This window comes from Pongo pygmaeus, chromosome X, assembly GCF_028885625.2.
Source record: "Pongo pygmaeus isolate AG05252 chromosome X, NHGRI_mPonPyg2-v2.0_pri, whole genome shotgun sequence".
NCBI classification, from domain to species: Eukaryota; Metazoa; Chordata; class Mammalia; order Primates; family Hominidae; genus Pongo; species Pongo pygmaeus.
In genome coordinates, this window is record NC_072396.2 from 158708706 (window position 1) to 158844669 (window position 135964).

Below are 135964 nucleotides of genomic sequence, written 5' to 3' on the forward strand. Positions count from 1 at the left end.
CATTTCTTTTGACGGTTGTGTAAGTCGCCCATGCTTGATCATAAACCCCTTTTGTTTATTTTTGACACGTAGCTGGAATGGCTCTAATTACTACAGATAGAAGGAGACACATCTGGCAAAGACCATCCAAAAGGAAGCTAATGGAGAGAAGCTCATATCGCACAAAGTAGGCTCCAGGGCAAAATCATTATTAGGATTAAAAGTGGTTGCAGCATACTGATGAGTATTCATTCCAAAGCATTCACTGGCGGGGGAGGGGCGGGGGAAAAATAATAAATACATAAATAAGTTAATTATTTTAAAAGAAGTATTAGTGGCCAGGCATGGTGGCTCATGCCTGTAATCCCAGCATTTTGGGAGGCCAAGGCGGGCAGATCACCTGAGGTCAGGAGTTCGAGACCAGCCTGAACAACATGGTGAAACCCCATCTTTACTGCAGTACAAAATTAGCCAGGCGTGGTGGCTCATGCCTGTAGTCCCAGCTACTTGGGAGGCTGAGGCAGAACTGCTTGAACTCAGGAGGCGAAGGTTGCAGTGAGCCAAGATCACGCCATTGCACTCCAGCCTGGGCGACAGGAAAAAAAAAAAAAGAAGCATTAGCCATTCTGATCTTGTGTGCACCTGCATAATGATAGAGCCTCAAATGACTACAAAACAAAAAAGTGTCAAGAAAAGGAAAAATTAATAAATGAGCACATTCTCCATGCAGGAAATTATACCACTTCTCACTGGAACTGCTGGTTTAAGCAGACTCAATGAGTAAGAATATAGAAAAATTAGGCCAGGCATAGTGTCTCATGCTTGTAATCCCAACACTTTGGGAGGCGAAGGCAGGCAGATTACTTGAGGTCGGGAGTTTGAGATCAGCTTGGCCAACATGCTGAAACTAAAATAAAAAATACAGAAATGAGCCAGATGTGGTGGCTCGTGCCTGTAATCCCAGCTACTCGGGTGGCTAAGGCAGGAGAATCACTTGAACTTGAGGTTTCAGTGAGCTGAGATTGCACCCCTGCACTCCAGCCTGGGCAACAGAGTGAGACTCTGTCAAAAAATAAAAATAAAAAAAGAATATGGAAAAGTTGAACAAGCTTGATTTAGTGGACACCCAAAAACTACAGACCACACATTGTTTTCAAGTTCACCTTGGACATTTACTAACACTCACCATGTCCTAGGCTGCAAAGCAAGACTCAACAAATAGCAAAAGAACTTGCATCACACCAGCCATGTTCTTGATGCAACAGAATAAAGGCATAAATTGGCAACCAAACTAAAATTAAGGGCTCTCCTATGTTTGGAAATTTAAAGATACACTACTGGCCAGGCACGGTGGTTCACACCTATAATCCCAGAACTTCGGGAGGCCAAGGCAGGAGGATCCCTTGAGCCCAGGAGTTCAAGACCAGCCTGAGCAACATAGTGAGACCCCCCCCCAACTCTATAAAACTACATTAAATTATTTTTTAAATTAAAAAAATGAAAAATAATGCACTGGTCCGAGAAGAATTAGAATGAAAATCTAAAAGCATTTAGAACCGAACAATGAAAACTATGTACAAAAGCTTAAGCCATGTAGCCCAAGCAGTACTACGAGGAAATTAAAAAAGAAAAAAAAAGTGTGGCCAGGCGCGGTGGCTCACGCCTGTAATCCCAGCACCTCGGGAGGCCAAGGCGAGCGGATCACCTGAGGTCAGGAGTTAGAGACCATCCTGGCCAACATGACGAAACCCCATCTCTACTAAAAATACAAAAATTAGCTGGGCGTGGTGGCGGGCGCCTGTAATCCCAGCTACCTGGGAGGCTGAGGCAGGAGAATTGCTTGAAACTGGAAGGCGGAGGTCGCATTGAGCCAAGATTGTACCACTGCACTCCAGCCTGGGCGAGAAGAGCGAAACTCCATCTCAAAAAAAAAAAAAAAAAAAGTGTAAAAAATAGAAATAATATTATGAAGTACAGAGGGATCTCCCTGCAGGCACCACCAAGAGCTGAAACATCGGGGCACCTGGGAGCGAAAGACATGAGTGGGAACAACTTTAGCCCTTGCTTCTCCTCCAAACACCGCTAAAAGGAATGCAAAGGGATTGCAGATGTAAAAGGGAAGAGTTCACAGCAGAGAGTGAGAGGAGCGCCTGCCAGGAACATCACAGAAGCTGGAAAACAAGTGGGGGAGTGACAACTGATTCAAGGGATCAGCGTGAACTTGGAAAAAAGTGGTGGGAGGCACCAAGGGCACGTGCCCACAGAGAAAAGGCCACGTGAGGCCACCACCCAGAAGAGAGGCTTTGGAAGAAACCAACCCTGCTGGCACCGTGATCCCGGGCTTCCAGCCTGCAGGATTGTCAGACCATTACGGTGTTGGACCAACACTGTAAAGAAAGAAGTAGTGATAGCACACATGGTTGTCTCGCTCCAGTTCTAAAAGGGGGAAGGATGCCGGGCGCGGTGGTCTCCAGAAGGCCCTTCCATGTTTCTCTGTGGCACCCGCAGCGCCTGGATGTCAGCACTGGGAGAAACTGCCTCCGGATTCATCTGTAAAATCCGAGCATCAGTGAGCTCAACTCTCCCGCTTTCTCAGCTCTCTGTTTCCATTAGGTTTGGTTGATCTGGGCCAAGGCCAGCATCAGAGGCAAACCCAAAGCTGTTCTCTGTGGACTGACCTCTTCTCCCTTGTCTTACGTGTCTGCCATGTCCACTAGCCTGTGAGCTTCAGGAGACAAAGGAGCATGTTTCTTCTTCCTGATACCCCCGAAACTTGCACAGTACATGCTATAAAATGCAGATTCAATGAGGGCTCTTTGCATTACAATTTTGAAAAAGAATCATGAACTATGATTTAGCGTCTCTTCCCATCAAACCCCAGGCCCATAGAGCAATTGCCTTTACCTGTGACGCACACCTCCTACCTGTCCTCCCCCCAACCCGGCATCCCTGTCCTGCAGACCAAACACAAAACTCGTTGCCATCCCTCTTCAACCTGGATTCCTTTCTGACTTCCCTTCAGGTGCCCCAGGCAGAACCATGGGGATCATCTGACCCTCTGTCTCCCTCATCCTTCCCTATCCCACCAGCCCGTGTCCCACTGACTCAGTCCCCAAAGTCCCTCTCGCTCCCCACCGGATCCTCAGTGTCTGGTAGTACAGTGCCTGACGTGGGAGGTACACAGCGACCACTAGGTGAATACAAGAATGATGTGATTGAGGGTGTTTGCGGTCTCATATGCTGCCCATGCGCGGTGATGCAGTAAATCATCATCTGTTTGGAACAGTCTAAGTCTCCAGCCAGAAAGGCGGGAGAAGGCACCATGTGACCCTGCATCTCCCTTGCCAGTGCTCTGATTTCACGTTCTAGAAGAGTAGTCTTTATGCCGGGGCACATGCTCCCCTGAGGATTATGAGGCCTGTCCAGGAGGGGCTCAGCATGGATGGTCCCAAGGAGCCAATGTCCCACCTCAGCTTGCACAGGGCCTCTAACCTAACCTGCCTTTCCCAGGAACCTGACCCCAGTTGACAAGAGCAGGGTGTTGCACCGTGATACGCCGTGGGGTCAGAGGCTACCAGGCACCAGGAAAAGAAGCCATTTGAAATACTGCCTCCTTTCACCAACCTGACATCTCCACCTCTGCATTTCAGGAAAAGAAATATGTCCATAAGAATTTTCCCTTCACATTTAATAATTACAAAAATTGTGTTATTTTGCTCAATTACATGCTAGGAAAACTTGTAGCAATTATGCCATCCCGAATAAATGTTTTAACACTTAGGGGAAAAAAAGTAGTGGGAGGCAGCCAGTGGCAGAGGTGGGTTTGCACAAGAATCGGAGGCACCAGATATCTCAGAAACAAGGTGTGTGTATGTGTTGGGGAACGCAGAACAACGTGATTGATTGGAAGTCTCTATAAGAAGCTGCTGTCCTTGCACTGGCTATGCAGATTAAAAAAGAAAACAAAGAAGATGCTAGATGCCCATATCTCTGCCCCACTTTGTACAGAAGACCAGAGATAGAACAGAAGGTCTGTGGAGATGCAAATTAAAGCCACAGTAAAATACCTTTTTTTTTTTTTGAGATGGAGTCTCACCCTATCATCCAGGCTAGAATGCAATGGCACAATCTCAGCTCACTGCAACCTCTGCCTCCCAGGTTCAAGCGATTCTCCTGCCTCAGCTTCCCAAGTAGCTGGGATTACAGGTGCACGCCACCACACCTGGCTAATTTTTGTTTTTTTAGTAGACACAGAGTTTTATCATGTTGGTCAGGCTGGTCTCAAACTCCTGACCTCAGGTGACCCACCCACATTGGCCTCCCAAAGTGCTGGGATTACAGGCATAAGCCCCCGCGCCCGGCCCACAGTGAAGTATCTTTTTGCATCCACTGATTGGCAGAGATGTAAAGTCTGACAATACCAAGTGTTGGCAGTACTACAGAGCAGCAGGAACTCACACTTCCCCGGGGCAGGCAAACTGGGACAACCACTTTGGAAAACAGTGAGCATTATTCAGTATAGTTGAAGATGTGCACATTTAGAACCTAACAATTTCACTCCTGGACACCAGATTGCATGCACAAAATCGTTCACAGCATCATTGTTTACAATGCTTAAAATAATGTTTAAATGTTTTTTAATAGTCAAAAGCCAGAAGCAACCCAAGTGTCCATTAGCAGAAGAACAGATAAAAGATCTATGTTAGAGTCATACAATGAAAGAGTATACAGCAATAGAAATGTCCCAGAGTCAGTCCATAGAAGTCTAAAAAAATAAAAAATAAAAAACTGAATAAACTACAGTTATGTGCATCAACTTGGATGTCTGTCACAAATGTCATGTGGAGTGAAAACAGCAGGTTATAGAAAGATATATCCAGTATGATTCCATTTATAGGGAAGTTAAAAAAAAATAATGCTGCAGGACTTGAACAACACTCTAGACCAGGGGTCCCCAACCCCAGGCCACTGACCAGTACCGGTCTGTCACCTGTTAGGAACTGGACTGCAGAGCAGGAGGTGACTGGTGGGCAAGCGAGCATTCCCGCCTGAGCTCCATCTCCTGGCAGATCAGCAGCGGCATTAGATTCTCATAGGAGCACGAACCTTATCATGAACTGCGAATGTGAGGGATCGAGGTTGTGCCTGATGATCTGAGGTGGAACAGTTTCATCCTGAAACCATACCCCCCAGCCCTCCATCCATGGAAAAATTATCTTCCACGAAACTGGTCCTTGGTGCCAAAAAGATTGGGGACCACTGCTCTAGAGCAAATGGACCTAGCAGACATACACAGAACATTCCATCCAGCAGCAGCAGAATCCGCTTTCTTCTCAGCTGCACATGGGGTAGTCTCCAGGATAGACCATATGTTAGGCCACAAAACAAGTCTTAACAAATTCAAGAAGATCAAATCACGTTAAGCATCTTTCCCAACTGCAAACGAGAGATCACTAACAGAAAGCAAACTGGAAAACTCACCGATTTGTGGAAATACACAACACCCTCCTGAACAACCAATGGGTCAAACAAGAAATCAAAAGGGAAACAAAAAAAAAATCTCTTGAGACAAATGAACATGGAAACACAACACACAAAATGCAGTGTGCAGCAAAGCAATTCCGAGAGGGAAGTTTAGAGCCTTAAATACCTCCATTAAGAAATAAGAAAGAGGCTAGGCAATGGTGGCTCACGTCTATAATCCCAGCACTTTGGGAGGCCAAGGTTGGTGGGTCACCTGAGGCCAGAAGTTCAAGACCAGCCTGAGCAAAATGGCGAAAACTCGTCTCTACTAAAAATACAAAAATTAGTGGGCGTGGTGGCACATGCCTGTAGTCCCAGCTACTTGGGAGGCTGAGGCACGAGAGTCACTGGAAAAAAAAAAGAAAAAAGAAGTAAGAAAGATCTCAAATAAACAACCTAACTTTACACACCAAGGAACTAGAAAAGGAAGAACAAAATAAGCCCAAAGTCAGCAGAAAGAAGGAAAAAACAAAGATCGAAGCAGAAATACATGAACTAGAGACTAGAAAAATAACAGAAAAGATCAATGAAACTAAGAGTTGGGATTTTTTTTAAAGATAAAATCAACAAACCTCTAGCTAGACCAACTAAGAAGAGATAAGACTCAAATAAATCAATCAGAAATGAGACATTACAATTGATACCACAGAAATGCAAAGGATCATAAGAAACTACTATGAATAGGCTGGGCGCAGTGGTTCACGCCTATAATCCCAGCACTTTGGGAGGCCAAGGCGGGTGGATCATGAGGTCAGGAGATCAAGACCAGTCTGGCTAACATGGTGAAACCCCGTCCCCGCTAAAAATATAAAAAATTAGCTGGGCGTGGTGGCAGGCGCCTGTAGTCCCAGCTACTCGGGAGGCTGAGGCAGGAGAATGGCATGAACCCGGGAGGCAGAGCTTGCAGTGAGCCGAGATCATGCCACTGCACTCCAGCCTGGGCAACAGAGTGAGACTCCGTCTCAAAAAAAAAAAAAAAGAAAAAAGAAACTACTATGAATAATGATACTCTAACAAATTGGGTATCCTAGAAGAAATGGATACATTCCTAGACACATCCAACCTACCAAGACTGACTTAAGAAGAAATAGAAAATCTGAACAGACCAATAATGAGTAAAGAGACTGGACAAGTAATAGAGTCTCTCGTCAAAGAAAAGCTCAGGACCTGATGGCTTCATTGGTAAATTCTACCAAACATTTAAAGAACTAATACCTATCCTTCTCAAACTCTTCCAAAAAACTGAAGAGGGGGGAATGCTTCCAAACTCATTTTATAAGGTCAGAAAATTCCCTGATATCAAAGCCGGACAAGAACACTAAAAGAAAAAAAGCTACAGGCCAATATCCCTGATGAACACAGGTGCAAAAATCTTCAACAAAATACTAGCAAACCAAATTCAATAGCACATTAAAAGGATCATTCACCATGAGCAAGCAGAATTTATCCCTGGGATACAAGGGTGGTTCAATAAATTGCCTCTGTTTGCAGATCACATAATCCTGTATGCAGAAAACCCTAAAGACTCCACCGAAAAATTATTAGAATTCAGTCAAGGTACAGGATACAAAATCAGCATACAAAAACTAATAGCTTTTTTTATTTTTTATTTTTTTTTGAGACAGAATCTTGCTCTATCACCCCACCTGGAGTACAGTGGCTCGATCACAGTTCACTGCAGCCTTGACCTCCTGGGCTCCTCCCACCTCAGCTTCCTGAGTAGCTGGGACTACAAATGTGCACCATCATGCCTGACTAATTACTAATTACTATTATTATTATTACTATTATTGAGATAGGGTCTTGTTTAGTTGCCTGGGCTGGTCTTGAATTTCTGGGCTCAAGTGATCCTCCTGCCTTGGCCTCCCAAAGTGCTGGAATTACAGGTGTGAGCCATCATGCCTCACCTAGTAGCATTTCTATATGCTAACAATGCACTTTCTTTTTTTTTTTTTTTTTTTTTTTTGAGACAGAGTCTCTGTCGCCCAGGCTGGAGTGCAGTGGCGCTATCTCAGCTCTGCCTCCTGGGTTCACGCCATTCTCCTGTCTCAGCCTCTCCAAGTAGCTGGGACTACAGGCGCCCGCCACCACGCCCGGCTAATTTTTTGTATTTTTAGTAGAGACAGGGTTTCACCATGGTCTCGATCTCCTGACTTTGTGATCCGCCCACCTCGGCCTCCCAAAGTGCTGGGATTACAAGCGTGAGCCACCGCGTCCGGCCAATGCACTTTCTAAAAAAGAAATCATCAAAGAAGATTTATTTTGTTATCCAAAAAGGAAATCAAGACAACAATCTCATTTATAATAGCTATAAAAAATAAAATACTTAGGAATAAGTTTAACCAAGGAAGTGAAAGACCTATACACTGAAAACTATAAACCACTGATGAAAGAAACTGAAGAAAACACAAATAAATGGAAAGATACCCTGTGTTCATGGATTGGGATAATTAATATTGTTAAAATGTCTATACTACCCAAAGTGATCTACACATTGAATGTAATCCCTATCAATATTCCCATGAGATTTTTCACAGAAATAGAAAAAGCAATTCTAAAATGTATGTGAAACCACAAAAGATCCCAAATAGCCAAAGCAATCTTGAACAAAAAGAACAAAACTGGAAGACTCATGCTATCTGAGCTCAAAATATGTTACAAAGCTATAGTAACCAAAATAGCATGGTTCTGGCAATAAAAACAGACACATATACCAATGTAACAGAATAGTGAACCCAGAAATAAATCTATGCATTTACAGTTGATTGATCTTCGACAAAGGTGCCAATAATACATGATAGACAAAAGACAGTCTTGTCAATAAATGATGTTGGGAAAATTGGATATTCACTTGCAGAAGAATGAAATTAGACCCTTATCTCACACAATGCACAAAGATCAACTCAAAGTGGACTGAAGATTCAAATGTGAGACCTGAAATTAGAAAACTACTAGAAGAAACTTAGGTGAAAAGCTTCTTGGCACTGGTCTGGGCAATAAGTTTTTCAATATGACACCAAAAGCACAGGCAACAAAACAAAAACAGACAAATGAGTTTGCATCAAACTAAAAAGCTTCTGCACAGCAGAGGAAGCAATCAACAGAGTGAAGGAGACAACCTATGGAATGGAAGAACATAGTTGTAAACCATCCATCTGATACAAGGTTAATACACAGAACACACAAGGAACTCAAACAACTCAATAGCAAGCAAACGTATTTTCTAACCCAGTTAAAATAACCCAGTTACACCTACTATGTACTCCTAAAAATTAAAAATTGAAAATTGAAAAAATAAACACCAAAAATAAATAACCCAATTTAAATGGGTAAAGGACCTGAACAGGCATTTCTCAAAAGAAGACATACAAATGGCCAACAGGTCTATTTAAAAAATGCTCAACATCAGCTGGGTGCAGTGCTCACAGCCTGTAATCCTAGCACTTTGGGAAGCCGAGGTGGGTGGATCACCTGAGGTCAAGAGTTCAGGACCTGCCTGGCCAACATGGTGACATCCTGTCTCTACTAAAAATACAAAAATTAGCCAGGTGTGGTGGCATATGCCTGTAATCCCAGCTACTCCAGAGGCTGAGGCAGGAGAATCGCTTGAATCTGGGTAGGGGGGCAGAGGTTGCAGTAAGCCGAGATCGCGCCACTTCACTCCAGCCTGGGTGAAAGAACAAAACTCCATCTTAAAAAAAGAAAAATGCTCAACATCACCAATCATCAGGGAAATGCAACTCAAAACCACAATGAGACACCACCTCACTCAAATTAGAATGATCGTTTTCAAAAAGACAAAAGAAAACAAACTTTGGCGAGGGTGTGGAGAAAAGGGAACATTTTGGAACAGTATGGAAAATGGTATGCATGGTGGTTCCTCAAAATATTTAAAGTCAGAATGACCATACAATCCAGCAATCCCGTTTCTGGGTATGTATCTAAAGGAAATGAAATCGGTATGTCGAAGCAATATCCACACTCGCATGTCCATTGCAGCACTACTCACAATCGCCAAGATATGGAATAAAACGAAATGCCCACCAACAGACGAATGGATAAAGAAAATGTGGTACAGATACACAATGGATCACTATTCAGCCTTTAAAAAGAAGGCAATCCTGCCATTTGCAACATGGAGGAACCTGGAGGACATTACATTAAGTGAAGTAAGCCAGGCACAGCAAGGCAAATACTGCATGACGTTGCTCATGCGGAAAGTAAAAATGTCAGCCTCATGGAAACAGAGCAGAACAGTGGCCACCAGGACTGGGGTAGGGAAATGAGAAAGTGCTGGTCAAAGGGTACCAAGTTTCAGTTATGCAGGATGGAGACGTTCCAGAGATCTGATGTACAGCATGGTGATTCTAGTTAACACATTAAAAAAAAAAAAAAAAACCAAAAAAATTGTTGCAAAAGTAAATAATTTATTGTTTAAGGCTGATCCATATTTGGGACAAGTATAAAGAAAACCAAGGAAAGGCTAGGACTAACTGCGAAGGGAAAAAGAAGGGTCCATGATGGCTGTCAGTGGGGACAGATGTGCAATAGTTGATCATCATTCTTTAGATGATTCATCTAAGCAGCATATGCTCTTTCGTGTGTATTAGATTGAACAAGATGAAACTGCAATTTTTGTAGGTTAAAAATAAATGAACATTAAGCAACGTCATCTGGTTTTGACCCAAGAAATTTATTAATAATAAATCAATGATAAAATAAAACCGAAACACTTTATGCTAATAAACTTGAAAACTTAGACAAAATGGGCATGTTCCAGCCGGGCGCGGTGGCTCACGCTTGTAATCCCAGCACTTTGGGAGGCCGAAGCAGGTGGATCACCTGAGGTCAGGAGTTCAAGACCAGCCTGGCCAACACAGTGAAACTCCGTCTCTGATAAAAATACAAAAATTAGCTGGGCGTGGTAGCAGGCGCCTGTAATCCCAGCTATTCGAGAGGCTGAGGCAGGAGAATTGCTTGAACCCAGGAGGCAGAGGTTGCAGTGAGCCAAGATCATGCCACTGCACTCCAACCCAGGCGACAGAGCTAGATTCTATCTCAAAAAAAAAAAAAAGCATGTTCCTAGAAAAATATTGTTTATCAAAAATTGACTCAAAATAGAATGATTCATCCTAAATTCAGATAGAATCTCAAGGGACTCCAAATAACCAAAACAATTCTGAAAAAGGAGAACAAAGTTTGAGGACTCACACTTCCTGATTTCCAAAATATATTACAAAATAAAACATATTACAGTGTGGTCCTGGCATAAAGACAGAGACAGAATATAATCCAGAGCCCAGAAAGAAACTCTCAAGTATATGGTCAGATGATTTTTGACAAGGGTATCAAGGCTACAAATTGGGAAAAGGGCAGTCTTTTCAACAAATGGTATAGGGGAAACTTGATATCCACATGCAAAAGAATAAAGTTGGGGGCTGGGCCTTTGAATGAAAGCGTAGGAGGCGCCGGGCATGGTGACTCCCACCTGGAATCCCAGCACTTTGGGAAGCCAAGGTTGGAGGATTGATTGAGTCTGGGAATGGGAGACCAGCCTGGGCAAAGTAACAAGATCCCATCTCTACCAAAAACATTAAAAATTGGAGGCTGAGGCACAAAAATTGCCTGAACCCGGGAGGCAGAGGTTGCAGTGAGCTGAGATCACGCCACTGTACTCCAGCCTGGGTGACAAAGTGAGATCCATCTCAAAAAAAAATTAAATTAAAAATTAGCTGGGCATGGTGGTGAATGCCTGTAGTCCTAGCTACCCGGGAGGCTGAGGCAGGAGAATTGCTTGAGACCAGGAGTTTGAGGTTACAATGATTATGCCACTGCACCCCAGCCTGGGCAACAGAGCAAGACCCTGTTTCAAAAAAAAAAAAAGATGGCAAATTTTGTATTATGTATTTTTTCCCACAATAAAAAAATTACTCAAGAAGAAACAGAAAACCTAAATGGTCCCATAATTATAACAGAAGTTGGATCCATTGTTTAAAATCTGTAGGGGGACAGGCAGGAAGCTACAAAAACAAGGAAGGCCAGGCCAGATGCGGTGGCTCATGCCTGTAATCCCAGCACTTTGTGAGGCCGAGGCGGGCAGATCACCCGAGGTCAGGAGTTCAAGACCAGCCTGGCCAACATGGCGAAACACCGTCTCTACTAAAAATACAAAAATTAGCTGGACATGGTGGTGCATGCCTGCAGTCCCAGCTACTCGGGAGGCTGAGGCAGGAGAATCCCTTGCATCCGGGAGGCAGAGGTTGCAGTAAGCCAAGACTGCACCACTGCACTCCAGCCTGGGCAACAGAGTGAGACTCTGTCTCAAAACAACAACAAAACAAAACAAAAGAAAAAAAAAAACAAACAAGAGAAAAGAAACAAAACAAAAAACAAGGAAGGCCTAGACGGTTTTACAGATGATCTCCAGCAAACATGGAAGTAACTGATCATCTCCATCTTAGACTAACTGTTCCAGTGAACAGCTGAAAAAGGAAATACTGCCTCAACTCACTTTACGATGTCTTGATACCAAAACCAGACGAGGATAATAATACGAGGCTTAAAAAAAAAAAAAACCACCCAATCCAGAATTGTATATGAAAAAAATACATCATGCAAAGTTGAGTTTAGTCCAGAAAATACAAGAGTGGTTTAACATTTAAAAATGAATTAATGTAATTTGCCACATTAACAGATTAGAGGAGGAAAACCCTGTGATCATATTAATGCATTCAGAAAAAGTATTTTATAAAAATTCAACATATAGCACACTAGGAATGGGAGGGAGCTTTCTAAATCTGATAAACATATCTACCAAATGCTCCCTGCAAACATCATACTTAATAATGGAACATTGAGAATGCCTCCTATGCTTTCTTTTTTTTTTTTTTTTTTTTTTTGAGACAGAGTTTCGCTTTTGTTGCCCAGGCTGGAGTGCAATGGCTCGATCTCGGCTCACCACAACCTCGGCCTCCTGGGTTCAAGCGAGTCTCCTGCCTCAGCCTCCCGAGTAGCTGGGATTACAAGCATGGGCCACCATGCCCGGCTAATTTTTTTGTATTTTTAGTAGAGACGGAGTTTCTCCATGTTGGTCAGGCTGGTCTCGAACTCCTGAGCTCAGGTGATCCACCGGCCTTGGCCTCCCAAAGTGCTGGGATTACAGGCGTGAGCCACCACGCCCGGCGCCTCCTATGCTTTCATTCAAAGGAAGTAAAAGCAAGAGAAAGCAAGTCCAGGGAAGTAAAGCAAGAAAAAGAAATCAGCCAGGCACAGTGGCTCACGCCTGTAATCCTAGCACTTTGGGAGGCCAAGGCAGGTGGATCAGGAGTTCCAGATCAGCCTGGCCAACATGGTGAAACCCTGTGTCTGGTAAAGATACAAAAATTAGTCAGGCGTGGTGGTGGGTGCCTGTAGTCCCAGCTTCTTGGGAGGCTGAGGCAGGAGAATTGCTTGAACCAGGGAGGTGGAGGTTGCAGTGAGCCAAGATTGTGCCACTGTACTCCAGCCTGGGTGACAGAGCCAGACTCCGCCTCAAAAAAAGAAATCAAAGCTAAAAAGACTGGAATAGAAGAAACAAAACGGTCATTACTTGCAGATGATAGGATTGTGTATGCAGAAAATCAAAAAGAATCCACAAAGAGAATCCAAACATAATTATTAGACTTAATATGAGAGTTTACAAGGTTACTTGATACAAAATCTGTACATAGAAATCCATTGCTTTTCTATATACCAGCAACACACAGTCTGAATGGGAATTCAGAAGAAGCTAGCCAGGCACGGTGGCTCACAGGCTCACGGGCCAGCACTTTGGGAGGCCAAGGCGGGAGGGCCACTTGAGTCTAGGAGTTTGAGACCAGCCTGGGCAACGTAGCGAGACCCTGTCTCTACAAAAACAATTACAAAATTAGCCAGGCACTGTGGCGCCTGCTTGTAGTCCCAGGTGTTTGGGAGGCTAAGGTGGGAGGATCGCTTGAGCCCAGGAGGCTTCAGTGAGCCATGATTGCGCCAATGCACCCCAGCCTGCATGACAGAGCGAGACCCCGTCTCAAAAAAAAAAAAAAAATCAGATTGATAAATGCTATGATATTAAAATTAAGACTTTCTGTTTATCACATGATACATCAGCAAACTGAGAAGACAAGTAACAGATAGGCCGAAGACATACACCCCAAGGATTGGTATGGAAAATACAGAACCTGCAAAATGTAAGGCCAAGACATGCACGGGCATTTGACAGAAGAAATGAAAAGTGCTGCAATATGGCCGGTGGTCAAGGGACGCCGATTCAAAACCCAGCAGGGCACCATTCCACACCCACCGTATGCGCAGAAACTCTCAAGTCCGCTCTCTGGTGTACGTGAAGACGTGGTGCAGCAGTGGCAGTGGGGGTGTCCGCTGGGACACCAGCATGGAGAGCTATGTCTTCAGCCCAGCAAACGTGAAGCCCACGTCCCACTGACCCAACGAGTCCCCTTCCAGCATTGAGAAGCCTGGCACACGGCAAGGAGACGACACCAGATCAGTTGACGCTGCCTTCCCATCCCTTGGTGAGGGGACCCGGCAATTGCAGGATACATCCAGCACGACTCCCCTGACATAAGATGTTCTGGTTCCCCAAACCAGCCTAGATCCTTTCTGGTTACACCAGCTTCAGACCAGGGGCTGCCACAGCCACGCCTCTTATCTGCTCAGAAAGCGTAGAAGGTGCATTTGCAGGCCATATACACACATACTTATGAAAATGGTGCTGCCTGTGGATGGATTTATTTTCTTTTTTCTTTCTTTCTTTCTTTTTTTTTTTTAAAAGGCAGAGTCTTGCACTGTCACCCAGGCTGGAGTGCAACGGCACCATCACGGCTCACTGCAGGCACCAACTCCCAGGCTCAGGCGATCCTCCCACCTCAGCCTCCCAAGTAGCTGGGACTACAGGCTCGCACCACCATGCCTGGCTAATTTTTAAATTTTTTTGTAGAGATGAGGGTCTCACTATGTTGCCCATGCTGGTCTAGAACTCCTGGGCCCAAGTGGGCTCCCAAAGTGCTGGGATTACAGGCGGGAGCCACGACGCCCAACCTGATTTATTTTCTTCCGTGGAAAGGAAGGAGAAACCCATTCCCCATGCCAGATTGCAGGCGTCTGTTTCGTCCGGGGCCAGCAAGGACATGTGTGTGTGTGTTGGGGTAGGCATGGGGGGAAGGACAGGGAGACAGAGAGAGGCCAGCTGGCTCCCCCAAGCCTCCCCTCCTGGAGCTTCTAGATCCCTCCCTGGCCCCTTCAAGGCCGCCTGGCCTTCCTGTTGGGGAGAGACCCCTCGCCGGCTGCTCACTCGCTTTTTGGTGGTCCTTCCCACGGGCCTGCCTGGTTTGCCTCCACATCCTCAGCGGCTGCAGGTGAGAGGCTGTGGATCTGGGGCCCAGTGGTCCAGAGCGTGGCCCGTGCCAGAATGCCTGGGTTCAAATCCCATCTCCGTGGAATGCACTCTGAAGAAACGACGTCAGGTCGTGGCCCTGGGCAAGTCACCCACCTCTGTGCCCCATTTCTCTCCATGCAGGTTGGAAAGAATGACACAGCTGCTCAGGGAAGCACCCATGCCCCGAGTCTGCTGGGTCTTTGAGCTCCAGGGCGAACACCTGGCCCTATACCCCTGCCGCCCCCAGGGCTCCAGTCACCTGAGCCAAGCTTCTCACCCCCAGGCCTCCCCAGACCCATCGCCATTTCCTCCTCCCTCACGGGCCCCTCAGTCTTACCGTCCTCCCACTTCCGCCGGCCCCTCTGTGGATGGCCCTGTCACAGGGGGAACAGTGCCCCAGCAGAAAAGCCCCAGGGTCCCCTGGATTCTCCTGCCTTCACCTCCTGCCCTGGGTCCAACGCACAGTCTTCAGAATGCTGCCTCCCCAGAGCACCTCTGGAACACACCCGCCTCTCTCCATGCCCGTGACCAGGCCTCCCCACATTCTCTTCCCCAGGGCCACCAGCTTGCAGTAGCCCACGGCAAGGCAAGTTCAAGTTCTCAAGCCTGGCCACAGAGACCCCACCTGATTTGCTGACCTCCGCCACACCCTGGAAGATGGCCCTCGACCAACCTTGTGTTCCAGTCGGTGGGAAACACTGGTTTTTCCTTAACGCCATGTGGGCATGTCACATGCAGGCCTGGCCTGGGGTAGGCCTCAGCTCCATCTCCTGCCCAACGCCTGCCAAGGTTCATGGTTCAAGGCCATGTAGCCTGACGGTTAAGTGAAGGGGCCCTGTGGTTGACTCAGCCTTGCCACATACTAGCTGTGTGACTTTATTCAAGTTTCCTAACCTCCCGTGCCTCAGTTTCCCAACCTGTGTTTGTTTCTGAATGGTGCCAGCGCCAAGCCCAAGCCTGGCATCCAGTAGGTGCTTCGTGCCGGGTTATGGAATGCCCACCCGATAGGAGGGCGCTGCCGTCTCTCACCTGCCAGGTGCCCACGGTCAGTACTCCATCATGCCCGCTGCGGCCAGCAGAGGGCAGCAGCGCCCTGCCCTGCACCACTGGGCAAAGGGGCGGGCGGAGAGAGGCTGGGCTGCCTGGCCAGGCTTGTTGGGATGAGTCGGACTGGGCACGATTGCATTGTGGGGAGGGAGGCTGGGGCTCTGTGAGACGTGCTCCTGGCACCGCCAGCTGCTACTTGGCCCTCGCCGGTGGCCCGCCAGGTAGGCAAGAGCTGGGGCAGGCTTGGGCTTGGGCTTGGGGTGCAGGGGCTACCAGGCCTCAGGGCAAGGCATCAGGGTGTGCTTGGGCCAGGGAGAAGCTAGGGTCTCAGGGCCAACTGGCTGGGGTCAGGCAAGAGCCCTCGGGTGTCGGCCCAGCCTGACGACGGCACTAGGTGTCTGGGAGCACGGTGTCCCCCAAGCGGTAGCCCTGGGGTTAGGAGGTGGGGAACCATGTTTCTTCCCCGAAATGGGGAAGCCAGCGCCAGCCTTGGGCAGGGTACAGGGTAGAGAGGCTGCCCGCCTGGCTCCCCACCCCCACAGCCACCCAACTGGCCCAGCCAGGTGGCAGCAGCCCACTGCCACCTTGCCCTGGAGCCTACTGCTGCCGTGCTGTGGGGGAGGCAGAGACCCCATCCCCAGTGCACCTGCTCCTGTGCCACTGGCCAGGGTGGCCTGTGAGGGTGACAAGGGGGCTAGCTGCTAGGTGCCCCTCTCTTCCCCATCCCCTGCATGGACGGCATCTAGGCCGGCAGGATGGTGCTTCAGAGGGTGGGGTGGACAGCCCCGGCCTGTGGACCCTCTGCCTCAGCCCATCTCAAGCAGCCTCCTCCCGTGGTCCTGCTCACTGCCACCATGCTGTACCTGGCACCACTTCACCAGTCCCCAGGGGCAGGGCTGGGCTGGGGGTGTGGAGGAAGATCTTTTGGACAAAGGCAGGCATTGAGGGCCAGGATTGGCACTTCACCCAGGCCCCAAGGCTACCAGCCAGCATTTGCAGGGGCTCCGAGGCCCACCCCGTGCCCTTCACAGGGACCCGGGGAGTCAGGGAGGGGCATGCTTAGTGACACAGGGGTTGCAGGGCCAGAGGGGGAGGGCTAGCTGGAGGAAACCCCGGCCCTTTGTCCCCGGATCCCGGGGGTGGCTCCCTGAGGGTGGGAAGTGGCAAGAAGCCCCCTGTCCAGAACAGCCCAGTGGGGGTGACAGCACTAGCGAGTGGGGCCCTGGCCTGGCCTCTGGACAGAGGGAACATTGTTGTGGTGGAGGCAGGGCTGCCTTGGCCTGGCCACTATTGACAAAGCTGCCAGCTGTGAGGGAGCCCGGTCGCCAGGCCCTGGGCACCACCCCCACCGCCGCCCCTCCTTCCCCAGGCCAGCTCGAATGGGGCTGAGCCTCGACTGTCTCCCTCCCACTCAGGACAATGCCCCCCCACAGCCATCTCATGCCCATCGCCACTGCCCTGGGGCAGCTGAACTGAGCGTATGTGCCACTCCACCCAGGAGACCCCTCTGCTGCACCACTTCATGGTAAGTGCCCAGGCCCGGTGTCCCCAAAAATGTTCCTGGGAGGGGCAGGGTAGGGCAGGATGGCTGTGGCCAGGCCCAGGACATACAGGCTGCAGCCTCCCTCACGGCAGACACTGCCCCAGATAGCCCGGGGTCCGCAGGAAATGTCCGTGCTCTTCCTGCCTGTGTTCCTGAGATAAGGGGCTCCTGGGCCTTCCTCCAGGCGCTGCTCTGCCCCGCGTCCCAGCGGCCCCACTCCTGGTCAGCATGTGACCACACACCCAGGGCAGCATCTCTCTGTGGAGGGCAGGAGGGGCCACAGCAGGGGCTGCTCTCACCTCTCACCCTCAGGGGCTCAGCCCCGGGGTCCCACCAGGCACACCCAGGAACCATCTCCAGTCTGGCACACCTCCCTGCCCCTTCCCTGACCCCTCCCCCGGCCAGCTCCTGGTCTGCTCTTCTCCCGGGACACTCCCACACTGAGGCCCCCTGTGCCAGGCCCCGAGAGACCCAAACTGCTGGGGCCCATGGGGCAGGAGCAGGCCTCCCCGCACCCCTGCAGCCTGTGTTGTCTCTTGGCACCCCTGGCTTCTCCCAGCACCCCCGCTGCCTTGCCCCAGTGCTTCCTCGCCCTGGAGCTGGGCGCCAGCATGGAGCAGGCCAGCATGGAGCTGACCCCGGCTCCTCACTGACTTGCTCCTTGCTCAGCCCGCGGCTGCCTGGCTCTTTCCCCCAGCTGGGGAGGGTTCCTCCTTGCAGCCGGCCCTGGCTGCCCAGGGCAGGTTTTCTCTCCCCGTCTGGTCCCTTGGGGCACACGGTGGCCTCACTCCTCTCACCCTACTTAGATCTCTCTTGTCTGGGTGGCGGGCGCAGGGGCACGCTGTGACACAGCTTCCGCCAGCCTTCCAGCTCCCGCGGCCTCCCTCCCTCCCCTGCCCTGTCTCCATCCCTGCCCCCTCTGTAACTCACAGTCCCTCTGTTAGCTCTTGCGGCTTTCCAGGACCTGCCCCCCTTCAACAATCTACATGCATATAAAGTAGGAGATGAAAGAATTCTCTCCTTGTGTGCTTGTGCGTGCATGCATGCACCCCTCCCTGCCTCTTGCTCCAGCTCTTGGACACTGTCTTTGTCCCTCCTTATGTCTTCCTCTCTCTGTGCCCCCTCTGTCTCCTCGTCTCCGCTCACTCTCTCTCATTCTCCATCTCTCTGCCTCCCTCCCTCCCTCCCGGGCCCTGAGCACTCTGGCCTCTCTCCACCCCACCTTGCACCTTCCTCTGCTCCGCGCTCCCACTGCCCTGACCTGTGCCGTCTCACAGGCCCCCGTGATGGCTCACTGGCCTCCCTTCGGCCTCTGCCTCCTCCTGCTGCTGCTGTCCTCACCACCACTGCCCTTGACAGGGGCCCATCGCTTCTCCGCACCTAATACCACTCTCAACCACTTGGCACTGGCACCTGGCCGAGGCACACTCTATGTCGGCGCAGTGAACCACCTCTTCCAGCTCGGCCCCGAGCTGCAGCTCGAGGCCGTGGCTGTCACTGGCCCTGTCATCGACAGCCCTGACTGCGTGCCCTTCCGTGACCCAGCCGAGTGCCCACAGGCCCAGCTCACTGACAATGCCAACCAGCTGCTGCTGGTGAGCAGCCGTGCCCAGGAGCTGGTGGCCTGCGGGCAGGTGCGGCAGGGCGTGTGTGAGACACGGCGCCTTGGGGATGTGGCCGAGGTGCTGTACCAGGCTGAGGACCCTGGTGACGGGCAGTTTGTGGCTGCCAATACCCCGGGAGTGGCCACGGTGGGGCTGGTGGTGCCCTTGCCCGGCCGGGACCTCCTGCTTGTGGCCAGAGGCCTGGCGGGCAAGCTGTCAGCAGGGGTGCCACCCCTGGCCATCCGCCAGCTGGCCGGGTCTCAGCCCTTCTCCAGCGAGGGCCTGGGCCGCCTGGTGGTGGGCGACTTCTCCGACTACAACAACAGCTACGTGGGGGCCTTTGCCGACGCCCGCTCCGCCTACTTTGTGTTCCGCCGCCGTGGGGCCCGGGCCCAGGCTGAGTACCGCTCCTACGTGGCCCGAGTCTGCCTGGGGGACACCAACCTGTACTCCTACGTGGAGGTCCCCCTTGCCTGCCAGGGCCAGGGCCTCATCCAGGCCGCCTTCCTTGCCCCGGGCACCTTGCTAGGGGCGTTTGCCGCGGGCCCAAGGGGCACGCAGGCGGCGCTCTGCGCCTTCCCCATGGCGGAGCTGGGTGCCAGCATGGAGCAGGCCCGGAGACTTTGCTACACGGCGGGCGGCCGGGGCCCCAGCGGCGCAGAGGAAGCCACCGTGGAGTACGGCGTCACGTCGCGCTGCGTCACTCTGCCCCTTGTGAGTGGCACGCCCTTCCATCCCCCCTCTCTCTGTGGATGGCTGGCATCTTTCAGCACTGGGCAGGGGTGCCCGCCCATGGGAAGTGCCAGCCAACCTCTCAGCCAGGGGTCAGATGAGTCTCCAGGTCTCCTGCCTGCTCTCCACCCGTTTCTTTCTGCCTTTCTCCCTCTGGATGCTATGAGCTTGCCGGGTGCCCTGGCCCTTCGGCCCTGATTGCTGGGCCTTGGGGTCATCCCAGGGTGCTCTCCTCCCGCTGGCAGCCTGGGTATCCCCCCTGACTGCCTCTCTGCCCTCTTCCGGGGGTTGATTCTCCACTCCCTGCCATGTAGGACTCCCCCGAGTCATACCCCTGCGGCGACGAGCACACCCCCAGCCCCATTGCTGGCCGCCAGCCCTTGGAGGTCCAGCCTCTGCTGAAGCTCGGGCAGCCGGTCAGCGCCGTGGCAGCCCTCCAGGCAGACGGGCACATGATAGCCTTCCTGGGGGACACCCAGGGCCAGCTGCACAAGGTGAGGGCGCAGACTTGCTGTCCGGCTGGGTGTGCCCCTGGCCACAGAGGCTCAGGAAAGCCCCCAGCAACCTCCACCTCTTAGCCCGCATCCCACGGTTGGGTCAGGGGACTTTGCCACACAGTGACTGCTGGCTGGGCGCTGCCCCCTGCATCCCGGCCTTCACCAGCTGGTGAGGTGGGCAGGGTGTGGTGCCTCCTGGTGACCTTCCTGTGTCCCCATAGCTGCCCTCCCACCTGGCAGAACTGTCCCTGGTACACGGGGCCTCACCCAGGCTGCCGCTGCTGCCCCGGTGTCATGGTTCCCTGGAGAGTGTCCTAGGCCTGAGGGTGCTGAGTGGGGGAAGCGATGTGTCCTCCCTCGATGGCCCGGCAGGAAGGGGAACTGGCTCTAAAAAGGAGCCCCCACTGGGAGGAGGGCATGTCCCTAGAACAGGCAACCTTTGGCCATCTGGCCCAGCCTCGTCCTTGTCCCCCCACTCAGGTCTTTCTCCACGGCTCCCAGGGCCAGGTTTACCACTCCCAGCAAGTGGGGCCTCCAGGCTCAGCCATCAGCCCAGACCTGCTGCTGGACAGCAGTGGCAGTCACCTCTATGTCCTGACTGCTCACCAGGTGAGGGCCATCCTGGGGCTGAAGGGGCCAGCACACACGGCCCGAGTCTCGTGCCCATTGCCTCTCTGCTCTGCTGCCCCTCCAGGTGGACCGGATACCTGTGGCAGCCTGCCCCCAGTTCCCTGACTGTGCCAGCTGCCTCCAGGCCCAGGACCCACTGTGTGGCTGGTGTGTCCTCCAGGGCAGGTGAGCACGGGGCCTGTGCCTAGGCTTGGGCCAACAGGTGGTGTGTGCCAGGAGGCTGCCCCTGGAAGCAGCCCTAGGCATGCCAGGAGGCCAACCCTGCTTGTTGGAGAGACTCGGGGCCACCACGGAGGTCACCCATCCTGCCCCATCTCACGGAGCCATGAATCTGGTTGGCACCCGCCTTTTCCGACACCACCCAGCCTGTGGGCTCCTCATCCCAGCAGCCCCAGCCAGGGTCCAGAACCCCCACACAGCTATCCTCCAGCCGGTGCTCCACACGGCAGCCCCAGGAATCCTTTAAGGCAGCCCTGAGTCACTGTGCGTCCCTCAGCCCAGCCGCAGCTGCCTCTTAGGGCTGGAGCCCACGCCTTGGCCATGAGGCCCTGCCTGCTTGGCCCCTTTCTCTCTGGGCACAGTCCCCTTCACGCCTCCTGCTCATTGCACCCCACTGCACTCCAGCTGGGCCAGCCTCCCCAGCCCCCTGTTGCCGGTCATCCTTGGAGTCTAGGACCCCCACGGTGACCTGATGGTCCCCTGCCTGGCAGGTGTACCCAGAAGGGCCAGTGCAGGCGGGCGGGCCAGCCGAACCAGTGGCTGTGGAGCTATGAGGACAGCCACTGCCTGCACATCCAGAGCCTGCTGCCGGGCCACCATCCCCGCCAGGAGCAGGGCCAGGTAAGCCGCCCACCACCACTGGGCCCTCTGGGCAGCATGACCACTGCCTGGAGCACAAACCCCGCCTGCCTCCCGTCCTCCTTCCTCTCCCATAGCCTCTGCTGCCACCCCCAGCAGTGGCCGCCCCCTCTGCTCTGGCTCCATCTCCCGGTTTCTCCCTGCTGCATCCCAGGTCACTTTGTCCGTCCCCCGGCTGCCCATCCTGGATGCAGATGAATACTTCCATTGTGCGTTCGGGGACTATGACAGCTTGGCTCATGTAGAAGGGCCCCACGTGGCCTGTGTCACCCCTCCCCAAGACCAGGTGCCACTTAACCCTCCAGGCACAGGTGAGTGGCCCATGGGGTAGGGGGCTGGGGTGGAAGCTGGAGGGGTAATGAGCTACCTGACCTGTCCTGCCCCCACTGTCCCCTCCCAGACCACGTCACTGTGCCCCTGGCCCTGATGTTCGAGGACGTGGCTGTAGCTGCCACCAACTTCTCCTTTTATGACTGCAGTGCCGTCCAAGCCTTGGAGGCGGCTGCCCCGTGAGTCCCTGGGCCTGCCTCCTGGGGTAGGGGTGGCGACCCCAGAGGGCACTCAGTTGAGCAGCCGCCCTGCCCCTCTAGGTGTCGCGCTTGCGTGGGCAGCATCTGGCGGTGTCACTGGTGCCCCCAGAGTAGCCACTGCGTGTACGGAGAGCACTGCCCAGAGGGCGAGAGGACCATCTACAGCGCCCAGGAGGTGGGTGGGCCCGAACTTCGGGCAGAGACAGGGCTGTCCCTTCTCCACCCTTCCCAGACCCGCCCAGCAGTAGGCCCTTTGAGTTCTGAAGGGCTGAGGGCTCTTGTTTTCCCAGGAGGACGTCCGGGTGCGTGGCCCAGGGGCTTGCCCACAGGTCGAAGGCCTGGCAGGTCCCCACCTGGTGCCTGTGGGCTGGGAGAGCCATTTGGTCCTACGTGTGCGGAACCTTCAACATTTCCGAGTGAGCTGTCAGGAGGGAAGGGGGCAGTGCAGTGGAGTCTGCCAACAGCGTGTCCACGCTCCTGACAGCGTCCTTCCCCAGGGCCTGCCTGCCTCCTTCCACTGCTGGCTGGAGCTGCCTGGAGAACTTCGGGGACTGCCGGCCACCCTGGAGGAGACAGCAGGGGATTCAGGCCTCATCCACTGCCAGGCCCACCAGGTGAGTGGCCGCCCTCCAAACCCTCTTGCCCCCAAGCTTCTGTAGACCCTCAGGGGTCTGCCATCTTTGTGGAGAGCCTGCTTGGGGCCCATAGCCTCTGTCCGTGGGCTCCAGTCTTGGGGGGAGAGGCAGGGAACGATCACATTCATTCTGGGGGGTGGCCCAGAGGAGACAGGAGTCAGAGGTGCCCTGAGTGGGCACCCAGCCTGACCCCATACTCTGCCCACAGTTTTACCCCTCCATGTCCCAGCGGGAGCTCCCAGTGCCCATCTACGTCACCCAGGGTGAGGCCCAGAGGCTGGACAACGCCCATGCTCTTTATGGTGAGCCTGAGGGCAGCCAGGCAGGCGGGGCAGGGTGGGTGGCAGACAGGAGGCGCTCAGCACACTGCCTGACCTTCCCTAGTGATCCTGTACGACTGCGCCATGGGCCACCCCGACTGCAGCCACTGCCAAGCGGCCAACAGGAGCCTGGGCTGCCTGTGGTGTGCTGACGGCCAGCCTGCCTGTCGCTATGGGCCCTTGTGCCCACCGGGGGCTGTGGAGCTGCTGTGTCCTGCGCCCAGCATTGATGCAGTGAGTCTCCTGACGGGCCCCCACAGCCCAGTGGGCCACTTCTCCTGCCGCATACTGTCCTGTCCTCCGCGATCAGACCAGCCCTGCCCCAGGCCCCCAAACCCCAGCAGCTCGGCCTGGCTGGGCTGGTTGGCTGGCCGGGCACCCAGCACTGCAGAGTGGAGTGTGGGTGCGGGGGATCCCATCTGCCATCATTTGCCTGCTGCAGGTCGAGCCCCTGACCGGTCCCCCTGAGGGAGGCTTGGCCCTCACCATCCTGGGCTCCAACCTGGGCCGGGCCTTCGCCGACGTGCAGTACGCCGTGAGCGTGGCCAGCCGGCCCTGCAACCCTGAGCCCTCTCTCTACCGCACCTCGGCCCGGTGAGGCACTTGGAGGGGTGAGGATGGGTGGGGAGGCCCTCAGAGATGGCCACCCAGAGATAAGGAAGGCCTGTGGCCAAGAAACCTGGGGCACTCGGTCAGGGGAGGGGTGGAGAAGGTGCGCTCGGTAGCAGCTGGTGGGCTGTCCCCTGCGTCCCTGGGCCCTGAGCAGCTCCCAGGCCTCCGCTTTCCAGGATTGTGTGTGTGACATCTCCTGCCCCCAATGGCACCACTGGGCCCGTCCGGGTGGCCATTAAGAGCCAGCCACCAGGCATCTCAAGCCAGCACTTCACCTACCAGGTCAGTGGCCTCCCAGGTGCACCCTACACAGGGGAGGGTACGAGGGAGGGCCAGGAAGGACAGGCGCCTAATGAGGATGTCAAGCTGGCTCTGCCGGGAGCAGGAAGCACCGCTGCATGCCTAGGAGGGAAGCCATGGCACGTGAGTGGAGGTGGGCAGCCAGGCCAGTCTGGGGCACGAAGCTCTCGGGACCTGTTGCCCTGGGCACTTGGTGGCACCGTTTCCCGGGTGGGAAGCCTGGGACAGGAGCAGTGGGGGCAGGGGTGGGTTCTGCCCAAAGAGGCAACTGGATTTGAGAGTTTAGAGCTCCAGGTCTGGGGGCTGTAAGCTGTGGTGGGGAGGAGGCTGTCCCAAGGGGGACAGAGTGGCAGTGAGGATGAAAGAGCCCCACTCCTACTCCCCATGCGGCAGGGGTGGGTGGGAGGACGGTGGCCAGTGTGCAGTGGCCTCAGGAAGGAGGGCGTGGTCCACTTTGGCCCCAGGAGGTGAAGCCCAGAGATGACCTGCGCTTCAGAACCGGAGGGCCTTGGGCATGGCCCAGGGGGGTGAAAGGGCCAGGCTGGGCTGCCGTGCCTACCCAGCCCGCGCTGTTCCCCAGGACCCTGTCCTGCTGAGCCTGAGTCCTCACTGGGGCCCCCAGGCAGGGGGCACCCAGCTCACCATCCGAGGTCAGCACCTCCAGACAGGTGGCAACACCAGTGCCTTCGTGGGTGGCCAACCCTGTCCCATGTGAGTCCCGGCCTGGCTGCCGTCGGGTGGTGGGCACTCCCATAGGCCTCAGCGTCCTTTCTACACAGTGGGGGTGGTACATTCAGAGAAGTGGTTGCTGTGGCCACCCCCAGTGGTCCCTGCCCTTGTCAAGGCAGGCAAAGTAGGGCTTCTCCTACGGGGGTTGGGCCAGGGCTCGGGTAGAGGGGCGGTAGTTAGAGCCGAGATGAGAGACCCCACTACCCATCCTGCAGCCTGGAGCCAGTGTGTCCGGAAGCCATCGTGTGCCGCACCAGGCCCCAGGCTGTCCCAGGAGAAGCAGCAGTCCTTGTGGTCTTTGGCCATGCCCAGCGCACACTGCTCGCCAGCCCCTTCCGCTACACCGCCAACCCCCGGCTTGTAGCAGCGGAGCCCAGTGCCAGCTTCCGGGGGTGAGGATCAGCCCACAGGCCAGCCTGTGCACCAGGAAGGAGGGAAGGTGGGATGGGGGCTGGGCTGTGTTGCCCACCGCCTGCCCACACCCGACTGCCATCCTGGTACAGGGGTGGGCGACTGATCCGTGTCAGGGGCACCGGCCTAGACGTGGTGCAGCGGCCCCTGCTGTCTGTGTGGCTGGAGGCTGACACAGAGGTGCAGGCTTCCAGGGCCCAGCCCCAGGACTCACAGCCAAGGAGGAGCTGTGGAGCCCCTGCTGCGGACCCCCAGGCTTGTATCCAGCTTGGTGGGGGGCTGCTGCAGGTGAGCCCCTCACCAGCAGGCGACAGGGCTGTCCCCGACCATGCCCATGCCCAGTGGGGAGGGGGAGGGCAGGCCACCATGCCCCTAGCAGCGCATAGTGGAGCCCAGCTCACTCCATCTGCGGTCGGCCCTGAATGCCCCACAGTGCTCCACTGTCTGCTCCGTCAACTCGTCCAGCCTCCTCCTGTGCCGGAGCCCTGCTGTGCCAGACAGAGCCCGCCCGCAGCGGGTCTTCTTCATCCTGGACAACGTGCAAGTGGACTTCGCCAGCGCCAGTGGGGGCCAGGGCTTCCTGTACCAGCCCAACCCCCGCCTGGCACCCCTCAGCCGCGAGGGGCCTGCCCGCCCCTATCGCCTCAAGCCAGGCCATGTCCTGGATGTGGAGGTGAGGGCCACCTTCAACCCTGCCCCGCCAGGGCGCTCAGGCCGCCTCTGTGGGGGCCAGCGGCTTAGGCTCCCATGTGTGTCCCAGGGCGAGGGCCTCAACCTGGGCATCAGCAAGGAGGAGGTGCGCGTGCACATCGGCCGCGGCGAGTGCCTGGTGAAGACGCTCACGCGCAACCACCTGTACTGCGAGCCGCCTGCGCACGCTCCGCAGCCTGCCAATGGCTCCGGCCTGCCACAGTTCGTGGTGAGTCTGTGCCCTGGGTGGGCAGGTGGACCGGGTGCCGCCGGCATGCACTCAGGAGCCGTGCCCCCCCAGGTGCAGATGGGCAATGTGCAGCTGGCTCTGGGCCCTGTGCAGTACGAGGCTGAACCCCTGCTGTCTGCCTTTCCCGTGGAGGCCCAGGCAGGCGTGGGCATGGGTGCTGCAGTGCTGATCGCCGCCGTGCTCCTCCTCACCCTCATGTACAGGTGAGACCCGCCCACCCCCAGCACACTTCCCTCCTCGCCATTGGCAAGGGTGCCCTGGCAGGCGGCTAGCCTGGCCGTGGCCCTGGCTGATGCTGGCCCCGGGCTGCAGGCACAAGAGCAAGCAGGCCCTGCGGGACTACCAGAAGGTGCTACTGCAGCTGGAGAGCCTGGAGACCGGAGTGGGAGACCAGTGCCGCAAGGAGTTCACAGGTGGGTGCGGAGGCAGGGGGGACAGGGTGCCCACGAGGCCTGAACTCACACCTCGGCGCCTCCTGGCCCGCAGACCTCATGACGGAGATGACCGACCTCAGCAGCGACCTGGAGGCCAGCGGGATCCCCTTCCTGGACTACCGCACCTATGCCGAGCGCGCCTTCTTCCCTGGCCATGGCGGTTGCCCGCTGCAGCCCAAGCCTGAGGGGCCAGGGGAGGACGGCCGCTGTGCCACTGTGTGCCAGGGCCTCACACAGCTCTCCAACCTGCTCAACAGCAAGCTCTTCCTCCTCACGGTGAGGGCTGCATGGCGGGAGTCCCCGGTGGGCAAGGAGGTGGGGCTGGGGAACTACTGGCCTGAGACAAAGGTGGGGGAGGAGTGGGACTTCCCGGGATGAGCCTCCGACCCCTGCCCAGCTCATCCATACCCTGGAGGAGCAGCCCAGCTTTTCCCAGAGGGATCGCTGCCACGTGGCTTCGCTGCTGTCGCTAGCACTACATGGCAAGCTGGAGTACCTGACTGACATCATGAGGACCCTGCTGGGTGACCTAGCGGCCCATTACGTGCACAGGAACCCCAAGCTCATGCTACGCAGGTTGGCCTTGACCTGGACCCAGTGGCGGGGATGCGGGCTTGCCACAGACCTGCCCCCATCGCATCCTGGGCGGGCTCTGTCCAGGGGCGGGTGGGGCCAGGAAGCCCCAGCAGGTGGAGGGAAGGAAAGTGAGATGTCCTCAGCAGGGACACAGGCACAAAGGCCTGACCCTGTGGCCGGCTCCCCGCAGGACAGAGACCATGGTGGAGAAACTGCTCACCAACTGGCTGTCCATCTGCCTGTACGCCTTCCTGAGGGTGAGGGGCACTGTCCCGCCTGCCCCCAGCCCTGAGTGGCAGACTCCTCCCCTCTTGCCATGAGGGGGCTGCTGCCTGCGCCCTACCTGACCAAGGCCCGGCAAGGGCGGCTTTGGAAACGGAAGGACTTTGAACCCTCTCCGGGGCTGGAGGCGAGGCAGAGGCGAGAAGGGCTGTCATCGATCCCCCCTCGCTTGGCTGATGCTGGCTCATCTTGGCAATGCAGGAGGTGGCTGGTGAGCCACTGTACATGCTCTTCCGGGCCATCCAGTACCAGGTGGACAAAGGCCCCGTGGATGCCGTGACAGGCAAGGCCAAACGGACCCTGAATGATAGCCGCTTGCTGCGGGAGGACGTGGAGTTCCAGCCCCTGACGCTGATGGTGCTGGTGGGGCCCGGGGCTGGCGGGGCCGCAGGCAGCAGCGAGATGCAGCACGTGCCAGCCCGGGTGCTCGACACGGACACCATCACCCAGGTCAAGGAGAAGGTGTTGGACCAAGTCTACAAGGGCACCCCCTTCTCCCAGAGGCCCTCAGTGCATGCCCTAGACCTTGGTGAGAGAGCCAGCCCTGCCCACCCACCCCAAGGACCCTTCCCTACCCCTCCGGCACCGGGAGCCTCTCAGCTGTGTCTTACTATGAATGTGGGGCATGGAGAGCAGGCTGTAGACTATCTGCTTCCCTGACTCCCTCCAGAGTGGCGCTCGGGCCTGGCTGGTCACCTGACCCTATCGGATGAAGACTTGACCTCCGTGACCCAAAACCACTGGAAGAGACTCAACACCTTGCAGCACTACAAGGTGTGAGCAGTGGCGTGGCGAGGCGAGGCAGGGCAGGGCGGGGCTGGGGCGGGGCGGGGCGGGGCTGGGGCGGGGCGGGGAGGGGAGGGGCGGGGCAGGGCGGGGATGGGGCGGGGAAGGGTGAGGCAGGGCAGGGTGGGGTCGGTGTAGGCGCCTGGCTAGGGATCAGCACAGCCTCTGCTCCCCATCTCTGCCAGGTCCCCAATGGAGCAACAGTGGGGCTCGTCCCTCAGCTGCACAGTGGCAGCACCATCTCCCAGAGCCTGGCCCAGAGGTGCCCCTTGGGAGAGAGTGAGTCCCTCAGGGTCGGCCCTGACCTGGGGCCACTGGAGTCCAGGTTGGGAAGGCAGAACTCCTGGCCACGCATCTGCCTCAGCTTCATTCCCCACCCCACCGAGATCTTCTGCCCATCTCTCCTTCCTTTCTTCCAGTCCCCACCCTGCCCCACCTTGTCGGGGGAGTGGACTGGGCATCCCAGGCCAGGGGCAGGGGGTATAGCCCTGAAGCCAGGCTCCTGTGCCCTCAGACATCCCCACGCTGGAGGATGGCGAGGAAGGGGGGGTGTGCCTCTGGCACCTGGTGAAAGCCACCGAGGAGCCAGAAGGGACCAAGGTGCGGTGCAGCAGCCTACGGGAGCGGGAGCCAGCAAGGGCCAAGGCCATTCCGGAAATCTACCTCACCCGTCTGCTGTCCATGAAGGTTGGTGCGGCCTGGGCGGCTGGGCCTGAGAGGAGGCTCAGCCAGGGACCCCGACCAAGCCAGGGTGTGGGAGGAGCAGGGGCAGCCTCAGACGTGGACGGCCCCCACACCCTGCCGTCCACACGGCCCTTATCCCTTGCCTCGCAGGGCACGCTGCAGAAGTTTGTGGACGACACCTTCCAGGCCATTCTCAGTGTGAACCGGCCCATCCCCATCGCCGTCAAGTACCTGTTTGACCTTCTGGATGAGCTAGCAGAGAAGCACGGCATCGAGGACCCAGGGACCCTGCACATCTGGAAGACTAACAGGTGCCTTTCCTGCTGCCGCACCCCTGCTGTGCACATGGTCCACTGAGTCCCAGAGGGACCAGGACATTCCCAGGGTGGATGCCCCCACCTGGGGTTTCTGGAACTTACAGGAAGATCTAGGGCCCAGGTCACCTGGGCCACCAGGCCAGCTTCCAGCGGCCCCTGGCCCCGAGTGTGTTGCCAGTAGGCTGGAGTTCATGGGGCGGAGATCACAATGGCAGGCCAGGGCCTCACGCCCACGCCTGCCCTGCGCCCCCAGTCTGCTGCTGCGGTTCTGGGTGAATGCCTTGAAGAACCCACAGCTCATCTTTGATGTGCGGGTGTCGGACAATGTGGACGCCATCCTTGCTGTCATCGCCCAGACCTTCATTGACTCCTGTACCACCTCGGAGCACAAAGTGGGCCGGGTGAGAGCAGTGCCAGCAGCAGCAGCTGGCAGGGACTTGAGGAGGAAAGGCTTATGGGGGAAGCCTAGAGGGCTCTGCACGGACCTTTGGGTGGGCAGTGGCAGCATCATGGGGGCGCCTTCACCTCCTAGCTCATGCCTAGTGCCTCCCCTCCCTCCGGAGCAGGATTCCCCAGTGAACAAACTGCTCTACGCCCGGGAGATCCCACGCTACAAGCAGATGGTGGAGAGGTGGGTGTCAGAGGCATCGGGGCTGCGGGGATGGGGGCTGCCCCACGCCTAACTCAGTCTGCTCCTCCAGATACTATGCGGACATTCGCCAGAGCTCTCCGGCGAGCTACCAGGAGATGAACTCTGCCCTGGCTGAGCTCTCCGGGGTGAGGCATGGCCCGGGGGGTGCGCCTGTCTACATGTGGGTGGAAAGACTAGCAGAGCAGAGTGGGGAGACTTGGGGCTTGAGGACCAGGCTGGGACCTCACTGCCCCCCTCCACGTGGTGCCCCCAGAACTACACTTCTGCTCCCCACTGTCTGGAGGCTCTGCAAGAACTCTACAACCACATCCACAGGTACTACGATCAGGTGAGGCCCAGGGTGCTCCGGAGGGGAGGCGCAGTGGAGCGGGAGGCCCGTGGACCCTCCCGGGGGAGCAGGGGTGCCAGCCCATGCTGGCGGGACCCAGGCTGGGGAAGGGACTCGGCTTTCATTCCAATTCCCCAGGGAGACCCCAGGCAGCCCCCACTGGATCCCGAGGCTCCTGCGGAGATGGAAGCAGGGTGGGTGGCCCTGGGCCAGCAGGCAGAGGGGCAGGCTCAGACAGGCACCCTCCTCTGCCCGGGCAGATTATCAGTGCCCTGGAGGAGGACCCTGTGGGCCAGAAGCTGCAGCTGGCCTGCCGCCTGCAGCAGGTCGCCGCCCTGGTGGAGAACAAAGTGACTGACCTGTGAGCTCTGGGCTCAGACAGCAGCAAGCCGGATCCACCACCACCGCAGTGCCTTATGACCCCGGAACCGAGCCAGCCACTGAGGGGAGCCGGCAGAGCCTGGGGGCACAGGGTGCAAAGCCAGGCACTGTGCCCAGCAGTGGGCTCCCTGCCTGCCACCTCCCCTGCCAGCCCGCCCACCTTCCCCCCACCTGGGATTGTTTCTAATTTATAAGGATCCCCCTCCTTCCCCCTCTCCCCATTGTATTTATTTGCCTGCTGGAAAATCACATCCGGAAATAAAATAGAAATGTCTTTTTATTTTACTTTGAGACGGAGTCTCACTTTCTCTCCCAGGCTGGAGTGCAGTGGCGCAATCTCGGCTCACTGCAACCTCTGTTTCCCAGGTTCAAGCAATTCTCCTGCCTCAGTCTCCCGAGTAGCTGGAACTACAGGCGTGTGCCACCATACCTGACTAATTTTGGTATTTTTAGTAAAGACACAGTTTCCCCATGTCGGACAGGCTGGTCTCAAAACTCCTGACCTCAGGTGATTTGCCCGCCTCAGCCTCCCAAAGTGCTGGGATCACAGGCATGAGCCACCGCGCCCGGCCAGAAATGTCTTCTGACAAAGGGCCCAATCCCCAGCCCTGCTTTTCCCTGCAGGAGCTGACTCAGTGCTCTCCTGACTGACAGTCCCTCAGCCCTATGCCTATGACCTGCTACCCACGGACAAAGAGAGGCCATCAGGTACCCGGGCTTCACTTTCCCTCCCACTCCCTGGCGTCGCTGGCCCCTCCACCAATGCCTGGCCCACCCCTACCAGTTCACGGACCCTGGTACAGGGACACTGCACCAATATCTTGGGACAAACACCCTCTCTGCCGAGCCCCCTCCCTTTCATTGGGACTCCTCTGTCAGGCCCCAGCTGGCCTCCCAGCTCCACCCTCGCCTCTCCATTCCCTCGCCCTTGAAGTGGCCAGAGTGATCTTTTGCTGAGCAGAAGCTCAGTGACCACCTCCCAACCCCATATCACCCAAGCTCCACATTAAGCCTACAGACACCAGGCCTCTAGTCCTCGCCCCCAAACCATGCGGCAGCCGTCGCCAGCACGTGAAGGGCTGGAATGCGTCTTGGCCGCAGGCCTTGCCCCACTGTGCCCTGTGCTGCCCTGGATGCTTCTGGGGACCCAATTTCTCCTGGTCTCTCATAATGCAGCCCCTAGGTCACAGGCCCCTCAGTCACCACCACACTCATGGGGAAGTGGCTATGGGCTTGCTTGTCCCCAGCAGCGAGCAGCTTCCTGCTGCCTCCCCCATGTCTGGCTATGGAGCAGCCCACGGCAGGCACCTTGCAAGTGGTGGAGAGGAAGAGCAGGCACTGGGAGCCAGAGTGCCAGGCAGCGTCTCAGGAGCAGGTTCTGGGCTGGCAAGCTCCCAGGCCTCCCCTCAGCAGGCCTGTTGCCTCTGGTAGGGGAAATGAGGGGTCCCCAGTGACACCACATTCAGAGGGCACTGGGCTCCCACTTGTTCTAGGGGCTAATGAAACATAGAAGAAGCCGGAAGTGGCTGGGAGCAGCCGGGGATGGGGTTCCCATAGGAATGAGACGGGCACCTCCTGGAGGATGCCCACAGGGGCACAGGTGGTGGGGGCTTGGCCTAAGGACCAGGTTGCCAAGTGGAGCACATTCCCACAGTCCGCACCAGAGAACAGGAGCCCGACCTGGGGTAGGGGTTGCTTCACCCCCGCGTGGACCTCCCCCTCGGCTGGGGTGTGGAGGCTCAGCCTGGGGGCCCAGTTGCCCCTGGTCCCCAAGCAGTAGCCCCCTCTGCCTCCAGGGTGGGCCTGGAGCAGGACGGGGGACTCTGCCTCGGGACCAGGCTCTCTGGGGCCGTCGTTGCGCCGCCCCCTCCCCGCACCGCATACCTTGCCCACAGCCGAGCAGCTGGGAGGCTATTTATAAAGGCGGGTGAGATCAGCGGCCGGCCGAGGCTATAAATTCGCAGGCCGAGGCCGGGCCCCACAGGAGCAGCCACCCGGGGCACCGGAGCTGCGGGCTGCGTGGCCGGGATGAGCGCCAGCACGGGCGGGGGTGGGGACAGCGGCGGCAGCGGCAGCAGCAGCAGCAGGTAGGGCTCGGCTTGGGCACCCGGAGCCCCTGGCGTCTCTCATGCTCACTGCCCACCCACCCCACCCACAGCTCACAGGCCTCCTGCGGGCCCGAGTCCTCGGGCTCCGAACTAGCCCTGGCCACACCAGTGCCTCAGATGCTGCAGGGCCTTCTGGGCTCCGACGACGAGGAACAGGAAGACCCCAAGGACTACTGCAAGGGTGAGACTTGGCCTTGGGAGCATGCGGCCTGACGGCCACTGCAGGGACCCAGGGCAGCCCTGGGCCCACATGGGCCAGATGGTCAATGGGGCCAAGGTGTTCGGGGGCCCAGGAGAGTGAGAACCCCCTCCACCGCGATCTATCATCTCCCCTGGGCAGGCGGCTACTACCCTGTGAAGATCGGCGACCTGTTCAATGGGCGGTACCACGTGGTGCGCAAACTGGGCTGGGGCCACTTCTCCACCGTCTGGCTCTGCTGGGACATCCAGTGAGTGCCTCCTTCGCCTCCTGGGCCCAGCACTGGCTGGGATCCTGTCCCTGGGCTTGGTTGGGGCCACCCTGATCCCCGCCGTGGGTCCTGCCAGGGCCGCAGCCTACAAGGGTCTCGGTATTGCAGGCGCAAGCGCTTTGTGGCCCTGAAAGTGGTGAAGAGTGCAGGGCATTACACGGAGACAGCTGTGGATGAGATCAAGCTCCTGAAATGTGTGAGGCACCTCCCTACCCCACTCCCAGCTCCCCTGGAGCTGCCTGGGGCCTGGCAATGCGGGTGCAAGGCCTGCCGGGGCTCTGTGGGGCAGGGCGGGGCTCCCCGAGGGGCAGCCTCCAGCTGGCTGTGCCCAAGGGGGAGGATCTGGAGGAACAGGCGAGGGACAGGAGGGGTTGGCGGCCTTTCTTCCAGCAGGGCCCAGCTGGAGCAGGAAAAGGGTACGCTGAAGGGAGCTGTGGGCTTCAGGGCAGGGTGGAACCATCTGTGGCCCCTTGGCTTTTACTCCAGGTCCGGGACAGCGACCCCAGTGACCCCAAAAGAGAGACCATTGTCCAGCTCATTGATGACTTCAGGATCTCAGGAGTCAATGGAGTCCGTATCCTTTGCAGGAAGAGCAAAGCAGTGTGGCAGCCAAGGGCCGGCAAACGGGGGGCCCTCACTGCTAGAGCCTGTCTGCAGATCCGCACAATGGGCTTGCATCCCTCCCAGTAACGGGAGCCTCTGGCATGACCCCACCCCCGGGTAATTGTGTTTATGTGGAGGCAGTAACAAGCTAGCGTTGATTGTCCATGGACGTTGCTATTATCCCCAAACGGCAGGTGCTGTCTTTGTGGCACTGCCTTCCCTTTGGGGGAATGCCAAGAGGCCCTATGGCATAACTGGCATGGGAGTGGGCTGGCCCGAGAGGCCTCTGTGCCTGCCCCTCCAGCGCCACCTCTAGGATGACCACAAAATGACCACAAAATGCACCATCCCAACTGGCATACCTGTTGAGAGTGACAGGGACACTATCGATGATGACACCAGCATAATGGTGACCAGGACTGCCCAGGGGAGGCCCTGCCTCCCCACCTCCGCACGGCCCAAGCCTTGCTGCTCCCCTAGCTGAGGGTGGGTCGGGCCTGTGCCACAGCTGGCATCCACTGGCCGCCCTTCACTCCCAGCCCAGATGTGTGCATGGTGCTGGAGGTGCTGGGCCACCAGCTCCTCAAATGGATCATCAAGTCCAACTACCAGGGCCTGCCCGTGCCCTGCGTGAAGAGCATCGTGAGGCAGGTGAGTGCCACCCACTGGGCTGCCCAGCCTGGCCTGGGCGGGAGTTGGTGGAGGTCAGGTGCGACTCTCCACAGGTGCTGCACGGCCTGGACTACCTCCACACCAAGTGCAAGATCATCCACACGGACATTAAGCCCGAAAACATCTTGCTGTGTGTGGGGGACGCCTACATCAGGCGCCTGGCCGCCGAGGCCACGGAGTGGCAACAGGCAGGGGCGCTGCCCCCCTCCCGCTCTATAGGTACCAAGGGCCCACATGGGGCTGGGTCAGGGCCTCTGGGCCTGAATCCCTGCCTGAGTCTCTGTTCCTCCCTGTCCCCCTGCTCCCCACCTGCACTCCCAGTCAGCACTGCCCCCCAGGAGGTCTTGGTAAGTTGGGGGGCCCCTCTCTCCCATCCGAGCCAACTGGAGGCCATCTCTGGAGCCACAGTGGCTCCACCCCCCACCTTCACACACTCCCACGGTGGTAATCCCGAAAGGCTGGGTGGCTGGGCTGACGGTGATTCCCGGGGTGGGTCAAGTGCCCCAAACTGCTCTTGGTGAAAGGACGCTGTCTTCCCCGAATGGCCACTTCCGCCTGCCTTAGCTTGGGCTGAGAGGGGACAGAGAGCACCCTGAGGCGGGCCGGCCAGGTCCTCCCACTCCTAATGGAGCTGTGGGGAGTGAGGCCACAGGCGGGGAGGCAGGGAGTAGCGAGTAGCTGGTGCCAAGGGGCGCTGGCGCCACATTCTGGTGTCCATGGGAGCCCTGGGGTCCGGAGAGGCCTCTTCCCTGGCGGCTATGCAGGGAAACCTCCACTTCATGCTGACTGGGGCGGGTGACAGGAACCCTGGGGTGACCCTGGCTCTGACAGCAGACCGGTAAGCTGTCCAAAAACAAGAGGAAGAAGATGAGGCGCAAACGGAAACAGCAGAAGCGGCTGCTGGAGGAGCGGCTGCGGGACCTGCAGAGGCTGGAGGCCATGGAGGCCGCCGCCCAGGCTGAGGGTGAGGGGCCACAGGGGGTGATGGGCCGTGGAGCGCAGCAAAGGCTGCAGGGCATCTGCTCAGCAGCTGCCTCCATCCCATCCCGTCTCCCCAGACTCCGGCTTGAGACTAGACGGGGGCAGCGGCTCCACCTCCTCTTCAGGCTGCCACCCCGGGGGCGCCAGAGCAGGTCCCTCCCCAGCCTCTTCCTCCCCCGCCCCGGGGGGCGGCCGTAGCCTCAGCCCCGGCTCACAGACCTCAGGCTTCTCCGGCTCCCTGTTCTCTCCTGCCTCCTGCTCCATCCTCTCCGGCTCGTCCAATCAGCGAGAGACCGGGGGCCTCCTGTCGCCTAGCAGTAAGTTGGGTGGCAAGTGGTGGGCAGGCAGGGCTGGCAGGAGTCGGACCACTTCAGTCTCCCTGCTCTGCCTTCCCCAGCACCATTCGGTGCCTCGAACCTCCTGGTGAACCCCCTGGAGCCCCAAAATGCAGATAAGATCAAGATCAAGATCGCAGACCTGGGCAACGCCTGCTGGGTGGTATGAGCAAGCCTGGGAGAGCGGAGTGGGGGGCCCTGGTCCAAGGGTGGAGGCACAGGGCCACTCTTGGGGAGCCCTGCCCCAGTCTGCAGTGCACATGAACTGTCGGCTGGGTGGGCATCGGTCCTGCCCAGTCAACAGCACTGGGGCCACGGCCAAGGGCAGGGGCCACTAGGAAGGGATCAGCCTCAGCCTCAGATCACTGGGCCTGTCCCTCTTGGAAGATCTGGGGACCCCGAGGCTCACAGCAAACCCCACCGAGCTCCTCGGGTAGGCGGATCGGGTGGGGTAGGAGTCCATGGGGGCGGGACAGCCTTGGCCCCGGCCCGTCCCCAGGGCTCCCCTTGCTTCCAGCACAAGCACTTCACGGAGGACATCCAGACTCGGCAGTACCGGGCTGTCGAAGTGCTGATTGGCGCCGAATATGGCCCCCCGGCAGACATCTGGAGCACAGCCTGTATGGTACGCCCGCCCGGGCTGCCCTGTGCCCAGGGCCACCAGCCCGCCAGCCAGCAGCCTCACCTCCTCCCCCTTCCAGGCCTTCGAGCTGGCCACTGGTGACTACCTGTTCGAGCCGCATTCTGGAGAAGACTACAGTCGTGATGAGGGTAAGGGATGAGGGCTCTGGGCTCAGCCTCCCAGCCTCCCGGCCTGCCTGCCCCCAACCTCCTCTTTCTGCCCACAGACCACATCGCTCACATAGTGGAGCTTCTGGGGGACATTCCCCCAGCCTTCGCCCTCTCAGGCCGCTATTCCCGGGAGTTCTTCAACCGGAGAGGTGAGGGCCCAGGCAGGCTCGGGCATGTGGCTGCAGGGAGGGTGGGACGGGGACCTTGGATTCTGCAACGGAGGGAACACTGGGTCCCAGAAGCCAGGGCCTAAGCAGAAGGCAGGCCTAGAGACAGGGACGGAGCCTGACGGCCGCTGGCCTGCCCACAGGAGAGCTGCGGCACATCCACAATCTCAAGCACTGGGGCCTGTACGAGGTACTCATGGAAAAGTACGAGTGGCCCCTAGAGCAGGCCACGCAATTCAGCGCCTTCCTGCTGCCCATGATGGAGTACATCCCCGAAAAGCGGGCCAGTGCCGCTGACTGCCTCCAGCACCCCTGGCTCAACCCCTAGGCCCGGCTACGGCTCCACCTCCAGCTCTCCGTGCCTTGAGCGAAAAGCGGGACAGCTCCCACCACCCTGCTGGGCGCCAGTTCTCCACAACCACAGGGCAGAGAGACGCTGGAGCCAGGACCGGCTCTCAGAGCGTGTTCTGCCTGAGACCCCCGTGAGGGCTCTCAGACAAAGTGTGTGTATTCCTTTCTTAATAAAGTGTGGCCTGAACATCGGTGTCTGGAGTGATGGAAGCCCACGTCAAGTCTAGGGAGAAGGTGCTTTATTCTGGGCTCTGCATACCAGGCTGGCTGGGGCGCTGGAGTGGGAAGGGGAATCCAAGGAGCAAACCAAGAAGGTCCTAGGGCCAGCCTAGGCCTCCACGGCCCGGCCGTTGATGACACGGATGTGGCGGATGATGTCCTGGATGGCTTCAGATGTTGTGCCCTGGCCCCCGATGTCCGGAGTGTGCATCTGTAGGACACAGGCAGGCTCGGCACACGCCAGGCCCTGCCACCCCCTGCTGTGCAGGCAGCCCGGGGCTACCCACTGTCTCCTGTGGCGTGCAGGACTGGGACTGCCACAGGAGAGAAGTGGCACCAGCTAAGGGCCAGAAGATGGTGCCAGATCCAGTACCATCCTCCCCTGGGGGCTGCGGTCAGTGCATGAGGCGGGCTACAGGAGGCTGCAGGGGGAGACTGGGCGGGGCAGCAGGGTAGGGTGCAAGGGGAACCTCACATTCTCATTGTCCATGGATGCCAGGACAGCCTTACGGATGGAGGTGGCATAGGAGTGCAGCCTAGAGGATGAGACAGCCAGCATTCAGTCCCTGGGGCCCGGAGGGCTGGCCAGGGGCTTGCAGGGCACCGGGAGCCACTCACTTGAGGTGGTCCAGCATCATGCAGCTGGCCAGCAGGGTGGCCGTGGGGTTGGCGATGTTCTTATTGGCGATACTCTTGCCGGTGTTCCTCGTAGCCTGGGGAGGCAAGACGAAGGAGAGTGGGTGGAGGGCAGAAGGATGCCGGGCAGTGACTCTGCTCCTGTGACATGTCTAGAAGAGGCCACTCCACAGGGACAAAAGCCCACCAGCGGGTGCCAGGAGCTGGGGGAGGGTGTGGGGACAGATAGCTTATGGGGACAGGCTTTCCTCGTGGGGTGGTGAAAATGTTCTGGAATGACCTGGTGGTGACGGCAGTACAACCTTGGATATCCAAAAAACTACTAAATCATGCACTTTGAACGGGCTAACCGGATGGGATAAGCGTGCCTCACTAAGTCTGTGAACAGGAGAAAGGCGGCAAGCCGCGGCACTGCCACCGACACTCACCGTTTCAAACACCGCATACACATGGCCATAGTTGGCCCCAGCCACAAGGCCTGGGCCCCCGACCAGTCCTGCGCAGACATTGTTGACAATGTTGCCATAGAGATTGGGCATCACCATGACATCGAACTGCTGGGGCCGGGACACCAGCTGCGGGACAAGGAGGGGGCTGGCTGAGGAGCAGATTCGGAAGCATGGGTGAGAGAAGCCCAGGGCACTCAGGGCACGGGGACAGCACTGGGCAGGCTAATACCTGCATGGTGGTGTTGTCCACAATCATGTTCTCGAAGGTGATCTGAGGGTAGTGGGCTGCCACCTCCCTGCAGCACTGGAGGAAAAGCCCGTCGCCCAGTTTCCTGGTGGGGGGTTAGGAATAGGACACCAGCTTGGCCATCGCAACAGTCAGCCGGAGGGATGGGGCGTGCAGAGGGCCCCAGGAGGCTGGGGTCTGAATTCTAACCTGTCCGTCACCAGCAAAATGGACAGAATCCCACCCCACCTCCCCTAAGTGTGGGTTCTGGCAAGGCCTCGAGGGCAACAGGGCACTCGCCTGGGGTGGCCCCTCGGTGGGTAGCTGGGCTTTTGGACCACAAATCCCTGAGAGCAGGCCCAAGCAGGCCACTGCAGCTGCTTCTGGACTGCTCGCAGAGACGTCAGGGGACATACATGATGTTGGCCTTGTGCACAGCCGTCACTTTCTTGCGCCCACTCTCCTGCGCCAGCTTGAAGGCATACTCGGCAATGCGCAGGGACTTGGCCTTGGTGATGATCTTCAGGCTCTCCACCACTCCCGCCACACTCTGAGTAGGGCATGGGGAGAAGAGACCCACGTGCTACCGAAGAGCAGCACTGGCCAAACGAGCTGGCGCGACAGGGCCACTGTGGGAAGCAACCCTATCTGCCTATTTCTGGCTTCCCCCTCGGGCACAGCCCCTGCCCTCTGAGGGTACACCTGTCCCTGGTTCGTTAAGCTCTCCCCTTAATCTTGACCCTAGGGGGGCTCATCTCGGGCCCCCCATGCACACCTCATGCTCCAGGCTGCTGTACTCGCCCTCCGTGTTCTCCCGGACAATGAGGATGTCTATGTCCTTGTGCCGGGTCACCACGCCTGGCAGGCTCTTACAGTGGATGACGTTGGCATAGAGGTCCAGGCTGGTGCTGGGAGGGGACAGAGAAAGAGGCTGCTAGGCCTGACAGGTGGCTGACTGGAGCCAGACTCCGCTGGCTCACTCCACCTTAGCCCCACCAAGCCCCCAGCCCGCACACCCGGATCTCACCGAAGGATGTTGTTTCGAGATTTGTGCGATGGTGGCAGGTTATGGTTGGTTTCGATGTTGCCTACAAAACACAACACAGGCTTAGCGTCACTGCCCATCCCCACCCCACCTCAGCAGGGCAGCTGAAGGCTGCCGGGGTCAGGAGAAGACTTGGGGAGCAAAAATGCTTCATGGAACACTAGAATACAACTTCCAGCCTAAGCCCCGCGAGGCTACATGCTCAGGGATCTCGAAGGGCACCTGGTGCAGCAGGTGCTTCATGAATAACCACTGAACGACGGAATGAACAACAAGTGAATAAATGAATAAAGGCTGGCAACCAGCCACGCAGCCATGCTGTTCCCCGCCCAGGCTCTGGACCAACAGAAAGTCACCACTGTTTACTAACAGGCTGGCCGGCCAGGCTGGAGTTAGCAAGGTGGCCTTGGCGGTGTTACTGCCAGGCCCCCGCATCAAGGCACCACACTCAGAGGCAGGCAGGGGCTGCCTGGAGAAGGCCACGGATTGGCCGGACCCTGCCCTACGACCCAGGGCACCTGGAGGAAGGGAAGCAGAGGCCAGTGGCCGCTGGAGACAGCAGTCAGAGGGCGCCAAGCAGAGGCTGCCTGCTGGTGAGCGACACCCCACCCAGACTGCTCCACTCAGAGCACGGGGGTCCCCTGTGGCTGGCACAAAGGCCCCTCTACTTGACTGCCAGGGCCTGGGGCTCCCCCTGGGTTCATCTTTGCTCACACGCTCCTCACACAGTGCAGGTAATGGGCTGAGTGTACAAAATGAGCAATGGAAGCAGTTTAAGGACCTCAAGTGAAGCCCTGAGAATCCCTGCCTGGGCTGTGCCATCCACCCCCAGGCTGGCTGCAGCCAAGGAGCCAGGCAGAGGGTCAGAACTGCATCTCTGTGATACTTGGTTTGTGAAGAAAGATGCTGAAGGTCAAAGCTGACCCCAGCAAAGAGGACTGTCTCAGGAGGGAAGTAGGGGTGGGAGGGAACCCATCAGGGAGCCCGTCACTGGACAGGCGCTCACACAGCTGCTCTCACTCGAATCCCAACATCATAGCGCAAACAGGCCCGAGGAGGCGTCCACCCAGTCTCCAAACACAAGGGTCCTCTCTAGCCAGACAAGCCCTGAAATCAGAGCCGTGGGGCCCCCCAAGAGTCTGCTCAGAGGGAGGAAAAAGAAATCACACGGGCTGGGCATGATGGCTCACGCCTGTAATCCCAACACTTTGAGAGGCTGAGGCGGGCAGATCATGAGGTCAGGAGTTCAAGACCAGCCTGGCCAACATGGTGAAACCCAGTCTCCACTAAAAATACAAAAATCAGCTGGGCGTGGTGGCGGGCGCCTGTAATCTCAGCTACTCGGGAGGCTGAGGCGGGAGAATCGCTTGAAACTGGAAGGCAGAGGTTGCACTGAGCCGAGATCGCACCGCTGCACTCTAGCCTGGGCGACAGAGCGAGACTCCATCTCAGAAAGAAAGCAAGAAAGAAAACAAGAAAGCCAAAAAGCAAGCAAGCAAGAAAGCAAGCAAGAAAACAGGAAAGCAAGCAAGAAAACAGCAAGCAAGCAAGCAAGAAAGGAAAGAAGCAAGCAAGAAAGAAATCACACCTATGGCCCCATCCTGGCCCCTGGCCCTGGAGCTCACCCTTCAGGGCCACGCGGTTCCGGCGGATGGCCATGATGGCATTGCGAATGTCCTCTTCATCAGCATTGGAACTCACGTGCACCTCTTCAAAGTCCACTGGTACACATGCGTGCCTGAGGCAGAGCAGGGTCAGGGAGGCTGGCCCAGGCCCTCCTCGCACCTCTCCCAGGAAGCCTGCCCAGGCTACCTCTCTCCTGTTGCTACCTGCCCTGACCTGGCTCTGACTGAGAAGGGACTGGGCCCACCTTCACTGACTGATGGGGACGCACTTGAACTCCACAATGCACACTGTGGCAGGACTGGTGCCACCTTCCCCGAGCCCAGGCCAGTCTGGCGGGATCACAGGCCATGGGACGCAAGGCCTGGGCTTACAGGTCGTCCTGCCACGGCCTCATCGAGTGCTTCTGGGCGCAATGCCCCTCTTGGCACAAAGTCCTCAGGGCCGCCTGGCTGAGGACAAGGCGGGGACCCAGGAGCTCCATACCTGAAGACGGACTTGACATGCAGCATGAGCTCCGGCCCGATGCCATCCCCTGGGATCATGGTCACCGTGTGCCGCCCGCCATACTTAGCCGACGGAGGCTGTGGGAGGCAGAGGGTGATCCCACATGCCCCCAGCTCGGTCCCCATGGGCTCCAGCCAGTTCCCTTCTTCCCACTGACGCTGACCCCATAGGCCGCCCCGTCACAAGGTGCCAACTTGGGGCAGCCCCGTCCCAGACAGGGCTGCTCATCCGGGGCTCCTGGGTCAGCAGCAGCCCACCCCCACCGGGAATTTAGTCAACCCCAAAGCAACTAAGAGCCCCCCAAACCTAACAGGCAGAAAAGAAGAAGAATACTCACAATTGTTTGTTGCTAGAAAGGAGGAGAAAGGAAGAGGACACAATCAGCCAAGGTTCCAAGAGCAAGACCGTGACCAGGAAAGTGGGACCTTTTCCCAGGGGGATGCTGGCTAGTACAACTCCCAGAAGAGGGGTGGGTAACCCTTGGAGACCGCGTCTCAGAGGACAGGACACAGGCTGTGCACACACACGCACAATTGCGGCCACATGGAGACAGACACATGCGTAGGCACGGGCAGGTACTTACTGAAGAGATGCTCCTCGAGGGGACCTCGTGGGCGCCTAGAACCTGGCAGAGAGACCAAATGCCAGCGGTTGGTTTGATGTCTAGCCCAGAAAGCCAAGTTGGAAGGAAAAATGGACCGTCCACACTGTGCCCAGGCAGGTCCCCTGTCTGTGCAGCATGGCCCACTGCCAGGGGCACAATAGATAATTAGCTCCAAAGCCTCTGTCCCCAGGGCTGGCCCGCTGGAGCACCTGGACAGTAGAAGGCGCTCCAGCCTCCTGCATCCTTCAGCTCTTCGGAAAATTTCTTAAAAGGCGTGTCCCTGCCCTCCCTCCTCTTTTTTGCTTCTGATTATTTTTTTGGCCAGTTATTCCCGCTCAGCGATGTTTGTAACATGCAAAAACTGGCAAACTAACCCTGGTACAGCAGGGAAATCATTACAACAAACCACAGATCCATGACAACAGTCACGTTATCACTTCGCCGATCACTTTTCCTTACTACAAAAGCAGCATGTGGTCGCTACAGAAAAAGCAGAATAGGGAGATAAGAAGGTAGCACCCAGCCTCCAGCCTCCCTGAGACAAGCACTGTTGGCCCCCTGGGGAATGGCCCTTCAGCATTAGAAATCGAAAACAAATGTGTACGGACATCCAGCCATTTCTGGAAGGTTGATAACAGAAACCCAACTCTAGGAAGGCCTTCGGAAAGGACTGCTGGACGCCGAATGTCCCCAACGCCCTGACTGGAAATGCCAGACAGCTTCAGAGCCAAAGCTGCCTGAGCCAAATGTGCCAGGTTCCAAGTGACCTGCTGTCCTGGAAGAAGCCCCACCTAGAACACACCTGAGATGGTGGCAGAGCCAAGGTCTTCCCTGTCACTTGGGGATGCCCTGCCACTTGACCACCAGGCAGCAGCAAAGTGTTCCAGCCAATGGCAGAAGCATCACAGCCATTGGCCAAAGAGCCATATGCCTTCCTGCTAGAAGTCCGGAAAGGCTCAGGTGGGAGGCTGACCTCTCCCTGTCTGTGTGTCCCTGGCCGGCACTCATCAGTCCAAGCCAGGGGCTAGGAGAGGGTGCCCACAAGGACCAGAGCCCCGAGGGTAGCTCAGCTGATCTGTGTGGCACCTGGATCTGCAACCACAGGCACGGTCGGGACTTTTCTGTCTTCTCTCTAGCGCTTATCAACATCTGAAATCATCTTATTTGGGGGCTCTTATAAGCATGCAGAAGGCGGCTTCGATGGACCTTCCTCCAGGGAGCTTTCCCTGATGCCCTAAGGCTACTGAGCTGGGATCCTAAGGCCCTACCTACCCCCTTCCCTAGGTTATCACTGCATTGCTCACTCCTCAACCCCTGAGCCCGAGAGGAGGGGCCAAGTCAGTGTGGTCCAATACTGTCACCCTAGGACCCAGCACAGTACCTGGCCCAGAGCTGGGACATAAGGAACATTTCCTGAGTGAACAAGCACATCAGAAAATGAAGAATGATCTGGAGACTAGGGAGGCCTCAGTCCAAATCCACCATCCACTCCTCTCGAGATGGCTTCGTGGCCTCATCTGAAATTCACAGAACGGAGGTACCTACTTTCCGTGACTGTTGGAAAGATTAGGCGAGACGAGGTATGTGAGCTGCTCACAGTAGCTAGTGCCACACAGCACGCCTGCCCCTTCACCCCACTGGCCCCTCAGGTCAGAGTTCAAGGCTGGTGTCCCTGGGAGGTCACGGGTGGACCCCTGCAGCTCCCAGCAGTAGTTCCTCCTGGGCTTTAGCTGTGGCAGCAAGCCAATCTCCTGAGGGCATGGACCTCCCTCACAGATGGCAACATCACCACCAGGGCTCAGCTGAACCTCTCCGCCACCCGGTCCCTGTGCCAGGTGTTCCTTTGGGCTTTGGCAACAGACCAACGAGCGCTCCAGATGGACTTCCCTGACCTTACTGTACAGATGCAGGCACCTTCCTTCAGGAAGTCGCAAAGGCTCTGCCTTGTGCCCTGACTTCCCTGTGAAGCCACCAATCAAAGGAGCCAGGTGTGAGGCAGGATGCAACATGCACACGCCTCCCACTCTCCCATCACCCTTTCGTGGTTCCACGGAAAGAAAGAACATCCACACCCCACATCTTATGCCTGCTGAGGCTTCTCTCTTTGGCATATTTCTGTTAGACAATGCGTCAATGGTGGCTGCATGTTTTCCCACGGTGTCCAAATCAGTGGGATCCAAGACCTGGGGTTCCTCTGTAAGGGTTCTGACACCCAGAACAGTCAGTCTCAGGGCAAGGCACTGCCCAGCTACCCACCGTTCACTGTCCCCTACTCCCACCCCAACGCACACACAGGCACACACAGGGGAGGTCAGGAAGGAGGCGCACGTCTTCACCAAGAGCCTACAAGGAGCCCAGTTGCTGGAGCCATCGGAGCCTCTGGAAAGCCACTACATACTGCCGTCCTTTCAGCAGCAGGGTGGGAGAAGTCAGCATCGTCAAGAGAATTTCATTAGGCACAAGCAGTCTCCTCCAGAGCTCAGGAGAAAACATGGCAAGTAGAGATGTCCCTGGGGAGTGGCAGCAAAGTCACGGAGTTCTGGAAGGTCAGAGTTGACAGGATCCTTTGAGAACATGAAGTCTCCTCCCCTCTGGGTTCCAAAGGGGAAACTGGAACCCAGAGAGAGGAGAAACTGGCCTAAGGCCACGCAGTGGCTCAGTGTGGGAGCATGGCCTAGAGGTCAAACCTCTTACCCATCAAGGCCAGGTGCTGGCTGGCAGCGGCTTCAGATGGTTTCCAGCCCTCCTAGGACCTAAATTAACCTCCTCTTAAATAAGTGTAAGGAAAGAACACTCGGACCTGAATACGCAAGACCACAGACGGAGAAGAGCAAAAGCAAAACCCCCCGCAGCCTCAGAAACCGTAGCTCCTTCCCATTCCAGGCGCCTCGAGGGGAAGGCATCTGGGGCTCTAAGACTGCGGGAGGATGGGGGATGACTGGCAAAGTCCGGTTCTTTGCCACCGGGACAGGTGGCAAAGGGGTCCACGAGAGGGGAAACCGTGGAGAAATTTGAGTCCCAGAACCGGATTCCCGAAGTGGTTTGAGAAAGGCGGGCCGGGATACGTGAGTGACTGCCTCAGACGGGCTCCTTCAAGGACACTAAGGAGGTGACAGCCGCCGTGGCCCACTCTCCCGGCCCGTCCGGAGGGCCCTCCGCCACCCGATGCAGACCCCCTGGGGGAGCCGGCCCAGGGCCAACTTCGGCCAATCCCCTCTGTGACAGCGGAGGCGGCCAATCAACCCCGGCGCGAAGCCCTTTCTCCGCCCCTGGTGGGGCCCCTAGCCAATCGGACTCCAGACTGCCTCGGGAGCGGCTACCCCACCGCTCCCCGCGACCGCAGCCGCGGTCCCGTGGCCCTTTCCCTGCTCACCTCCCAGGGACGGCAGAGAAGGGCTGGCCTGAGCACCGCCTTCGCGGCGCTGCCGGCGACGGTCACTACCTTCAGCGCCATGACGGAAAGTGAGAGCCTCCGCACGTCCCGACACGCAGATACCGCTCTCGCGAGAGTTCGACGGGGTGCGAAGTTTCGGGGACGGACGCGGACCCGGTACTGCGCACGCGCGCGGTCGCACCGATTCTCACGCCCTCTTCCGGCGCCTAGAGCGCCGCTGCCGCCATGTTGACGGGGGGACCGCGACCAGCTGGGCCCCTGGCTCAGGGAGGGGCCACGTCAGTGCTGCGGGAGACGTCACAATGCCGGCCCAGCCCTTCGGTGCACGATTGGCTGCCGCTGCCAGTTACGCGTCGCTCTTCCTCGTTTGCCCCTCGTGTTCATGGGAGCTCGTTTTCTTTTCCTCTAGGCAGAGAAGAGGCGATGGCGGCGATGGCGGCGATGGCATCCCTCGGCGCCCTGGCGCTGCTCCTGCTGTCCAGCCTCTCCCGCTGCTCAGGTAGCGGCCCAGCCGGGGCTTCTTTCTTGCAAGCCTCAGACCCACGGCAGGTGGTGTTGGGGGGAGGAGGGATGCGGGGGTCTGGCTTTTCAAGGTCCGTCGCTGCGGGCCGGGCCTTCCTCCGAGAGGCAGGCGGCCTTGGGACGGGGGGACCAAAGCACCTCGCGCACGTTTACCGGCAGACAGGCTTTTCCTTGTCTGTCCATACGAAGAGGAGTCCCCGAGCCTCCATGGTGCGCCCGGCCCCCAAGCTCCAGCACGGAACGTGACACATGTCCCCGCTCCCGCTCTCTGCGGGGTCGGACCGGAGCGCAGCTCTAGCGCTGAGCGATCGCGGCCAAAAACGGGGCTGGAGGAGCCACATAAGCTAGGAAGGGACCTCAGTGAGGAGAGGGAGCAAGAGCGGGGCGAGTTAGATGGGGAGCCAAAGGTGCGCAGGGCCTTGAGTGCCAGGCCGAAGACTGGCTTTTCCGGAGGGCCCTGCCTTACCCTTACCAGAGTTTTCGGCAGAGCCGACCGGGGGTCCCGTCGATTTGCATTCGTGAGGGGCTGAGGTCTGAGCTCCAGAGTGTGTTTAGGAAGTGGCTGCAGCAGCCAGCCCCGGGCCCGGGGGCCAGGACTGGACAGGGGCGGCTTTCTGCACATTCCCTTTTCTGCCGTCCTTCAGGCCAGTAGCCTTGCTGCCTGCAACGTTTTGGCAGCCTAACTGGCCTCCCTTTCCGCACACTCCTCATCTGCCCCTCAGGAATTCCCTGAGCTATAGTCAGGGACGTATCCAGAGGACAAGCCTGGCCATAAAACCCTTCGGGGGCTCCCCTGCGCCACAGGAAGCAGGCCCAACTTAGGCAGGACACAGAAGGGCTGGCGGGATCTAGCCCCTGAGAACTGCCTCCACGCTGTTCCTAGGGATCTGCCTCTTGTGGTCCAGACCCAGAGCCGTCTCTGACGTCCTCTGCTGAAGCCATCGTTCTGCCGGGGCACCACATTTGGACAGCGGGTGGCTGGGAACGTTCCCACTTTGGGGAGCCTTTGTTTCACACCCTCTGACATAGGCGGCAGCCTTCCTTTCCTTTGGGCCTCTGTGGTTACGGAGAAGGAGAAGGAGAAGGCTAAGGCAAGGTCCTTTCTCTCACAGCTAACAAGTTGTGCTTCTGGAACCAGAGCCTTTCCCGTTTACTTCCTCAGGAAACGCTGGGGCCAGTCTTCGCCTTCTGTCAACTGGCCGGGGGCAGAGACCCTTTCTCTCATCTAGAAAGCCCCAGTGCATTGCCTGCCTGCAGCCCCCACCCCCGATGTCTCTGTTGAGGATGCCTTCAGTAACTCGTCCAGGCCGTTTGTGGCTCTGAATTGAGGCTGGCCTGGCCCCGGGCCTCCGTGTCATAGGTCCAAGTGTTGGCATGTATTGTCCAGTGAATCCAGCCCCCACCTGCCCTCAGTTCGCTCTTCCTGCACACCTCCAGAAAGCCGGCCTTGCCCCTCCCCAGCCTTCCTTCACAGCCATCCCACCTACGTTGCCACTGCATTTGTGACCGAGCACTTGGATCTGTCTCGCATATCCCACCTGGAAGGGGCAGGAGGATCCCGTGGATCCCCAGCTGATCCGTGCTATGAGGCAGGGCCGGGCCATCCTGCCCTCAGACCGGGATACTCGAGCTGGCCTTACCCAGGCATCTCTCCCTCTTCCCCGCAGCCGAGGCCTGCCTGGAGCCCCAGATCACCCCTTCCTACTACACCACTTCTGACGCTGTCATTTCCACCGAGACCGTCTTCATTGTGGAGATCTCCCTGACATGCAAGAACAGGGTCCAGGTGAGACAGTGGGGTTTCAGGCAGGAGGGCGGGTGGGGGGTGCTCCTCACTGCCAGTTGATGGGGGACCTGTGTCGATAGAGGGAGAATCAAGATTCCAACTCTTGGGGTGCCAGAGAGATCGGGGCATGGCGATGCCAGATCCTAGCCAGTGTTGACAGGTCACCTTCCTCACTTGCTTTGTGTGCTGTGCCTACACAAGGTAACACTGGGCTCACCACCCGCTGTTTCCCGAATGAGTATCTGAACCTGGAGAAAGGGCCGGGGGTCAGCCCACCCCGGTTGCCATTGGCCAGTTTGTCTGTGTGGGTGTTTTGTTTTTGTTTTTGTTTTTTGTTTGTTTTTTTGAGATAGGGTCTCTGTTGCCTCAGCTGGAGTAAATTGGCACTATCTTGGCTCACTGCAGCCTCCACCTCCCGGGTTCAAGCGATTCTCCTCTCAGTCTCCTAAGTAGTTGGGATGACAGGTGTTCGCCACCATGCGCAGTTAAGTTTTGTATTTTTTGGTAGAGACGGGGTTTCGGGTGTTCTAACTTCAAGATTGAGGAGCTTTGGCCTTGGCCTTGGCCCCTGACCTATGTTCCCAAAAGTCCAAAGAAGGAAATGGGGCCTTTTTTGGGTATGGCCCTCTTAGGGTAGAGCACCCCTTGGGCAGCCCACTGGGCACCCCTGACCCCAGCACCTCCCTTGTAGACTCAGGAAATCACTTGGCCCTTTTGATCATCCTGCCCCTGCTCACAGTCAACAGGGTTCCTATGCGTCCAGTTAGGCCTGGCCATGGGGATCTGGCCCTGTGTCCCCGTAGGGAAGACCAATGCAGAGGGCCAGTCACGGGATTGGTGAGTGTTACCTGGTACCTCCTGCCAGGGACAGTGCAGCCCCCAACTGGGCCTAGCCTGCCCACCTGCAGGCCGTGTGAGCAGCGCACGGGGCTCCTCTGCCCACACCCAGAGGGGGCAGAAGGTGACCCGGCCTTTGTCCCCTCACCCAGAACATGGCTCTCTATGCCGACGTCGGTGGAAAACAATTCCCTGTCACTCGAGGCCAGGACGTGGGGCGTTATCAGGTGAGGGGCCAATGGTTCCCTTGCTAGGGGGCTCCCTGCTCCCGGGTGTGACCTGAAGCCCCAGGGGTGGCCGGTCAACCAGGGCCAGGGGCCGTGGGCTCTGGCTGCTGGAGTGCTGCAGTGTCGGCACTGGTGGGCAGGGTGGCCCCTCTGTGTCCACTCTGCCCACACTCTGCTCAACACACCCAACCCAGGTGTCCTGGAGCCTGGACCACAAGAGTGCCCACGCAGGCACCTATGAGGTCAGATTCTTCGACGAGGAGTCCTACAGCCTCCTCAGGAAGGTGAGGACTCCTGTAGCCTACTGTGCTCCCCTGTCCCTGGGGAGCAGGATGGGCCAGGTTGGGAGGTGCTGGCAGCGAGTCCTGAGCTGGGTGGCCTTTCTGTGATCCTGTCCCTTCCTCAGTGTCTCTCGCCCATTTCTCTCCTTTCCTTTTCTGGGGCTCGGGCCGGTGTTCCTTCCTCTCTTTCCCCTCCCCTCCCCACCCCCACACGCCAGGCACCCCTGACCCCAGCACCTCCCTTGCACCTCCCTTGCAGGCTCAGAGGAATAACGAGGACATTTCCATCATCCCGCCTCTGTTCACAGTCAGCGTGGACCATCGGGTGAGTGGCCTGGTCCCTCCTCCTTTTTGGTCGTTGGGCTGAGTGAAGGTTATCCTCTCCACAGCTCCAGCTCTGCTGCTGGGCCGTGATTGGCCAGCATGTCTTGGTTCCCCTGGCGGAGGGTGACCAGGGCTGGCTGGTCTGCTCGCCTGTACTCCCCTGAGCTGGCTGGTGATCTCCTTTCTTTCAGGGCACTTGGAACGGGCCCTGGGTGTCCACTGAGGTGCTGGCTGCGGCAATTGGCCTTGTGATCTACTACTTGGCCTTCAGCGCGAAGAGCCACATCCAGGCCTGAGGGCGGCACCCCAGCCCTGCCCTTGCTTCCTTCAATAAACATCACAGGACCTGGGACTGCACAGGACCTGGGGCTGCTGGCTTGCATTATTGTGCCTTCCCCCGACCGGGAGAGCTGGGGGCCCAGCGGCCTCTTGTCTGCCTGGCCAGCAGAGGCACCAGGCAGGAAAGGGACGGGCTTTGGTCTAGAACTCCCGTCCCTCCTCCCAGTGAAGCCCCCTGTCTGATCCCCACAGAACCCTGTATCCACCTTCCCAGTGACTCTCTCCTGGTTCTGGTGAGGGCAGTGGGCTTGGCCACGTCCTCCCCAGGTGGCCCCACAGGCTCCATGGGGAAACAGCCAGCCTGGTCTTCATCACGGCTCCTGTGTTGGAAGCCCCGGGCCCATTCCGCACGCAGAGTGGTTTCCCTGCGCTGCTTTTGGGCACAGCAAGTGCCCCCACCCTGCCCATGCGGCGTGCAGCTGTCTGGGCTCGGCCCCTCCATACTCCACACCCTGACCACGCCCCTTGGCTTCCCGTGTGCTGTGCCTTCATAGGATATTGAGAAAATACACAACCATGGCCAGGCGTGGTGGCACACACCTGTAATCCCCACACTTTGGGAGGCCGAGGTGGGAGGATCACCTGAGGTCAGGAGTCTGAGACCAACCTGGGCAACATGGTGAGACCCTGTCTCTACAGAAAAAATAGAAAAATTAGCTGGGTGTGGTGGCATGCGCCTGTAGTTCCAGCTACTCGACCTGGAGAGGTCAAGGATGCAGTGAGTCATGATCACAGCAGTGTGCTCCAGTCCAGGTGACAGAGTGTGAGACCTTGTCTCAAAAAAAAACAAAACCCCACCTGTGAGGGGCACATCACTTCCTCCTAGAGACCCCTCTCCCGAGAGCACCCGTGTCCTCAGGACACCAGGCAGGCATCCCGGCCTGGCACCACACCTGGAGTTCATCCTGCACCTCTCCCATCAGCCTGATTTTCAGCTTGGCACATGCTGGCTCCTGACCAGCTAATGGCATTCCTTAGTGGCACTGAAGGCCCGTGAGGCAGTGAGGGTCTTGGAGTCCAAAGGGACTGGGTGGAAATCCCAGGTGAGCCCTTCCCAGCCATGGGACCCAAGTCAGTTTGCTCAGCTGCGAGGCAGTGACAGTGCCTACTCCAAGTTGTCAGGGAGTCCACTGGGACCAGCCACCAAAGTCCTGACATCTGGGCCACCCATTGGCTGTTACTGGAGAGATGGAATTCTCCAGAGAGGCTGCCTTTTTTGTTTGTTTGTTTGTTTGTTTGTTTTTGAGACAGAGTTTCGCTCTTGTTGCCCGGGCTGGAGTGCAATGGCGCAATCTCGGCTCACTGCAACCTTCACCTCCCAGGTTCAAACAATTCTTCTGCCTCAGCCTCCCGAGTAGCTGGGATTACAGGCACCTGCCACCACACCCAGCTAATGTTTTGTATTGTTGGTAGAGACGGAGTTTCACTATGTTGGCCAGGCTGGTCTCAAACTCCTGACCTCAGGTGATCCATCCATCTCGGCCTCCCAAAGTTCTGGGATTACAGGCATGAGCCACCGCGCTCAGCCAAGGCTACTCTTGAAGAGGAGGGAAGGCCCAAAACTTGCCTGGGAGGTAGGGGCTCCTCAGTACTTCAGCTCGGTGGCTAGAGAGAGCAGCACTGTGAGGGGCCGGGGGTGTCAGGAGCAGGTGAGGGCTGCCTGTGACCTGGGTCTGTCAAGAGTCTTGGGGAGGGGGGTCATCTATATAAGCAGGGAGCCCTCTTCCCACCCCCAGGCCTTGGGAAGGGGGTTGGGAGGGGCCGGCTGCCAAGAATGGGTGGGCTCCTAGGAAGAGCTGGGTGCTCACCCCAGGACAGTGCAGCAGGAGCGTTGGGGCTGAGGGGCCACACCAGGTTTGCCAGCAGATGCAGTTTCCAGATTCCAGAGGAGACCCAGCAGCCTGTGCAGGGCGGGTGGCTGGGGCAGGCCGGGTGCGGCAGGCACCGGGGCGGCTGTCAGGCGCCCAGTTGCTCTTTTTAATTCTGGCTCCACCACGAAGCCTGATGGCCGTGGGACCCAGACGTGAAGTTGCTATTCCAGGGCATCGGTAGCCAAGTGCTGCCAGCCTTCCTGGCGCCACCTCTCCGAGCCAGCCAAGGGACTCCAGGCCCATCTGAGCCCACATCCCGTGAACACTGGAGGGCACCCCACCACAGGAGGAAGGGGGGTGCCTTTAGGACCATCCAAGTGAGTCCCCCAGCAGCTAGAGGGAGGCCAAGGGAACAGTTTGACCTCCATCTCCAATCAACTCTGGCCAATGCTCTGTGGCAGGGGCTGGGCCCTTGGAGCCTTGTTCCCCCAAGGGGCAGGGTTAGGGAGCTGGTCAAGGGTTGGATGTGCCAAGCCCTCATGGGAGCGAGGCCCTGAGGGGTGGGGGAAGCCATTATCTCCAGCCCTGCCCTCTGCTCCCCTTCCTGCCATCCAGCCGGCAAGCCTCTTCCCCTCTTTCCTGCTGGTGGGGTGTGATATGCCAGGCTTTCCCTCCCAGAACTGCTATGCCGCAGAGAGGCAGCTGGCACCCTTGTGATCCAGCCTTCCCTGCAGCGGGACTCCAGGCTTCTGGGAACAGGCACTGGGACTTTCCCCTCACAACCTTCTTAGCGTCTAATCCGTCACTGACTTGCTGTCCAGATCTCAGTACTTAGAGAAGTTTAAATGAAACAAAAGTTTTTTTGAGACAGGGGTCTCACTCTGTCGCCCAGGCTGGAGGGCAGTGGCGCGATCTTGACTCACTGCAACCTCCACCTCCCAGGTTCAAGTGATTCTCCTGCCTCAGCCTCCTGAGTAGCTGGGATCACAGGCACCTGCCACCATGCCCGGCTAATTTTTGTATTTTTGTATTTTTAGTAGAGACGGGGTTTCTCCATGTTGGCCAGGCTGGTCTCAAACTCCTGACCTCATGTGATCCACCCACCTCGGCCTCCCAAAGTGCTGGGATTACAGGTGTGAGCCACCGCACCTGGCCTATATTGTCTTCTTTCTGGAGACTTTGAATGCCTCCTTGACTACTTCCGCTCCTTCGTGGCGGCACTGCCCACTCCAGGGGGTGCCACTCCCATGACAGGCTGTGCCCATGTTGTCTGCGGAGTTGTCTTTGAGGCCCTGACCCTGCCCAGCATTGAGCATGACTCCTAGCACTTGACAGAGCCCGAAGGTTTGCTGAGAGCTCCCAGGATGGAAGGGCTCTGGCAACTACGCGGGTATTCATCTATCTGGCCAAGACATCCACTGGGTGCCTTCTGCAAACTGAGCACCTTGCTAGGCACTGTGGGATCAACAAATGGGGAGGGCAGCTTCCGCCTTCCAGAGTGGATGGCATCAGGCCCTGCTGGGCGGGATAGGGCTGAAACCCACTTCTCTGTGGCATGTGCCAGCAGCAGGCCCCACCTACGGTTTGGTCCATGGAGATGACCGTGGCCCTTGCCTGGAGGCTAGTCGGAAGTCAGGCTTCTGCCAGCCTTCTGATTCTGGTCACCAGCCTGTGACTGTGACATCTCTGAAATGACTCAGGTGACTCTGGTATATCTCCTCCTGGAGTGCCACACAATTGCCCATGGGAGGTCACAGTCACTGCTCCTGACATCCAAGACAAACCAAGGGCTGCAGCGTGGCTTTCAGTTGACCCTAACCCTGCCCCCCTCTTCCTTCTCCCACCCCAAACTGACAACTCTTTCCCCAGCCCAATAAGAATGAACACAGGGAGGCCACGATTCAACCAAGTACAAAGGCAGCTTGCTTTATTCTTGAGATGCAGGGGGAAAGGGGTGGTGCAGCCTGTCTGCCTCCAATCTGGGGCTCTCCAAACCTAAGGGGCACCCCACAGGCAGCCTAGTTCACATGTGCAAATCCTGAGGAGGTTGGGGGCCTCTCCTTCCCAGTCAGCCTCTCACTGGGGTCCAGGTTGCGGATCGCCACCAAGTCCTCTCCAGGCCGCACGGCCCAAGGTCTTCCACTGCTGCTCATGGGGCTTGGCTTCTAGACCCCTCACCATCTAAGCACCTTCCTCAGTTCACTCAGAAGAGAAGCCCCTGCTCCAGATGGTGTGGGGCGCAGAACGGGCTCTGTGACTTCTTGGTGGGCACCCTGCAGGACCCCTCTGTTCCTGCAGTCTTGCTCTCTCTTGAGTCACTGGGGAAACAGGTGCCCCCCAGAGGCTCCCCGTTCCCACACCTCAGAGTGGAAGCCACCAGAACAGCTGCTTCCCATTCCTCCCACCTTTCCCTCCCTCCCCTCCCATCCATCCCCAGCCCTCCCTCCCGCTCTTCCTCCCCCTCCCCAACTCCCTTCCCAGCCATCAGTGGAGGGGGGAGTTCCACCTCTGTCAGGCTGCCTGAAGGAGCTGCCAGCCCCCAGGGCAGGTCCACAAAACAAAACAACTATTGGCAAGCACAGAAAGGGAGAAAAACCACAAAAATCAGGGGCGCCTTTGTCTACAAATAACTGCAGTGCGCAACAGCGGGGAGAGGCCGCGCTCAGCAGCGAAGCCGGACACTCTCTTGTGCTCCTTTCAGCGCAACTTCCCTGTCTGCAAGTACACGGGTCGGGTGGAGAGAGCACTGGGTGTGTGTGTGCGTGCACGTGCAAGCACACGCAAGAGCATGGGGAATGGGGAATGCACACGCACAGCCGAAGGGGTGCCCATTACAGGTGTGCCCCCAATGCTGGCCACTGGCATGGTCACTTTACTTGGGCAGAAGGAAGCAAAGCGTCCCTTCTCCTCAGGGGCTTCTCTCTGCTAACAAAGCCCTGTGCGCACACCCAGACGAGGAGGTGTGCGTGCGCGCGCGCACACACACACACACACACACACACACACACACACAATCTCTATAGGAGAGTGAGGGCCCGGGCCCCAGGGGGCTCCCTGGGCCTGGGCTGTGTACCCGCCCGGGCAGCTCACACGGTGGTGACTGAGAGGAGAGGGTTGTAAACCCGCTTGCCATCGGCGGAGCGCGCGCCGTGGGCTAGCATCTCCTGGATGGTGATCCAGTTGTCCAGGATCTTCTTGTTCCGCTTCTTCATGGTTTTGCGGTGGCTCAGGGCAATGATGTTGAGCTCGGGCTTGCTGTCGCCATTCTGCTGCTCCCGCAGGCACTCCAGCCGGCTCTGCATCATGAACTCGCGCCGCTTCCGCTGCTCGCGGGCCCGGATCAGGTGCTGCTTCCGCTCCTCCTTGCTCCAGTAGCGGCCCATCTTCATCTCGCTCACCGCGTCGTCGTCGGTCGTCATACCGCTGCGCTCCTCCCGGATCTTCAGGGCACGGGCTTTCAGCAGCCGATCTCGCACGGGCCGCTTGGCCACGTAGCGGGTTCCGTCGCTGCGCACCTTCACCTTCCACTCCATGCGCGGTGCTTCAGTGGCCGCGGCCGCCACCCCGCCCACCCGAGGGCCACCGGCCAAGCTCAGGGGGCCGTGGCCCAGCTCCTCCAGGCCTCGCGTCGGGGCCAGCTGCACGCAGCTGTGGTAGTGCTCACCCTCCTGGCCCTGGCCGCGGTGGCGCTGCGAGAGGTAAGGGCTGCCTTCAGGGCCCACACGCTCCAGGGTCAACCCGGTCTTGGGGTTGCGGCGGCCGCGCTCCTCCGCGTGCTGCCTCCGGCCGGCCTCAGGATCTCGGGAGAGGGACCGGAACTTGGCGGGGCTCCCCGGTGGAGGAGCTGCCTTGGCGGGGGTGGCAACAGGGAGGCCGGGAGGGGTCCGGTTCAAGTTGGAGTTGCCGGCCATGGCCCGCCGCAGGGGGCTCTCGGGCAGGGGCTCCACAAGCAGCGGGGTGCTGCGGCAGCTCTCCCCAGTGTTGTAGGCGCTGGTGCTGTCCTTGTCCGACTTCTCGGGCAGCTCAGAGATGTCGGACAGCTCGTGCTTCTTGGGCTCGCTGGCCGCCAGGTCGTAGAGGCTCTCCTCCTCCAGCAGCCAGGCCTTCATGCAGCGCTCGCGCAACTGCTGCATCTTCTGCGCCCGCAGAATGTTGCGGCACTTGAATTCCAGGTGCCTTAGCTCCTCCTCCAGCATGGCCATCTCGTGGCCCAGGCTCTCGTTGCGGTTGACGTCCAGGGCGCTGTTGCCTCCGGAGGCCCGGGGAAAGAGGAGGCCCAGCTGGTTGCCGTTCTCCAGGTGGCACTTGATCTCCAGGAGCTCACGGTAGCGCTCATACTCCTCATCCGTGAGGCCCGGGACGTCGCCCCCTCCCAGCCCCGCCCCCTCGGCCAGCAGAGAGTCCATGCTGAAATGGAAGTCCCGGCTCTGCAGGGCGTCCCCTTGCAGGCCAAACTTGCGCAGGCTTCCCGGGGTGTTGGTGGAGCTCGGGGGTTCGTCCCCCAGCAGGTCGTGCTCAGAGCTCTCTTCGTTCCGGGTGCTCTCGTCAGTCCGGCCCACCCCGCTGTCCAGCTCCTGGCTGTTGCTCAGGCCTGGGCCGGCATCGGGAGCCCCCTTCTCCTCTTCGTTTCCGAGCTAGAGCAGAAAGGTAAGTACCGCTCAGTTAGGTCCCACGGACAGGGATGTCACGGGATTTCACAGGAGGATCGGAAGGGGCTTCAGGACTGGTTCATTTCCCTGCCAAGCATTGGGAGACCCTGCACAGCCTCAGCGCCTTCCACCCAGTTCTCTCCTCCTCGCCCTCCCCACCAGCGCCCTTTTGCTTCCTCACCTGCTGGGCAGGGGGTGATTTCAGTTTACGAGCACGCAGCTCCCCCTCATTCTCAGAGCCAAAGTCATCCAGGAAGTCATCGCGGTCGCTGTCCTTCCACCTTTTCGCCAGCTGTGGAGACAGGCCCTGGTGTCCCCACAGCTTCAAGGACCTCCCCATATACCCTTCTTGTCTGCTCTGGGCCCCACACTTGGCTTGTTTCAGTGAAGTTCAACAACCTGGGGGCAGGGTCCCAGCCCACTCAGCCTTCAGAGGCCAGGAGGGGAAACGGGCCCTGAGAGACCCCTGCCCACCCGCCCTCCATCAACTCCAGGTTGTTGGCACATCTGTACCCTAGTCACGGCCAGCAGCTTCCAAGACAGAAAGCCTGATGTCGTGGCCCCGGGTCGCCCTGCCAGGCATACACACCTGGCTCTCAGGTCGGGCCACCAGCAGGGAGATGTTGGTGTTCTCTTCCTGGCTCAGGATGGCCACCGCCTCTTCCCGGTTCTGGACGTCTACACCGTTAATCTGAGGCAGGCCAGGATACAATCAACAAGGAAGGATGCTAGGGCTGGCCCTGGGGCGGACCCTGGGCGAGTGCAGGGAGCCCAAGCACTCTGGGCTCGGCTGGGCTAGGCTGGGGCTTGAGCTCTGGGAGGATGTAACTAAGTGGAAGGTACCAGGGAGAGGGCGGCCTGGCTCTTGCGAGAGCAAATGTGTGCTCAGGAGAGCACGGAGTGGGGCAGAGGGAGAGGGGCCAGGAGGTTTCAGAGCAGCAGGGGCCCTGGATGCCAGCAGATCCCATAGGCACACGGGAGCCACTGGGGCGCGTGGGCAGGAGAGACACGAGACTCAGCCCGGGTTTAGGACACGGCAGGCTGCTGGGCCTCAGGGTTAGCTCTTAGTGGGAGAGAGCTAGGGACTGGCTAAAGAGAGGTGGCTGGGCCGACGGGCACAGTGGGGCCTCAGGCCAGGCCTGCAGCCTGCAAGTGCTCACCTGGATGATGCGGTCTCCCTCACGGATCCGGCCGTCTTTGGCTGCAATGCTGTTGGGATTTACCTGCAGGACACACGCATCTTGGGGACTTGGTGCCTAACATGCCCTTTCCGTAGAAGGGGGCAGGCTCACCTCACAGGCCCCCAAAGCAAGCTGAAGGCTCTCTGGCTCCCCTTCCAGCTCCGAGCCCCAGGAAGCAGGGGCAGAGGCTGTGGAGTAGTCGCCTCTCCCGGCCCCTGCCCCTGGCGTTCCTAGGCTCTTCTGCACGGAAGCCTGTGCTTTTGGTCAGCCCTGGGCGTTGGTGGGAAGTAGGACATTGTCCATCTGGAAGGGTGGCTTTAGTGGGATGCTACTAGTAGGGAGGTGAGCGAGGGGCCATCCCCCTCCTGGGGCTACACAGACATCTGCCCAAGACGGGTTCGGGAAAAGGCTAGACAGCAACCCTGTTGCTAGTTCTCAGGCCCATCTGCTGTCCCACCCGGGCACAGGCCTCTTTCTGCAGATGACTACCTCACTGGACAGTGGCTGAAGCCGTCGACTATCATCGCCTCACCACGCAGCACCCTAGCTGTGATGCCCTGTCTCTGGTAGCTGAGACCTTACGGGCAGCCTCTGAGCCACAGGCAGGCCACGTGGAGGGGCCTCGGGGCTGGGGCATACCCGTCTGCATACCTCTCCGACATAAATGCCCAGGTCCTCCTCGTCGTCCGTGCGGTAGCAAACCATCAGGCCCAGCTTGTCCCGGTGGCTGCTTTTATACAGCTCCACCTCCTGCCACGAGGGGTCCGGGAGGAAGCAGAGGTAGAAAGCCCCAGAAATGCGTGAGTGAGGGAGCAGGCAGCACAGCCCAGCCCCTCAGCCCACAGCCCCTCAGCTTCCTCTGGAGCCCCCTGAGCTCAGTTTCCAGCCCCCGCTTTGAGGGTCTCTCTTACCATCCCACGTGGCGCATGTACTCAGTGGTCTCCCTCCCAGGAAATGCACGAGGCACACACAGGCACAGGACACAGAAGACAGACGTGCATGGGACGTGGACTCACCGACATGGACGGAACACGTAACCTCACCCGCACCCTCCCTGACTCAGCCAGATGCGTGCCGGGAGGGCCATGGGGTTAGGCCTGGGCAGGAAGGCATACAGGCGTCGGGGCAGCTCCCGCAGCTGGCTGCGGACCCTGGCCTGGCCACCCGGCTCACCTCATACTCCAGCTCATCCAAGCGGTCTGCCTCCTGCGGGCCGCCCTCCATAAACTCCGCCGGGTCATAATACTCATGGCTGATGGGGGGGCTGCCCAGGAGAAGGTGGGGGTCAGACCAGCTGGCCATCCTCTCACACCTCAGCCCCAGCTCCCAGGCAGGCCGATCCCAGCGTGCCTGGCACGGAGACCTGCTCTGCTTGTGCTCTCAAGGGTGGGTGGCCCAGCTGCCTCCTGCAGAGCCCCTTCCTGGGCAACATGCAGCCATGCAAAGACCGGGGACACTTCTCGCACCTGAGTGTGCAGCATCCACGCAGAGGACCTGCGCATGCCTGTAGCGTTCCCATCCCCCAGACCAGACTCCTCCAACCACGCCAGCTGGCAGGGACCAACTTCTCCAATCTCCGGGTGCCCACTCACCCGCCCAGCACTGGCCCCACTCATGCAACGCCCCCAGGAGTTATCCAGGCCCTGGAGGACTTCTGCAGAGCAGAGGGGGGCCCACCCTACCTCCAGGGGCTGCCCTCCTGGCCCCAAAACTAAGGTTGGCTGCTCATGGCCCTGTGGCCTACCTCCCCGCAGCCCGGGCTAAGATTAGCAGAATGAGGCAGCGCTCACGCGGTCATGAGCCACCAGGCCTGGATGAAAGGCCCTTCTTCCGGTCGGGCCAAAGAAAGAAGCTGAAGAGATGGAGGAAATTCAGAGCAGGTAGAGGAATGAGACAGACAAGGGATGCAAGAAGATTCAAGGAGTGATGCTTGTGAGGCAGCAGAGGAGAGAGGATGGAGGAGGAGGAGCTGAGGCCCTCAACCCTGGCACTTCCGACAGCGACGTCCGGGACAGGAGGGTCCTCCCTCGGCCCTGGGGGTAGATACAACGGGGCGCCTGCTGGAGCCCAGCCCAAGGCTAGAGGCCTGGAGGTTTTGGAGCCCTTGGGTACCACGGTCAGCTCTGGAGGCCGAGGGGCCTGCTTCCTGCCCGAGAGGGTGGCGTGCGGATGGCCGCCCCAGGTGGCCTGCCCTCTCTGGAGGCAGGGCCCGGGGCCCTCCTGAGGGCGACTCACAGCTCAGAGAGGACGTACGGCTCCAGGATGACCATGGGTGGGGTGGGCGGACGCAGCTTGCCCAGCGCCATGATATGCTCGAAGGTGATGTCGGTCTGAGTGCCACTGTCCACCAGCTGCAGGTCGTGACAGGAGCTGTCCCCCCGGAGGCGGGGGCTGCGTCTCAGCACCTGGATCACCAGGGGCTCCTTGGAGGAGCGCAGGGCCTGCAGAGTTTGCTCCTGAGACAGCTTGGAGAGCTCCTTCCCGTTCACCTGCGGCAGAGACACGCCTCCGTAAGAACCCTCAAAGGCCTGCTCCTCCCCTCTGAGGTCAAGGCAGAGGCCCTAGCTGGCAGGACCTGGGCTGACAACCAGCACCCCAATCCACTCAAGCAAGGAATCTGCTGTCTGCAGCCCTGGCTACCTTTGGTGCCCCTGTTCCCAGGCAAGCCCCACTGCTCAGCCTTCATCCCACTGAAGGCCAGCTGGGGATCACCAAGTCACACCAAGGACTGGGGGACCCGGCCTCTGTGCACTGGGTCTGGAGGCTGTGATACCGCCCTACAACGTCCTCCAGACACTGCTTGAGCTCTCCTGGCCTCTCCCCATCCAGACCCACTTCTTTCTAGGGCGTCACTGAGGCCAGAGCTAGCATGAAGATCCCATTGAGTTCCTTGGCAATGACTGGACCATAACAGCCAACACTCAGTGAGCATCTGTGTTGTGCTCATTCAGCATCAAGCAAGAAGATGACCTTGACTCTTCAGATGAGCTCAGTCTCTCAACAAATGTCTACTCACTAGGGAGGGCCAGGGTCAGGTTGCGGGACAAGTAGGAAGATGCCTAAAGATATGGTGTTGTGTCCTCAACAGTGACAACTGACTTGCCCAAGAGAAAAGGTCTTGACGTACAAGAAGCCCCCTGGAACTGCAAAGTAGCCTAAAAGAGGTGCCAAGAAAGTGGTCCTTATAAAGCCACCACTAGGCCGGGTGCAGTGGCTCACGCCTGTAATCCCAGCACTTTGGGAGGCCAAGGTGGGCAGATCACGAGGTCAGGAGATCGAGACCACCCTGGCTAATACGGTGAAATCCCGTCTCTACTAAAAATACAAAAAATTAGCCGGGCGTGGTGGTGGGCGCCTGTAGTCCCAGCTCCTCGGGAGACTGAGGCAGGAGAATGGCGTGAACCCAGGAGGTGGAGCTTGCAGTGAGCCGAGATCACACCACTGCACTCCAGCTTGGGTGACAGAGCGAGACTCCATCTCAAAGAAAAAAAAATGCCACCACTGTTTTTTGGGCACGTGCCATGTGCTACATTCTGGGAAAGACCCCTGATGTGGGTCCCCACAAAATCCTAACCCCCAACAACCTTGAGGGAGATGCCATTATTGCAGATGAGGAAACCATGTCAGCAAGCTCAGCAAGGTTGCGGCACTGAGTCAAGGTCATGAGCTAGGACAGGCTGCCCGGTGGCCAGAAGGAGGGGTCGGGGAGGAGGAGGCCATCAGGGGCCAGGGCCCAAGGCAGAAGTAGGAACTGAGCAGCTCTGCGGGATGTTGTAGGCATGAAGGAAGGACAATGAAGGGTAGCAGAAGGAAGCCCATTACGCACAGCGCAGGTGGTGGGGCAAGGAGTGCCCACAAGGTCGAAGGCTGCTTCCGCAGCACCCTGGGACAGTATGCTGCGACCTTCAAGTCCTCCTTGGGGAAGGGAGACAAGTAGAGAAGGGACGAATGACTAAGGACCAAGAAGGACTGAACAGACTCCAGAAGAATTCAGGGCACGTGCCATGGGGCCAGCAAGGGTCAGCAGGAAGCACTTCTAGGAGGAGGCAGCTCTCCAGGCAGGCGTGCAGGGTCTCCTCATGGGCTCAGCGGCTTGTGGAAGGGCTGTTCTGGGCCTGGGGAGGCTACACACTAGCATTATGCCCAAATGGCTATGCCCCGCGGGTGAGCGTGGGGACAGACCTTACCCACAGCTAAGGGAGCACATGGCTGGCCATGCATGCCTTGGCGGGAGCGGGGAAGGCATCTGGAGCAGGGGACACCTGGCCTCCATCAGGCAAAGGGAACAGGGCCAAGAAAAGACCCAGGGAGGCTGGTTTGCAGTTGGAAGCAAAGCCCCCAGTCAGCACAGAGAGGGCAGGGCGAGGAGACCCAGAGTCCACCTAGGGATGGAGCAGGCTGGGAACTTGTGCCAGATGAGAGGGCAGAAGGGCCCTGGGCGTGGGCGCAGGTGGCTGCGCCTGCACAGAGCCCTCTGCTTTTCCGAGTTGTGCGAATATTAGCAAGTTTACAAGAACTCTCTGTCCTGCATTCTCACGGCGGCTCCTCCCTCCCCGGGTTTCTCACAGAGATGTCAATTCCGACGGCAAAATCTTGTCTTAGTGCCTGCAATACAGTAGAACCACTGATGTAGGAGTCTTTTGGGGAAGACAGCTATCTCAGGAGAGCCCAGCTTGTCCTCGGAACCCCTGTGGCCTCAGCAGCGGCTCCTGCGTTACCTTTTTTCTATTTGACTATGTCCTTGTAGATAATCATTGAAGTTTTCTATGTCTCCCTTCTCCCCAAAATTTTCATACTCTGAAAAGAGCTTTTTGTCAAAATCAGTTTTGTCCAATTAGAAAAGAAACATAGTTCATTTTTTTGTTTTTTGGGGGGCTTTTTTGTTGTTGTTGAGATGGAGTCTTGCTGTGTTGCCTAGGCTGGGGTGCAGTGGCACGATCTTGGCTCACTGCAACCTCCACCTCCCGGGCTCAAGCAATTCTCCTGCCTCTGCCTCCCAAGTAGCTGGGACTACAGGTGTGTGCCACCACACCCAGCTTTTTTTTTTTTTTTTTTTTAAAGACAGAGTCTTGCTCTGTCATCAGGCTGAAGTGCAGTGGCACAATCTTGGCTCACTGCAACCTCTGCCTCCTGGGTTCAAGTGATTCTCCTGCCTCAGCCTCCCCAATAGCTAGGATTACAGGCACCCACCACCATGCCTGGATAATTTTTGTATTTTTAGTAGAGATGGGTTTTCACTGTGTTGGCCAGGATGGTCTTGAACTCCTGACCTCAAGTAATCCTCCTGCCTCAGCCTCCCAAAGTGCTGGGATTATAGGCATGAGCCACCGCACCTGGCCATGCGGCCTGTTTCCTTCCAGTCTGTTTTCTATTTTTGCAGCTGCAGGCCCCTTAAGGTCCATCCACACCAACATACCAGTGGACCCTCATGTTCATCACATCAGTAAGGGTGGCTTTGATTTTTTATTATAAAGAATGTGGCAAAGACACATTCTGGAGTCCATTTTGTACATTTTTCATACTTAAATCTTTGTGTAACCAGTGGTTGTCAAGGTGCAGAAAATTTCTTGAGGTGGAATTTCTGGATCAAATACTATAAAGGAAACAGCTTTCAGCCAAGAAGGTATTTGTTGGAAGACCATAAGAATGTCAGTCAGGACAGGGCATGCTGTGCTTGGTGGAGGGGCTGCAGTTAGAAAGGCAGGATGGAAGAGGGTGGGCGGCAGCAGAGTGTGGGTTCGGGAAGGCTGTAGACAAAGGGACATGATGGAATGGCCTCGACACTCTCAGCAGCAGTGGCTAGAGCCAACTGAAGCTGGGAAATTTGGAAGCCAGTTGTCAAACACAGCAATTATTGGTATTTTAACCATAGAAATGTACAGGTAACTGAATGATATTAACAACAAAAGCAATAAATCCTCGGAACACATCACTGTCTAATTATCTTACTACACTTTTCTGTCATCTGTGCTTTTGGGGTTATTCACATCTGGTGTGGGAGATGGGAATACTCTGTGATGGTGTGTGCATTCCCCCCACTCCAAGTTCAGTGACATCACAGTGGTGGCTTGAAATCGGCTATAGTGGCAGCATTTACACCAGGGAAATTGGCAAATTTTCCAAATCAGGGCTTTTTGTCTGGGAACATTTACCAGCTTACCACTGCCCTTGAGGAGAAGCCAACACAAAAGCGGAAGGGCTCGGAGCTGTCCTCAGGGTTTCTTCCTGAACTCCCGGGGCAGGACAGCAAGCAGGCAGTGGGATGCTCAGGTGACAGAGATGACAGAGAACGCAGGAATGCCTTTCTACCCGGAATCATTACCGAACAGCAGTGTTGCTATGGAAACTGAGGAGAGCTTGCTGGGCGGGCTGGTGGAGGCTGGGATGTCAAGAGGGGGATGGGCGTGGGCACAGCCTCAGCACCTCAGATCAGCAGCAATCAGAGTGATCACCTGTGACAGCCAGGCAGGTCTTTGGGTGGAAGCCATGGGCTCCTGAAGCCTTCTCGCTCTCTCTTTCCTCCTCATCAGGTCATGCTGGACCCCCAAGGAAGAAATGAGGCAACAAGGTGGGAAAATATGGGGCCATGAGCAAAGAGGTATAGGGCCAGGCACATGGTAAGGAGCCACATTGTGGCCCTTCTGATGACAGCAGCTCTTCCTGTCCTGCTCAGAGCCCTGCCCCCCCACCCCATCCCCAACCATCCTGAGGTAGCACACTGGTAAAGCCACCCCTGTAATGCCCCAACCCTCGGATTGCCTACTCGACCACTCCAGTCTCTAAAAGGTACAAACACTCAACATGGCCAACCCCAGGCTTGCTTCCCGCCAGACTCTTCCTCCTGCCCCACCTGCAGACGTTTCCACACCCTGGGAGCTCACCCCACTAAGACAGAAGACCTAGTCCAAGCCCTGGCCAAGCAATTCCAATTGGACCAAAGACCTACAGGGACAAAGCAAAGCAAGAGAACAATATCTCTATGGTGTGGGATAGAGATGAAATTCTCAATATTTCAAATAGGGAAGCAATAATGGAAGAGATGTAAAACTTCTAGACGACAAAAGACACCCTAAACACAGTAAAAAGGCGGGCTCAGAGGAGAGCCTTACAATGCATGGACCTCATAATGGGTTTTCCAGAATATGCGAAGAATTCCTACAACACAACAAGAAAACACAGACACAAACAACTCAAGAAGAACATGGGCAAAGGATATCAACAGGTGCTCAGGACAAAGGGGACCCACTAGCAAGCACTTGGAGCCATGAGATGAGAGAAGATGCCCTTCAGAACCACCACCAGGAGGACCAGGAGGATGTGGCCATGAAGGCCACAGTGGCCAAACACCAGGGACAGCCCAAAGGTCTGCCAGCGGTCGAACAAACAATTCCTGGTATTCTACATGTGCGGTTAATGGAGGCGCACATGCTTATTCATGGTATGTACTTGGTGGAAAACACGGCAGAGAGGCAAGCAGATGAAGTGCGTAGGGGATGGGTGGGCACAGGCGGCTTCAATCTGCCTTTAATACCTTCTTCGAGGAAAAACGCTCAGGCCAACAGGGCCCACATCAAGGCTGGGTGGCAGTGCTGGTGCTAAGTGACGCGAGATGATGCCCCATACTTCTCCAGATGCTACAGCAAGTCCAGGAGGCCTCAAGGTACCCAGGCCGGAGCTCAGCCTTTTATGTGTGATTGTCTAATTACCTCCCTTTCATTAGACTACAGACCCCAAGAGGGCTTCACCCTGAGTTCTACTTCCATCCCAACTCCTAACAGTTTGCTGAAGATAAAAGTTTAATATGTTTCTTGGCTGAATTAAAATTTTATATATTTCCGTAATTTGTTGAATATGTATTAAGGACCTGTAATTTATCTGATCTACCTTTTAAAAAATAATAATAATAAGAGACGGGGTTTCACCATGTTGCCCAGGCTAGTCTCGAACTCCTGGGCTCAAGCCATCTGCTTAGTCCTCCCAAAGTGTTGGGATTACAGGCATGACCCAGCCCCTGGGCCTGATGTATCCGGACTCTACTAAAATACAAAAATTGCCCAGCACGGAGGCTCACGCCTGTAATCCCAGCACTTTGGGAGGCCAAGGCAGGCAGATCACCTGAGGTCAGGAGTTCAAGACCAGCCTAGCCAACACAGTGAAACCCCGTCTCAACTAAAAATACAAAAATTAGCTGGGCATGGTGGTGCACGCCTGTAACCTCAGCTACTTGAGAGGCTGAGGCAGGAGAATCACTTGAACCTGGGAGGTGGAGGCTGCAGTGAGCTGAGATTGCACCACTGCACTCCAGCCTGGGCAACAGAGTCAGACTCCATCCACCCCCACCCCTCCAAAAAAAAATTCTCCTTCATCAAGGGCAAGCTTCTCTCCTTTGGAACAATCCAGAAGAAATCCACTTTGCTTCTAGTATGGGGAGAATGGGGATTGTTGACTGAGCTCATTATCGGAAAACTCTCACTATTGAATGTTTCCTTCATTGAGAGCAACCTCCCTCCTTTGGAACAATCCAGAAGAAACCCACTTTATCTTGCAACACTTCATGTACCTGAAGCCCACTCAAATGCCCCTTGTCCCCCCTCGCCCAGGTTCCCAGCGACTCTGAGCGACTCCCAGCGAAGATGAGATGACCCAGGTTCTCATCTTCTCCAGTGCTCCCGTGCCATCCTGACCACATGCTGGGCATCATGCTTCACCTTAGCGAGGCCACCCTGTGGCAGTCAACCCTGTTGATTGGGTAGTGAGCTGGGAGCCAAGCAAACCCTCAAAGCCTGTTCACAAAGACCCCTCCTCCATCCCGTGCTAGCACAATAGATTTTGTACAAATTTTCGCATTTCCTTTCAAATAATCGAAGTGCTCAGAGCGCCACACTGAGGAGGCAGAGGAGCACAAAGATGAAAATACAAGTCCCTGGCACTCAGCTGCCCCGGGGAGTGCAGCAGCCTGTGAGCACACCACGGCTCAGCCAGGGGCTTGACATGCCCCATGGCGACTCTTCAGCACACAGGTCTACTTCCTTCCTGATTTGCTGCCAAGATGGGCCCAAGAGGGCTGACTCTAGGACTGCAGCTCCAATCTCAACCACAGTTGACATGAAAGTCCTTAATTTCCACCATGGTCCCTGCTCTGAACAGGGGACTCAAGCCTTAGCAGGGCCCCTCTGCCTGAATGTGGCCCAAGTGGCCCTCACATCCTGCTTGGGACAGCCCAGTTCCCCTTTGCACACTGAGAGCACTCACCGCCCCAGGTCCCCTGCAAGCCCAGTTCCTCCTCCCAGCCGACCCCATCGCCCTTTCTAGACACACTTAGTCTGAATCTTACCCCAGAGTGTAAAGTGGTCAACTTTCTGGAGAAGAATTTGTCAATAACTATAAAAACCCTTGAAAACGTTCATGGTAGCCTTTGATCCGGTCAATGTGCTCTAAGTAATTTAGTCTAAAATAGTAATAATAATAATGGATATTACATGAATTTAATTACAAGGACGTTTACAATTTAATTACAAGGCTGTGGGCTCCAGGTCGGGGAGGGGACCTGGCGGCCTGGAAGGGGACCTGGGGAAGGAGGAATGAAGCACAGGCCCCACCCCTCCAGAGGAGGTGGCCCCAGGCCTTCCCCAGGGAACCCTGGGAAGCTGGTTCTTTCTGGAAGGCTGCAGAAGGGCCTGGCCATGGGTCCTGGAGGCCACTTGGGCTAGGCGGGCCTCAGGCCAGGAGGACTGAGCTATGCGCCCTCCCCACAGCGCAGCCCCTCTGCACACACCCCCCAACTGGTCCCTCTAAGACTTGCAGAAAGGGCTCTGAGTGGCCGAGCTGTGGCCCCTGATCTCCCAGCCCAGCATCTGAGCAGAAGAGGACAGGAGCTGGGGCACTGATCGCCCCAGGCCCCGGCCGGCAGGGTGGGGGCCAGGGCCGGCAGGATCCCGGGTTGGGCTGCCTTCCGAGGGAGCCGGTGCCCACCCAGCGGCCTGCAGCCCAAGGCAGGGAAAGGCACCGCCACCCCCAGCCCCTCGGTGTGAGCAAGACCCCCAGCTGGTGTGTCCTCACCCACCAGTGGGGTTCCCAGGCCTGTCGGGGGCTCGGTGGTGGGCCTGGATGCTAGGGGGGGCAACGTGGGGCAGGGACCAAGCTCTCCCGCCCACAGATGAGTGGGAGGGGGTCTTGGTGGGCATGGGAAGACCTTTCCAACAATCAGGGGTGTTGGGGGGTGAGCAAGGCAGGGGACGGGCCCTGGCAGGTGGGGCACCAGGGGCCCCGGGACTGGGGCTAGGCCTATGGGTGGGGCGTGTGCTGGGGATTCTGTGGGCCGAGGACACGTGACTTCCGGGCAGGCTACAGATGGTGTGGGGTGGGCCCGGGAAGCACGGGAGATGAGGGAAGGGGGGGAGTCCTGCCCCACCTGCCCTGGGCAGGGTGCCCCATAGGAAAGGAGTGCCAAGGAGCTGAAGGGAGAGACAGTGGACTGCATGGGGAGCAGAGGGTGTGAGGTGGTCGGATCCAGAACACACCCCCCATCCTGTTCCGCTCCCCAAGGGGCTTGGTTGGAAGGTGGGAGGGGACAGAGACAAATTTGCCTGGGTGGGTAGAGTGGTCAGGACAGCCTCTCTGGGTTGGTGACACTTGAGCTGAGACCTAAATGATGACAAGAAACCAGCCATGCTTCCTTCCTTGTAGCTAAGGGAGCTCCCAGGAGAACAGGCTTGTAGGGACCAGATCAGCAGGCAATGGCAGTGGTCCAGACCACAGATGATGGTGGCATGACCCCAGGGGTGGCAGTAGAGGTGGTGGGATGTGGTCAGAGTCAGCTTGGGTTTTAGAGGTAGGCTGCCAGGACCTGCTGTTGGGCTGGGGGCAAGGGACAGTGAGGGCTTGAAGAAGACATCGAATAAGCGCAGGAAAAGACGTGTCAGCACGGGCCAGTACGCACAGAGGAAACGCACACCCAAACCACAGTGAGATACCGCCGCACACCACAAGGAGGCCGAAATCAGTGAAAGGAAGCACGAGTATTGGAGAGGACGCGGGGACCCTGGAGCCTCACGCCTTGCTGCTGGGCATGTAAAATAGTGCAGCTAGGGAAGCAGTCTGGTGGCTCCTCACAAGGTTAGGTGTAGCTTATGTATATGACCCAACAATCCCCAAAGAACTGAGAACAGGCGTGCAAAGAAAACTTATACTCAAATGCTCACAGCAGAGTATCCATAGTTGAGAACAGGCATGCAAAGAAAACTTATACTCAGATGCTCACAGCAGAGTATCCATAGTAACCAAGACTCAGAGGCAACCCGTGTCCACCAGTGGATGAATGGATGAGCACAACATGGTACACCCATCCCGACATAAAAAGAATGAAAGACCGGCACACACGACTGCATGAGCACAGTCTAGCCAAGGCAAAGAGGCAGACAGAAAGCAGATGAATTGTTGCCAGGACCTGGAGGAAGGGGGGCCTGGGGAGTCACTGCTGAGGGGTATGAGGTCCCTTTTGGGGCGATGAACCTGTTCTGGAACTAGACAGTGGCCACGGCTGCACAACATTGAGAACAGACTAAAAGTCACTAGTGGTAAATGTTATGTTATGCGTATTTTACCACAAGAAAACATAAAATTGCCACACAGGACCACAAGGACCAGGGGTATCCTCACAGCAGTGAGGAAGACCGAGGAAGGAAGGACTCAGGGATTAGGCCCAGGGCAGGGAATGGAAGGTTTTTATCTCTAGCTTGAACTTCCCGAGGCATGTGGACATCTCCAGTGCCCCACTCCAAATACGTCTGGCCCAAGTCCAAGTCAGCTAACTGGGTGGCATGTGACCATTGCTGTTCAATTAAACTAGGAATTTTTCTTTATTTAAAATCATGAGATGACGGCCGGGCACGGTGGCTCAAGCCTGTAGTCCCAGCACTTTGGGAGGCCGAGACGGATGGATCACTTGAGGTCAGGAGTTCGAGACCAGCTTGGCCAACATGGCGAAACCTTATCTCTACGAAAAATACAAAAATTAGCAGGGCATGGTGGCAGACACCTCTAATCCCAACTACTTGGGAGGCTGAGGCAGGAGAACCACTGGAACCCGGGAGGTGGAGGTTGCAGTGAGCCGAGATCACACCACTGTACTCCAGCCTGGGCAACAGAGCAAGACTCCGTCTCAAACAAAAAAAAATCATGAGATGAAGCTGGGCATGGTGTCTCGCTCCTGTAGCCCCAAGCGGTGGAGGAGGTAGGGGGCAGGCAGTAGGGCTAAGGCAAGAGGATCACCTGAGCATTGGGATGTCAAGGCTGCAGTGAGCCATGATTGTGCCACTCCACTCCAGCCTGAGCAACAGACTGAGACCCTGTCTCAAAAATAATAAAAATTTGAAAAGAAATAAATAAAAATTTAAAAAGCAAAAGCATGCGATGGAGGAGCTCACCTAGGGAGTGAATGTAGACAAGAACAGGAGAGGCCCAAGGAGAGTCCTGGGGCACCCTGACACTGCGCCGGTTGGGGAGAGAGACTAGGAAGTCCCGGGAGGGAAGCCGAGGAGCAGCTCAATGCACTGGGTCGGAGCCCGGGAGGGGAGGGCGAAGGTGGGACCTCTGGATTTGCTAAAAGGTGGGAGGGGGCCGGGTGGGGAAGCTCGACCTGCATCGACACAGCCTTCCGGAGCTTTTTACAGAGAAGGAACAGGTTGGGTTTTCAGGGACATCAGAGGGGCGGCTGAATACCGATGGAAGAGCGATTCTCAAGGCCAGGGAAAGTGCTGGCACCGCTTTCCCCGCATGAGGGGGACATGTGGGCAGGGGAGGGGGACACAGGGACAGGGGAGGGGGCAACACGGGGCAGGCGAGGCAGGCATGACGCGAAGTCGGCCCCACGGGCAGTCGCTGTGGGGCGGCAATCTCCCGCTGGGCAAGGGACTGGCAGGCCTTAGGGGACCGGGAAGCGGGGCGCCCTAGGCGGCGAGGGCGGGGCCCCAGGCGCGCTCGCCCCGCCCCCTGAGCCCGGAGCCGCAGACAAAGAGCGCGCCGCGACGGCGGCGGGGTGGCTGCGGCCGCGGGAGCAGGGCGGACCACACTCGTCCCTGCGCCGCCACGCTGGTGGCTGCACTGGCAGGACTCCTGCCCGCCCGCCCCGCCAAACGCGTCGGAGGCTGAGCTCTGTTTCCCGGCCCTGCCCCAGGCACCCTCCTGCACCCAGCGGTGGCAGGCGCACAGCCGGCTGGAGCGCGACGCCCTCTTGCTGATCAGGAATCTCTGGGAAGCGGAGAAGAGAGGCCGGAGAGGCTAAGAAAACAGTTGTGGCCTGGGAGACTCGCGATCCCAAGTGCTTGTCACACGGCGCCTGCGACCCCTTTCACTCTCGCTGGCAACGCGCGGGATGGGAGCCACATCACTTCCAGGGGCCCCCCTGGCTGCCACGCGGCGGGGCTGCCACCTTCGGACTCCCCTTACCCCACTGCTGTGGAGTAGGAAACAGGCTGGGGAAGGACAGAGACAGGAAGTCATCCTCTGCCCCGGGCGGAGCTCTGACCCACCTGCTGGCTCTCAGCTCTGCCGTCTGGAGTGTCCAGGACACCTTGGAAGCAGTTGTGACTCTAGCTTCCAGGCCAGGTCAGGCATCAGGGGGTTCCGGGGGATCTCCCAACGAGTAGAGCATCAGAGGAGAAAGGAGAAGCCACAGGCTCACTACATTCACCCACTCAGTGGCCCAGCAAAGTCCCCATTCATGTTTCCCCAGCTCGGGATTTTGAAAATTGTCCACCCACAAGCATGTGGGAACATCTGCAGATTCCCCACACCTTCTCTCGGGGTTTCTACACACACATGTGCAGAAGCATTTGAAAGCAAGATGCCATCAGTTCCATTCTCCGTGGAACCACAACACCCTTAGCACGGAATTCCACACTCATACAATGGGCCAGCCTCACATCTCCCCAGCTGTCTCGCTAACACCCTTATAGCTTTTTTAAAAAATCTAGGATTTGAGGCTGGGCACAGTGGCTCACACCTGTAATCTCAACACTTTGGGAGGCTGAGGAGGGCAGATCACGAGGTCAGGAGTTCGAGACCAGCATGGCCAATATGGTGAAACCCCGTCTTTACTAAAAATACAAAAATTAGCCAGGCGTGGTGGCTTGCACCTGTAGTCCCAGCTACTAGGGAGGCTGAGGCAGGAGAATCGCTTGAACCTGGGAGGCGAAGGAGGTTGCAGTGAGCCGAGATCGTGCCACTGCACTCCAGCCTGGGCAACAGAGCAAGACTCCGTCTCAAAAAAAAAAAAAAAAAAAAAAAAGCGGGGCGTGGTGGTGCAGCCTGTAGTCCCAGCTACTTGGGAGGCTGAGGCAGGAGAATCGATTGAACCCAGGAAGCAGAGGTTGAAGTGAGCTGAGATCACACCATCACACTCCGGCCTGGGCGACACAGAGAGACTCCATCTCAAAAACAAAACAAACAAACAAAAAATCTAGGATTCAATCAAGAAGCACACATATTACATTCGGTTGTTAGGTCTCTAGTTATTATGTCTCCTCTCTAATCTAGAAAAAATATATATATATATATTTGTTTACTTTAATGGGAATGACTTCTTGGAAGAGACCAGTCCTTATAGAATGTGCCAGAGTCTGAATTTGCCTGATTCATTCCCGTGGTGAGATTCAGGCTGAGCGTTTTGACAAGAGCACCTTGCAGGAGATGCTGTATGTCTCCTCCCCAGCCCCACATCTGACGGCTGGCAGGGTCAGGCTGCCCCACTGTTGAAGAGGCTCAGTTTGATCACGTGGTCCAGGTGGCGGCTGCCAGATCTCTCCCCTGTAAAGACGCAGTTTCCCTTCCTGTTTCACAGGTAATTTGGGGTAATATTTGGAGACTTTGTGAATATTCTGTCCCCAACAACCTTACATCTAATGGTTTTGGCATCCAGTGATGATTTTTGCCTGAATTAATTACTGCATTGGTGGCTGCAAAATGTCTCCACCAATGTGTAAGAATTCTAGCAGGGACAAAGAGGTGACAGGCCCGGCAAGTAGCATGGCTGCCCATGCCCCCAACTGTGGCCTCCTGGGCAAGCCACACCACCCGCCTCCATAACTCTGTGCCCACCCTTTCTGCCTGGGGGCAGAAGAGAGAAACATGGGAGGGCTTCATCTCAAAGGCCTTTGAGCAGTTAGTGGGGGGGAGGGGTGTCCGGGTGTCCATGAGAGACATGTATACTGGTAGGGGTGCCGGTGACAGGGAAGGAGGGTCAGTTAGCTGCACATGGCAGGGAAGAACAAGTTATGTCCTGTAAAGCCCCCACGTAGGCAACGACCCCTGGATGTTCTGATTTAATAGGTGTGGGGTGAGGCCTCACCTTGTATTTGTAAAAAAAAAAAAAAAACACAACACCTTACTTCACCATCCATGTTAATGTGGTTTGGGGCGACCATGGATTTACTCCCGGTCCCTACCCAAGGCCCTAGCTACTCACAGCCAGTGGGATCCACATCACCTGGGAGCTTGTGAGAAGTGCAGAACCCCAGGCCCCATGCTGGTGGCTCAGTCAGAAAGTGCACTTTAACAAGGACTTCGGGTGGAGGGTGGCGCTGTACTGACTCAGAGCGCGCCCTGGAGGAACCAGGGCGGACCTCAACGAAGGCCTTCTGCATGAGGCAAGCATCTTTCTTTCCCCTCACTTCCCCTTCCCTCCCCGAAGCCCAGGGTCTGCTGAAGTCTCATCAATCCACCTGGCCCCCACCCTTCTGGGAGAGTGGTGGCCTCTCAGACACCTCCATAGTCCTGGCTCAGAAGCGGAAAGGAGGCCGGGCGTGGTGGCTCACACCTGTAATCCCAGCATTTTGGGAGGCCGAGGCAGGCGGATCACTAGAGGTCAGGAGTTTGAGACCAGCCTGGTCAACATGGTGAAACCCTGTCTCTACTAAAAATACAAAAAGTAGCCAGGCGTGGTGGCAGGTGCCTGTAATCCCAGCTACTCGGGAGGCTGAGGCAGAATTGCTTGAACCCAGGAGGCGAAGGCTGCAATGAGCCGAGATCATAACACTGCACTCTAGCCTGGGTGACAGAGCAAGACTCTGTCTCAAAAAAAAAAAAAAAAAAAACCACACACACACACAGGAAAGAGGGGTGTCCCACACCTTGCACAGGAAAAGCCAACCACTTCCTGAAGCCATCATCAAGATCAACCTTCAGGTACATATTCACAGCTTTCCAGGCACGTGGCCCAGCAACTAAACCCATCCTCTCACCCACCTCGGGCTAACCTGACTGGCTAAGGGCACAGTTCACATCTAGCAACAATCAAAGCAATATTTCCTCTGCAGCGTTTTTCATTCTCAATGCTCCAAGCAGCCATGAGGACAGGCAGAATGCACTGAAAGGGAGGACATCTTGTCCAGCCCCAGGCTGCTCAGCCTTGCCTCCTCTGGCCCAACTCCTGTGCAAAATGACCACATATGCCTCCGCTTTGTTCCCTGTCCATCTGTTTTTTCTTTCTCTCTCTCTCTCTCTCCCTCCCTCTCTCTCTCTCTCTCTTTCTCTCTTTTTCCTTTTTTTCCAGACACAATCTGGCTCCATTGCCCAGGCTAGAGTGCAGTGGTACAATCACGGCTCACAGAAGCCTCCAACTCCTGGGTTCAAGCAGTCCTCCCACTCAGCCTCCCCAGAAGCTGGGACTAGAGGCGCATGCCACTACGCCTGAGCAATTTTTTATTTTTGTAGAGACAAGGTCTCAATATGTTGCCCAGGCTGTCCTAACTAATATTATACTACATCACACTTCTTCAAAACTTGGAGGTCCCTTTCCTGAAATTCTCAGAATAATATTGGACATTCTTCTGTCACTGGGCATTAACTGTGACATACCCAGATGTAAGGCCTTCTCCATATAATTTCCTTTTTCATTATTTTTTATTTTATTTTATTTATTTATTTATTTGAGACAGGGTCTCGTTCTGTCGCCCAGGCTGGAGTGCAGCGGCATGATCTTGGCTGATGCAACCTCCACCAGCTGAGTTCAAGCAATTCTCCTGCCTCAGCCTCCCGGCTGGGACTACAGGTACGTGATGCCCGGCTAATATTTTTTTTTTTTGAGATGGAGTTTCGAGCCCAAGCTGGAGTGCAATGGCGTGATCTTAGCTCACCACAACCTCCGCCTCCCGGATTCAAGCAATTCTCCTGCCTCAGCCTCCCGCGTAGCTGGGATTACAGGCATGTGCCACCATGCCCGGCTAATTTTGTATTTTTAGTAGAGATGGGGTTTCTCTATGTTGGTCAGGCTGGTCTCGGACTCCTGACCTGAGGTGATCCGCCCACCTCAGCCTCCCAAAGTGCTGGGATTACAGGCGTGAGCCACCACGCCTGGTCAATTTTTTGTATTTTTAGTATAGATGGGGTTTCACCATGCTGGCCAGGCTGGTCTCGAACTCCTGACCTCGTGATCCACCCGCCTTGGCCTCCCAAAGTGCTGGGATTACAGGCATGAGCCACTGCGCCCAGCCAATTTCCACTTCTTAATGACCAACTGAATGGCCTGAGGGCAGCAACTCCCCCCTCCACCCAGTGAGATCCCGGGGGACACACCATCTGTTTTCCTTGTCACAATGGCCCTCGGAGGCAAGCACTGTTCACTGCCATTTCACAGTTGAGGAAACTGAGTCACTGAGCCAGTGGGCCATGCAGCGACTTGCCCCTGGCCACACAGCTGTCAGTTGGTGGCTGCCTCCATTCCTATCTCCACACTGCACTGCCTTCTCTGGCAGGGCCCCTGAAGTAGAAGGAAGGAAAGGACGCCTTTCCCCCGGGATGTGTGCATGTGGCCATGGAGTTCCTGTTCTAAAGCTTTGGTGAGGTCTGTTGCTGGGTGGTAACCTGCACATCTTCAGTGTGCAGAGGGCAGGTGTTCATATGTCATACATGAACCTGGGGAACCGTCACCACCGTCAGGACAGTGGCCATTTCTATCTTCCCCAAAAGTGTCCTCATGCCCCTCTGCCCCTCCCTGCAACCACGAATCTGCTCTCTGGCACTATCGAATTTCATTTCAGCGGACTGGACAGTCCTCAGAAACCCCGAGGTGAAAGGGGAAAGGGCATTCTACAATCTTGGGACAATGATACAAAACAGGATGACCTGGTCCGGAAGATGGCAGTCAGAATTCAGTGTCCGGCCCTCTGTTCTTCCACTCCACAAGGACTCTCAGAGCCTGCTTCTTCCCCAGTCAGCTTCTGTGGCAGAACCACTGAGTTGACTGAGAGTCCAGCTTCCGCCTGGAAGGGTGGAGGCCAGCGTGGATGTGCTGGCACCATCCGGTGCTAGTGAGGCGGGGAGGCAGAGTGCCCATGTCAGACCCAAATCCCTGCTCACAGGAAGCCCCCATGCAAGCAGGAGGGAGCCAGAGAAGCCACCTTGCTTGGTGGGTGGGAGAGCAGTTTGGAGGAAGACGTCGCTGAAGAGGGGACACTGGCTGCCAGCCACGCTCCTGCACTCAAGCAGTACTTTCTCTCCCCCGCAGTTGCCTACGTGTTGGCGATGGTCTCCCCCTTACAAAAAGGGGAGCCTGGGGCCACGCGTGGTGGCTCACTCCTGTAATCCCAGCACTTTGGGAGGTCGGTGTGGGTGGATCACCTGAGGTCGGGAGTTCGAGACCAGCCTGACCAACATGGAGAAACCCCATCTCTACTAAAAATACAAAATTAGCTGGGCATGGTGGTGCATGCCTGTAATCCCAGCTACTCGGGAGGCTGAGGCAGGAGAATCGCTTGAACCCTGGAGGCGGAGGTTTTGGTGGGCCCAGATCGTACCATTGCACTCCAGCCTGGGCAACAAGAGCGAAACTCTGTCTCAAAAAACAACAACAACAACAACAAAAGGGGAGTCTGGGGGAGGGGGCGAGGCCCTGTCTGCAGTCTCTCCCTGCTGAATGCCACGCACCCAGGATGGCTGCCAGCACCATGGGGGCTCACATGCAGGTGCTTTAGGCAAGAATGCCCGGGAGATCACCAGAAGGGCTGGCCAGGTGTCCTTTGACCTCCTTCGATGTGGACGGAGGGGAAACGACAGGTGGTCCTGACCCACTCCCCCTGTAAAGCCTGAGTAGGATGGGCGGGAGACCAGTCCTAAGCACCAGGGGTTTATCCCCTGACCATCTCCGGCGTGCTCGGATGCTAGCAAGCACATCATGGTGTCAGAGAGGGGGTGCCAAGGCCGAGACAAGTTCAGTAGAGTGTGGACCATGATGAGATATATGACAAGGGAGCCCGGTGGCAGTGGAGGGACATGGGCTGCAGAAAAGGGTCCGGAGCTGGGGACATGCTGCTTCCTGCCTTCCATTCTGGAAAACCAGCCTGCTTCCTTTTCCTAACTCAACACGCAGTAATCCTCCATTTTCAGGGGAGGTCCCAGATTTTCCAAACTAGGAGGACATGATTGGAATATAGGAATGGGGCTGAGGTTCCGACATGACACACGAAAGTGCCTGTGACAACCCGCATCCGTGGAATAAAGGAACCATGTGGTCATCTCACTAGCTACAGAAGCAGCACTGCACAATCCAACGCCTCTCATGATAAAAACACACTAGGAATAGAATGGGAACTTCCTTACCCTGATAAAGGACAGCTATGAAAAAGCCACAGCTAACTTTATACCCCCTAGTGAAAGACTGGAAGCTTCTTTACCTTTAAGATGAGGAACAAGGGAAAGACATTCACTGACACTTCTATTCAACATTGTACTGGATACTCTAGCCAAAGCAAATTAACAAGAAAAAGAAATCGAAGGGCCGGGAACGGTGGTTTACACCGGTAATCCCAGCACTTTGGGAGGCCGAGGCGGGCAGGATTGCTTGAGGCCAGGAGTTCAAGACTAGCCTGGCCAACATGGCAAAACCTCGTCTCTGCTAAAAATACAAAAATTAGCTGGGTGTGGTAGTGTATGCCTGTAATCCCAGCTACATAGGAAGCTGAGGCAGGAGAATCACTTGAACCCGGGAGGCGGAGGTTGCATGAGCCGAGATTGTACCACTGCACTCCAGTCTGGGTGAGAGAGTGAGACTGTGTCTCAAAAAAAAAAAAAAAAAAAGGAAAGAAAATAAATCAAAGGCATCCAGATTGGAAAGGAAGAAAAACGATTTCTATTTGCCAATGACATGATCCTAACATGTAGATAATCCTGAGGAATCTACTGAACAAATTATACTTAATAAACAATTTTAGTAAGGTCGCAAGATATAGGATCAATGTATAAAAATCAATTTTTTTTTTTTGAGACAGAGTCCTGCCCTGTCACCCAGGCTGGAGTGCAGTGGTGCGATCTCAGTTCACTGCAACCTCTGCCTCTGGGGTTCACGCGATTCTCTTGCCTCAATCTCCTGAGTAGCTGGGATAACAGGCACATACCACCATGCCCCGTTAATTTTTTTTGTATTTTTAGTAGAGACGGGGTTCCACTATGTTGGCCAGGCTGGTCTTGAACTCCTGACCTCAGGTGAGCCACCCGCCTTGGCCTCCCAAAGTGCTGGGATTACAGGTGTGAGCCAACACGCTCAGCCAATCAATTGTATTTCTATACAGTAGCAATGAGAAAGCTGAAAGTAAAATTAAGAAAACGATTCCATTTGCAATAGCATCATAAAGAAAATACTCATGAATATACTTAACAAAAGTGCAAAACATCATGCAAAGAAATTAAAGACCTAAATAAATGGAAAACGCACCCCATGCTCATGAACAATACCACCCAAATTGATCCACAAATTTGATGCAATCTATATCAAAATGCCAGCTGGCTTCTTTCCAGAAATTAACAACCTGATCCTGAAATGAATATGGAAACTTGAGGGACTTAGAATAGACAAAACAGTCTTGAAAAAGACGTACAAAGTTGGAGGACTCTTATTTCCTTATTTCAAAACTTACTACAAAGCTGCAGTAATGAAAGCAGTGTGGCGCTGGCTTAAGGACAGACATTTTTCTTTCTTTTTTTTTTTTTTTTGCAAATGAAATATACAAACTATTATTTTTATTTTTGGTAAAAATCACATAACATAAAATTTACTGCCTTGGCCGGGTGCGGTAGCTTACGCCTGTAATCCCAGCACTTTGGGAGGCCGAGGTGGGTGGATCACCTGAGGTCAGGAGTTTTGAGACCAGCCAGGACGGACATTTTTCTAAAGAAGATCCACAAATGGCCAACAAGCACAAGAAAAGATGCGCAACATCATTTAGCTAACAGGAAGTGCAAATCAAAATCACAATGAGATACCACTTCACACCCAGCAGGACAGCCATAACAAAAACCCAGAAAATAACAACTGTTGGCAAAGATATAGAGAAATTGGAACCCTTATATGTTGCTGGTGGGAATGTAAACTGGTTCCAGCCACTGTGGAAAACAGTTCAATGGCTACAGGCACATGCTCCAAAGAATTAAAAGCAAGGACTCAAACAGATACAAGTAGACCAGTGTTCACAGCAGCGCTATTCACAACAGCCCAAGGGTGGAAGCACCCCAAATGCCCATCAACCGACGAATGGATAAATATGTTGTATATCACAAAATGAAATATTATTTGGCAATAAAAAGAAATTGACTACTGATACATGGATGAACCTTGAAAACATTACGATTAATGAAAGCCAGACACAAAAGGTCAGTTTCTATGAAATGTTTAGAATAAACAAATGCATAGAGACAGGAAGTAGATTGGTGGGTGCCAGGGGCTAGGAAGTTTGTGGGAGAAATGGGAATGTGACTGCTAATGAGTGCAGGGTTTCTTTTGGGGTGATGAAAATGTTCTGGAATTACTGGTGTGGGTTGCACAACCTTGTGAGTATACTAAAAACCACTGAGTTGTACACCTTGAAAGGGTAAGTTGTACAGTAGGAGAATTATAGCTCAACACAGCTGTAATTTTGGAAGTGCTGTGAGTCACTGGCAGAAAATGGCTTGGAACACAAGGCTAGGCTGGAGACTGGGGGGTTCCTAGCCTGGGGATCCCAGGCCTCTGTGGATTGTATATGGAAGGCGCTGCAGATGCACATGTGCTTCTTTCTGAAAATCAGACCCATGAAGTGCCTCACCCTGACAAGGTGCAGATGAGGTTACTCAGGGGAGACAGGGAAAAGTGCCCCCTGAAGATGGAGGAGCACCCGTGTTTAAGGAGGCCGGGAGGCAGGCACGGGGTCCCAGAAGCTGACCCGTCTTTTGGAACAAAAGCTCCTTCTCCTCTGAAGAGGCTGGGACCTGGTGATGCGTCCACCCCTAGAAGCGCAGTCCCCTGGGACACCTCATGGCTTGCACTGCTTTCCGTATCTACTTTTTTCAGTCCTCTTGTTTTCCCTTAGTTGTAAAGGATGGTTCTCCTCCTAAAATCCCGGCTGTGATTGGGCCAAGGAGGAATGTAGAAAGTGAAAGTTTGCAGCCAAACTTCCACGGGAGTTTTCAAAGGGAGCCCAGCAGGAAAGCGCACAGAGAGCGCATGCGGCAGTGGCCCTCCTCCTGGCGGGTCTCCTTGGGGAGGGCAAGCCCCTTCCATGAAGGAGAGCTTAGGGCGCAGAGCAGGGAGGGCCCACCCAAGTTCACCTCCCTGAAGGCAGGCCCAGCCCGACCTACCGAGGCCTTCCCGGAGGGCTGTGGGGAGCCCCAAGGGCTACCGGTGTCGTCCCATGGCTCATTTCAGGCCTGGGGTGCAGCTCGGGTCGCTCTCCCCTATCCACACGTCCCCACGAGGTTGGCCTTAAATGAAGAGCGACACCAATCCTTCTCCAGGAAAGTCAAAACGGCCCCGGAGGAATCGCTTGGAGAAATCGCTTGCCGTTTGTTGGAATGACTCCCGAAAAGGAAGCAGTAGAATGGGATCCAGAGTCCCCGTCAACCAACCATCCCAGCCCTGGAATCCAACACCGATTCCACAGGACGCCCTCTCGGTCGCATTCCTATCCCGCTAGGGGGCTGGCAATGGCCACACAAGGTTTCCAAACAGCGGGAACAAGAGACGAGGAGTGGCAGCCGGCAGAGGGAAGAAGGCGGAGGACAGCGAACGGGAGAAGCCAAGGGCCCCGCGCACCCCCGGAGAAGGGCCGGGGAGAGAGGACCAGGAGCTCCGCCAGGGTGGGGCAAGATTTGCGTCCCCGCCCTGCCCCTCCGCTCCCGCACAAGGCGGCCAGAGGAGCTCAGCTCACAGCGTGAAGTCAGTCCCCGGATTCCTGGGAATTCTACCCCCGTGCCCAGCCCCTCCTCCCCCCGCCCCCGCCCCGGAGTTCTCGCCGATCCCTGCACGCGTTCCCCCACGTTCTCCCAAGCCAACACCCTTCCTGCAAAGCACTTGATTCCTTCCCAGTCCAGACCAATAAACCCGGGAGTTGAATCCAGGCCACTAAACGCATACCTGTCTGAGCCCTGTCTGCTCCTGGGTGCCTTGACCTTGACCTCCCTCCACTTAGCCCTAGGGGGTCTTAGCCCACAGCATCCGGGACATTTCTCTAGACAGTTTGCAGGGTGCACACAGAAAGTACACAAATGCGGGGCCGGGGGAGCCTCCGCGCACACAGAGACGGAGCACAGGAACGCACTCACGTAGTCACGCCACGCACAGGCAAGAAGCCCCGTTCCAGGCCGCGGGGCTGGGCTCCAGGTCCGAGCTCCGGGCCCCGCGTCTCCTTCCCTCCCCGCGAGGCCCTGCTAGTCCACGCCCCCCAAAGCCCGGCCAGGCACTGCCACCCGCAGAGAGCCCAACCCGCTGATCCCGGCGGTGCCCACTCACCCGAGACGCCCAAGGCCCGGGAGCCCATCGTTCGGGCAGGGCCAGGCGGGAGTGGGTGTTGGGGTGGACACCCAGCTCCCGGACGGACTTGGACGGCGCCCGGGGACGCCCAAGCACTCCCACGCTCCAGGCCCGCCGGGATCTAGATTCGGCGCCCCCCGCACGGCGGGAGCCTGGCTCCCTCCCCCGCCCTGGGTCCTGCGGGGAGACCGTGTGCGGGGAGCTGCGCTCGTTGCTATGCAACCTCCATCCCGCGCCCGCCGCACCGCGCCTCCCGGGACTGAAGCGCGCCCCACCCGGGCCAACCCCAACTTCCCACCCCACCCGTGGCTGGTTCCCACGGAGCGCCAACACCCAACAGCCCCAGGATGGGAGGGTGCGGACGGCTCCCTACCTTGTCCTCCTCGAGCCCTCCCGCTCTCCCACGCCCGCCGCTCCGGGCCTCCCCACTGGCCCGCTCCTCCCCGCGGAGGGCCGCGCCCCCGCCGCAGCGCTGGCAGCCCTACCTGCAGCATCACTTTGTACTGCTCCTCCGGTTTCTGGACCACGCACATATTACATCCCATGTTGCTGGCCGGCAAGAGGAGGCGGAGGGCGGGAAAGGGAAGACGCCTTTCACTGACCCGGGCGCGGGACCTCGGGTCCCGGGCCGGGGCCGAGGGCCATACCCTGGCGCGGGGGGCGGGCCGTCTAGCGGGGGAGGGGGACACGCCCCCGAGGTGGGGGCAGCGGCTCGCCCCTCAGGTTAACTCTTCGCTGGCCGAGGCCAGGCGCGGGCATGCTCCCTCGCACCCGGCCAGGAGAAAAAGGGCAGCGGGGGATGGGCGGGCGCGCCGGGCGTTGCCAGGCTACGGCCCCCCAGGGAGCGCGGGGGCGCGCCGGGCCGCCAGGGGCCGTCAGGGGCCGTCAGGGGCCGTGGGCCGCGCGCCTCCCCGCCCGCGGGGCCCGCCGCTGCCGCTGCCGCTGCCGCCTCCGGCTCCTGCCCATGGCCGCCAGCCCCGGGAGCCCGGCCCTCGCGTTCGGCGCCGCGGCCCGGCCCGCGACAGGGGGGCAGCGGCGCGGCGGCGGCCCCCGCCCGCGGCCAGGCCAGCGCCCGCGCTCCCGCCTCGCCCGGCCGCGCTCTCGGCGCTCCCGGCGCCCGCTCTTCGTCCAGCAGCCGCCGGCCGTCTCCAGCTCCCGCCCGGGACGACGGGCACGCGAGCGCGCCCACGGTGGCGGGGGAGGGGCGCGGGCACGGGGCGCACGCGCGCCGGGAGGGGCGGGGAGGGGAGCGAGGCCGGCTGCGGGAGGGAGCGGCGGGGGCGCTGGAGCCGGCGCGAGAAGCCGGGGGCGGGCGCTCGACGGAAGCGGGCGGGGGTCCCAGGCACCCCACGACACCCGGCGTCCGGTCCTGAGGGGCGGGCACCAGGCGCGTTGTCTGCGCGATGCCACTCTGGGAGAGAGGGGTCCTGCCAGGAGGAGCAGTCTCCTGGGTCCCCCAGAGAGAGTCCGCGATTTCAGCCCCTCTCCCCGGTCTTGGAAGCAGCAGCCCTCACGCCTCTGCTCCTTCCTCGGGCTTCGCCTTAAATGACTGCATCCCTCCTTCAACTCAGCCATTCCCTGCTGTCTCTGAAACGGACACCTTTGTTTAAAACAAGAAAGAAAGAGAGAAAGGGAGGAAAGGGAGGAAAGAAAGGAAAGAAAAGAAAGAGAGAAAAAAGGATGAGCGAAGCGTGGGGAGGGGGTGGGTCGTGGGGAGAGTGGCCTCGAAGGCCTTGGGACCCAGACCTGCACACAGCACTGGCCAGCCTGGGTCCGCCGCCTACCTGTTCCTCAGCCCCAGCCCTCACCCGGCCCCCGCTTTCACAGCCCTTCCATCTCTTCCTCTTCTCTCCCACCACCTCCCCCTCTTCTTAGACAAGCCTGGAGGGAGAAGGCCTTTGCCTGGAAAGCAGCAGCGGGTGGAAGTCTGCGTTCCCAGGGGCTGCCCCGGCTGCAGGAGATTACTTGGAGAAATTGCTACATGCCTCATTTCCAGGTTTGGGCAAGTGAGGGAACCCCCAGCCACACGGGTCTGTTTAATCAAAGCCCTTCCTTTCCTCCCTGACTCCTCGTTAGAGGACAAATCAGGAATGGCGGGCCTGCCCAGAATGTGGAGAAGGGAGGCGAGTTTCTTATCCAGGGCTTCTCCCAGAGAGCAGAACTTGAGACAAGGGCCGGTGTGCAGGTTGCAACCTGCCACCCAATGGCTGGCTAGTCTTGAGGAATGGCGTCATATTGAGGGCTCAGCATCGGTCTCTGCAGCTGGTGGATGGAACATTCACTAGCGGCAGTGTCTAGATGAGCCGTGGTAAGAGGAAGCCCTTGCCGTTGGGCTTATACAGAGCCTCCAGCCCTCCCTCCATGGCCACTGGCATCTTGGGTCCATCGCATCCTGGGGAGAAGCTGGCTGACCTCCACCAGATGGTCCCCTCTGTTCCCTAGCTTCTGGCGCGACCCCTCCACACTGCACGCTCTTCGGCATGGGCGCCAGCATGAGCACGGGGCTCCACACACTCCCTGAGCACTCCCGCAGGTACCTCTTCGCCAAACCTGTCTCTTCTTCCAATCTTCCTCCACCCGGGTCCCTGACCAGTCAAGCCCAGCCATTTTCCACTGCCCGGGGGTCATGGATACCTTCATCTCAAGCCATTTCTCTCTCTACAAAGTAGACAACCTAGTGTCTTGCTCCCCGAGAGGATGTGCCCTCACTGCTGTCCCTCAGGGCCACCCTGCATAGGGCCTCAGTGTGACAGCAGGTGTTTTTCCTAGTGGTAACATGAGATGACCAGTCGAGGACCTGGGTCTGAGTCAGTCATGGAGACATCCCACCACCACCTCCCATGAGGCCATAGGTGTGAGCTGAGGGGGCATACCAGTGTGAAAGAGCCGGGTGACCGGGGGTCTGGACTGCCTGGGCCTCAGTGTGCCATCTCCACCTCAATGCTAAGTTCACAATGGGTGGCTTGGGTCACACAGGCCCTGGATACCCCATGGTCAGGCTGCAAGTCTCTCCTAGGTCCCGGTAGCATGGCCACAGCTATGTTTTTTTCAGTGGTGAGTAGCTCTGCCACCGAAGGTGTGGCCCTGCCACAGCCTCTGTGGTCCCTGCTGGGATCCTTCCATTGAGGCTTCCTGAGGGTTCCGCACAGCATCCTGGCCTACCATGGACAGATCCCTCCAGCACCGTTAGGTTGGCGGGCTCTCGCTGCTGGTGGCAGAGCAGCTTGCCCTGCAGCCCAGTCCTCCTGCAGGGTCCTTTCTTGCTCTGGATCCCACTCAAAACAGGTCTCAGTTAGCCCAGCGTGGTGGCACGCACCTGTAGTCCCAGCTACTCAGGAGGCTGAGGCGAGAGGATGGCTGGCCCCAGGAATTCAATGTTACAAGTAGCTGTGGTTGCACCACTGCACTCCAGCCGGGGCCACAGAGTGAGACTCAGTCTCTAAAACAACAAAACAAAAAAACAAAAAAAGAACTGGTCTCGCCTGTGCGTCCGGAAGCCCACTCCATTAGACATTCCACCAATTTGGTGATCTACCCAGCATCATGCCAGATAAATCCATTTTCTTGCTCAAGTTAGAGTCAGCTTCTCCCTGCAATCAGAAAACCCTAACAAATATACAGCCCTGAGAGAGCGTCCGGGAGGAAGGACATGAGAGACAGCTGATCCTGGGGCAGTTACTGCGCTTGACAGTGCAGCTTGAGGACAGTGCAGTGACATCCCAGCACAGCAGTCAGGCTGGAGCGGGTGATTGCGCTCAAGACAGAGACAGGGTGAGGGCGGCACCACCATGCTCCCCGGGGCACTCCGACATTCTTTAACCTGAAGATGGGTACCCAGGTGAGTCTGGCCCAGATTCCTATCTGGATGGGTCCTATCTTACTTTGTGCTGATGAGGTAGGTCCCTGCTCTCCCTCCACGTCCCAGAGCTTGGACCCACTGAGGATGCCATGACACCCCACAGAAGGGCTCCACTCTGATCCACCATAGAGAGCTGCAAAAAGGCCATGGTGCTCTTAGAAACAGGACACACAGAGGATCCCACCCTTCTGACTACAGTTGTCCCTCGGTGCCCACGGGGCATGGGTTCCGGGCTTCCCCCTACTGGGGATACCAAAATCCATGGACACCCAAATCCCTGATCGAAAATGACATACTATTTGCATAGAACCTTTGCTCATCCTCCCTAATGCTTTAAATCTTCTCTAGATTACTCATATTACCGGATGCAATGTCAATGTTACATAAACAGTTATAGTGTATTGTTGTTTTTTTGTTTTTTTTTTGAAACGGAGTCTCACTGTCCCCCAGGCTGGAGTGCAGTGGCGCGATCTGGGCTCACTGCAAGCTCCGCCTCCCGGGTTCACGCCATTCTCCCACCTCAGCCTCCCTAGTAGCTGGGACTACAGGTGCCTGTCACCACGCCCAGCTAATTTTTTGTATTTTTAGTAGAGACAGGGTTTCACTGTGTTAGCCAGGATGGTCTCGATCTCCTCACCTCGTGATCCACCCGACTCAGCCTCCCAAAGTACTGGGATTACAGTCATGAGCCACTGCGCCTGGCCTGATTTGTTTTTTGATTGTATTATCTTTACTGTTGTATTGCTATTTTTTATTTTTCAAGTGTTTTCCATCCATGGCCAGTTGAATCCTCAGATGTGAAACCCACAGATATGAAGGCCAACTGTATTTTTTCCACTGGATGTGTGCAATCCCCAGTCCCCAGCCCAGCCCTGTCAGATGTGTGAGTGGGGACCCATGTTTCCCAGGAGTCTCTAATGACCTTGCCCACTGGCTTTTCCAGAAGGGACTGTCAGGGAGGCTGAAGCCAGACCACAACCCAGAAACTCTGTCCAGCTCCCTTCTCCTGGGAGCCTTGGCCTAGAGTGACCGGGTTGCCCTTTCCTTACTTGGCCATGAGCTGAGTTTGCTGCTTTGTTTTCTCTCCATGGGTCGTGCTGTTGGCCTTGTATCTAAAGAAGTCCTCACCAAACCCAGTGTCACCTAGATGTTCCCATGTTATCCTCTAGGATTTGATAGTTTTGTGTTTTACATTTGAGTCCATGATCTGTTTTGAGATAATGTTTGTGAAAGATGGAAGGTCTGTCTCAGATCATTTTTCTCACAGTTCTGGAGGCTGGGAAGCCCAAGATCACAGTGCCAACTGGTTCCATGCCTGGTGAAGGTCTGTTCCACCAATGATGTCTTCTCATGATGTCCTTACTTGTTGGAAAAGGGGAGTAAAGCAAGACCACTCCATGAAGCCTCTTTTATCAGGGCACTAATCCTGTTCATGAGAGTGGAGCCCACATGACCAAATCACCTCTCAAAGGCCCCGCCCTGCGATACCATCATCTTGATAATTAGGTTGCAGCATATGAATTTTGCAAGGCCACATACCTTCAAGCCACAGCAGTCTGTGCCTAGGTTCATTTTTCCATGTGGACGTCCAGTTGTTCCAGCACCATTTGCTGGGAAGGCTACCTTTTCTCCATTGAATTCCTTTTGCTCTTTGGTCTATTTCTGCTACACTTTTTTTTTTCTTTCTTTCGAGACAGTCTCGCTCTGTCACCCAGGCTGGAGTGCAGTGGCACGATCTTGGCTCATTGCAACCTCCACCTCCTGGGGTCAAATGATTCTCCTGCCTCAAGTTGCTGGGATTACAGGCACCCGCCACCACACCCAGCTAATTTTTGTATTCTTAGTAGACACAGCGTTTCACCATGTTGGCCAGACTGGTCTTAAACTCCTGACCTCAGGTGATCCACCCACCTCAACCTCTCAAAGTGCTGGGATTACAGGTGTGAGCCACCTGCACCTGGCCTACTACGCCATTTTTTCAGACGGGCAGGGCCCCGGAGAGCTTCTCATGTTCTCATATGAACATGGTATTTTCCTTCTGTCTTTCGTTGTTGTTGCTTCAGATTCACAGAGCCAGATTATCATTATCCATCAACACTTGTCCACCCAAGGCCCTCTTTCGTTTTATTTTCTGTTTAGAAAATAAGCTAAGGCCATGCGCGGTGGCCAACACTTTGGGAGGCCGAGGTGGGCAGATCACCTAAGGTCAGAAGTTCGAGACCAGCCTGGTCAACATGGTGAAATGCAGTCTCTAACAAAAATACAAAAAAAAAAAAATAGCCAGATGTGGTGGTGCATGCCTGTGATCCCAGCTACTCAGAAGGCTGAGGCAGGAGAATCACTTGAACCTGGGAGGTGGAGGTTGCAGTGAGCCGAGATTGTGCCACTGCACTCCAGCCTGCGTGGCAGAGACTCCATCTCAAAAAAATAAATCAATAAGGCTGGGCGCGGTGGCTCACACCTGTAATCCCAGCACTTTGGGAGGCCAAGGTGGGCGGATCACCTGAGGTCAGGAGTTTGACCAGCCTAGCCAACGTGGTGAAACCCCGTCTCTACTAAAAATACAAAAATTAGCTGGGCATGGTGGCAGGTGGCTGTAATCCCAGCTACTTGGGAGGCTGAGGCAGGAGAATTGCTTGAACCTGGGAGGCAGAGGTTGCAGTGAGCCGAGATCGTGCCACTGCACTCCAGGCTGGGTGACAGAGACTCCTTCTCAAAATAAAAAATATATATATAAAAAAAAGAAAATATTTCTAACATTTCCCTATTGATACAATTATGTATGTATTTTATCAAGTCTAGGAAGTTCCCTTTTATTCCCAGCTTATTAAGAGTTTTTGTTATGAATAAGTGTTGAATTTTAACAAACGCTTTTTCTGCACTTAATGAGATGACTAGCGTGTTTCTCCTTTATCCTGCTCCTGTGTTAAAAGACACTTATGGGCCGGGCGCGGTGGCTCCCATCTGTAATCCCAGCACTTTGGGAGGCCAAGGCGGGTGGATCACGAGGTCAGGAGATTGAGACTATCCTGGCTAACACAGTGAAACCCCGTCTCTACTAAAAATACAAAAATTAGCCGGGCGTGATGGCAGGTGCCTGTAGTCCCAGCTACTCGGGAGGCTGAGGCTGGAGGCTGAGGCAGGAGGCAGAGCTTGCAGTGAGCGGAAATTGCACCACTGCACTCCAGCCTGGGTGACAGAGCAAGACTCTGTTAAAAAAAAAAAAAAAAAAAAAAAAAAAAAAAAAGACATTTATGGACATTCTAATATTAAATCACCTTGCTTTACTGACATTCGCTGAACTTGGTCATTATTGGCTATTTTCCTTTATACACATTTGGATTTGGTTTAGAAAAATTTTTGTGAGAGAGTGGGGATGTCCAGCTTCGGAGCGGGAATCTTCACTGCGCCAGCGACTAAAAAGAGAATTAAATATGGGTGATGTTGAGAAAGGCAAGAAGATTTTTATTATGAAGTGTTCCCAGTGCCACACCGTTGAAAAGGGAGGCAAGCACAAGACTGGGCCAAATCTCCATGGTCTCTTCGGGCGGAAGACAGGTCAGGCCGCTGGATACTCTTACACAGTCGCCAATAAGAACAAAGGCATCACCTGGGGAGAGGATACGCTGATGGAGTATTTGGAGAATCCCAAGAAGCACATCCCTGAAACAAAAATGATCTTTGTCGGCATTAAGAAGAAGGAAGAAAGGGCAGACTTGATAGCTTTTCTCAAAAAAGCTACTAATGAGTAATAATTGGCCACTGCCTTATTTATTACAAAACAGAAATGTCTCATGACTTTTTTATGCGTACCATCCTTTAATAGATCTCATACACCAGAATTCAGATCATGAATGACTGACAAAATATTTTGTTGGGCAGTCCTGATTTAAAACTAAGACTGGTTTGTGGTTAAATGAATATGTTCAGTTTTTGAATTTTAATAGTAACTCCAATTCAGTAAATGCTATCATTGTTTACCCCTTCTAAAGATATGATTAGACTTCGTTAGTAATGTTCAACTTTTCACAAAGATGGTGAGTGCCATCTTAAAACTTACTGGAGATTGGTTTTATATTTAAATTTATATAACTGGTTATGTGAATATATTTAAATACTAGGGAAATTCCTTCACTGTCTTAGAACCAAGCAAGATTCACCTGTGTTTTGTGTTCATTTGTCTCTTAAAGGCAAGGGTTGAAGATAAATAAGGTAGCAATGTCTATAGTTTTGGCCTTAACTATGCCAATCTAATTATAATTCCCTGTATTAAAAAAAAAAGAAAAATTTTTGTTTAGGACTTTTGTCTCTGTATTCCAGACCAAAATGGACCTACAATCTTCCTATCTTGTTCTGTCTTTGCCTAGTTAATATTAAGGTTTTGTTGGGTAATGGTCCTTCCTTTTCAATTCTCTGGCAGAGTCTGTAGAGTTGCTAGAACTTGTCTGTAAAACCATGTGGGCCGGCTGTTTTATTTGTGGGAAGATTTTTAAACCGCTGCTTTCAATCTGTTTTATACTTTTAGGGTTACTAGGGCTTGCTTGCTTGCTTTTTTTTTTTTTTTTTTTTGAGACGGAGTCTCACTCTGTCACCCAGGCTAGAGTGCAGTGGCGTGGCATGATCTGGGCTCACTGCAACCTCCACCTCCCAGGTTCAAGTGATTCTCCTGTCTCAGCCTCCAGAGCAGCTGGGATTACAGGCACCCACCATGCCCTGCTAATTTTTGTATTTTTAATAGAGATGGGGTTTTACCATGTTGGCCAGGCTGGTCTCAAACTCCTGACCTCAAGTGATCCACCCGCCTCGGCCTCCCAAAGTGCTGGGATTACAGGTGTGAGCCACCATGCCCAGCCTTTCTTTTTTTGTCTGTTTTAGTAAATTCAGTATATTTCTACTTTGTTTCAGGTTTATTGTCATCAGTAGTTGATGGTTTATTTTTAGTCATTAAACTGTATATATACATTTTCTGTATTTTCATATAATTCACAATTTTAAAGGCAAAATTAAAAAAAACAATAGGCCAGGCATGGTGGCTCATGCCTGTAATCCCAGCACTTTGGGAGGCCGAGGCGGGTGGATCACCTGAGGTCAGGAGTTTGAGACCAGCCTGGCCAACATAGTGAAACCCCATCTCTACTAAAAATACAAAAATTAGCTGGGCATGGTGGTGCGCATCTGTGGTCCCAGCTACTCAGGAGGCTGAGGCATGAGAATCCCTTGAACCAGGAGGTGGAGGCTGCAGTGAGCCGAGATTACACCACTGCACTCCAGCCTTGGTGACAGAGAGAGACTCTGTCTCAAAAAAAAAAGGTAATCACATTACCCGCTTTAAAGCATACATACAATTCGGTGGTTGTTAGTATACTCACAATGTTGTGCCACCATCACTAATAATTCCAGAACATTTTCATCACCCCAAAAAGAAACCCCTTACTTGTTGGCAATCAATCTCCGTTCCCCCCTCCTCTAGCCCCCGGCAACCATTCATCCCCTTGCTGTCTCTATGGATTTGCCTGTTCTGATCTTTTATATGAATGGAATCATACGCTATGTGGCCTTTTGTGTGTAGCTTCTTTCACTCAGCACAATGCTTCCAAGGCTCATCCATGTTGTGGCATGGATCAGTATTTTACTTCTTTTTATGCCTGAATAGTATATCAAATGATGAGACCAAATCATTGTACTGTTCTTGCAACTTTTCTGTAGGTTTTTAAATTTTCAAAGTAAGAAGTTGAAAAGAAAAAATTTATCTTAAGAAATCATTGGATTAAAGAGGAGAGCATACAGAAGTGACAAGCTTCGAGAGCATCGTGAAAAGAGGAACACGTCTTACCCCAACCTCTACACACAACTCAAGCTTTCCACGAGGGGCAGTTAGAATAGTCAAGATACGCATGATTAAGGAGGATAGATCAAAAGTCAACGACAACCAGAAAAAGAATGAGAGAAGCCAAAGGGGAAACAAAGGAAGGGGGAAAAAGAGAATAAAGATTAAAATTGGGATGAATAAAATAAAAAACATAAAATAGTAAAAATTGTAAATAAATACAAAAGCTGATTCTTTAACAACAGAAAAAAATTGATAATTTCCTAACAAAATATAACTTTCTGAAAACCCAACAAGAACTAGAAAATTTGAGTCTACAAATTACCATTTTAAAGTAGAGAAGGAAGCCAGACTCAGTAGCTCACGCCTGTAATCCCAACAGTTTGGGAGGCCAAGGTGGGAGGATCACTTGAGTCTAGGAGTTTGAGGCCAGCCTGAGCAATATAGTGAGACTCCCATCTCTACAAAAACAAAAATTAAAAAATTAGCTGGACGTGGTGGCACACACCTGTAGTCCTAGCTGCTCAGGAGGGTGAGGTGAGAGGATCGCTTGAGCCCAGGAACTTGAGGCTGCACTGAGCTACAATCATGCCACTGCACTCCAGCCCTGGCAATGGAGGGAGACCCTGTGTCAAATAAAATAGAGTAGAGAGGGGATTCTCCATAAAAACAGTACCAACCCTAAGTAGTTTCAAAGCCAAGTCCTATATAATCTTTCAAGACAAAATAATTCTGATATCATTTAAACTATTCCAGTCCACACAAAAACATTTCATAAAGCCAACAATACTTAAACCTAGGTTGATGCCCAAACCTCCTAAACAGAGTACAAAAAGAAACCTATGAACAACTGCCACTTCTGAATACAAATGCAAAAATTATAAATAAAAGATAAGCACATGGATTCCAGCGATATAGCAAAAGAATAAGACATTATGTCTGACCAAGATGTAATATTCTATTATTATGCATAGAATAGAATTTCGAGTCTACTCCAGAAATACAGAGGTGATTCAACATCAGGAAATCTTTCCACATAATTCATTACTCAGCAAATTAAAGGAGGAAACTCACAGGATCACTAGTTGCTGACTAGGCATTTGATGCATTTCGACAGGCGTTCCTTGAAAAAGAAAGAACATCTCTTCTAAAAGATACTGGGTAGAAACATATGAAGGTGATCGTGAAAGACAGCATTTCCACTCTTCTGCATAGCAACACAAAAGCAATGGGTTGCATGGAAACCCCCTGCCAGCTCCATTGTTGGCAAAAGGAGGAGTCAGACAGCCTCCTAGCAAGCAAAGCAGAAATCTTTCCCAAGCCCCAGGTCCTGAAGATATTCTCCTGTTGTCTTCTACAAGCTTTATTGTTTTGCTTTTTGTTCTTAGATCTACAACACACCTGGAATTGATTTTTTTGTGTATAATGTCAGGCAGTGGTCAAGATTTGTTTTTTCTTTAAAAAAAAAAAAAAAAAGACTTCCAGGCTGCAGATCCTCAAGAAGGATTCTGTAGGGTCTTATTACAAGGTCCATTTTGGGTCTTGTTTTTAAGCAATGCCAGGAAGCTGACCAAAGTACTCTCTTCCTTTAAAAGCAACAGTGTATTGAGATGCATCTCCCTTTGAGGGCAGAGGCATTTGCTTACACATGTCGGAACTTGGGCACTTTTACATTGCAAGGGAGCCATTGGCAATTCTCTGGTCCCATCACAATTGCCTGCTGGAGAAAATGCACAGTATGAACCCCTGGGGAGGGGATATTGCCAATTTTATGACTTGCGCAACTCGCAAATCAAGTCCTTCCTCTCCTTTCATGCCCTCACGGTCTCAGTGCCCGCCATCTGCATCCTTGGGACGAGGCCATGACCCAAAGGGGCTGCTAGTCTTCTTCCTTTCTGTCTTTGCAATCCTTCCAATGGGTTACCTGTGATGCACACCGCATTCTGGTTTAATGCTTATTCAATTATAAATTGTTTTCTTTCTCTTCTACTTTTGTGGAGAGGTTTTCTGGGTTGGGAGAAGATTTTGTTTTTAATTAAATTTCCCCAACATACTCCATAGCAACGGGGAAAGGAGTTGTTCCCTTTCCGCATTGCTATGGAGTATGTTGGGGAAATGTAACTCATCCGACCAGGCACTTTCTCAGGCATCAGTCCCAATCAAGTTATGTTATTATAACAGGTGTTGTCCTTTCCCCATTGCTATGGAGTATGTTGGGTAAATTTAACTAAAAACAAAAGACAGAAAGGGCCTCACTCTTCTGTACAGCTAAGTGGGTCTGTATCCACTACAGTAGGCAGGTTTCACAATTCGGAGCCAGGTAGCAGCTGAAACTGAGAGATGAAGAGAGTTATCTTCCTGGATGATTAATTACATTTCAAAAAGCTGGCTCCCGGATCCCAGAGGAGAGGAAACATTCCTGAGTTGTGAAACTGGCCAGAGCTTCTTTAGCCATTAAAAACATCTACATACATTTGAAAAGGACAGAGAAAGAAATTCCAAAAGATAAAGGAAAAAGGTGCAGGGAGTCTCTTACCTTATTTTCAACAGAGAGAATTAAGCCTCTTGTTTTTAATCTGTATTTGCCCTTACAATCTTCTTCCTGTGTTACTATGAAATAATAACATTGCAATATTTAATTAACACCATTGTTGCTTTTACCTTCTTCTGGGCAAGTTGCAGATGACTAAATATCCAGCTAGTCCATAGTAAAATGCAAAACAATGACCACAATTGCAATAGCATCAGTTTTTGAATTCAGTACAATACTTGCCTTGGAGGACAACCTTCAAATATATCACATCAATGGTTCAGGGTTCAATCAGATTCTTTGTAGGCAATGTGTAAACATTTCCCTCCATCACACATTAATTGTACTAGCTGTCATGACATCTTCATTGCCTGAGCTTTCAAATGGCTAACCATTTGAATATTATTTTGTGGCTCCTTACAAAATCTTATCCAATCCAAGCTTAAGGAATAGCTTAACTCTGGAGTCTTATAAATTTTTAACGAAGATTTTTCCTTGTAAGACCCCCAGAATTTCTTGAGTTTTCATCATATATGTATATGTGTATATATATATATACATTTTTTTTTTGAGGAGTCTTGCTCTGTTGCCCAGGCTGGAGTGCAGTGGCGCGATCTCAGCTCACTGCAACCTCTACCTCCTGGGTTCAAGCGATTGTTCTGCCTCAGCCTCCTGAGTAGCTGGAATGACAGGTGCCTACCACCAGGCCAGGCTGGTCTCAAACTCCTGGCCTCAAGTGATCCACCCACTTTGGCCTCCCGAAGTGCTGGGATTACAAGCGTTAGCCACCACGCCTGGCCCTGTAACATCATATTGACAATAATAATGTAGGCACTTTGGTAATTGTTCTGTCTTCCTGAATGGTATTTCTCAATGTGAACTACTAAGATACATATGGCCATATCTAGGATCGAAGTCTTTTTTTTTTTTTTTTGAGACGGAGTCTCTCTCTGTCACCCAAGCTGGAGTGCAGTGGTGTGGTCTCGGCTCACTGCAAGCTCCGCCTCCTGGGTTCCTGCCATTCTCCTGCCTCAGCCTCCCGAGTAGCTGGGACTACAGGTGCCAGCCACCACGCCCGGCTAATTTTTTGCATTTTTAGTAGAGACGGGGTTTCACCATGTTGGCCAGGATGGTCTCGATCTCCTGACCTCATGATCCGTCAGCCTCTGCCTCCCAAAGTGCTGGGATTACAGGCGTGAGCCACCGCGCCCGGCGGATCAAAGTCTTACTATGAACTTCCAGGGTGTAATGTACACAGCCCTATCTGTTTTTTGTTTGTTTGTTTGTTTGTTTGTTTGTTTTGAGATGGAGCTTTGCTCTTGTTGCCCAGGCTGGAGTGCAATGGCGTGATCTCGGCTCACAGCAACCTCCGCCTCCCGGGTTCAAGTGATTCTCCTGCCTCAGCCTCCCGAGTAGTTGGGATTATAGGCATGCACCACCACACCCGGCTAATTTTTGTATTTTTAGTAGAGACGGGGTTTCTCCACGTTGGTCAGGCTGGTTTTGAACTCTCGACCTCAGGTGATATGCCCACCTCGGCCTCCCAAAGTGCTGGGATTACAGGCATGAACCACCACGCCCGGCCTGCCCTATCTGTTTTTAGTTGAGGAAAACTCATCCTATCGGCACTTTCTCAGGCATCAGTCTCAATCAAGTTATGTTATTATAACAGCCTATTAAGTCTCCCTGGATAACAGACAACATTTGTTTATCTATCCATACTGGGACTGGAGAGAACTTGCATTGTACAGTTAATGAAGTGACATTATACCTGTCTTCGCAGCCTCTGTCTATAAATGCCAGCTTTCTATTTGTCTATTGATTAGATGCTATTCTTTTCATCCGTTCTATAGTCATAGTCCCAATATCTAATTGTTTCCTTAAATATGAATAGACCTGCTAATGATGATATTGTAGAACTGTTTTGTAGCTAATTGCTGCTGGGCTATGAGTGAGGGCCTCCTACAGCTTGATGAGATTATGTCTTCCCAGCATTAAATTATTCCAAACAGATCAATTTCAAATGTTAACAAATAACATGTTTGTTAGTAAAAATGTGAGTCTTACAGTAATTCAAATAACCACTACTGTGGATAGAGCAGCCAATACCAGTTACAGGAAAAGTCCTTTGTGGCAACCACAGTGCAATCCTCCCAAGGGTCCAGCTGCGTTTTTCTTTCTCTCTGATGGCCCTGTAGGTGATCAGTAGCATTTGAAAGCGTTCCTCTCAGCACAGTGGCAGCCCAGGCCTTTCCCCTGGAAAAGCTTTGATGCAGAGGAAACCTCCCAGTCAACTGGGATGGTGGACTTCTTTGGAGGGATACCTCCAGATCCTTCTGACTTTTTAAGTCTCCTGGTTTCTAAAGAAGAGAAAAGCCCTATTAAGTATTGAGTATGATTACGGGAGGATTCAGTTAAATTAGGCACAGGAAGGACAGGCACAGTGGCTCATGCCTGTAATCCCAGCACTTTGGGAGGCTGAGGCAGGTGGATCACCTGAGGCCAGGAGTTCAAGACCAGCCTAGCCAACATGGCAAAATCCCATCTCTACAAAAAATACAAAACAAACAAACAAACAAAAAAAAACTAGCCAGGTGTGGTGGTGCATGCCTGTAATCGCAGCTACTTGGGAGGCTGAGGCAGGAGAATCACTTGAATCTGGAAGGCAGAGGTTGCAGTGAGTTGAGATCGTGCCACCACACTCCAGCCTGGGCAACAGAGCAAGATTCTTTCTCAAAAAATAAAAATAAATAAAAACATTTTAAAAAGTCAGGCACAGGACTTGGTCTTGGACCCAAGTTAGAGCTAGGCCATGCTTGCTTAAAGGAGTGGCTATAATTTTAAACAAGGCTAGTGGTAAAGTTCCAGGCCATCTTAACATTGTAGGTTGCAGAATCTTAGCCAATGAGTCTTTCAGAGCTGGATTCATTAATTTGTTAATTAATTCATTAATTTTTTTATTCTACTGGATGACAGTAGGAATAAAATGACTTTTTCTGTCTGATTCAAATGCTCTGGTATTCCAAAAGGGAGATTCATATTTATTAAGAGAGTCTTTCCCATTGTTTATACTTCCTGCCTAAGCATCAGCTTCTTTTTCTCTTTCTTCACAGCTGACAACAGATGCCCTAATTGTTTCACCTCAGGTTAGCACTATTGCAATTTGTCTAGCAGGACCTTATGTCCCTGCCAGATGAGAAATTGCAGTAAAGCCAAAGCATCAGTTTTGCATTGCTCTTTAGTTTCTGAGGCTACTAGTAGCAAGTCATCTACATAGCAAATAATCATAGATCCCCCTGGTGGGAGAAATTCCTCTAAGTGTTTCTGTAAATGACTAGAGAAAATAATGGGAGCATTCAAAACCCTTGAGGAATTCTTTGCCATAAATATCAGACTTTCTCATAAGCAAAAGCAAACAAGAATTTAGATTCATCCGCTAGAGGAATGGAAAGAAAGAAAATGCAGAAAATTGATCAATTACAGAGAAAAACTTTGCAGACAATGGTACCAAAGTCAGAATAGTTGCTGGAGTAAACAGAACAGCACACATATTTACTTCTTTAAGATTTTTTTTTTTTTTTTGAGACGGAGTCTCGCTCTGCCACGCAGGCTGAGGTCAGTGGTGTGATCTCGGCTAACTGCAACCTCTGCCCTCCGGGTTCAAGCGATTCTTCTGCCTCAGCATCTCAAGTAGCTGGGATTACAGGCATGTGCCACCACACCCAGCTAATTTTTTTTGTATGTTTCTTAGAGACAGGGTTTCACCATGTTGGCCAGGCTGGTCTCGAACTCCTGACCTCAGGTGATCTGCCTGCCTTGGCCTCCCAAAGTGCTGGGATTGCAGGTGTGAGCCACCATGCCCAGCCTTCTTTAAGATCTTATACAAATAAATTTAGCAGTTGACCATCTTCATCACTTTTATCTCTCTTCTCTTTCAGAAGTCTGAGACTATTTCAAAGTGGGTGGCTTTTTCAAATTATCCCTTGTTTCTCTGGTTTTTTGTTTTGTTTTGTTTTGTTTTTGTTTTTTTTTGAGACAAGGTCTTGCTCTGTCGCCCAGGCTGGAGTGCAGTGGCACCATCTCAACTCACGGCAGCCTCGACCTCCCGGGCTCAAGAGATCCTCCCACCTCTGCCTCCTGAGTAGCTAGGGCTAGAAGCATTCACCACCTCGCCTGGCTAATTTTTCTTTCTTTCTTTCTTTCTTTTTTCTTTTTTTTTTTTTTTTTTTTGCTTTTTGTAGAGACAGGGTCTTGCTGTGTTGTCCAGGCTGGTCTCAAACTCCTGGGCTCAAGAGATCCTCCTGCCTCGACCTCCCAAAGTGCTGGGATTACAGGTGAGCCCCCACATCTGGCCTCTAATTCTTTTATAACCTATTTCATTCCTTCTAATTGAGCTCCCAACAAAGGAGATCGTTTTACACACAGCTATGGCTTATCCCTTTGGTAAATTGATTTTATGGGTTTTATAGCTCAAATTAAATCAGCATCTTGATTCTCTAGGGCTCAAAAGATGCCTTGATTTGTGTCAGCTCAGGAAGGGGGCTTTTCCGGCACTGAATATGGTAGGCTTGGAGGTGCATGGCAGGTCTCTCGCCAATAGGTTTATGGAAGAGTCAGGAGAAAGGGGGAGCACTTGCTCCTTAGGCAAAGGCAGAGGGCCCATCTGATGGGAATTGGAGGGAAGGGAATATGTAGAAGGCTGAGTCAAGATACAAACAACCTGTACTGATGGAAAGCAAGAGCAAGAGCTTTCCAAGGCAAATGCAGAATAAGTAGCACCAGTCTGTATGAGAAAAGGCAAGGACAGGTCAGCCTGGCAAACAGTGACCGACATACACACACTTAACCCTAAACTCTTCCCGCCACTGCCATTTCCTCAATCTATCCATTTTGAGCCATTTGCAAAGTATCTCCTAGCTGAGAGTTTTATCCTCCTAGGTCCCCACCCCTGATTCTCTTGTTCCTGCCATCCTGCATGCCCCAGTCTCTTTGGACAATCCCTCTTCCAATGTCCTTGCTTCTTGCAATGATGACGCGTATCTTGCTTCCTTTCCTTTCTGGGTTGTCCAGAACAGGAGTTACTCCCTTTTAGTAAACAGACCTGAGCAACTAACACAGAAGTTTTTCAGTTTCTTCCTTTCTTCTTTGACTTTCTCTAGAGTCCCAAATACTGAATAGCTGCTCCTAAGCTTACATGATAGTCAGTCTTGCCATCCTACCACCTTTTCCCTTGAGTTGTTGTTATTGTTTGTTTTGTTTCTTGTTTTGAGACAGAGTTTTGCTCTTGTTGCCCAGGGTGGAGTGCAATGGCACCATCTCTGCTCACTGCAACTGCCACCTCCCAGCTTCAAGCAGTTCTCCTGCCTCGGCCTCCCAAGTAGCTGGGATTACAGGCCTGCGCCACTATGCCTGGCTAATTTTGTATTTTTAGTAGAGATAGGGTTTCACCATGTTGGTCAAGCTGGTCTCGAACTCCTGACCTTAGGTGATCCACCCGCCTCAGCCTCCCAAAGTGCTGGGATTACAGGCGTGAGCCACTGCGCCCAGCCATATTGGCACTTTTTAAGCCTTGTGTTTTTTAATGTCCCATTGACCAAAGCAAATCACATGGCCAAGCCCAGATCTGAGAATGTGGAAAAATGGACTCTACCTCTTGCAGGGAGGAGCTGAAAGTTCCATCACAAAAGGGTATGCATCCAGGGATGGCAAGAATTTGATGCCATTTTTGTGATCCAAGGACAGAGATTGTCCTCGGACATAAAATTCAAGGCTGGCAGTTATTTTTTTTGTTGTTGGCACATCAGATATACCGTTGTCTTGTTTTCTGGTTTCTGTAGTTTGTGTTGAGAAGTTGGCTGTCAGTCAAACTGCTTAACTATAAAAGTAATCAACCCACCCACCAGCTGCTTTGAGTATTTTCTCTTTGTCTTTGCTTTCCCTCAGTTTTACTATGATGTGCCTAGGTGTGGTTTTTTGTTTGTTTTATCCCGCTCTTGGTTCATGTGACTTCTAGAAACTGACTTGATATCTTTCACCAGTTTGGAAATATTTCATCCGTTAACTCTTCAAATATTCTCTGTGCCCCATTCTTTCTCACCTTGTTTTTCTGAACTCCAATTAAGCATATATTAGGTCAAGCATGGTCGCTCATGCCTGTAATCCCAGCACTTTGGGAGGCTGAGGCAGGAGGATCCCTTGATCGTAGGAGCTCAAGACCAACCTGGGCAACATAGTAAGACCTCATCTCTACAAAAAAAAAATTGAACAAAATTAGCTGGGCATGATTGCATGTGCCTGTAGTGCTAGCTACTCAGGAGGCTGAGGCAGGAGGATTGCTTGAGCTCAGGAGGTCGAGGCTGCAGTGAGTGGAGATTGTGCCACTGCCCTCCAGCCTGGGTAACACAGCAAGACCTTGTCTTAAAAAAAAAAAAAATACACGCACACATACATATATGAGACCTTCTTTCTGTATCCCCTATGTCTCTTACCTCCTTTTGCCTTGTCTTTTACCACCTTTTTACCTCTCCAAGCTTTAGTCTGGCTTTTTCCTTCTGATTTATCTTTCTGTTCACTGATTCTCTCTTCAGCTCTTGCATATCCCACCCATTGAGCTCCTAATTTTAATTTGTATATTTTATATTTCTAAATTTTTCAGTAGATTCTTTTTGTAGTTTCAAATTATCTGCTAAATTTCTCAATCCTGTCTTTTGTTTCCTTGAATTATTAAATATAATTATTTTAAAATCTGTATCTGATAATGCCATTATTTGGAGTCCTTGTGGCTCTATTTTTATTATATTACTTTTCTAATTTCACTTTTATTACATTTTCTTTTCTCCTTAAGACATGTTTTGTTTGTTTTTAAGACAGGGTCTCACACTGTCACCTAGGCTGGAGTGCAAACATAGCTCACTGTAACCTTGAACTACTGGGCTCAAGCAATCTACCTGCCTCAGCCTCCCAAGTGCTGGGGTTACAGGCATGAGCCACCATGCTGGGCCTTGTCCTGGTTATTTTTTATTGAGTGCTGGACATTATGAATGGAAAACTATAAATCATTTGAGGCCAAGGACAATGTTATCTTCCTCCAGAGAAAATTTACATTTGTTTCTGGCAGGCAGCTGGGGCACTAGAAATCCTGATCACCTTAATCCAATTTTCAGGGATTGAAAGAGCTCGAATCTTGACTACAGTCCCTTAGGGGACAGGGATGCAGTCCTTTAGAGGGCTATTCTATTTCCAGTTTACACTTATTCCTAGACCTTTGGGTTTCCGACCTGAAGCACAAGGAGCTTACTAGGGCCCTCTTCCTTGGTGAGCCCTGCACTCTGATTTTTGACCCCTTACCTCTTAAGTCTGCTAACTGTTCTGCTCAGCTTCTTGGGCCCTCAGCTGTCTCTGCTGAAATTAGTGGATGGCCATAGGGGATAAGCAGCCTTAAATGCTGAGCTCATCTCTCAGCTCATTTCCTTTCTCCCATATCTTGGTCCCATATGCTTCACTGCCTATTATCACTTGGATATTTTCAAGCAAATATTTTCCCTGTTTTATTAAGTCTGTTTAGTTGTTCTCAGTGGAGGTTGTGGTTCAAATTACTTATTTTGTCATTGCCAGACACAGAAGTCATTCAGCACTAGGTTTTAGGCTCTATTTATATTGTTGAGTCTACATATAATCTTGCTTCCAAGTACTGCATAACACTCCCTAATGTTTTATCTGCTTCCTCAGTCACTACAAATAATGCTGCCATGACCTTTGTCATGCAGGCCATTGCTCTGTCACCCAGGTTGGAGTGCAGTAGCGTGAACATGGCTCACTGTAGCCTCAACCTCCTGGACTCAATGGATACTCCTGCCTAAGCCTCTCACGTAGCTGGGACCACCGGCATGAGCTACCACACGCGGCGAATTTTTGTATTTTTTGTAGAGATAGAGTCTCACCATGTTGCTGAGGCTGGTCTCAAACTCCTGGGTTCAAGTAATTCTCCCACCTCAGCCTCCCAAAGTGCCACGATTACAGGCGTGAGCCACCACGCCCAGCCAAGAATTTTTGTGATGTATACCCAAGAGCAGAATTACAGAGAATTATCAAAATTACCCAACCTAGTGTACACTTAATTTGACGAGATACTGACATATTGTTCTCCAAAATGGTTGTGTTGGTCTGTATCTCCACCAGCAGTACATGAGCCACACATCCCTGCCAGCATTTGCTATTGCCTGCATTTCTAGATGTGTGCGTATTTGTCAATCTAATGGGTATGAAGTGATACTGTTGTTTTGATTTGCATTCCTCTGATAATCAATGGGCTTGCACATCTTGGGTGTGGAATGTCTGCTGCTGGTGCTGCCAACACTTGGTGGGGCATGTAGAGCTGGGCCTCCGACCTCTGAGGAAGGGGTGTCATCTGGCGGGTTCCGAGAAGGCTGAAATGAGCTGGAGCCTGAAACCACTGCTGCTGCTAAGGGCCAACTGAGACTGGCGCTACAGCAACAGGAATAGAAAGCAAACAGGAAGGAGCAAGACCCTTCTCTCCTTCCCAGCCTTCCAGTCTCCCTCTAGTGTCCCATTGGTGGAAACTGACAACCAGCCAGAAGACAAAGAAGGAATGGAGGTTCAGAGTCCCAGCGCCAGCCTCACAAAGCAGAGTATGGCACCTTCCCCGCCCCTGCCCCTTTGGCTTCGCAACATCAGTTCGAAGCCTTCTTGCATAATTTGAACTCCCCTCAGCAGTAATGACAACTTTATGTTTTTGCCTAACAAGATGCCAGTGTCCTTCATACAAATATGCTCCTACCCTCTTCTCAAGAGGGGAGACATAAAGTCCCAACGGTTTTTGTAATCATCTCCAAATTACAGTCACGGTATTGATGATATTAATTTCTCCTTTAAATAAGTCATAGTACCACTTAACTATTCTGTGACCCAGAGGCTAAGCTGTAAAGTTTACCATCAAAACAACTGCTATTAGCCAGGTGCGATGGCTCACGCCTGTAATCTGAGCACTTTGGGAGGCTGAGGCAGGAGGATGGCTTGAGCCCAGGAGTTTGAGACCAACCTGAGCAACACAGCAAGACCCTGTCTCTACAAAATATTACAGATAAAAAAATTATCCAGTGTGGTGGCGCATGCTTGTAGTCCCAGCTACTCAGGAGGCTGAGGCAGGAGAACCGCTTGAGCCCAGGAAGTGGAGGTTGCAGTGAGCCAAGATCACGCCACTGCACTCCAGTCTGGGCAACGAGCGAGATTGTCTCAAATTAAGAGAGAGAGAGAAAGAATCAAAGTCTGTAAGTACCGTTTCGTGTCAGAGAGGAGGAAAGATGGCAGAGCCTTTAGGGAAGACTGTGAAGATGTACTGTTGGCCCTGCCAGGTTAAAAGAAATGTGGTCTTTGAAGTGCAAATACATAAGCTTTTCAACCCTGAGCAATAAAAAAAAGTGCTCTGGTGGTCTTTGCAAATTGCTATGGAGTAACACTATTTGACAGGGCAGTAGCAAACTAGACACAGGGGCTATGATGCTTTGCTTCAGTAAAGTGACTGCGTCTGAAACAGCAGCTGCAATCAATTCACCTGCAGTCATTCTTGAAGAGCCATCCACCTTCTGCCAAGCGCCAAATAGACAAATAGCATATGAGAGACATCACGACTGCAACCTTCGAGTTCAAGGCACTAATCTCTGCTATTTCCCTCAGAATCGTGACATTGGGTTCCTTTCTCTCCATTAGGCAAGGGTTGTTCTGGCATCTCAATATCATTGAATTTATGCCACAGTTGAGTTCCAGTTTAAATCAACCAACCACATAGGCTGTTAGAGTCACTTTCAGCTGCATGGACCAGCATTAAATATAGGCCCTCTGGTAAATGCCCCCAGCTCAAGAAATTGTGCCCAATCCAATGTTATATCCATCCCTTTTGGCAGAACATCCTTAGAATTCACTTCCACACATATTCGCCCAGGTTTTTGCCAATATTTCTTAACAAAAATCATGCTATTGTTCTGGTGTATAGGTTTTCCTCTTGTGTTTTAGTGTGTACCTGTCCACCTGTGGTGGATTGCACCCTCATTATGGGACAGGGGGTGGTTGTGGTGGGTCCTGAGAGGAGAATGGGTATCCTCTTGCAAGGCACCAGAGGGCTACCAGGTCAGCCCTAAAAATTCTCTTACTCCTTGTACCTGCAGGGCTAACAGTGCTAAATCAAACACAAACTTTAATTGCTTGGGTTACAGTATCGCAACGTCAGTTGAATTCCCAGCCTCGCCACGTGTCTCACATGAAATGTCAGGCAGTGGTCGGGAGGAGTGAGACCCTGAAACTTACCACTGCTTTCAAGCTCAAGGACGCAAACAAACCAACCTCCAAACCCCATCTTTCAGGATATGATTCTTGACACCACTCCAGCTGCCAATTTGGCTATCAGCCAGGATCTGATCAAGAAGTAGAAAGGATGACAGCTCCTCCCCTGGTGCATGCAGTTGAGATTTCAGGTGATCTTCCTGCCTTGGCCTCCTGAGTAGCTGGGACTACAGGCACGTGCCACCACACCAGGCTACGTTTTGTATTTTTTGTAGACGAATGTCTCAAACTCCTGGGCTCAAGTGATCCTCCCAGCTCAGCCTCTCAAAGTGCAGGCACTGCAGGTGTGAGTCACAGCGCCCAGCCTCCTCTGTTTGAAGAGTTCTAACTCCCTTCGTTCCCCAGCCTTAGGGGCTGTGTTAATTTCCTGGAGCTGCCATAGCAAAGTGCCACAAACCAAGTGGCTTCGACAGCAGAAATGGATTCTCTCACAGTTCTGCAGGGAAGAAGCCCTAGATCAAGGCTGTGAGAGAGCAGGAGGATCGCTTGAGCCTGGGAGTTTGAGATTGCAGTGAGTCATGACTGTCCCACTGCACTCCAGTCTGGGCAACAGAGGGGATTCTGTCGAAAGAGAGAGAGAGAGAGAAAGGAAGGTAGGAAAGAAGGAAGGAAGGAAGGGAGGGAGGGACGGGAAAGAAATAAGAAAAGGAGAGAGAGAGAAAGAGAAAGGAAGGAAGGAGAGAGAGAAAGAAAGGAAGGAAGAAAAGATAGAGAAAGAAAGAAAAAGGAAAGGAAAGAAGGAAGGAAGAAAAGAAAGAACGAGAGAAAGAGAAAAGGAAGGAGAGAAAGGAAGAAGAAAAGAGAAAGAAAGAAGAAAAAAGAAAGAAAGAAGGAAGAAAACAGAAAGAAAGAAAGAAAGAAAAGAAAGAAAGAAAGAAACAAAGAAAGAAAAGAAAGAAAAGAAAAGGAAGGAAGGGAAGAAAGGGAAGGAAGGAAGGAAGGAAAGAAGGAAGGAAGGAAGGAAGGCAGGGGAAGAAAGGGAGGGAGGGAAGGAAGGAAGCAAGGAAGGAAGGAAGGAAGGAAGGAAGCTGGTTAGAGAGAGGCCCACAGAGCTGAAGCTGGGTCTCTGAGGTCTGAGGTGGGGGCATGGCCTAGCTAGTTGTGGAGGAGTGAGCTCAGTAGAGGGACTTGTGGGGCTGGGATGCAGACCTCTAAGGAGCAGGGGTCTGGCTGATGCTGGGGTCTCTGAGCTCAGGGAATGGCCTAGTACTCAGATTTTTGAGCATAGGGCACTGGGTGTCTGGTGGTGGTGTCTCAGAGGTGGGATGCAATGAAGCTGGTCTTGCAAGTGTTGAGAGATCTGAAAATTGGCTTCAGGCGGTGCCACGGAAATGAAGCACTTGGTGCAAGGGTGAAGAAGCCTTGCTAGATGGTGTGCACAGGAAGGAGCAGGTCCCTTCCTCCTCCAGTCTTGTGGTCTCCCTCAAACGCCCCCAGCTAGCAAAGCCTAGGAGGGAGGCGTTGGCAAAGCAGGAGCATCACCAAGCAGAGGACAGCAAAGGGGGTGGCACGCCCACTCCACAAGCCAGCACTGCTCCTTCTAGGGCACGGATCTCAGAGAAAGGACTGCATATGCCCACTTTATCCATGATGACTACCACTGGAAACAACCCACACGTCCATCAACGGGGGAATGGGTAAGTGAGTTGCGGTGCATGCATGCATACAATGGCTACTAGTCAGCATCACAGAGGGAAGAAGGGACACAGACAGCAACCTGGATGAGTCTCATGGAAGTGATTTGAGAAAGAAGCCGGCACAAAGGGCTCCAGAGCATGTGCTTCTATTTCCATACCCGTCAGGAGCAGGTGAGACCATCTACAGCCATAGATGGCAGGACAGGGCTTAGATCTGCAGCCAGGGATTGGCTGCCTGGAGGCACAAAGGCATTCTCTGTGGTGATGCAAATGTTCTTTAGTTTGGTCCAAGTTGTGGTTGCATGTGTGGATAAGCAGGTGAAAAAAACAGGCATGCACTTGATTTTCTGCACAGTAACCCTCAATAAGGACTTGTTTCATGGATTTTTAGGGCAGTGGAGTTACTCTGTATGATACTGTAAGGGTGGATCCATGTCATTATACATTTGTCCAAACCCATAAATGGACAACACCAGAGTGAACCCCGATGTCAGCTATGGGCTTTAGTTCATGCGAGCTTCTCACTGTGGCTCACCAATTGTAACAAACGTACTACACTGACTTGAAATGTTCATCGTGGGGAGGCGTAGGGGGAGTGACAGGATCTGTGGGAACTTCTTACTTTCAGCTCAATTTTTCTGCAAACCTAAAATTGCTCTAAAAAACAAAATGCCTTAATTTTTTAAAAACCCAGGAAAGCAGCCCAGGGCCGATGTGGCAGCTCCAGGTCCTCAGGCCCTCGGACTGCCTTTGTTGCTGCTGTTCCACCATCCTCAACGTGTGACATCCCTTTGGTGCGACAAGGTAGCTCTCCCCACGATCACAGATCACATTTGTCTTTCAGCTGTAAGGAGACAGAAAGTGGCTGGCACAAGGCCACGTGTGGTGGCTCACGCCTGTAATCCCAGCAGTTTGGGATGCTGAGGCGGGCAGATCACCTGAGGTCAGTAGTTCGAGACCAGCCTGGCCAACGTGGCAAAACCCCGTCTCTACTAAAAATACAAAAATAAGCTGGGCGTGGTGGCAGGCCCCTGTGGTCCCAGCTACTCTGGAGGCTGAGGCAGGAGAATCACTTGAACCTAGGAGGCGGAGGGTACCGTGAGCCAAGATCAGGCCACTGCACTCTAGCCTGGGTGACTGAGCGCGACTCCATCTCAAAAAAGAAAAAGAAAGAAAGGAAGAAGGAAGAAAGAAAGAAAAGAAAGAAAGAAAGAAAGAAAGAAAGAAAGAAAGAAAGAAGAAAGAAAGAAAGAAAGAAAGAAAGAAAGAAAAAGGAAGGAAGGAAGAAAGAAAGAAAGAAAGAAGAAAGAAAGAAAGAAAGAAGAGAGGGAGGGAGGGAGGGAATGAAGGAAGGAAGGAAGGAAGAAAGGGGCCAGCACAGGTTTGCCCTGCAGGTATAGGCACACTCATGCCCCACCATCCTACTAGGTGCATAGAGGCTGGGAAATGGGTGTTCAGCTGAGCTGCCATGTCCCCAAGCCACAAATCTAGTGTTATGGAAGAACAGAAAAACAGATATTGGAGGGCAATAAGTGGACGCCATTACAGGTGGGGATCAAGGGGGACAATGAGTGTAGAGGAGTCTTGAGAGGTTTTGCTGTAAACAGGAGCAGTGAAACCGGGCAAGAGCCAGGGGGCATGCGCAGGCAGGAGCGGGAGCTTCTGGTGATAGAAGCTCCAAGGGCATGTTGGTATGCTGCTGGGCCTGACCCCACAGGGAGAGAGAAAAATTACAGATGCAGAAAACAAGAGGAGAGAGGGGGTCTCAAGGGTGGCAGAGACCACTGCACATGGTGGGAGGGGTTCACCTGAGGGGGCTAGGGCTGGGGAGGGGACAGAGTTGATGATGGGAACTCAAGGAAAGAAATTCTTGTCAGATGCTCTCAACTTGCTCAGTGAAACATGAAACAAAGTCCTCACCTTGAAAGTGCAGGGCCTGGGGGCTGAGGGGAAGGTGTAGGCCTTGGAGAACCAGGGAGGAAACTCCAGAATTCCCAAGGAAGGCTGGCTCTGCCTGGGTCCACTTGAGGCTTGTGGTCATAAATCTAAGGTGCTTAGTCCTGGGCTGGGCGTGGTGGCTCACGCCTGTAATGCCAGCACTATTGAGAGGCCGAGGTGGGAGAACTGCTTGAGCCCAGGAGTTCGAAACCAGCCTGAGCAACATAGGGAGACCCCATCTCTACAACAAAAATTTAAAGATTAGCCAGGCGTGGTGGCATGCTCCAGTGGTCCTAGCTACTTGAGAGGCTGAAGCCAGAGGATTTCTTGAGCCCGGGAAGTGGAGGGCTCACCTGTGCTGGCTTTTCTTTCTTCCTTTCTTTCTTTTTCTTTCTTTCTTTCTTTTTTCTTTCTTTCTTTCTCTTGCTTTCTTTTTCTTTCTTTCTTTTTCTTTCTCTCTTTCTCTCCCTGCCTCCCTCCCTCCCTTCCTTTCTTTCTTTTCTTGCTTGCTTTCTTGCTTTCCTTCTTTCTCTCTCTTTCTTTCTTTCTTTCTTTCTCTTTCTCTCCCTCCCTTCCTTCCTTCCTTTCTTTATTTCTTCTCTTTCTTTCTTTCTTTCTGACAGAGTCTCACTCTGTCACCCAGGCTGGAGTGCACTGGTACAATCTCAGGTCACTGCAACCTGATTTTTTTTACCTGCCTATCCACACATGCAACCACGACTCAGACCAAACTAAAGAACATTCGCATCACCACAGAGAATGCCTTTGTGCTTCCAGGCAGCCAATCCCCAGCTATAGAGGTAAGCCCTGTCCTGCCATCTATGGCTGTAGATGGTCTCACCTGCTCCTGATCACACCACTGCACTTCAGCCTGGGAGACAGAGTGAGACCCTGTCTCAAAAAATAAATAAATAAGGTGCTTTGTACTGGTTTAGAGGGCTGGATACCCCAGAGAGAACGATGCCACTGGGGCACATCATGAGTCTTCCACTGAGCCATGGAACTGTGTCCCTTGAGACAGAGGAAAAGGCTCCTTCCGCTGGCCACACTCTACTCTCATGTTTGAGCAGTGAAGGGCCCGGCCATGGTGACAGCTAAGCTTGATCTCAGGAGGCCAGCAGAGGCAAGGATCCTGAGTCCCAGCAACAACGTGACAGCAATACCCAAGGGAGCCAACAGCCAGACCTGGCAGGGTGGGTGGAAGGCCCGGGCTCTGGGAAGGGGCAGGGAAGCATCAGGACTGCGTGGCTGGGCCACACCCGGGCCCGCCTGGCAGGGCGCTCCTAGCACCTCCCACAGTGTGACGTGGACAGGGGAAGTAAGTGTTCCGCGAAATGACAGAAGATGCTCTTGATTTTCAGGTTTTATTTGCCTGTTATAATTCTGATATTATGTACATATATATATATACTTTTGCTTTTTTGTAGAGGGCTTATCAGTAGACCAAGCACAGGCATACAGGGAGGCTGTGGCTGCTGAGCAGGGGCACAGCAGTGCTGGGAGAACCAATCTTTCCTTTTTTTTTGTCTGTTTTTATTTTTCCTGGGATGGGTTCATCAAAGCTAATTGCTATCAATCCTAGAAACCACCTAGGGACTCAGACATCTGCCTACACACTAGTGGCATAAAGGGAAGGACAGGGGTACAAACTTTCAAAGTCACGGTGTATTTACATTCCCAAGGTGGGGGCGGGAGGAGGCTGAGGAAGACAACTGTTCAGACGATAGGGAGGGCAGGGCTGCTAAGGGGTCCTGGGGGGTGGGGGTGGCTGGAAGAGGCCGGCCGGTGGGCAGTGGGAGGAGGTGTGCCCGCCCCGCAGCCAGGTAGTGACGGAGGCCACTTGGATGTTGTCTGGTGGGTACCGAAGGCAGCGTGTGTATGGAGCTCCTGAAAGCCGGCCGTGGGGTGGGCTGGGCGGCGGGAAGAGGCGGTGCTGCCAGAGTGCGATGCTGGGAGTGGGGGGACTCTCTGGGCTCTCCAGATGGCCACCCCTGCCCCCGCGGCCAGCTTGTCCGGCTCCCATCCCGGTTGGAGCAGAGATGGCAAAGAAAAGACAGCAGATGGTGGGGACACCGAGTTCTGTCCCCAGTCCCAGCCAGGCTGGCTGGGGAGTGGCTGGGGGAGGGGGAAGGTGTCAACCCTGGTCCTGAGGAGACCCCACCATGTCTGCCCCCAGTCAGGGAGCAAGAAACACAGCATTTCGGAGACCCTTTCGGGCCACCCCTACTTCTTCTCCCCCAAACCACAGCCTCTCTGCCCAAATGGGCTGGCGAAACAGCACCCAAAGGCCCCTGGCATGTGGGAGATCTGCCCCCAAGCTGGGGCAGAGCAGCGTGTGCCCAGGAAGGGGTGCAGCTGGGTTTTGGCAATAAAGTGGGGACTGGGTGGTAGGAAGGGGATCCGAGGCAGCAAGTTCTCCTCTGCCCCAACTCCTGCCTCCCATGGGCCTGCTGGAGAGGGAGGGGCCTCGATCCCAAGGCCAGGGGCACAGCATCTCCTGTCCTGGACTCCACTATTCTAGGGCCACGGCAGGGTTGATGGGGGAGGTGGCCCCTGAGCTGTCATTGCCCCCTGCTGCCTCCTTCTCCTTCTTGCCACTGTACTGGCCAATGAAGGAACCATCCTCGTTGAACTGAACATCCACGCTGCCCCCATAATCAGCCAGGCTGTCGTCACTGCCCAGGGGCTTGATGTCCCCGTTGAGTGATGGCTGGCTGCTGCCGAAGGCCTTCTCCTCGTTGTCACTGCAGAGGCACAGGGCAGGTGCAAGTAAGAGCACTGCCGAGCCCCTGCAGGAGCCTGGCTGGGGGTGAGGCAGACGCCCGCCTGCCTTCCGTTTGCTTAGAATGCGCTCAGAAAGAGCAGCTCTGACCACCTTGGCAGGCAGGTCTGGGGCTGTCATCTTTGGGCATTCCCCAGATCCTGGGGACTGTGTGATCCTGGGGAGAAACTGTGCACTTGGCCAGGGGATTATGGGGCCTGGCTCCTGTCTGGGAAACTGTCTGGGGCCTCCCTTGGGGAGAGGGGAGCAGTGAAGGTATCTGTGTGGAGAGGAGGGGCTGGGGCATGTTGGCCTCTCCCTGAAATGAGGAGCTGCCGGGCCTGGGGCCTGGGAAGTGAGAGTCCTGTCAGAGCCCCAGCAGCCAGGGGACAATGGCACACCAGGCGCACATTGTCTATAGGGAGTCCTTGCTGTTGGCCCCTCCCCACCGCCCCTGCCTTACCTCTCCAGGGACCTGAAGTCACCCGGCAGCACAGAGAAGAGAGAGAGGGGGTGAGATGTGAAGGCCAGGGTGGAGCTGAGTGCCAGCACCCACTCCTGCCCCGGCTTACCTGTACTCGCCGAAGGTCTCATCTTTCATCGGTCGGGCCTCAGAGTCCACCTGGGTGTCCTCCTTATCCTTCACTGGAGACACAGAGAGGGACAGCTTCTTCTCCCGCCCCAGCCTGACCCAGGGCTCCGGGCCCCTCTACGCCCCGCACCCCCAGCACTCTGTCTCAACAGCGCCCAGAGGTAAGAGGCCTTGAAAGAAACCGCTCGCCCCCTGCGGTCCAGCCACCACTTGCCTGTTGCCCCAACCCTGGCCTGGGAGGATGATCCCCCTGCCTGCCCCCACCATGCGCCTGTCATCTTGTGGGGAGCTCGGGGAATCCAGGAGGCCTTGCAGAAGGGTGGAAGGGGCGAGGTGCTCCTCTCTGCCCTCGGCTCCACCCCCGTCACGTGGGGCTCAGAGGCTACCTGAGTATTTGCCGCCCTTGCTGCGCTTGATGAAGCAGAGGATGAGCAGGACGAGGAGCAGAAGGATGATGGCACTCACAAAGCCAATGAACCAGCCCTCAGTGGCGAAGCCAGCAGGAGGGAGCCTCACGCGCCCTGAGGATGAGACACCAGCCCCCCGTGCTGCCGCCCAAGCCAGAACCCAACCTGAGGCCCTGAAGTATGCTCTTAAAGTCGGGACCTTCTGGGGGGCTAAGGAGTGACAGGGACAGGGAGATAGGGAAAAGGGCATCTGCGAAAAGGGTATGAAAGGGGGCTGATTCGGGGACACCCAAATTCTGGGAGGAGAAGCAGACAGGAACCATGCAGGGGGCCTGGGCAGTAGTGGCCATTCAGGGGACAGAAGGACATGAATTGTGCAGCCCCCATGCTTCCCTGGCAGGTGATGGCGGGCCCCCGGTGCCTCACCTGTGCCGTTGGTCTTCACAGCCATCTGGTGCCGGAACATCCTCTCCTTAAACAAGTGGATCTCATAGTCAGTGTCAGGCTGCAGGTCCCACTGCGTGTAGGAGCTCTGGTTGTAGCTGACATACTGTGGCGAGAGGGAAGCCCCACCCTTCTCTTCTGCGAAGGAGAAAGGGTGGCAGCGGGGGGTGAGTCAGAGTGCCAGGCAGCCCCTCTGGCCCAGAGCCCCCTTCCCCACCACGCCCCAAGGCCCCCTTTCACGCTTACCTCCCAAGGCTTTGAACAAGATATGGAACCTGAAGTTGCACTGGCCCTCCTTGGGGACCCAGGAGACGACACTGTAGTTTTCACCCGCTGTGGCTGAGATGTTGCCAAAATCTGAGATCCCTGAGGGATGCAGGGGCACGAGGAGAGTGTGGCAGTTGCCAGGAAGTCTAAGGCCCTCCCTCCTGGACCCGGCTGGCCGGGGCCTCCCTGTTGGCAGGTCATTCCTCCGGCTTACCAGACAAGGCCATAGTGCCTCCTTCCCGTACAATGGCTTCACCAGGGCCCTCTTTGGTGGTGGCCTGAAGCTGGAAGCGGTACCGCAGGTGGGGGCTGAGATCGGTCAGGTTGTGTGTCCGAAGTTCGGGGTCCCGAAGGTTGAAGGACAGCTGCCCCTTGCCCCCCTCATCCACTGTGGGGACAGACAGGGGTTGGCTGTGGCTGCAGCTCTGCCCCCTCCCCATGGCCCCTCCACCTCCCTTCCCTGCTGGGGCAGCGCACGCACGGGGGTGATAGGAGAGCACGTAGCCGGTGAGCACGCCGTTGTGGCTGAGTGGGGGCTGCCAGCGCAGCAGCAGGCTGGTGTTCGACTGGCACTCCAGGTGCAACGCCTCGGGGTGGCCAGGCACTGCAGGGCACAGAACCGAGTGGCAGGTAGGTCCTCGCCCAGGTCTGGGGAGGAGGGCAGGGGATGAGGCGTGGGGTGCAGGACTCACCTCCCTCTGGGGTGCTGAAGGTGAACTCGCTGGCGGGCCCCAATCCTCGCCCGTTAAAGGCCTGCACCTCCAGGTGGTAGGAGCTATAGGGCCGCAAGCCACTGAGGATGACACTGGTAGTGTTGGCGGGCACCACCACATGGTCTTTGTGGATATGTCTCTTGCTGTGCTTCCTCTGACTGCCCTCCCTCCAGTACGTCACCTGCACAAGCGGGCAGGAGACCTCACAGGGGCAGAAGGCACCCAGCAGGGCCCCCAGCGCACCGTCCCACCACCCTTGATGAGGACCCTCCTCTCAACCCAAGTCTTCCAGGAGAGCGGCTGGCAGGTGGCAAAGCCCCCTCACCATCCTGTCACTTTACCTCAGTGATCACCCTCCTGGGCCCCCATGACTTCAACCCTTACATTGTATCCGCGGAGGTGGCCCTTGACCTGGGCCAGGTCCACCGGCCGCCACTTGACCAGCACAGCACTTGAGTTGAGGATTTCAATGCCTTCCAGCTCAGGGATTGCCTGGGGGTCTAGAAACCACCAGTGACTTGGAAAGAGCCATAGGCTCTCACCCCAGCCCTGAGGCCAGGCCCAAGCCCCCACACACAGAGAAGATGGATTCGGATGTTTTATGAGGTACAGTTTGAGGAGGAGAGGTGTGTTTGCATGGTCTCAAGATCTCTCCCTGGACTGCTTATTAGTTGCAAAGGTGAAAATAGTAGCTTATACAAAGGAGAAACCATGGCTGGGCGTGGCGGTTCACACCCGTATTCCCAACACTTTGGGAGACAGAGGCGGGTGGAACATTTGAGGTCAGGAGTTCGAGACCAACCTGATCAACATGGTGCAACCCCATCTCTACTAAATACCAAAATTAGATGGGTGTGGTGGCAAGTGCCTGTAATCCCAGCTAATCAGGAGGCTGAGGCAGGAGAATCACTTGAACCTGGGAGGCAGAGGTTGCAGTGAGCCAAGACTGCTCCACTGCACTCCAGCCTGGGTGACAGAGCAATACTCCGTCTCAAAAAAAAAAAGAAAAAAGAAAAAAGAAAAGAAAAGAAAAAAAGGAGAAAGCAGAAAAAAAACTTGACCGGTTACTTCAAGTTACCATCTGGTCATGTTCCAGATTCAAGGAAATGAAAGAAGCAGCATTGGCTGATATAACTGGAATACCGCTGCCAATTATAGAAATGTGAAGTGTGGAGAATTTCATAACGTCGCTCTGGTTATGTAAGAGAATATCCTCATCCTTAGGAAAGGCGCACACCAGCGCTGAGAGGTGTGGACGTGGGCTGGGGTGGAAGCAGGCGAGTTCAACCCTGGGCGAGGGGCCCTGCCGGATACTCACAGTCCTCTCCAGAGTAGCCGATGGTGACCTGGGGCTCTGGTCCCTTGCCCTGACTGTTGACGGCCTGGACTTTGATCTCATAGGGCACGAAGGTGGACGTGTTGGACACCATCAGGAAGGGGTCGCTGACAATCTGTTCCTGCCAGGGCCCTCGTGTCCCCTGAGGGCGCCACTGCACGCGGTACTGAACCTGGGGGGCGTTCCAGTCCATCCACCGGAGCGGCTGGAGGAGGCCAGCAGAAGAGGAGCCAACATTCTTTGGCCCGCCCCCCAGCGCCCCGGCATCCCCAGACATCAGCCCCTTCCTTTGCACAGCCAAGGGGGAGCAACAGACACCCAGGTCATGGCCTCATGTCCCTCAGGCAGCTCAGCCCAGAGACTCTCACCTTCCACGTGATGACCATATTGGTGGTCTCATTTCCTTCCCCCTTCACATCCACAGGGTTCTTCTCTGGGGCTGGAAAGGAAAGTATTAACACATCAATGCTGCAGCCTCATTTGGAGAGCCACGAGGACCGAGGGCCAAGGAACAAATGGCTCATTCTGGCACCAAGGGAGTCCAGCCCCCTCGCGCTCCCCCTGGAAATTTGGAAGCAGAGGAACTTGGGCACAGCACCTCTCTAAGCCCTCCCTTCACAGCCCGGAGCCCCTTCCAGGTGGCATGGGAGTGGGTGCCACCCTGACTCACCTGCCTCAGGTGTGACCACAGTCTCAGAGACCGGGCTGGGCTCCCCGGGGCCATATTTGTTTATGGCAGTAACCCTAAAGGTGTAGTGGACGTAGGGCGACAGCTTGAGGGTGGTAGAGGTCTGGTTCCCTGGAACCTTGCCCAGACTGTACCATTTTTCAGGTGCCATTTCCTTGTCCTCAAATTCAATGTCATATTCTGCCAAGAAGTGAACCGACAATGGAGTGATCAGCATGTGGCTTTGGGGGAAGGGCTGTGGAGAGGTTGGGTACAGTCTGGGTCCCTGAGTACCCAGGCCAACTGGCATCTCCAGATTCCCATGAGGAACCATGAGTCCCCCCAAACCATGTCCCCCCAGGAAGGCTCCAGGAGGAGGGAGGACCCCAGGAGGGGCCAGGGCTGGCAGAGGTGATGGTGGGGTGGCACTGAGCTCAAGCCTCTTACTCTCAATGGGGGCATTGTGGTCTTCCGCAGGACTCCAGGACACGCGCACCTGGCTCTGCGTCAGCAGGTGCAGGTCGGACAGCACCAGCCGTGGCACCGGCCCGGGGCTCCCTGAGGGTGGGGAGGGTGGGTGCTTGAAAGGGCCCAGGGATGTGAGCCCCGGCCTTCTGGAGTGGAGGCTTCCACCCTAGGACTTACCCACCACCAAGAGCTGTGCCCTACTCTCCACGACATCCAGTTCAGTGCTGGCCACGCAGCTGTAGTTGCCCTGGTCGCTGTAGTCCAGGCTGTGGATGACCAGGCGCCCATCCTCTATGAAGTACCTGTGGAGGAGCCGTGTCTGTCTTTCCTGCCGTCTGGGCTCTTCTCCCCTCCCATCCCTCCCTCCTGTCTCCTTTCCCCGCTCCTGTCAGAGCCTTCCCCATCAAAGCAAGGACGAGGCCAAGAGGTCTGGACTTCCAGCTTTTCCCACTCTGCCCCCTTTCACCGTCACTGTCCTCACTTGTCACTGTCCCCAAGCTCCTGGAGGTCTCGACCGTCCCCACGCCAGGTGATGCTGGGCTGCAAGGAGGGGTCAAAGGAGGCCTGGCACGTGAAGGTCACCCTCGAACCTTTCTTCTCGATTGCGCTGCGGGGCCCCTGAGTGATCTGAGTTGCATCTGAGGGTAATGCGTGCGTGGGGAAGTCACACTGCTGTCCTCCAGAGGCCCGGACCCTCCCTCCCAGAGGCACTGCCAGCCACGTGGCAAGGGTCGCCTGACCTTTAACCTTCAGGTTAGCCACGATGGTCACATTGTTTTGGTCATTGGCAGCCAGGCAGAAGTAGCGTCCAGTGTCATTGGCCTGGAGGTCTCGAATGCCCAGGGTCCCATTGGCATAGGGGAAGAAGCGTTCGTCCTGAAGCACTGTTGTCCCATCCTCGTCCAGCCTGGAGGGAGCAGGGCGGGCCTGGCTCTGACTGGCTGGCCTGGGCTCCCTGCCCTCCCTGGCTCCCTGGCCACTGGGACACGACACTCACCACTACCAGGACAAGACACTCACCACTGAACACTGGGCACAGGTGCTCCGAAGGCCTTGCACAGAAGGTAGGCAGTGCTGCCCTGGACAGCCATGTACGTCTGATTGTCTGCAGTCAGGATCTTGGCTGGCAGCTCTAGGGGAGGAACAGTCTCGGGAGACAGGGCAGGACTTGGGGCCACAGCTGGGCCAGGAGCCAGGGACCCTCTGCACGGCTTCCTCAGGCCCCCAAGAGCCCTGCAAATCTTGCTTCCCTGCTCCCAGCTGAGGCCCCCGCCAGGCTGCGTCTCTCTCTGCCTTCAAACACTGCCCTCTGCCTCAGATGCGCCTCTGGTCGCAGCCACCCAACTTTTACGTTATTCCAGGCCTAACTGACAGTCACCTCTCCCCAAAAGCCTTCCTGGCCTAGTCCCCAGCTTTCCCTGAAGTTCCAGGAGAGGTGCCACCTGGGCTGGCCTTGGTCACCTCCTGTCCGGGGTGAGCCTCCGCTCAGTCACAGTGATAAGACCTTTCCCCTCTTACATCTCCCTCGGCTATCATGAGGCTGAGTGAGATGGGGCTAAGGGTGTCAGCAAGGAGAAAGGTCGGCGCCAGCCTGGTAGGCCGAGGACACATCAGCTGCCAGCTGAGCCACTCTGGTGGCCTGGCCCAGTGGGCTGCAGGGACAGACTGGGAGTTAGGAGGTAAGGAAGGGAGGGCACTCACGGACAACGTAGATGTAGGCATTGGCCAGCAAGAGCCCGTGCCGGTTGCGGGCCTCACATTGGGTCACCATTGTGTCACTGGGCTGCACGTTGCTCAGGATCAGGGCGCCACGCTGAATCCGGTACTTCTGGTCTTTGGCCAGCTCTGTGCATACAGCAGGTGGGCCCATGGGCCCCAGCCCGGCATTGAGCTGTGTTGAGGCCCTTCCTCACCCTCCTCTTCCTCTCCCCCACAGTGCCCAGGGCTCACCACAATCCCCACTCCTGCCTGAGGCCCTGCTCACCCTCCACAGGGATCCCGTTGATTCTCCAGGTGACCTCTGGTTGGGGCCTGCCCTGGACTTGGCAGTCCAGGCGGGCAGTCTCTCCTGGCCCATATAGATGGCTCTGGGGCTTGTGCAGCCAGTACGGGGCAGCTGGGAGGAAGGGGAGAGCCGCCCTGAGCCTGCAGCTGGCAGCCGGCTCTTGACCCGGCGCAGACCCTCCCCTCCCCCATGACAGTGGGCATCACAGGCCACTGTCCCAGGAGGTCCATACCCTCCACAGTGACATAGTACGCGTGCCGGGCACTGCCCAGTGAGTTCTCGGCCAGGCAGCGGTACTCGCCATCATCCTCCTCGCCCAGTTTCAGCAGCTGCAGGGTCTTGTTGTGGTTCTGGTAGGTGACACGGTCGGCTGGCATGGGGCCGCTGGGGCGCAGCCATTTGATGGTGGGTGTGGGACTGCCCGGGAGGCAAAGGGAGGAGAGCAGAAGGGAGAAAGGACAAGGCCAATCACCCCAGCCCCCTATACCCCGCGGTGGTCTGAGCTCCCCGCTAGGGCTGCGCCACCCTGCCCTGCCCTGCCCTGCCCTGGATTCTCAGACTCACAAGCCCTCGGCGATGCACTCCAGGACCAATGGCTGCCCCTGCAAGGCTACCAGGTGGCTGCTGGAGTTGGTGGGGAAGAGCAGGCGCGGCTTCCTGTCAATCATGCTGTTGGCTGCCAGGAGAAAGTGGGTGGGTGGGCTGCCCACTCTTCCCTCCACCCCAGAATCGCAAGGCTGAGGGACTCGACACTCCAGCCAGCCCCCGGGGCCTCTGTGTCTTCCTCCATTAAGGAGAGTGTCCTGTCTCTGTTCTCGACGCCTGGGAGGGGGTCTGGGCAGGGTAGAGGTGGGAGCCAAGCTGTTCTTGAGGAAGCCTGGAGTTGTCAGATGGACCTATGGTGGGAAGGGCCATGCCTGAGGGTGAAAGGAGTCAGGGAGAGAGTGCAGAGCCTCTGAGACTCACTGGCCTTGACCCGGAGGTCAATGGGTTCCTTCTGAATGATGGTCCGGGTGCCTGGGAAGTGGGCGTGGCAGATGTAGTCTGAGTGGTTGTCGGAGGTGAGCACATTGGCAAAGTAGAGGTTGCCGTTCTGGCCCATCGTCACCCGCTCGTCCTGCTTGATGTGCAAGATCTCTGCAGGGGGCAAGGAGGCCAAAGTCATGACCCCGTCCAGGAAGACACCCCCGCTAACACCCCGACCCCACGAGGCAGCCGCTCGCCGGCACCCACTGCTGTTCATCCAGTAGATCCGGAGAGGCTCTGCACTTGGGGGAGGGTTGCAAGGCAGAACCACTGACTCCCCTTCCTCCACCTCCACGGGCTTCACTGTCTCCTTTGGCCACTTGGGGGCACCTAGAAGGGACAGACGGGCTGACACTCTCCTCCTGGTCCGGATGGTGCTAGGCAGGAGAAGGGAGGTGGGGGCAGGGGGGTGGCGGGCTACACCGGGGATGGACGAGGGGGCGAGAGTGTCAGGCCAGGAGAAACTTCACAGAAAAGGAGGCAGCCACTCTGGATACCTTCTGGGCTCATAGCAGAGACTAGCACTTAGGGAGGCCAGGGTGAGCAGGAGGCCAGGAGTCCAGGAAGGGTTAACCCTCCACGGTTCTCAGCTCTCCCTGCCCACCCTAGGAAAGGACGGGTGGGGGGAGGCTGAGGCTGAGGTGCAGTGACGGGGGAGGGGAGCTGTGGAGGGATGCAGGAGTCACAGACCCTTCCATCATCCTGACACAGAAACCATGGCAACGGTTCCCAAGGTAACTGGAGGGGTGGGGAGGGGAAAGGAGAGCGCTCAGGAGGCAGAAAGCTCAGAGAGGATGGAATGCGAAGGGAAAACCCCAGGGAAAAGGCGACACAGATCAAGACAGAGCCGTGGAGCAAGAGACACCAAGTCGGAGGTGGAGAGGAAGAGATGGAGAGCCAAGTGGAAAAGCCAGAGAAGAGGGGCCCTGCTAAGGACTGCGGGTGTAGACAGAGATTACTGCAGTGACTCAGGCAGGTCTGCCCAGAATCAGTCACTCCCCCTACCAGCCCACCCCGCCCCCCCGCACCTCGCCACCTTCCTGCTCAGCCATGGGGCTTTCCCTCAGGAAAGCCTGAGGGAGTGAAAGGGCATGAGATGACCGGAAGCGCAATGGAGACAGAGACAGGGCAAAGGAGGAGACTGCACAAGAAACAAGATGGGCCAGGGGAGAAGCTGGGGTGGGGTGGAGGGCTGGCAGGACACCCAGGCCCCTCGTCACGAGACAACTGGCTGACAGCAGCTTCCAGCCCACAATCCCACACGAGCTCCGGAACCTGCCCTCCCTGGTCCCTGCAGCGCCTCGCACCCTCAGCCATGAGCCGGATCTCATGGGACATGGCGGTGCCCAGCTTATTGCTGGCAAAGCAGCGGTAGATGCCCTGGAACCTCTGGGCAAAGTTGCTGTTGTTGCCCGTGATGGTGAAGGAGCCAGAGTGGGGTGACTGGTACACGGTCACACCCAGCTCTTCCTTGGGTTTGAAGTGGACACCGTCCCTCGTCCAGCGGAACCTGTGGGCGGAAAAAGGCCCAGAGGCCTGAGGCCCTGGAACCCAACGGGGGCTGGAACAGGCTAGAGGGACAGGTGCAAGCAGCCAGGGCCCCCAGGGGATGGACTGGGAGATGGCGAGGACTTGGGATGATTAGCAAGGTTTGGGGCTTCTGGGCTTAGAAGTTAGGCGGTCCAGGGAGGCACAAGGCCGGGGTCAGTGGCAGGCAACAGGGGCTGAGACAGCAGAGATCACTCACTGCACTTCAGGCTTGCCACTGGCCTCACACTTGAGGCTGATGTCATCTGTGGGGAAGACAACCAGGCGCCGTGGAGACTGTTCCGTGATGACAGGTGGCTCCATCACTGCAGACAGGGTGGAGAGAGCGGTGGTGAGGGTGTTGCCTGGCTGGTGTCATAGCCTCGGCCCCTGTCCCATCGTGAGGGAAGCAGGGTCCAGAGCCCCTGGAGGCCCCATGGCCACAGGGGGACGAATGGAGGGGAAGAACAAAAGAGGCTTGTGGGACATGAAAAGAGGGAGAGAAAGGGACACATGCAAAAATGTAAAGAGAGGCAAGGACAGATGGGACAGCCATGGAAGTTACAAAGAGATGCCTGAGAAAGACAAAAAAGGTATGACAGAAAGAAGCAGGGGCAACAAAAGCCAAGACACAGAAACCAAGAAGGACAAACCCCAGACAGGGGAGAAGGGACCAGAGAGAATGGCAGAGAGGAACAGCGAGGGTGACAGAGTACCCAGGCTGGGGCAGAGACAGAACAAAGCCAGCCCCGCACAGGTGAGAGAAGCACATGGTGCTCAGGGAAAGCCGAGCAGGGCCCCGGCACTCAGGAGGGCAGGGGTGCAGGCTCAGCCGAGGGCCTCCTTACCCCTCTCCTTGGCCTTCTGGGAAACACTCTCACCCCTCCCCAACTTACCATGGTGTCCTTCATCTGAGAAATCCAGGCAGGCAGCAAGGGAGGGAATGGAGAGAAATACTGACAGGCAGCCCCAGAGTGGGGCAGATGGCAGGGGACATAGTAAGCTCCTGCAGCTCCCCCGTGGAGAGGGAATGGCAGGAGAGGAGGCCCTGGCAGTGGCAACAAGGGGGCACACGCTGGGTTGGAGCAGTGGCAGTTCAAGCCCAGGGAGATGGGACAGAGAGATGCCCAGGGAGAGGAGCTCCACTGGATAGACACACAGGGCATGTAGCCCAGAGGCAGCCAGGCCATGCCTCCAGCTCTAGCAGACAGGAAGAGAGAAATTCTTGCCTTTAACAAGGAGTGTCCTTGCAGCCCCCTGGCAGGGCCTGGCAGGGCCTGCAGAACTGACCCCACCCATTCAGGATGCCTTGGAAGGCACCTTCCCCTGCTCCAGCCTGCTTCCCTCCTAATCCAATTAGCACAGCTGAGTGTTTTCAATTACCAGGGCCCAGCCTTCAGAGCCCTGCTGCCCCCTCCCCCTGAAAACTATCCCAAAGGCCCTGCTGCCTCTGAGTTTCCATAGCCTGCGGGATTGGCGCCAGCCCTCCTCTTCTCCCCCCTTCCTCTCAGCCAGCCACCAAGCTCTCTGGGGCAGAGGCCAGAGCTGCTGCCCCAGCCCCAGGACTCTGCAGAGCACTGGCTAGGGCGGCCTCAAGGAAGGGAGAAGAGGGAGGGAGGGAGCAGCAGGCTGCCTCTGAAAGCTTTGTCTCTGCAGAAGACCTCAGTGTGAGGGTCCAGGGAGGGAGGAGGGGGCTCCCTGGGGACACTGCAGAGGGCCCTGAGCTGGGGAGGGAGATGGTGACAGGGATGACAGGATGCAGAAAGCCAACTAGGTGGAGGAAGCAGGAAAAGAGACAAAGGGGGCTGGAGTGGCTGGGCAGGGAGAGATGGAAGACAGGTTCCAACAAGGAGGGCCGGCTGCCTGCCACTGCCCACTGTGTCATATCAGGGTCAAGAACAAGTGCTGGTCAGTGCCCAGGGCAGCCTTGGAGCTGCCATGGCCTTTTGGCCTAGTTCTCTCTCCCCACTCCCATCTTTCTGTAGAGAATGCACGGCTTGCCTTCCACTGTACAGTGTCCTGTGTGCCTAAAAGCCTCACTGGTGTGTGTTTCTACCTGTGTGGCCTCTCAGTGGTTCTGCTCCTTCATCCCTGCACCTGGCTTGTCTTCATGCACCTGTGTGCATGTGCCCATGTGCATCTGTACCAGGGGAGTCTGCATGGCCCTGGCCCTCCATGTATGTGTCTAAGGGGCCAGCCCCTTTACCTCCTCCAAGCCCTCACTGCCTCCCAATGCCAGGTGCCTCCCCAGCCTCTCTCTCGCAGCCCCTGTCCCACTGCTGGCACAGACAGTCTTCCCAACCCCTATCCGCCAACTCATCTCTCAGTGACACTGGCCTCCTCCTTGTCCAGGCCCAGAGACAAAGGTGTCAAGGTGAGGCCAGGAAGGGACTGGAGCCTGGTAGCTCAAGAGACACAAATGCCCTCACACCATACCCTGTGACGTGCCCCTCACACGACCTGACAGCTACTTACAGGAGAAAACACCATCACAGTAACACCCCCCACATGCAAGTGTGTACTTACATTCAGCCCCACTCACACATACACATGACCCAATGCAATCAAATGTCGTGGTCAAATACCTCCCGACCTCCACAAGCCTGGCAAGTAAGTAACAGAGTGACTCACACAGTTACCCATGAAAGGAAGTCAAAATCACATTCACGAATATCTACGCTCAGTCAATCACAAGAACACACAGATATACACAGTGTATCCATGCTTAGTCACAACCCTATGGCCACACTCCCCAACATCCACTCACCTGCTTGTGCCCCCAACAAATGTTACAACCATAGACACATGCTCCAGCAGCCCTGCCCCCACCCCCACCAAATAACTACACACGAAAAAGGGTCCAGAAGGCTGCTGGGCTGGGACCAGGGTTTTTCAAGCCACCTTTTCCTGTCTCAGTTCAGAGACAGGGTGATCAAGGGCCCAGGAGGGGAAAGAGAAATGGGGACAAGACTTGAACACAGGCCTTTGCACAAGCCAGCTGAGGGCTGGGGACCGCCCCATTCTCCTGCTGCCACACCCCTGTGGTGGGGGATGGAAGCGGAGGAGTCGGAGTGGGGCGGGCAGGGATGGGGCGGGCTAAGGAGAGCATGGAGGAGGCCCAAGACCTCGGGGCCCTGCTCCGCGTTCGCTGTCCCTGGTGCTGAAATCGCCCCGGCGGCCGCGCCTGTCCCTGTCCGTGGTTCTGACACGCCCCGCACCTTCTACCCTGCCCTTCTCTCCAGGGGTACCCAACGTCCTGGCTATCTCCTGCCCACCCTGTGCCCAGGAAAGGCCAGGGAGAGGAGTCAGGGTCCGGAACAGGGAGAAGGTGAGGAGGCAGAAGATAAAGAGGGGCCCAACATAGCGGCGAACAGAGGCGCCCAGGCTCCCTTCAGCTACTCACATTCCTCGGGGATCTGGATAAGCAGGCAGGGGCTGCAGAGGAGGAGAGGCCACACGTACCGCAGCGCCACGACCATCTTTCCCGGCGGCACCGCGCAGCACAGCCAGCCGGGCTCGGTTCAGGCTCCGGCCGGAGGGGAAGGGGGCTGGTGGGCGGCTTGGGGCGGGAGTTGGGAGTGGGGGCACTGGGAGAGGGGAGAAGGGAAGGGAAGGGAAGGGTGGGGGAAGAGAGACGAGAGAACAGAAGGACGTTAGTGACTAACATCTGGGTAAGCCCGGGCTCTTGGCCCCGCCCTCAGCCCCGCCCCCAGCTGGCCGGCTTCTCCAGCCCTCCCCTCCCCATCCGCACCCCTCCCCACCTTGGAGGGAGAAATCTGGAAGAGATAGCCCTGGCTGGGCCTCTAGGTTGCCTTTTATTCCCTCTCTACTCTCTGTCTGCACCTTTCCTGCCAGCTCCCTCCCCAGCACCAACTTGTTGCCCCATCAGCTCCCCTGTGCATGGCACAGGCCGCTGTGTGCACACCATCCCTGTATGTGTCTGCATGTGCCTGTGAGCAGGTGTCCGTGGGCATGTGTGTGGTTGTGGATCTGCAAGCAGGGAGTGAGCTGTATGTGAGCTGGTATTTCTGTGGTGTGTCTTCTCTGGGAGGGGTTGCACTCATGAGTGGGTGTGTTAGTGTGTGTGCCTGAGGGAATCAACACACAAGTCTGCTAGCTACGTGTGTCTTCTTGTATGTCTTTATGTATTTGTGGGGATGAATCCCGGTATCTGTTATCTCTGTGTGCACACATATGTAGAGAAGAACTCTTCTTGCAGTCACATTGCTATAGCTTTCAGAGCCATCTGATGCCTGGGTGCTGTACAGCCCTAAAAAGCTAATGGGGGGATTGGGAAGTGGGATAGAGAAGGGAGGAAAGGGGCCCAAGATGGCAGCATTTCACAAAATAGTTTCAGGAAAATGAAGAAAGAATGGGGAAAGGGCCAGGCGTGGTGGCTCACGCCTGTAATCCCAGTAGTTTGGGAGGCTGAGGCGGGTGGATCTCTTGAGGTCGGGAGTTGGAGACTAGCCTGGCCAACATGGCGGAACCCCATTTCTACTAAAAATACAAAAAGAAAAAAAAGAAAAAAAATTAGCCATGGTGGTGGGCGCCTGTAATGCCAGCTACTTGGGAGGCTGAGGCACGAGAATCACTTGAGCCTGAGAGGCAGAGGTTGCAGTGAGCCAAGATCGTGCCACTGCACCCCAGCCTGGGTGATGGAGTGAGACTCTGTCTCAAAAAATAAATAAAAATAAAAATAAAAGGCCAGGGACAGTGGCTCATGCCTGTAATCCCAGAACTTTGGGAGGCCAAGGTGGGTGGATCACCTGAAGTCAGCAGTTCAAAACCAGCCAGGCCAACATGGTGAAACCCTGTCTCTAGTAAAAATAGAAAATTAGGGCTGGGCATGGTGGTTCATGCCTGTAATCCCAGCACTTTGGGAAGCTGAGGCAGGCGGATCATGAGGTCAGCAGTCTGAGACCAGCCTGGCCAACATGGTGAAATCCTGTCTCTACTAAAAATACAAAAAAAAAAAAAAAAAAATAGCCAGGCATGGTGGCTAATGCCTGTAATCCCAGCTACTCAGGAGGCTGAGGCAGGAGAATCACTTGAACTCAGGAGGCGGAGGTTGCGGTGAGCAGAGATGGCACCATTGCACTCCAGCCTGGGCGACAGAGCAAGACTCTGTCTCAAAAAAAAAAAAAAAAAAAGTTAGCCCGGTGTGGTGGTGCATTCCTGTAATCCCAGCTACTTAGGAGGCTGAGGCAGGAGAATCTCTTGAACCCAGGAGGTGGAATTTGCAGTGAGCCAAGATCGCACCATTGCACTCCAGCCTGGGCAACAAGAGAGAAACTCCACCTCAAAAAAAAAAAAAAAAAGAAAGAAAGAATGGGGAAGGAAGCCTTCCCTTGAGAATTGGTGTGGGAGAGGAGAGGAAGGAGGAAAACAACCCCCTGTTGCTCCTCAGCCCCCTGGGGGTCAAGAGAGGCCACTGAGGCCTCCTCCCTTCCAGATGCTCCAGGTTAGGGTCAAGACAGGGGTCAGGACAAGTTCTGGGACATTTTCCGTGACAGTGTTTCTAACACTTCTTGTGTGTCACAAAGTCCCAACTTCTAGGTCTTTGTCTGAGTCTTCAGAGCTCAACTGCTGCATGTGTCCACCCCAAACCCAAGCCACACCAGCCATGTCCACATTCACCTACAAGTAAGGGGACCCAAAGACTAAGGGTCTGAAAGAGGGGGCTCCTCTGACAATGACAAGAAGAGGAAACAGACTCCCAAGTGGCCAGACCACTTCAGTTCCAAACAGGAAGTGGTTAAAGTGCAGGCAAGGCAAGAAAGGGTGTTGTTAGGTGACAGAGCTTGGAGGCTGAAGTCCCAGACTAGACGCCTTCATTAAATCCATACTGCGCATCCTCCCTCTGCCCAGCCAGGACCTTATCAAAGCGGGTACCGAGCCTCAGCAGAAACACCGAAAGGATGGTGGAGAAGTCAGCCATGCTGTGCTAAGGCTCTGGGCCTTGTCAGTTTTGTGTAACAGAGTGACCCAAGAAGAGCGGTGAATGCAGCAGATCCCGTGGGGACTCTGGGCAAGAGCTTGCTGCAGAGGGTGGTGGAGAAGCAGCAGGGTGGGTCAGCGTGCATGGCCTGGAGGCCAAGAGATGACTTGGAGGGTAAGAAGTGTGATTCCCAACCTGCGAGAGCTGGACCTGGGCCCAGAAGGGAAGAGCAACAGTGGATCTGTTCCACCTCGGCCTCTCCCTACAAAGCCAGTGGATCAGGGGAGGCCCCAGGCAGCACTGGCCTCAACTTCAAGGCCTGTGGGAGCAGTAGGAGACTCGGATCAGAGAGCAGATGATCAAACAGCAGCCTTGGGAGCTCTGAGCACTGGTCTTAGGAGGGGGAGGGGAGGAAACTGGAGCAAGGAAAAGCTCAAAGAAGGACCCTCCTGCATGTCAGAGGCTTTTGGGTGCTCTGGAGGTCGATGATTTCTGCCATGCAAGTTCCTCTATTTGTCCTCCAAATCTAGACTCCTGGAATGGTGTTTGGCATGTACACTCAGGGGAAATACAGTATCCCCAAGCCCCTGGTCCCCGCTCCCTGCCCCATCCCAGCCCCATCCCATCTTCCCACAGGCTCATATCCAACTTCTTTTTTGGTCTCCCAGTATTTGCCACCTAGCTTGCCACCGCCCTGGGCAGTCAGAGACAGGCAGGAAGCAGCCAGAAGGTTGCGAGGCATAACAGCTGGGAGGGGGTGCTCCCTCCTCCCCTCCCACTGCTGCTGGGTCTCTGATCTCTCACCATTCCTCAGGCAATTACAGAGCAAGCGGCTAGGGTTGTCAGCTCAGCAGGCCCTCTACCCCCCACCAGCACCACCAAGGGCAAAGGAGCGGGGAGGGGGGAGTGTTCCACAGATGGAGCCAAGGCCGGGTCTGCCAAGGGTGACAGACAGAGTGAGAAGAGGCAGGGGGGAGCAGGAGACAAAGACAGACGTAGGAAGACAGCGCTAACCACGATGGAGATGGTTAGGGAGGTGGGGAAATTCCGAAACGGAGACCCAGGCAGCAGAGAAAGGGAGAGGAGAGGAAACTGGAGCACAAAGGGTGAGAGGCAGCCGCAGAGAGCGCCGCTGAGAAATGGCAGAAAGAGCGAGAAGAGTGAGGGGTGGGGGTGGGCGTGTGCACGTGCGCGTGCGCGCAGGCTGCCTGCACAGCGTCCTTGTCCCTGGGGGCTGTGCCAGGCAAGGGGCGGGGAGGAGGGAAGATGGGCCTGGGTCAGTGGAGGGGCTTCCTGGCATGGACGTCAGGCTGGCCTGGGAGCAGGGTAGAGAGACAGACAGAGGGTGGAGCAGCTGTGAGCTGGGGCCGGAGGGGCCTACAAAGCCCCACGCAACAGAGCATCAAGGCCCTGCCCACTTGTGGCACTAAGCAAGGGACGGCCGTGAGACAGGATGAATGGCACACTGCTGGCTGACCCATGCCATGCCAGGGAACAGGTGGGGGTGGGGGGATTCCTGCTGCAGGTAGGAACGGGGGAGGGGGAAGCACCCAGAAAATCCCAGGGAAGCCTTCCAATATTGCTGCTGGCTGGGAGTAAGTGACCACCTGGCTGGAGGAGACACACATGTGTTAGGCCAAGAGTGAGCCTGCGTGACCATGCACTGAGTGGACAGTGGCCGCTGTGCTGGGACAGTTGAAGGTGGGGCCATTCCTAAGTCCGGTCCCAAACCCATCCTCCCTGGTGGGAAAGGGCCAGGGAGGCAAGGGTCACGCCCGGCAGCCTACAGGGAGGGGTTCAGCCCCAGAAGAGCCTTGCCCCATCCCACCCCACCTGGCCTCCCACTACGCCCACAGGTCCCTCAGGGAGTCCTCTGTCCTCTGCTCCAAAGTGCCTGCTTCGGTCTGATGGGAAGCAGCTTGCAAGGGAGGGACCTTGGAGGTCGTGGAGCCTGGCTAGACCTGGAGTGGCTGCCTCCTGCCTGAAAACACGCGCGCACACACACACACACACACACGCCATCACCACCACCACCACACACCTTGAGAAGGGAACCTCCAGCGGTGCCCTGCACATGTGCCCTGCACACCTGCCTGTCAGTTCTCAGGTTCTGCCTGGAGTTCCTCTCAAAGAAGAAGCAACAAGAGAGCCCTTCAACAGCACAGCAGAGAATCTCTGGCTTCTCCTGCCCTTGTCTCCTGGGGACATGGTGCCTGGTGACTCAATGGGCCGGAGTGGGTGTGGGGCTGGGGGCTCAGCACAGGGCACATGAGAGGGTGAGAGTGCAGTGCTGGGCCCATGTGCTTGCAGGCCTGGGAGCCTGGGGGGCTTTTGTGCCTGTTGGTGTGTATATGATGGTGTGGGTGTCACCTACACCCCGTGCACTGTGTCCCTTTAAGGCTCCCGCTGGCCCTCCCCCCGAGGCCGTGGCTGGCGGGTTTCTATGGTGATGCAGCCCAAGTCCCTCTCTAGCAGAGGTGGGGGAAGCCAGAGGAAAGCCTTGTTATATGTTATGTAGACAGCACATAAAGGGGGCTGCTCCAGGGAGCCCCCACAGGCACCTGGGGGCCCAGAAGTCCTTTATGACTGCTGCTTAGTCCCTGCACTCCCAACCTCACCCCTCCCTAAGAGGGTACCCTTAGGAGAGAGTGAGCCCTCAGCCCCCTCATCTCGCCTGAGGCTTCAGTCTCCAAGGCAACTACCGCTCACCTGTAATGGACCATTCTCCTTAAAAGATGGGGAAAAGAGACGGAGGTTAACCCTTTGTGGGGTTCAGGGAGGACGGTCTTGACTACTGGGGAAGGGAGGGAGGAGCCCCACTCCATGCCCACAATCACATCCCTCTGTGGTCTGTTCTATTAAATCAACTTACGGCGTGGACTTACCATGTACCAGAAAGCCTCATGAGCACTTCCACTCACATCCACTCATCTCCTCCCCAGATTTGCCCCAGGGAGGGAGGTGCTATCATCATCCCCATTTTACAGATGAGGACACGGAAGCTCAGAAAACTGGAAACTGTGTCCAAGATCACAGAGCTGGCACTGGCTCTCAGCAGGGATGGGGTTCTAGAGGGTATGGTGGCTCCCTAGGCTGCCTCTCAGAGGCTCTGGCATCCCAACATGTGTGCCTGCTAGGCTTCCCAGGGAACCAGGGGCCTGGGCAAGGATGGCCTCCAAGCCATCCTGCCCCGCGGGGAGGGCTTATTTGCCAGGCAGATGGCAGGCAAATATGGGGGGCGGGGAGTGACATCTTGGGATGGAGGAAGTAGGATGTGATCAACATCACGTGTCAGCACAGAGGTGAAGCCCGACACCAAACAAACCCCCAAGTCCCCCATCCAGGTACTCAGTCCAAGAGAAGGCCAACTCCTTTCTCTTTTGGGCTTGGGGACAGGCTGGTTTCGTGGTCCCCTCTTCTGCTCTCTGGAATCTGGACTTGTTCTGATACCTTTCTTGCAACCAGAGGCTCCAGAACCCCTCCCAAAGTGGCCCCTCTCCAATCAGCATTTAGGGATAGCAGTGGCCCCATTCTTGTGTCGAAGGAGATACTGATGCCCAGCAGGCGGCAAGGCTTCAGCCTCCGAGACCCCTAGAAGGTGAGAGAAATGAGGTGGCAGCAAAACTAGGGCTCCTCTCAGGCCCCAGGCCTCCTCAGGGAGCTAGGATGACCCTAGCACTAGAGGGGGCTTCAGGGGCCAGGCCAGAAGGAACAGAGTACATCCAGTTCCTGGGGCTGTGGCCTGAAAAGGAGAGCAGGGAAGGAGCCCAGCCTGGGGCAGGGAGAGGCCCTGGCCCACACCAGTCCTGGGATACCTAGCCTGTGTTGGTTTGCGGGGGGTGGGGTGGGGGTGCCTGGAAACAGCTCAGACACTGCCAGGCCCCACGGGCCCCCTCCAGGGGCCCCACTCACAAGGGGTTAAAGGGCAGAGGGGGACACAGGAAGCCCGGGGGAGGACAATGGAGCCTCTGTGATCCCTAGGGCTTGGGCATTCCTAAGTCATGAACACAGATGCAGATGGCTGGGAGACAGGGCCACAGGGAACCCCCCTCCACTGAAGCACAGCCTGGGTTGGCCAGAGGCTCTGTCCCCATATCATGCAGCGTTGCTTCCAGCCACTGCAGCAGCCACCCTCAGCCCCACCCCTTCCCAGCACAGGCCCTGTTGGGGCATCTGAGGAGACCCACGTGGCCTCATGACAATATCTGTGTGCATGCTGGTTCATGAAAACACACATACATGCAACCAAATATATGACCCCACCCAGACAAACAGGAATACTGGAAGTTACACACACACAAATACACACACAAGCAGAGACACAAACCCCACACATGCAGATAGGAAGAATGCCTGGCTGGAGGGCTGGGGGCAGAGGGGCTCCCGGGACTCAGTCCCTTTCCTTCAAGTTCCACTCTCAGACCCGCACTGGGATGGATGGGTTTAGAAGTCCTCCTTGGCCAAGTGCATGGAGCCCAGGACGCTGCCACCCTCCTGCCCCACCCAACCCCTGGCCCGCGCAGCTGCCCCTGCTGGGCGTAAGGGCCAGAGATGAGCAGGAGCTGCTGACTGGCAGTGGCTGGGCACTCCCTCTGCAGCTTTCCAACCTGGGAAGAACACGGGGGCCTGGGGTGGGGGCCACTGGACAAAGAAAAGCTTCTAGAAAGAACAGCGGCCAGACCCTCCCCAGCTCCTCCCTCTCTTTCCAGCCACAGCCTTCAGGAAGCCACAAAGACCCTGTTGATATCTGGGGAAGAGGCAAGCTGGGCGGGCTACCTCCCCCAGTGCTCATCTGGCTGCTGCTCTCCAGGCACCCCCCATCCAGCCTTCCACTCAGACAAGGCCCCCATGGGGGATCTGGGCCCAACCCCAAGGCGTAGAGTCCAGCAGAAGGGTGCTGAGTAGCTGCTGGACAGGGCACAACCTCAGGGCCCTCAAGGGTGAGGCAGGGGCAGCTGGGGGGGACAGGGAGAGGAACAGAGCGGTGGAAGACAGACAAAAGGGTAAGCAGAGAGATGGAGCAGAGCCCTGATGGGAAGGGGGAAGAGGGGAGGGAGGGCCAGGCAGGCAGAGGCAGAGGGAGGAGACGGGGAGTGGTGCACCCCATCCCCGGCAGCAGCAGGCTTCTGCCTAGAAGGAGGGGGAAGGTGATGGCCCTGGGGGTGGGGCGCAGGGAGACGTGGGAGGCTGCAGAGGAGAGAGCAGGGGGGCGGGGGAAGCAGGAGAGGGAGGTGTCCGGGATGGGCCAGATCAGAGCAAGTAAGACAGTGACTGCAGGGGCAGGGATGCTGCAGGCCCATTCCGGATGGCCCCACCCAGGGACCCAGCCCCAGCCCATTGCAGGGGCAGAGGACAGGGCAATGAGCACCCTGCTGGGGACCCTAGAGGGGCATCCAGACCCCCTGCCTCCCCCACTGTCTGAATCACGGGGGAGGGAGGCAGGGCCCCCACTCATGCCCACAGAGGGAGGCCTGGCAGACCAGGGTCTTGGCTGAGATCCCCATCCTGGCAGACCTCCTCACAGGACCCCACCCCTACCCCGGGTTCTCCCGTGAACATGCCCTCCTGGAGCCTGCGCCACTCTGCGAGGCTGCATCACCCTCACACCCAAAAAAGCACTCAGTGCAGCCATTTCGAGCTTTGAAAGGGACCTTGGTGATCAAGGTAGGGCACACAGGCCTGTCTCCTCGACCCTCACCTGCCAGTCCTGGCCAGGTGCATGCCAAGGAAGGCGCCAGCTGTAGGTCCAGTGGTGGAAAGGGCTCGGGCCTGGGAGAGGCCGATTGGGGGCACAACCTGGGCACCCTGCTCACTGTAGGAGCCCTCAGGCCAGGCCCTTCCTCACTCTTTGCCTCCCTTTTCCCTTAGATAATCATCAAGAAAAAAGAAAACAAGTGACACCCCACGAAGACAGGGACGATGCTGGTCCAGTTTGTCACTGGCTCTTCCATGGGCAGCCCAGAGCCCGGCCCAAAGGAGCACTGGCCGTGAGCAGCTGCCCAGTACACGACTGCCCATCGCTGGGATGCTGAGCGCCTGGGTAGGGAAGCTCTTCACTGGCTGCAGGGCAGGGGACCCCGCCACCTTGAAGCGCTGATTGTCCTCCTGATGCTCAGCAGGGGGCTGGCAGCTGGGAACTGGGGGAGGAGCCTTTTAGGAGTGCGGTGTAGCAAACCAGGGAGGCTGGGGCGTGCTGAACGTGTTTCCCTCTTGGTGATCAGATCACTAGCGATTCTTAATTTCTTTTGTTCTTTTCTGTATATTTCAAGTGTCCTACAATAAGATGTATTACTTTCGGGATCATACACACACAAACATCAATAAATATGGAGAGAGACTCAGATGCAGCAGAGAGAAATGACCCGGAGCCAAGGAGGTGGGACTGTCCCAGGCACAACCCTGCCCCAAACTTCCCATGTGGCCAAGACAGCCAAGTCCTCAAAGGCTCTGGAGCCCACAGGTGTGCACATGTGGGCACTGCATGGGAGCTGTGCCAGGGGAGAGGTCAGGCTGGGCCAAGTCCCACCACCTGCAGCAAGGAGCTGATGGGAGGGGAGAGGCCCTGGGGAGGCCACCACCCCAGAAAGATGATGCTGGGCAGCAGCCCCCAGGGGAAGAAGGGCAGACTGCACTGATTCACGTCAGGGCAACGTGAGTCAGCAGAGATGGCACTGGGCTGCCCCGGTGCCCCTGCCCTCAGGGTGGGGCTAACAGGGGCAGGGTATGTACCTGGGGGGTGCCAGGCCCCCACTCCTTCTGGGGAAGGGGGCAGATGGCTCTAGGCCTGCCTTCCTGAGAGGGACAGTGATAGGTGGGGGGTCCAGATACCTGTTGGGGGCAATGGATTGTAGTGCGTGTTCTTTGCAATCCCTGCCAACCAAGAGGCCCCAAAAGTCTGACCTGGAATGGAGGGAATAGGAATCGCTGACCCCTCCCATAACCGCACAGAGATGGGAAGATGTGGCAGTGGGCAAAAGACCTGCAGTGCGCAGGGACCGCCTGAGCCAGTGAGGCCCACCTTCCCTCACCCCTACCTGATGGACCCTACCTGATGGACACCTATGCACGGGAGGCACAGCAGTGGGTGCCCGAACCGACCTCACCCACTGCAGCCCTGACTGGCCACAGAGCCTGTGGAAACGGGCTCCAGAGGCGCCCTGCCCCTCCGGGGAGGAGCCCCTGGCTCTGCGGCAGGTTTTCGGGTGAGCCCGGAGGAGCCCAGGCTGGGATTTGGAAAGAAGAAGGAGGAGAACAAAGCCCCCCCAACCTTGGGGCGGAGGGGCAGGCAGCGCCCAGTCCAGTTCACTCCCCTCCCCCCATTGCAGGGGCGGCTTATCCCAATCTACCCCTCACCACGCTGTCAGCCGGGGTTTTCAACCAAATTGGGCTCTCGGCTGGGGATGAGGGGCAGCCACGCCCAGGGCCACACCCCACGGCGGCCTGTGGGGGAGCGCTCGGCCCGATCTGGCTTCCTTTCTCAGACACGCACACGCGCACGGGGACCCGCCAACTTCAGCCCCCGCCTGCCCACACAGACCCTGCCTGACGACCCCCGCCCTGTTCTCCCGCCCAGGCCAGCATCTGGGGCGCCGCCCAGGTACCCCTCACCTGTCGGGCTCGGGCACCCGGCATCCCTCCCCCGCCCCGCTGCCGCCCGCGGTGCCCGGAGCCCGACGCCCGGCATGGGTGGGGCTCCGGCAGCAACGCCGGTTACCGCGGGCCGGACCCGGCCGGGCGGCGCTCCCTGGTCCGTGCACCCCGGGCAGAGCGGGGTGGGGGCGCCGAGGATCGCGGCCGCGGCCCGGGCGCACGGGGAGGCCAGCCCGCCTTACCTGCGCTGCGGCCACCGCTCGGGCTGCCCGCCCAGCCTCCGCGCACGCCGGCCTCGGACCCGCCGCCGGAGCGCGTCTGCGATGCCGATGCTGCGGCAGCAGCGGCTGTGGCGGGGCGGGGCGGGGCGGGCGTGCGCGCAGGGGCGGGGGAGGGGAGCGCCGGGGAGGAGAGGGAGGGAGGAGTGAGATCACCTCCCCGGCCGCCCGCCCCGCCCCGCCCCGCCGCACCCTAGCCCCTGGTGCCAGCCGAGCGCGGCTTGGGCTGGGGGGCCCCGGGCAGCCCACTCCGGGAGCTCAGCGGGACCCCAGCCGACGGGTCCCGCCAGACCCCCTTCCCCGCAGACCGGGAGTCTCCGGCCGGAGAGTGTCCTCAGCCCCAGCGCAAGGGAGCCCTCTGTGAAAGCTCGGAGCGGGAATCGCGGGGCGAGAGTGCTCCCAGAGGCCTGGGGCCGGGCGGTGGAGAGAGGAGTCCGGCAAGGAAGGGATGCTCCCTTGGCCTCGGCCTGGCTCTCGACGGCGCCGGCCAGCGATGGGCACCTGCACGCAACTCCCCCCCAACACACACACACAGGGCAGGAGTCCCGGGACCTCTCCCGAATGCCCCCCCCGATCCTGAGCGCCCAGTCAAGGTCCTATTGGGAGGGGTGCGGGGGCTTCGTCCTCAGAGTGTTGGGGAGGCGCCGCGGAGCACCGGCTCCTGGGCACCCCAGAGCCCAGGTGGGCGGTAGGGTAGGAGGCGAGCCCAGGGGCGACAGGGTCTCGGAGACGGTACCCCTCGAACTGCCACCCCCAACTCCCAGAGTTTCCTCCAGCTCTCCGGTGTCTTATTTCTTTGTCCTCGGGATTGGCCCCATTCGACCTTTCCCGCCGACCCCACTCTCTCCCACTCTCCCCCGCAGCCCTGCACAGGATCGAGAAGGAAGGAGCTCCTCCCCAGCGCCCCCTCCTAGGCTCAAGGCCATGACCTCACAGGCGAGGAAGCAAAATGGAGGGGGTAAGAATTCCGGAGCCGGCGAGCTGGCTGCAGCCGCAGGGCTAGGAAGGCCTCGGGCCCCGATGGCAGATTGCAGCTCTGGTGGCCACGGTATTTTTATGAGCATGCCTGTTGCCCAGTGAAGCATTCCAGGGGCCCTCAACTCAGTCTCACAAGACTCCCCAAGTGGTGTGGGGCCCTGGAGGGCCCACATGGGAGCAGCCCTGGCATCCTGGCTTGGATGCCCCACCCCCATAGTGCCAGCTTCAGTTCCCCTGGAATGGGAAGCTTGGGGTGGACCCACCTGTGCTCAGAGAGGGTCTGGATGCCATGTTTGCCCGGTCTTTAGGAGGAGAATGGACAAGACTAGGCACCTGAGTGAAGGCGGACGGCTAGGGAGACTGCTCCCAGAGTGGGGGCACTTGCAGGGCATCTTCAGGTGACAGCAGAGGAAACTGAGCCCGCCTGGGTCACGAGGCCAGCGGGCTCATGAGCTGGGCCAAGAGGGCATATTTTCCATGAGGCACTGAGCTGTGGTCAGCTTCCTGCCTTTGCTGATCTGAACTCTGATAGGCCTCTCTCCTTTCCAGCTGCTGCCTCCACTCACTCCCTATGTTCCCAGCCTCTTCTCCAAGCCCCAACTTCTGCAAATCCTTTACCTGATCTAGGGTTTGATGCCCATCAGGATGATGACTTTGACAGAGGTGAAGTAAGCAGGGAATAGAGCCCGTTTATATGCACCTGCTAATGTGTAGTGCTGGGTCCATTTATGGTAACAAAAAATTCATTACTAGGATTACACGACATCACATTTCCTAAGCACAGCCACGGACCTGCCATCGTTACGTTTCCTGCACATTTAAATTGCACACCAACCTGGGGAGGTCTGTTGAAGCATTCACCCCACGTTACAGATGAGAAAACCAAAGCCCACAGAGCTCAAGGGCTGGGTCCAGTAAGCACAGTTAGGAAGGTCTCTTTCTCTCCACTGGCTCATTGCATCCACACACACACCCCAGATGATGGTGCTGTTATTATCCTCACTCTCCCAGTGAGGTACCCAAGGTCCAGAGAGGGGCAGTCATGCAACCAGGAAGAAATTGGCACTATCAGTGCCCCCATTTCACACATGAGGAAACCAAGGTTCAGAGGGGTCAAAAGATCCACCCAAGATCGCCCAGAAGGTAAATGGCAGTACTAGGAC

At 55.6% G+C, this 135964-nt stretch overlaps 7 protein-coding genes, 1 long non-coding RNA gene and 1 pseudogene across 26 annotated transcripts; 6 read left to right on the plus strand and 3 right to left on the minus strand.

Annotated features, from left to right (window-relative positions):
* Positions 1-16087: 16087 nt before the first annotated feature.
* Positions 16088-31025, plus strand: PLXNB3 (plexin B3). Of its 11 annotated transcripts, XM_054471267.2 has the most exons (36): positions 16088-16182; positions 17377-17486; positions 18782-19822; positions 20155-20334; positions 20818-20946; positions 21032-21132; positions 21678-21807; positions 21980-22136; positions 22226-22334; positions 22416-22530; positions 22646-22771; positions 22853-22969; positions 23199-23292; positions 23375-23544; positions 23753-23904; positions 24099-24204; positions 24803-24933; positions 25167-25343; positions 25455-25650; positions 25796-26035; positions 26123-26281; positions 26354-26505; positions 26615-26715; positions 26789-27012; positions 27134-27312; positions 27503-27569; positions 27796-28123; positions 28265-28368; positions 28566-28659; positions 28895-29067; positions 29215-29375; positions 29635-29782; positions 29948-30012; positions 30083-30158; positions 30287-30361; positions 30622-31025. In XM_054471267.2, exons 2-36 carry the CDS (start codon positions 17442-17444, stop codon positions 30724-30726), a joined length of 5727 nt encoding a protein of 1908 aa, XP_054327242.1. In that variant the 5' UTR covers positions 16088-16182; positions 17377-17441; the 3' UTR covers positions 30727-31025. The 11 variants fall into 11 exon arrangements, 10 of the variants coding, with proteins under 10 accessions (XP_054327242.1, XP_054327241.1, XP_054327244.1 ...); XM_054471266.2 differs by having other exon boundaries at positions 30083-30361; XM_054471269.2 differs by lacking the exon at positions 18782-19822.
* A 76-nt stretch (positions 31026-31101) lies between these two features.
* LOC134739047 (uncharacterized) lies at positions 31102-32047 on the plus strand. Its single transcript, XR_010125461.1, has 2 exons — positions 31102-31450; positions 31990-32047. It is a non-coding gene; the product is annotated as an uncharacterized LOC134739047 (long non-coding RNA).
* Positions 32048-32703: 656 nt separating this feature from the next.
* On the plus strand, positions 32704-37408 carry SRPK3 (SRSF protein kinase 3). Its single transcript, XM_054471271.2, has 15 exons — positions 32704-32829; positions 32901-33031; positions 33191-33299; positions 33429-33516; positions 33807-33894; positions 34468-34574; positions 34649-34814; positions 34917-34942; positions 35427-35559; positions 35654-35893; positions 35974-36074; positions 36429-36536; positions 36613-36682; positions 36760-36852; positions 37014-37408. The coding sequence occupies exons 1-15, from the start codon at positions 32771-32773 to the stop codon at positions 37196-37198; spliced, it is 1704 nt and encodes a 567-aa protein (XP_054327246.1). The 5' UTR covers positions 32704-32770; the 3' UTR covers positions 37199-37408.
* Positions 37409-37445: 37 nt separating this feature from the next.
* Positions 37446-46036, minus strand: IDH3G (isocitrate dehydrogenase (NAD(+)) 3 non-catalytic subunit gamma). 2 transcript variants are annotated; one of them, XM_054471272.2, is made up of 13 exons: positions 45904-46036; positions 42510-42551; positions 42264-42275; positions 41906-42003; positions 41422-41534; positions 39779-39839; positions 39527-39659; positions 39168-39301; positions 38755-38857; positions 38505-38651; positions 38059-38153; positions 37916-37976; positions 37446-37651 (listed from the first exon to the last, which is right to left on the minus strand). In XM_054471272.2, exons 1-13 carry the CDS (start codon positions 45982-45984, stop codon positions 37550-37552), a joined length of 1182 nt encoding a protein of 393 aa, XP_054327247.1. In that variant the 5' UTR covers positions 45985-46036; the 3' UTR covers positions 37446-37549. The 2 variants fall into 2 exon arrangements, with proteins under 2 accessions (XP_054327247.1, XP_054327248.1); XM_054471273.2 differs by lacking the exon at positions 42264-42275.
* Positions 46037-46149: 113 nt separating this feature from the next.
* Positions 46150-50263, plus strand: SSR4 (signal sequence receptor subunit 4). Its single transcript, XM_054471274.1, has 6 exons — positions 46150-46423; positions 48114-48232; positions 49222-49296; positions 49491-49580; positions 49837-49902; positions 50093-50263. Exons 1-6 carry the CDS (start codon positions 46150-46152, stop codon positions 50195-50197), a joined length of 729 nt encoding a protein of 242 aa, XP_054327249.1. The 3' UTR covers positions 50198-50263.
* Positions 50264-53951: 3688 nt separating this feature from the next.
* On the minus strand, positions 53952-82778 carry PDZD4 (PDZ domain containing 4). 7 transcript variants are annotated; one of them, XM_054472560.2, is made up of 8 exons: positions 82140-82778; positions 60135-60370; positions 59055-59145; positions 58533-58631; positions 57861-57923; positions 57290-57391; positions 56882-56992; positions 53952-56685 (listed from the first exon to the last, which is right to left on the minus strand). In XM_054472560.2, exons 1-8 carry the CDS (start codon positions 82197-82199, stop codon positions 55138-55140), a joined length of 2310 nt encoding a protein of 769 aa, XP_054328535.1. In that variant the 5' UTR covers positions 82200-82778; the 3' UTR covers positions 53952-55137. The 7 variants fall into 7 exon arrangements, with proteins under 7 accessions (XP_054328535.1, XP_054328534.1, XP_054328537.1 ...); XM_054472559.2 differs by having other exon boundaries at positions 60117-60370; XM_054472562.1 differs by lacking the exon at positions 82140-82778 and adding an exon at positions 81634-81860.
* A 6118-nt stretch (positions 82779-88896) lies between these two features.
* Positions 88897-89289, plus strand: LOC129024929 (cytochrome c-like). The gene has a single exon (XM_054472223.2). It carries the CDS (start codon positions 88948-88950, stop codon positions 89263-89265), a length of 318 nt encoding a protein of 105 aa, XP_054328198.1. The 5' UTR covers positions 88897-88947; the 3' UTR covers positions 89266-89289.
* A 19862-nt stretch (positions 89290-109151) lies between these two features.
* L1CAM (L1 cell adhesion molecule) lies at positions 109152-133866 on the minus strand. 2 transcript variants are annotated; one of them, XM_054472495.2, is made up of 28 exons: positions 133788-133866; positions 123418-123601; positions 120911-120925; positions 120235-120340; positions 119795-119997; positions 118695-118817; positions 118428-118598; positions 118026-118137; positions 117694-117878; positions 117441-117572; positions 117158-117301; positions 116477-116588; positions 116197-116363; positions 115938-116094; positions 115634-115758; positions 115436-115546; positions 114992-115189; positions 114690-114760; positions 114304-114526; positions 113370-113485; positions 112965-113166; positions 112754-112876; positions 112487-112660; positions 112252-112371; positions 111988-112143; positions 111541-111675; positions 111135-111207; positions 109152-110545 (listed from the first exon to the last, which is right to left on the minus strand). In XM_054472495.2, the coding sequence occupies exons 2-28, from the start codon at positions 123491-123493 to the stop codon at positions 110314-110316; spliced, it is 3762 nt and encodes a 1253-aa protein (XP_054328470.1). In that variant the 5' UTR covers positions 123494-123601; positions 133788-133866; the 3' UTR covers positions 109152-110313. The 2 variants fall into 2 exon arrangements, with proteins under 2 accessions (XP_054328470.1, XP_063516051.1); XM_063659981.1 differs by lacking the exon at positions 120911-120925.
* LOC129024239 (putative lung carcinoma-associated protein 10) overlaps positions 127409-135964 on the plus strand; it is a 9042-nt pseudogene continuing 486 nt past the window's right edge.

Excerpts from the sequence above, each read along its gene's own strand:
- SSR4 (XM_054471274.1), top strand. The coding sequence starts at position 46,150 with ATGTTGACGGGGGGACCGCGACCAGCTGGGCCCCTGGCTCAGGGAGGG. Across the intron at positions 46,424-48,113 it reads CAGCCTCTCCCGCTGCTCAG|CCGAGGCCTGCCTGGAGCCC; the intron begins GTAGCGGCCCAG and ends TCTTCCCCGCAG. Across the intron at positions 48,233-49,221 it reads CATGCAAGAACAGGGTCCAG|AACATGGCTCTCTATGCCGA; the intron begins GTGAGACAGTGG and ends CCCCTCACCCAG.
- IDH3G (XM_054471272.2), bottom strand. The coding sequence starts at position 45,984 with ATGGCGCTGAAGGTAGTGACCGTCGCCGGCAGCGCCGCGAAGGCGGTG. Across the intron at positions 42,552-45,903 it reads TTCTCTGCCGTCCCTGGGAG|GTTCTAGGCGCCCACGAGGT; the intron begins GTGAGCAGGGAA and ends TCTCTCTGCCAG. Across the intron at positions 37,977-38,058 it reads ATGATGCTGGACCACCTCAA|GCTGCACTCCTATGCCACCT; the intron begins GTGAGTGGCTCC and ends CTCATCCTCTAG.
- PDZD4 (XM_054472559.2), bottom strand. The coding sequence starts at position 82,199 with ATGGGATGTAATATGTGCGTGGTCCAGAAACCGGAGGAGCAGTACAAA. Across the intron at positions 60,371-82,139 it reads AGTACAAAGTGATGCTGCAG|GTGAACGGGAAGGAGCTCTC; the intron begins GTAGGGCTGCCA and ends TCTCTGCCGCAG. Across the intron at positions 57,924-58,532 it reads TGGGCATTTATGTCGGAGAG|GTAAATCCCAACAGCATTGC; the intron begins GTATGCAGACGG and ends TGTGTCCTGCAG.
- PLXNB3 (XM_054471261.2), top strand. The coding sequence starts at position 18,509 with ATGAAAGAATTCTCTCCTTGTGTGCTTGTGCGTGCATGCATGCACCCC. Across the intron at positions 26,036-26,122 it reads GCCATGTCCTGGATGTGGAG|GGCGAGGGCCTCAACCTGGG; the intron begins GTGAGGGCCACC and ends TGTGTGTCCCAG. Across the intron at positions 27,313-27,502 it reads CCCAAGCTCATGCTACGCAG|GACAGAGACCATGGTGGAGA; the intron begins GTTGGCCTTGAC and ends GGCTCCCCGCAG.
- SRPK3 (XM_054471271.2), top strand. The coding sequence starts at position 32,771 with ATGAGCGCCAGCACGGGCGGGGGTGGGGACAGCGGCGGCAGCGGCAGC. Across the intron at positions 33,032-33,190 it reads CCCCAAGGACTACTGCAAGG|GCGGCTACTACCCTGTGAAG; the intron begins GTGAGACTTGGC and ends TCCCCTGGGCAG. Across the intron at positions 36,853-37,013 it reads GGAGTTCTTCAACCGGAGAG|GAGAGCTGCGGCACATCCAC; the intron begins GTGAGGGCCCAG and ends GCCTGCCCACAG.
- LOC129024929 (XM_054472223.2), top strand. The coding sequence starts at position 88,948 with ATGGGTGATGTTGAGAAAGGCAAGAAGATTTTTATTATGAAGTGTTCC.
- L1CAM (XM_054472495.2), bottom strand. The coding sequence starts at position 123,493 with ATGGTCGTGGCGCTGCGGTACGTGTGGCCTCTCCTCCTCTGCAGCCCC. Across the intron at positions 112,877-112,964 it reads CTTCAGCACCCCAGAGGGAG|TGCCTGGCCACCCCGAGGCG; the intron begins GTGAGTCCTGCA and ends TGTGCCCTGCAG. Across the intron at positions 112,661-112,753 it reads CGTGCTCTCCTATCACCCCC|TGGATGAGGGGGGCAAGGGG; the intron begins GTGCGTGCGCTG and ends CTGTCCCCACAG.